The sequence below is a fragment of the Ostrea edulis genome, chromosome 2, assembly GCF_947568905.1.
Source record: "Ostrea edulis chromosome 2, xbOstEdul1.1, whole genome shotgun sequence".
NCBI lineage: Eukaryota > Metazoa > Mollusca > Bivalvia > Ostreida > Ostreidae > Ostrea > Ostrea edulis.
Window position 1 is genome coordinate 6,271,966 of NC_079165.1, and position 144,179 is coordinate 6,416,144.

At 35.9% G+C, this 144,179-nt stretch overlaps 7 protein-coding genes across 12 annotated transcripts in view; 2 read left to right on the top strand and 5 right to left on the bottom strand.

Moving 5' to 3' along the window:
- LOC130052229 (THAP domain-containing protein 6-like) overlaps positions 1 to 1,104 on the bottom strand; it is a 3,282-nt gene extending 2,178 nt beyond the window's left edge. The window contains exon 1 of the mRNA XM_056156644.1: positions 918 to 1,104. Coding sequence (XP_056012619.1) covers positions 918 to 1,024 — 107 coding nt within the window. The 5' untranslated portion in view covers positions 1,025 to 1,104. The remainder of the gene's footprint in view (positions 1 to 917) is intronic.
- A 23,501-nt stretch (positions 1,105 to 24,605) lies between these two features.
- On the bottom strand, positions 24,606 to 71,592 carry LOC130052437 (kinesin-like protein KIF27). Of its 5 annotated transcripts, none has more exons than XM_056157471.1 (17): positions 70,988 to 71,113; positions 70,282 to 70,415; positions 70,099 to 70,170; positions 69,873 to 69,956; positions 69,351 to 69,473; positions 52,207 to 52,290; positions 51,573 to 51,665; positions 44,186 to 44,230; positions 43,554 to 43,604; positions 43,274 to 43,324; positions 41,021 to 41,287; positions 40,465 to 40,515; positions 31,927 to 32,154; positions 29,297 to 29,495; positions 25,895 to 25,990; positions 25,680 to 25,787; positions 24,606 to 25,607 (listed from the first exon to the last, which is right to left on the bottom strand). In XM_056157471.1, exons 2-17 carry the CDS (start codon positions 70,332 to 70,334, stop codon positions 25,161 to 25,163), a joined length of 2,052 nt encoding a protein of 683 aa, XP_056013446.1. In that variant the 5' UTR covers positions 70,335 to 70,415; positions 70,988 to 71,113; the 3' UTR covers positions 24,606 to 25,160. The 5 variants fall into 5 exon arrangements, with proteins under 5 accessions (XP_056013446.1, XP_056013445.1, XP_056013443.1 ...); XM_056157472.1 differs by having other exon boundaries at positions 25,460 to 25,627; positions 70,988 to 71,130; XM_056157470.1 differs by lacking the exon at positions 70,988 to 71,113 and adding an exon at positions 71,515 to 71,592 and having other exon boundaries at positions 24,606 to 25,787.
- Positions 71,024 to 82,092, top strand: LOC125678385 (sulfate transporter-like). 2 transcript variants are annotated; one of them, XM_048916812.2, is made up of 16 exons: positions 71,024 to 71,540; positions 71,960 to 72,070; positions 73,839 to 74,110; positions 74,450 to 74,614; positions 74,764 to 74,919; positions 77,296 to 77,378; positions 77,866 to 78,016; positions 78,138 to 78,251; positions 78,464 to 78,541; positions 78,714 to 78,809; positions 79,276 to 79,382; positions 79,756 to 79,825; positions 79,989 to 80,153; positions 80,281 to 80,400; positions 81,155 to 81,209; positions 81,390 to 82,092. In XM_048916812.2, exons 1-16 carry the CDS (start codon positions 71,294 to 71,296, stop codon positions 81,560 to 81,562), a joined length of 2,163 nt encoding a protein of 720 aa, XP_048772769.2. In that variant the 5' UTR covers positions 71,024 to 71,293; the 3' UTR covers positions 81,563 to 82,092. The 2 variants fall into 2 exon arrangements, with proteins under 2 accessions (XP_048772769.2, XP_056013442.1); XM_056157467.1 differs by lacking the exon at positions 73,839 to 74,110 and having other exon boundaries at positions 71,128 to 71,540; positions 74,460 to 74,614.
- Positions 81,576 to 103,832, bottom strand: LOC125678383 (uncharacterized). The gene is made up of 22 exons (XM_048916811.2): positions 103,673 to 103,832; positions 103,158 to 103,234; positions 102,013 to 102,128; positions 101,434 to 101,523; positions 100,848 to 101,104; positions 100,515 to 100,615; positions 99,748 to 99,842; positions 96,241 to 96,356; positions 95,706 to 95,827; positions 95,177 to 95,269; positions 94,198 to 94,370; positions 93,912 to 94,007; positions 93,621 to 93,749; positions 91,630 to 91,773; positions 89,249 to 89,333; positions 87,869 to 87,969; positions 87,473 to 87,629; positions 86,637 to 86,774; positions 84,606 to 84,791; positions 84,258 to 84,485; positions 82,186 to 82,299; positions 81,576 to 81,975 (listed from the first exon to the last, which is right to left on the bottom strand). The coding sequence occupies exons 1-22, from the start codon at positions 103,795 to 103,797 to the stop codon at positions 81,860 to 81,862; spliced, it is 2,859 nt and encodes a 952-aa protein (XP_048772768.2). The 5' UTR covers positions 103,798 to 103,832; the 3' UTR covers positions 81,576 to 81,859.
- A 3,654-nt stretch (positions 103,833 to 107,486) lies between these two features.
- LOC125679437 (uncharacterized) lies at positions 107,487 to 119,345 on the bottom strand. The gene is made up of 7 exons (XM_048918662.2): positions 119,090 to 119,345; positions 117,449 to 117,586; positions 116,189 to 116,337; positions 115,991 to 116,101; positions 108,771 to 108,852; positions 108,189 to 108,392; positions 107,487 to 108,098 (listed from the first exon to the last, which is right to left on the bottom strand). The coding sequence occupies exons 1-7, from the start codon at positions 119,295 to 119,297 to the stop codon at positions 107,797 to 107,799; spliced, it is 1,194 nt and encodes a 397-aa protein (XP_048774619.1). The 5' UTR covers positions 119,298 to 119,345; the 3' UTR covers positions 107,487 to 107,796.
- Positions 119,346 to 128,794: 9,449 nt separating this feature from the next.
- Positions 128,795 to 134,996, top strand: LOC125678588 (uncharacterized). The gene is made up of 2 exons (XM_048917149.2): positions 128,795 to 129,109; positions 129,454 to 134,996. The coding sequence occupies exon 2, from the start codon at positions 129,457 to 129,459 to the stop codon at positions 130,465 to 130,467; it is 1,011 nt and encodes a 336-aa protein (XP_048773106.2). The 5' UTR covers positions 128,795 to 129,109; positions 129,454 to 129,456; the 3' UTR covers positions 130,468 to 134,996.
- A 7,455-nt stretch (positions 134,997 to 142,451) lies between these two features.
- LOC125679435 (protein unc-93 homolog A-like) overlaps positions 142,452 to 144,179 on the bottom strand; it is a 3,590-nt gene continuing 1,862 nt past the window's right edge. Inside the window, exon 3 of the mRNA XM_048918660.2 lies at positions 142,452 to 144,146. Within this exon, the coding sequence (XP_048774617.2) occupies positions 143,929 to 144,146 (218 nt within the window). The 3' untranslated portion in view covers positions 142,452 to 143,928. The remainder of the gene's footprint in view (positions 144,147 to 144,179) is intronic.

The following is a 144,179-nucleotide window of genomic DNA, read 5'->3' on the forward strand; positions in this document are numbered from 1 at the left end:
GAGAGTTATTGAGATATTTCTATTTATAATTTATCCCGGTTTTCTATTTATAAAGATAAAAGAGAGAGAGAGAGAGTTATTGAGCTCATTTAGTCAATGATTGAGAGTAAGGGAGAGAGAGAGAAGGGGGGGTAGACTAGCTTCTGTTTGGGATACCATCGTTACACAAACACTACGTCCACAGAAACCCTAAAGAGAGAGAGCGAGGAGGGGGTGTAGACTTTGTGTCAGTTTCTCTTTGGGGTGCCATCGTTACACAAACACTACGTCCACAGAAACCCTAAAGAGAGAGAGAGAGAGGAGGGGGGTAGACTTCGTGTCAGCTTCTGTTTGGGATACCACCATTACGCAAACACTACAACTACAGAAACCCTACAGACGGCCCATATTGAGGGGTATATTGATCATTCTTCATTTGGTTGTACATGTACACAGATCTACTTGGATTTATTCATTCTCTCGAAACATGGATATTTTACCTACTGCACCCACGACACCGCGAACTCCCAGGACACCAGGAAGTGCCCGGAAACGCCGGGTAATATTATATTTAGGAAATTATTTATATACGATATATAACAATTTAATTAGGAGTTTTAAAAAGCAAAGGTTTAGAAATGGGCTAAACCTGTCATTTGCAATACATGAATATGACCAAGTTTGAAGGTTTACGGGAAATAGAAATGCGGTATGCATATAGGTAGAATTTTTTTTTTTGGCACAAATCAAGACACTAAGCATAATTTGTAATAACCTGAGAAATTTCCTGTGTATATCATAAAAATATACACAAGAACGATCTCTTGGCCAGGTAAATTCCAGGTAAATAACATTGACCATGGATAAGCTCCGCCCACATTCAGTGATCCGTGGAGCAACCGTACGGTGTTTTTTTGGGGGGGTCTTTAATGGCTGACACCCACTTTGCTCTCAGGTGAGGGTCCCTAGGTATTCTGAAAAACTTGAGATCTGCGCCTGGTATCTGTCTATTTTTACAGCCATATGCACAGCAGTGGGCAGGCATTGTGAAGTATTCAAACTAGAGAATCCATTGACCATGTCGATAACACGTGTAATAAACGTAAATAATCAAAATGGCGACGATACAGGTAAACTGTTATATAAGGAGAGTGGTAACATTGCCCTACATTGCACTGCGCATGCGTTATCGCGGGGAACTCTGGGACGGATGTTTTTAAATATTTCAGGCACGTAATAAGGTCTATAGTGTGTCTGTACAGCATTGTAATTTTTCTCGGGAAGCTTTAAGGTAGCTACTGATAGCTAGCCCCCCCCCCCCCCCCCCAAAAAAAACCCACTCATTTTATTTATTATAATATTTGGACTTTATCCTAAAACATATAAAAAAAGTCGACAAAAGTAATCAGGTTAATTTTCAAGGAAAGCGAGATTGAAATCCCCTCTTTTGCAGCCCCAAAAGACAAAAAATGCCAAAATTGAGCAAATTAACACAGAAGCCAATAAAAAATTTATTGACACCAGAAATATTGTTTGTCATATATAGTTATGTAAATTAAACAGAAACAGATAAAAAAAAAATCAACATTAATTAGAAATTCAAAATGCATCTAAGGAAAACATTGGGATGATTGGACTTGGCAATTGGCCAAATTTACTCCAATAAATTTTCTGACAACAAAAAAATTCTGTTCATAAAATTTCTTATTTTATCTCATTTTTACAATAAATCAAGTACTATCTAACATATTGAATAGAAAAAAATATACCAAATGAGGTTTAATCTGAAACTATGTCAGATTTTGTAACCCTACCCCCTCCCTTCCAGAAATGAATTTTAAGAGATACAGTCAGCAGAGATAAACTATTGACCTTAAATAATTAAGCATTCCCAAATTATCACTTTGAGCATTCAACATCACAATACTAGAAGTTTCTATGAGCCATTTAAGAATGATGTATAGTGTATGCTATTGCAGTTAACCTTTTTGCACTCACAATGATTGCCTAAATATTTAGTTATTTTTCATACAATTTCTTGTAATAACTGGACCCAATTTATTACTTATACATTTTTTTTTAAAGAAATTGATATCACTATACAGTATAATACACCAAATATGTTTAAATAACCATTTCATATTTCAATAAATAATTAATATCAATGGAAAGAGACCCTTGGACTGCCCATGGATCACTAAGTCCATCTGAGCCATCTTGCACTCACAGATAGGTGTGTCTTTCATAAGTTTAAGATTCCTAATTGTAGTTTCACAATGAACCAAAAACTCACTGTTGGAATACTGAGAATGCATGTATATTGTATTAACTAACTGTAATTTTCCCCAGGTGACGGTCTTATGTTCACTGTATCTGTATGTATAAAAGGGGGGGGGGGGCGTGTGAATTAGTTCCATCATGAAACTTTTCTAAAAATTTGATGTACATTAATGTATCAATGATGCATGTTTCAACTTAAGTCTGAATTACAAGGAAAATTCAAACACATTGATTGAAGTTATAAAATTGGTATTCTATCATGTGCACATTTTTTTACTAATATATCTTAGAAAGAATAATCAACAGTGAAATTGCCTCTACATCTATCCAATATTATTGTCTTCAAAAGGCACGTACATGTAATACACGAGTACATGTATGTACTTGTTTTCCCTTAAATTCACAATTTAGCTTAAAGTATGTTGTACAACATCCACTGCTCTGAGCTCATAAGCGAATTAATGTTTTTCATCCAAGTCCCAAATTTTGCAGTAGTTCTTTAATCTTTGGAACTTGATCAAACATTTTTAAATTTGTGGAGGTCCTGGGGATATGTCATCATCACTGTAAATGGAGTACCTGTTCAAAATATAGATAAATATATTTAAATATAGCAAAAAAGATGAATATCTGATATACTCAGAATTGTCTTTACAAATGCTGTCAGATGTTAATCTAAAGAAAATATAGTAGCTCTCTTGCTGTTAAACTTGTTGACTCGAAACCCACTTCAACCTGCACTGGTCCTATCTAACCTCCATTGGTCCTCAGGCTGATGCCTAGAAAAAAGATCATCATAATTGATATTTGCACAGTTAGGTCTATATTATACCGTTGAGTAATTATACTGCGTCAGACAATGTGAATTTTAAAATTGTGTCTCAACACATATTCAGTGAAAATCTAAATACTGAATTGTTTCAAAATTATAAATTGCAATATGAGATGACATATATGTTTTCATAAACTGCCATAGACTCATCATATCTGTTTTATTTACAAAATGTGGGTCAAGAGAAGGGCATACGTGTAGTATACATATCTTACTTATACATACAGTGCATACATTTGCCTATGAGAGGGCATATGCAGACTTGTGATTAATTTATATTATTTATAAAAAGGTTTTGCTAACCTACATGTTTGTGTGAAACACGAAACCTCAGGTTTGATATATTTCTTAGGTCACTGAAATTTCAAAGTAATAGTATTTGTATACTATAGTCTAGGGAATTATAATTCAACACATGCCCCCCCCCCTCCTTTCCATTTTCTATCCGGTTCCCCCATACCCCTTGGGAGTAGATCTATACAGATATTTGTTTTTCATCACTTTTATACATGTAGTTCAAGGTATGTTATTTTCGTAACGTTATTTTCATAACGATATTTTCTTAATAAAAGAGTTGTGAGAGCCCATGTTTACAAGTGTGGTATACATGTACATGACATCCGTTTACAATTACATGCACAGGTGGGAGTTATATTTTAAGCACATATGGAATACATATATACATACAAAATAATACATCTACTGTATGTCGTGTGTTTAAACTTACAGATGTTATTATGTAAAACTTATACGGTACCAATTTTGATGCACCAGATGCGCATTTCGACAAATAATGTCTCTTCAGTGATGCTCAAGCCGAAATGTTTGAAATCCGAAATAACTATGAAGTTTTAGATCTAAATATAGCCAAAAACAGCGTGCCAAACAAGTGGAGCCAAATTCGTCCAAGGATAAGAGCTATGCATGAGGGAGATAATCCTTAATTTTGAAACGAATTTCTAAATTTTATAACAGCAATTAAATATACATCCGTATTTTCAAGCTAGTAACGAAGTACTTAGCTACTGGGCTGTAGAGACCCTCGGGGACTAACAGTCCACCAGCAGAGGCCTCGACCCAGGGGTCATAATGTAAAACTTATACGGTACCAATTTTGATGCACCAGATGCGCATTTCGACAAATAATGTCTCTTCGGTGATGCTCAACCGAAATGTTTGAAATCCGAAATAACTATGAAGTTTTAGATCTAAATATAGCCAAAAACAGCGTGTCAAACAAGTGGAGCCAAATTCGTCCAAGGATAAGAGCTATGCATGAGGGAGATAATCCTTAATTTTGAAATGAATTTCTAAATTTTATAACAGCAATTAAATATACATCCGTATTTTCATTATAAATCGCGTTGTGAAATAGCAGAGGGAATGTGAGTTGAACTTTTGAATACAAATTTATGGCATTTTTTCTCTCTCACCAAACGAAACTATGATTTCGTTGTCCAAGTTGAATGCATCCACCAAATTCCTCTTCTTGCAAGAAACTTTGATTAGCCTCTCAAGGACTGTATAAACAGTATTTAATCTCGCAGCATGCAGCACTCGGACATTACGATGCATCAATCAACAACTTTGTTTAACGTAGCGCATCTATGTACATGGATTGGTGGTTGGTTTAACATTTCGTTTGGCAAAAAGTTTCACACAAATGAAACATTTGATATACCATTATTACAGAAATTGACGTATACTTATGTGGTATGTGCTGATTTTCTCTAGGCGAGTCAGTCACAGCAAGAAAACACTTTCGGAACCCCTTTTTGTTTTTCGACTATTCTATGACGGAGTAAGGAATTCCGAAAATAAATTCACGTGAAAATACACATTTTTTACTGATCATGTGGTTGTTTATAATAAATTGGTATTTTAAAACTTAAGACGAGAATGAAAACTTATTATTGACCTTGATCAAAAGGATCTAAAGGTCCATATAGTGTCAAATAACATTTAAAGCTATTCACAAATATTCTAAAAGACCTTGAAAATGAAAAAAAAAATTCTCGATGGCCTTGGCCTTTGACCTTGATCTTAATTTGAAGATCAAAGGTCATGGGTCTTAATGTAAGTGGTCCCATGCCTCTAACTATATTAATGTAAAAGGTATAGGCTTAAATAATGATATTGGGAGAATTTCAGGGGCAATAACTTTAGGGCCCTTGTACCCCTTCATTTAGCCTCTCCATGCAAGGTTGTTGCATTGTGAATTTATTAGTAGAAGTCTCGTGTCTCTATGACATTTGGTTTAGTAATAACAAGCTTTTTAACACGAGTCTCGGTCACTCGCAGAAAGGTGAAAGTTCCGAGTTCTAATAAATTACGTGAAAACCAATTAAGAAGGCAATACTTTTGAATATCATATTTGTAGAGTATCTCATACAGGAAAAATATATGAAAATGCTATTTTCAGGTATTTTAGAATGACCTTGACCTTTGACCTTGACCTGATTTTCAAGGTAAAAGGTTGGTGATCCCATTCTAGTTGGTCCCATGTCCGTACGACAAATAGTTCTCGAGTTTTATATTTTTACGTAGAAATTGTAATCATAAGGGGCAATAACTCCCCTAAACGGTAATCGAATCCTTTTGTTTAGTGCCCACACAGCTAGGTTAAGGGCTTCTATAGTGAAATGCACAATAATCATGGGGTGAAATTGCACCTCACATTCACAGGTATCATTACACTTGTTACGGTTAAACACCGAAACGATACTACCCATATGTTGACTGAAAATGTATATTATTTTTTATAGCAGATGAACCTGAACGTTGCCACTGTTTTATAGTATGGGATTATTTATGTACATAAGGGAATTTTTAAACGCATCAGTCATTCAGATTAAGGGCGATTTCAAAGTCACAATATAATATGAATATCACCTTCGTGCATACTATATATTAACAAGAGGCCCATGGGCCTAGAATCGCTCTTCTGATACATTGTAGAACAGGCAAAAATATAGCCATGAATTCAAAAAGTATATCACAGTGACCAACTTCTTAATTGACACACTCCGAGGACTCACGATACATCAACTGAAACAGGTTCATAATTCTAGGCCTCTTAGCATTTGATTTAGATATAGCTTTAAAGTTAAAAAAGTAGATCAAGGTGACCCAATTTATAGTCTGCACACTCCGAGGATTCAAGATGCTTCAACTGACAAAGTTTAATGATGTTAAGTCAAATAGTACCTGAAAATTTAAATGTAACTGTCCAAAAGTAGGTCACAGTGACCTACTTTTGGTCGACACACTGAAGACTCAAGATGCATCAACTGACAAGTCAAATAGTATTCAAATATAGCCGTCAAATTCCAAAAGAAGGCCACAGTGACCTACCTTTTGGTCGACACACTCCAAACACTCAAGATGCATCAACTGACAAAGTTTGATAATTGAAGTCAAATAGTATCTGAAATATTCAGATATAAACGTCAAATTCCAAAAGTAGGTCACAGTGACCTAATTTTTGATCGACACACTCTGAAGACTCAAGACCCATCAACTGACAAAGTTTGATGACTGAAAGTCAAGTAGTATCTGAAATATTCAAATATAGCCGTCAAAATCCAAAAATAGGTCACGGTGACCTCCTTTTTTAGTCAACACACTCTGAAGACTCAACATGCATTAACTGACAAAGTTTGATAATTGTAAGTCAAATAGTATCTGAAATATTAAAATTTAGCCGTCAAATTAAAAGTAGGTCACGGTGACCTACTTTTTGGTCAACAAACTATGAAGACTCAAGATGCATCAACTGACAAAGTACGATGATCCTAGCTTTCATAGTGTTCAAAATATGCATCTAAAATTGAAAATGTGAAATTTGAATGTCTGCGAAATTCAAAAAGTAGGTCACTGTGACCTACTTGTTTTTATAAATATGTTTTGAGGCCTCTAGACGCATCAACTTACAAGGTTTGATGATTCTAAACCTCTCGGTATCTGAAATAACAACCTAAAGTGTATTCATAAATGATTAGCCATAAAATTCAGAAAGTAGGTCATGGTGACATAGTTTTTACATGACGTACTTTAAGGTCCCATGATCCATCAACTGACAACTTTTGATGATCATAGGCTCAACAGTGTCCACGATATGCATAAAAATCCATTTAATGATAATTACCTGCGAAATTCAAACAGTAGGTCACTATGACCTACTTTTGAGACAACATGATATAAGGTCTTAAGATGCATCAACTGACAAAATTTGATGATCCTAGTCCTTATACTAAGCAAAATATCAAAGTTTTAACAAAACAAAATTTAAGGTCAACTTTGAAGTGATCTTGAGACCACACCCTTTGCCCCAGGATGATGCCTTGAACAATTTGTTATTTACAACCTATCTTCATCCTAATTCCTAAGTTTGGTGATAATTTGCCCAGTGGTTCTTGAGAAGGAGATTTTTTAGCAACCACTACTTTTGTTTGCATTTTTCTAATTATCTCCTCTTGTAAAAGGGTCACAACCCTAGTTTTAGTACAAATGAAAGCCCTTAGGCCAAGGATACCCTGTGACAAATTTGACAAAAATTGGCCAAGGGGTTCTTGAGATATAGCCCTTTTTCCAAAACGTTGACACACACTGCACGCCACACATATGGCCATATGATTAGCTCTTTGAGCCTTCGGCTCAGAAGAGCTAAAATTGGAGAATGATTTGATATCATAAAGGAATAATATATATAATCATTTGACAAGAAATGTTTTCACGTATACAGCTTATCACTTGATAACAGTAGTAAATAACGACAAAATATTACGACACTTTCGCCGCGATACAACTATCAGAAGCTGTACGTCATGACGTACTTTTTCATTGTGACGTCATATGGTGCGAAGTGCATAGAGGTACATTTATAACAGATAGGTGGAAAGCCCTAAATATTTAGGATTAATATTTGCATCAAATGGAAGTTTAAAACAAGCAAGTGCTAGCCTTGAGGATAAAGCTAGAAAAGCTTATTATTCAATTAAATCTAAAATACCTTTATAAATGATCTTTCTATCAAAGTGTGGCTTAAAATCAATCATGCTCTCTATTACCAATTGTTACACCATTTACATGAAAGGTGAATATAACGAACATTGATCAATCTCATAATTCATCTAATTAGATAAGCAATACAAAATAGATTGTTGGGCAAACATGGACCCCCTAGACACACCAGAGGTAAGATCAGGTGCCTAAGGGAAGTAAACATCCTCTGTCGACCGGTCACATCCGCCATTAGCCCTATATCTTGATCAGGTAAACGGAGTTATCCGAAGTTAAAACCAGCGTGTCATGAACGGTCTAACAATCGGTATGAAACTCGTCAGACAGCATTTGATCCGATGATAGGTTGTAATGGCAAACTGGATCGTTATAGCGACAATTGAATTTGCGAAAAGCTGACTCTAAACGAGACTATTCAAACCCCTGTGCCATCAGCTTGTTTGTCAGTGGCTTTCCTCGATATAAAAACTGACCATACACAGAACAAGCTCACGCACATCGAATCAGTTGAGAGATATAAAGACCCTATGCAGGTGATAATGGAATATTGCTACATAAATATGGGAAGTTGACAATGAAGAAACAGAAATCATCCCCTTTGTCATAAAGTTGAGATGTTAGTTTGCCTTTGATATCTACTTTCAATAAAATATCCAAGTATGAAGCAGAAGTGGACGACTCTGTGGTATTTTTTATTTCGAGCTCACAGGGATCTATCGAATCGACATCTGAAATCTGGATTACTGATTTTAAGATTGACATAAATAGCTACGCCAGTATAGTTGTATGCTATGTTACATACATGTATATGTATGTTGCTCTTTACCGATCGGGTTCGTTCTTCTGTTTATTCGCTCTGCTGTTTTGAGCGCCATTGTCACTGTGTTGTGAATTAATAAAACGTGTTCACATTGTTGCGGCTTGTGTTTCCATACCATATACATTACCCTTAACTAGCGTGGTGGCAGCGGATTTTCGAAACCGACGTCTCTTTAGTTCCTGTAGGAAACGTAAAACAGCCGGAGTACAAAGAGGTGTACTTTCGTTTTGGCGACGTCAACACGTGAATTTTAAACATCATGGCAAGTAATCATCGGGTACCTAAACAGTGGTCGTTAGGGGAAAATGAAACTGTTAATTCCTTTGATAGCTGGAGACAGAAAATTCTATACACACTTTCGTTAGACAAAGCCTTTGAACCACTCTTAGGGGGAGGATTTCCAGTGGACAAAAAAGTCAAAAACATCCCCATATAGGAATTTCGTAGATGACGACGAGGATATTCCAAAAGCAAGTCGTCTCACAAGGGCCCAGAAATCAAACATCTTAGATCTCATGCTCGGTCAGATTGCAAACTATTGTCCAATCATATTGTAAAACTTAAACGGTACCAATTTTGATGCACCAGATGCGCATTTCGACAAATAATGTCTCTTCAGTGATGCTCAACCGAAATGTTTGAAATCCGAAATAACTATGAAGTTTTAGAGCTATCATAGGGGAAAACAGTGTGCCAAAAAAGTGGAGTCAAATTCGTCTAAGGATAAGAGCTATGCGTGAGGGAGATAATCCTTAATTTTGAATTGAATTTTTAAATTTTATAACAGCAATTAAATATACATCCGTATTTTCAAGCTAGTAACGAAGTACTTAGCTACTGGGCTGTAGAGACCCTCGGGGACTAACAGTCCACCAGCAGAGGCCTCGACCCAGGGGTCATAATGTAAAACTTAAACGGTGCCAATTTTGATGCACCAGATGCGCATTTCGACAAATAATGTCTCTTCAGTGATGCTCAACCGAAATGTTTGAAATCCGAAATAACGATGAAGTTTTAGAGCTATCAAATCTAATGTCTTTTATAACTTCCTTGAAATTATTTTGGGTAAGACATCTCATTTTCTCCAGCGAAGGTATGGTACTGTTTATTCCTAATTTTCAGTTGAACAAATCCATTAACTATGAGGTTGAATTCATCACCACTGTTTTAAAAACACTGAAAAAATAAATTTTGGATTGATTTATTCAAGTACATTACATTACATAGTCTTATTGATGAGTCTACTGTTGCTGCTGATTCACCTCTGTTTTATAATCCACAGATTCATATTGGTAGAAAACCCCTTTTTAATAAACAAATGTTTGACAGCAACATCAGAGTGATTAATGACATTATTAATGAAGATTGTTCACTTTCTAGTTTTAAACATTTTGGTGATATTTATACAAACATTAGGATAATTTTTTTTTATAATACAACAGCATTATCCATGCAGTAAGACCATGGATAAAAAATTCAGACCCTGGAAAAATATCATGAAGCTCACAAGTCCATTAATTTATGACAAATACTTACACAATTTTGAAATGTTACATTTCAAAATTTTCTATGAAATTCTTAATGAAAATAACTCGGTCTCAGCTGGCAAAAAGAAATGGAGTGAGCGTTTAGGTGTAGACGACAGGGAATGGAAAATAATCCACAAAATACCCTTCAAGAGTGACAAAAGACTGTAAGCGCCACTGGTTTCAGTACAGAATTTTAAACAAAATTTTAGCAACAAATTCATTATTGTTCAAAAGAAAAAGAACAGATTCTAAATATTGCAACTTTTGTCACTCTGAGGAGGAAACAATAGAACGTGTTTTATAGGAATGTGATTGTTTACAATTATTTCTTGTAGAATTCAAACAATTTTTAGAAGATTAGACTGAGCGACAGATACTAATTACAAAGAAATCCTTTATTTTAGCTTGTATTGCAAACAATAGTGATATACAAAACACTATCATTTTATTTCTGAAGTATTATGTTTATACTGTAAGATACACTAAGAAACCTTTAAACTTGCCCGCTGCAATATCACAAATGATATTATTTTATGAAACACACCAATATATCGCATATAAGAATGGTGAAAAGAAAAACATTGATACTCAATGAAACAGATAGAACTTACTATTTTCTTAAAACCCCCCTCTCTCTCTCTCTCTCTCTCTCTCTCTCTCTCTCTCTCTCTGTATCTCTCCACTCACACAATGATAATTATATATGACTTGTTATAATCATGTACTATATTATGTGTACAAATAATAACCAATAAAAAAAACTTTCGGTAGTTGAACAATAAATCCAAACGTAATCTACACACACAAAAAACAGTAATTCCAAAAATCCTAATTCCCAGTATAATAAAATCCAAAGTGCATAAAAAGTGTCTAACCAGAGCTTTTTTAATCATAACAATTTCAGTGTATTTATAATAGGGATGAATTTTCTAGTACAATCTTGAAAGACAATGATGCAACCATTACGTCATATTTCTACTAAAATAACATGATATCTAGAACATTCTAGGTCACAGGTATCAATGGGGAAATAAACATGAGGCTGTGCAACAATCTAGTACTAGTTCTGTTAAATACGGAGTCGAAAAAAGGCTGTCAGTATCAAAACATTTAGATTTGTAAAATATACAATTATCAACAAGTTTTCGGGATTATGTAATATATGTGTGTGTGTGTGTGTGTGTGTGTGTGTGTGTGTGTGTGTGTGGACATTGGGTTTGGATGCTCCGAAAGACAACAAAGAAATTTTTCAAGACATCTTATGCCCAACTTCTAGAAATCTAATGTTGGAGTCCATGAAGGTTTGTGCTAAAACGGTATCGAATATAGAATCCTCTATATAGAAACAGTCTGCATATTTAAAATTAAAACTCGGCGTATAGAGTTTGCAGATGCCCTCAACTTTTATTAAGGCCAATGTAAAAGTTAGGGCTAAAAAACTCAATCAGTTATAGAACAAGAAATTCGTATCTTTGGAAGGTAAACAGGAAAATCACAACATGCTTACAGAACATGAAAAGAATTGGACACCGGAGGAAGAGATAAATGGCTTGATGAATACATTTGACAATTCAAAGACATTTTAGAGGTAGAATTTTTTCTAGTAATATTACACACACCGAAGAAAAGGCTATGAAAGAACTACTGATAGACCAGAACATAGTAATAAGACCTGCAGACAAGGGACCTGGGATAGTGGTTATGGATACGGATAGATACGTTGACCATGTAAGGAATGAAATGCTTAACAGCGCATCTTACAGTGAAGTAGAGTGACAAACGCAAACAAATTACTAACAAAATTTTAAAAAAAATAGTTAATGAAATGTATAAAAAAGAATCCTTTTTGTCTGAATTAAGATAGTATCTACTACCCACCGAAGTAACATCAGGAAAACGCCAATCTAACCCCAAAATACACAAAAATAAAAATCCGCTTAGGACTATAGTAAATAGCCGACAACACCCAACAGAAAAGATAGCCGAGTACGTTGAGTCGCAACTTGAGAATGCGAAAAGAACCCTTGGAAGTTATGTCTAGGATACTACAGATTTTTTGAGAAACAACCATTACTAGATTCCTCAGTTTTATTTTGTATGGGCGTGAAAGCACATTATCCAAATATACCTAGGAAAGAAGCTCGCGATATCATTAAAATAGCATTACAATAACGTCATGAAAAAGAGGAAGACACGGAAAGTATATTAGAAATGTTGGATGCTGTTCTTGACAATAATAATTTTAGTTTCAATAACAAACACTACATGTCCAGGGGTCCGTGTTAGTCCAACTATCTATTTTGTATTGCTTATAGGAGTTATGAGATTGATCACTGTTCGTTATCTTCACCTTACATGCAGACAGAAGGGACCGCGAATGGATCAAAACTTGGTCGAAACTACGCTTGTGTTTACATGGGGGGATGGGAACAAATTCTTTTCGAAAAATCAAAACAACTACCATTCTTTTATGTATGGCACATTAATGATATTTTTGGCATCTGAACGGGTGCAGAAGAAGAAGAACTCAAACAATTCCATAAAAGCGCGAATGAAATACATTTAAAACATTCAGCTTGACTTACGTCAATCAAACACCAGAATTCATTTCCATGATGTAATGATCTCAATAACAGACGGAATCCTTTGCACTGACTTATACTGCAAACCCACCTATATATTATACGTACCTTAATAAAAGCTCTAGACATCCAGAATCTACAAAAAAAATATTTCCTTTGGACTTGGGCTCCGTGCGCGTAGAATTTGTTCCAAAGAGATAAATTCGACCGATCCAATATGATCCTAAACTACAGAACAAAGGCGAAGCAGGATAACCATGTTCCCTTTGTGGTAAACTATTCTAAAGGACTTCCCAATATTCATAAGATTTTTTTTTAAAACCGTCAAAATATTCTTGATAATTCTGACCGCCTCAAAAACTTTTTTAGAAATATGCCCATGGTGGCTTTTAAAAGAGAGAAAAAACTTTAAAAGACATTCTGGTACATAAGAAACACAATAATCTATTTTTCAAATTTTTTTTTCATTTAAATAACTTTAACAATTCATAAACTAACTAAAAAAAAACCATATTAAACATACCTTTGCGGGTTTATTTTTATACTATGTGCTACAGAGCACATATACCCCCAAATGCAAAAGCCAAATTTTAACACAAGAATGCATGATCTCATGTTTTATTAAAAATATGCACCAAAGCACATTATATTAAGCTATAATATATAAAGACCAATAGCTATTCATTTACCGAGAGAATTTTTAAAGATATTCAATTGAAAACATACACAATTGCTGTTTAATCTGCGCACATCCTTCAGAAAAAAATCACAGAATATCGCAATTTTGAAAAATTCTCAAAATCTAAATTGTTTACATGCCAGTTTTTCTTTAAAAATATTTAGAATTATATCTAAGGTTAACAATAAAACATATTTTACCATAGTTGACCAGAGATATTTTGCAAAATGGTCTCTTGAATACGTAAACCCCCATTTTTAAATTTAAGTTTTACAATTATTCTTTGCACACTTTGAAAATAGTAAATTGTTACAGCAAATACAGTCTTAAAATCAAGATTAACAGAATATGACAATATATATATATATATATATATGTAAAACATACTGAAAATTTTGTCCTACCAGACAATTTGAAAAATATACCATGAACACAAGGAGTGGGTGGGTGGGGGGGGCACCCCTTCCTTTTTCTCACAATTTTTTTTGGTGTGTGTGTTATTCTTTTTTTGTTTGGCTATCAATCATATCATACATAACAATACCTACATGCTATCTCATACTTATAGAAAAAATAAATATAATGTAACATATGTGTAGATTCTAGCAACTACAGCTCATGTACAAATAATTTTGTTTCTTGAAAATACTTGTGAAGAAGAGTTCAAATATTCAACAACTTTACTGATAATGTTCTGAGGATTTATAATTTTGGTTTCTTTGAACCAAACACAAACTCACTAAAAACAGTTTGAATTCCACTGTGAGGGTCACGCCTATGTATGATTTTTAACTTGTTCAGGCTTAGATTGCAAGCTATGAGCCTTTTAGAGATCAGTGTAGATATTACATTGCTTTGTACCATTGCAGCTAGTGAGGACTTGACACTATAATAAATCATGGTAAATATATCTAAGATTCACATTTGAATGCTGAATTTGACTCGTAAAGTTCTCGTAAACTACAAACATCAGACAAAGAAGTTATAACTGGAACTTTCTAGTCGGTGTTTAAAATTTAAAACCGGATACGTAAAAGCACGGACTTTCCTTAAAACAAACAAAAACAGTACGACCGTGTATTAAAAAATTATACGTTTTAGGTATATAATGGATATTGAAATCCTTCAATATTATTATCAACATAATGTTTTAGGTATCAAAATTTCGTTCTGTCTAAATTGCTTCTAAATTTACAACATTTCTATCAGCTTTTCCGTTTATCGTGAAGATCGTTTATCAGATTTTGCGTTTATCAGGTTTATCGTGATCACATAACTCCAATGCTGATTTCTTTACATTGGCTTCCTATTGACAGGCGCAGCCAATACAAAAGTATCCTCTACGCATACAAGGTGATTCAGAAGATGGCACCAAAATACTTGGAGGAGGTGATCAATGTTTACCAACCGAATCGTTCCCCAAGATCTGAAAATTCACTGACATTAGTTAGACCTAGATGTCGAACCTCCACATATAGAAACAGGCGCTTGGAAGTGGCAGCAGCTACACTCTGGAACTCTCTGCCTGATACCCTCCGCCGTTGTCAGAATTTGAACACTTTCAAAAAACATTTAAAAACACATCTTTTTAGACTTGCATATTATTAGTATTATAGGTGGTTAAATCTTTATGGTTTCTTTACCATCATTTTAACATGACTTTTTCAAGTGTATACATGTAATTGTATATTTATTTCAACTATTGTATTTTATATCATTTGATTGTACGGCGTGGAATTTTTTTTCATGCATATCATGTTTTAGAATTTAGTAATTTTACTTCACATTATTGATGTTTTTCTAGCATTGTTTTGATATTATCTGTCTTAATGCTATTATAATTTCGTTATACTACGTTTATAACATGCTGTATCATTTTTATTGTGTGCAGCGCTTTAGAGTGGTTATTTATAGTCATATAGGGCGCTATATAAATGAATACTATTATTATTATCATTATATCGTGTATCCTATCGTATCGTGCGTGTATCCTATCCTATGCGTGTGTGTATCGTGTTATATCAACTGTATCCCATTTTCATTCTCTCTGATCGTGTAGCGTGCGACAGCGTGGCAAGAATTCCATCGTCATCGAAAGGAAGTTTTATGACTTGCCGAGATGATCGAGCGGTCAAGCACGCTGGTTACATGCTGCTAGGAGATTTGGTTCCGCAGGTAGTGAGTTCAACCCCGGGTAGGGGCGGATGTGGGTATCCAAATAAAGTGAAATTTACCGTGCTTTATATTAAATATTTTTTCACTCAGGGCAGTTATGTTCATTTAAGGAGGTATGCTACACCAGAGAAATTTGACGTAGATGAAAAGCGGAGGATATGTACAACAATATTTTGAAGTTGAAAATTTTCAAATTTACTTTATTTTGTCAAAAAATACAGTTTTAGTAGAAGGTAATCTGAAAAAAAATTAAAACCCCAGCTGGACTCGAACCTGCGACCTAAAGGTCAGCAGTCGGTACTCTTTTTTTTTTTTATTATCTTTTATTGATCAACATACATTTTACACCACAACAGTCATCACAATGAATATCACAGTTTCAGATCTGGTTTAACATTTTACAATAAAATCATGTTAAAAGATAAACAATAATATCCCATCTGTTTCTTTCAATAGCGGATTGTTCCTCAAAAACTTTTTAAAAAACATCTTTCCGTTGTTTTTCTCAATACACAAATAATGATAATTGTAATAAATATAATGTCTAAGCAAATATTTGCAAAAACTTGTCAAATGTATTCTTTTGTTAGTTTGCAGCAATAGTTTTCTCCTTCTGTAAATTGTGAATCTACATAATGACAGAAAAAAATTAACAAAAAATGTGTTAACATTTTTCATAACATTTGGAAAAGCAGTCATACATATTTCATCAAAATCTAAAACATTGTATACACTATTTTCACAATCTTTCAACAATGTTTCCAAATGATATATAATAAAATTGCTTTTGAAATCTTGTATTTCTGTGCAATATACAAACATATGTATTAAATCCTCACGTTCTACCGAACAAAGTGGGCATTTGTTTGAATCTGTTTTACCAATTTTAAAGAATTTTTCATACGTAAAAATTGCATTGTGAAAAATTTTAAAATCAAGCTCCACAACATCAGGAGGTTTTCCACTTTCTTTAAGTACAATCCATCTATTGTCAAGCATCTTTGTATCTTTTGTTTTAAATTTCTCTGACCAATATTGGTTTGACTTTGTAGGATTAAACACTTTTTGAATCAACAATTTGTAAAATATTTTTACAGTGCATGAAGAAAAATCATACTTTGTATTTTCGACACAAAGTGAAAAAATTGGTAAACATGCTTCTCTTTTATAAACATTGTTCTGAATAACATTTTCCCATTCTTTTGGAATAATCGATAATAATGTTGAGTAATCATTTTTATGCGTTTTGCACTAATTTCAGTATCACATTCATATATCATTTCTACAATAAAAGATGCAGGTAAAAATCCAGGTATCACTTCATATGATATGAAATGTTTCCACAATAGTGTCTTGTTTTGATTGACAAATTTGGGATTAAAAAAACAAACAGTAATTAAACACATCATTTGTACTTTCATTGTACTCAATATTATCCTTCACAGCATACCAAGCACTAAACATTTCTGTATAGAACAAAGGTAAACATTGTAAAAAACATTTGTTCAACTGTAGTAAAAACATTTCTACTCCTCCTTTCAAATCACATATTCTTGATAAAACATAGCTAAAAAAAATATTTCCATGCATGATGTTTTCTTGTGCAAAGATACTTAGCTAAAAATTTTAATCGAAAAGAAAGCATTTTCAAATAAATATCATCCATTTTTAAACCTCCATTTTCTTTTTCTCCGACAATTGTCTTATATGACACTAAATGTGCACCATAACTCCAAAGAAAATTAACACATTCTTTCTGAATCGAATCTCTAGCCCAAAATGGAATAGAAATTACAGATAAAGAATACCATAATTTAGACATAAGTAATTTTTAATAACATTAAATCTTCCGTGTATTGTCAACAATCTTTGTCTCCACATATTAAGAACTTGCTTGATATTTTGAACTTTGCTTCTCCAGTTCAGATTTTCACATTCCAATTTGTTTTTACCAAAATAAACTCCAAGAACTTTCATGACATTTGTTTCTGTTATATTGAGAAGTTTTTTTATCATCTAGAAACAATTTTCCTGTCCCTATACACATAACTTCAGATTTTTTTTTACATTGATTCTGGCACCAGACGCTTTTCCATATAATTCAAAAACATTCAGTATTTCAAAAATAGACTTTTTATCACATACTGAGATCGTTGTATCATCTGCATGCTGAAAAACTAATGCTGTTTTATCACACATAGGAATATCTATTCCTCTAATAAATTTGTTACATTTAATTGCACAATTCAAAGGTTCTGAACATAACACATATAACAAAGCAGATATTGGACAACCTTGTCTAACAAAGTTTCGAACTGGAAAATATTTTGTCAAATGACCATTGTTTTTAACACAGGTATAGATATCTGTATAAAATATTTTAACCCATTTTCTAAAATAATCTCCAAAACCATATACTTGTAACACATCTAATAAATATTCATGACTAACTCTATCAAACGCCTTTTCTTGGTCAATTTTTACGATATAGCCTTCCATTTGATCCATTTCAACCATTTCTATGATATCTCTTATGGTTACTAAAGTATCTGCAATATTTCTTCCAACAATACAACATGTTTGATCATTAGAAATAACATTTGGTAACACCTGTTTGAGTCTACTTGACATTATTCTTGCTACTATTTTGTAGTCAACATTTAAAAGACTAATTGGTCTCCAGTTTTTATCAACCTCTTATCACTTTTCTTCTTGTATAATAACGTTATGTTACCCATCTTCATAGAATGTGACAATGTTTCTTGCTTTTCTATTTCTAAAAATAATTTGTACAATATAGTTTTCAAATGAGGTAAAAACTTCCTATAAAATTCAACAGTCAATCCATCAGGACCAGGACTCTTATTCCTGGCCATTTCTTTCACAGCTTGTTCTATTTCATTAACATCAATGTACTTATCACACAATTCTGCATCATTCACATCAAGCTTTGTATTAACTAAATAAATGTTAACAACTGGTTTTTACTATCATAATCAATAGTTACACATGAATACAATTTGGAATAAAAATCATATTGCAGATTTAAAATGGAATCTGCATTTTCCATAACTTCTCCACTCTCATCCACTAATTCTTTAATAGTATTTGATTCTTGTCTACTCTTTTCTAAATTCAAGAAAAATTTCATACACTTATCCGATTCATTGGCCCATTGTGCTTTAGATCTTAGTATAGCACCTCTACATTTTTCATTTTCAAATTCACTAAGATCTGTTTTCAACTTTTCATAATTTTCAATATTAATACTGTCACCATCAGCAATTCTTTCTGACAATCTTTGTAAACTATTTTGAATTCTGTAATACTCTCTGTTTCTTTCTCTTGCTCTATTCTGACTATAACTTTGTGACAATTTTTTGATTTTGTACTTTAGATTATCCCACCATACCAAAATTGATTGCTCAAATAATATGCACTGTTTTTCGTTTTCAATTACTTCTTGAACTTTGTTTACATAATATTCGTCATTCAAAAGTAAATTGTTATGTATCCAAACACCTGGACCTCTTTCAGACACATCTGTATTGAAATTCATAACAATCATCGAGTGATCACTCATTGTCGTTTCCTCGTAAAAAAATATTTCTAACATAAACACATAGAATTTTTGTGATTAAGATAAAATCAATTCTACTTTGTACAAGAAATTTTTCTCCAATAACTTTTCTTGAAAAAATATTTTTCCTTTCATTTCTTTTTCTCCAAACATCAACCACATTGTGTTCATTCATCATATCTGTCAACGCTTTGTAACTCTGGTCATACTTGTGTGCAGTTTTTCCACACCTATCTATGTCTGCAAGAGTATTATTAAAATCTCCCATAATAATTAAACTTGTAGAACGTGGCATTATTTCCATAATATTATTAAAAACAATACCCTTTCTTTTACATCATTTGGCGCATATATATTTATTATGTCATAATTGTTATCATTTTCTTTGTATTTGATATGTAAATACCTTCCATCAAACCCTTTTACCTTTTCTATGTTTGTTTTGATATTATTCTTAACTAAACATGCTACACCTTTGGAGGACATATTTGTACTATCATAATATATAACACCATTCCATAAGTGTTTACAATTGTCAATAAAATTGTCTTTCCAATGGGTTTCCTGTCAAGCTACAATGTCATATTTTATATCATCAAATAAGCTAAATACCATTTTCATTTTATCAACGTCACACAATCCGTTACAATTCCACGATGTTATAAAAACCATTGTAAAAATGAAAAAGTTAATGATGCTTTCCAATATATTTGTTCTTCTTTGCTCTTATTTTGCACTTTACTTTTCCTCTTCTTGACGTTTTTCACGGTCACTTCTGTATCAAGGTCCGCTTCTACGGTTGAAGACTCTTCACAATCGCACATTTCGGTATCGGTAATATCCGGTGGTTCGTTTTCAGTTGTTGTTTCTTCCTTTTCTTTGTTATCACTATTTTCATTCTGATCACTGGTCCCTGTTTCATCTGTGTCTTTTTTCTCTACACCTTGTTCATCTTCTTTGGCCTGTTTTATCGGCTCACCGATTTCCTGGTCCCCTTCTGGTGCCTCCGCGTCTCCGTCGCTGTGTACATCATTGTCGTCCCCGTTATTCACCTCACATGCATCTATTTCACCTTCACTCATTTCGTTGTCTCCGTGGTCACTCACCCGACACGAACATCTGTGTTCCCATTCCTCACACTGTTTACATCTGGTAGATTTACATGCTTTTGCATAGTGTCCCTGTTTCTTGCATTTAAAACAGGTGAATTCTGGACATGCCCTGAAAAGATGTTCACTCGAATAGCACAACGAACACACTTTTAATTGACCATTATGGATACACCTGTAGTACTCTTTTTGGAATTTTATTGTGTTGGGAAACGAGGTCATGTCTGGTAGTCTGACTTTTGCATAACGCGTGCCGTCCGCTATTGTCGTACCTGGATAGTATCTTCTGTTGATCGGTGATAAAAGTTCAACTCCAATAGATCTTAATGTCATCTCAATTTCATTGTCATCGATATAAGCAGGCAGGTGCATGAAACTAACCACAATCGAGCTAGGTACTACTTCATGACATTCGAAAGTGAAGTTGCCTATTTTTATCCCTTTTAAGAGGGGGGCTTTCCCATCTAATGTTATTTCGTACAAATTCCCTGATTTTGGTACACATGCCAGTAGACTACCAACGCCACAGTTGTCATGGATGAATTCGATAATTTCCTCAGGTTTAACAGAAGAATTATCTTTAACATTCACAAATAGAGTATTTTCTCGACAATATTTTCTGTCAGCAAACAAATTCTTGGATCCGCCAAAATGGCGACCGCCTGACGTGGCAGCCATCCACACTCGTGTTCGTATCACTATTCACACTGTCTTATTTCAGCACAATATACACAAAACAAGCAAAATAAACAAAAGTATATACATTGAGTCTTCCTATGGAAGACACAGTCAAATGGTTCACTATACACATTAAACACAATCAGTTGTATTCGAACAGTCAAAATACACCTTGCTCACCTTGCCATTAGCAAACCGGAAGTCCCGCAGTCGGTACTCTAACCAACTGAGCTACTCGGCTAAGTATTTAAATGGAAAAGGATCAGTCAAATATTGCTGATATCGATTTTTTCATCCATGTTTTTAAAGGGCCATTATGCCGATGTAGAGTACTACCTGAAGAGTTCATTGCTATTTCCGTGCTTTATACTCACACTTATTTTTGAACAGTAATTCTAAGCTACCATGACTTATTGCTAATTTGTGTGTGGTTAGTTTATATGGTAACAGTGACTAGGTCACATTCTAGTAAGAGCATATGGCGACCAATCAGATATGTTTTTTGACATACCAAGGATAAGTTGGTTAACAGTAGTCATTCGAAAAAGGCGCTTTCACGGGGTCAGACGCACCTTATTCAAACAATTTATTAAATAGTACTTTTATTAATAAATTGCAGCTAAACGATACACGTCCAGTATTCACTATCTTGACATTATTAACATCGGCGTATAGACACAGATTTCCATTGTTTTTTCATATTAATCCTTTTTTATCGATGCTTTTTTTTCTGGGCGGTTAGTAATGTTTTGATGAGGGTAAACGCTAAATGGTTATTAAGCTGTATTTCATTTAATGCAATATCGCATTTGCTATGATTTATAATCATTGTATGGTTTTGTTTATCAATTAAACGCTCAGCTGCCTGAAAAGTTAGCCTGGCTTACTGCTAATTTGTGTGTAGTTAGTTTATATGGTAACAGTGACTAGGTCACATTCTAGTAAGGGTATATTATACGCATCATTAAGAAGTATATAATCGTTTCAAAAGCATCGGTATGGTGTCGTGCAGTATGTATCATTTCGTCCTTAACGGTATCCAACCCTAACTCTACTTAAAATATCCCCTTTTGTTCAAAGGGTTGAAGTGTAGGAAAAATAAATCAAAGTCCAAGGTCACTAGGTTAAACGTTTTCATATATCAAAGGCCTTGCCGTGAGGCTCTAAATATGAACTACCAAATTCCTATCCCCTTGGTTCAAAAGATATAGCCAATGTTAATGCTTTTGAAAAGTAGGTCAAAGTTCAAGGTCAATAGTCTGGTACCAAAGCAATGTCTAGTAATGAGGCATCTATATTTGAAACATCAAATCCCTATTACTCTTGGATCAAAAGATATTATCAAGATTAAAGATTTTAAAAAGTAGTTCAAAATTCAAGGCAACGATCATTAGGTCAAACGTCTTGGAATCAAGACAAAGGTCTCTTTATGAAGCATCTATATGTAAAATATCAAAGTCATGTCCCTATTGGTTCAAACGATATATCCTAGGTAAACTTTTTTTTTAAATAGATCAAATCCAAGGTGAAAGTCACAATATCAGGCATGTATATGTGAAATATCAAAACCCTATCCTCCTTGGTTCAAAGATATAGCCTAGGTTAAATTTGTTTTTAAAAAGTAGGTCAAAGTCTATAATAAAGGTCACAACGTCAAAAGTCTTGGTTCGAAAAGAAAAGGTACCTTCATGAAGCATCTATACTTGAAATATCAGTCCTATTCTTATTGGTTTAAATGATATCGCCGAGTTTGAAGTTTTTCAAAACCAGGTCAAAGTCCAAGTTCACAAGGACAAAAAGTTTTGTTACCAAAAGAGAGATCTCTTTATGAAACATTTATAAATGAAATAACAAAACTCTATCCAACTTGTTCAATAGAAATAGCTCTGGTTAAGGTTTTTAAAAAGTAGGTCAAACACAGTAAAGGTCACTAAGACCACAATGTAAACTAGTTTTTAAACTAATTGTGATATCCTGTATGAATAAAGAACGTTATTATTATTATTATTATTATAGGTCAAAAGTATTGGTACCAAAACAAAGTCTTTTCATGAGGCATCTATATGGGAAACATCAAAACCCTATTCCCCGTGATTCAAATTCAAAAGATATAGCCCAAGTTGAAGTTTTATCCTGAAAGTGTGACGCCGACACCGGTGCCATGACAATAGCTCTCCGGACAGTCGTCTCAGCGAGCTAAAATCATATTTGTATATGGCGGATGTGACCGTTTGACAGGGGATGCTTACTCATCCTAGGCACCTGATCCCACCATTGGTACATCCAGGGATCTGTGTTTGCATAACTCTCTATTTTGTATTCCTTATTTGAGTTATGAGATTGATCACTATTCATCATCTTCACCCTTCAGTATCATCATATGTCTAAAAACAGACCTCAGACTGTAATTATATCATTTAATGTGTGAATTATGATTTCAATTTCTTGTCTATTGTTTAATGCTCTTTGCACTGCATGTATGAAAAACGTAATTTAGTTTGTGCAACTGACTTTGAAAGCAACGGCCCATTTTTGTGCAAGTACAATACTGGCCACACATTGTAATCAATCGACTTTCCGAATTTAGTATATCGTAGAAATATTTCGGTTTCAAATTGTCTGTTTTCCGGGATATCAGCATCAAGAAACATCGGTGGTTGTCCTGCCTGCATTAACCAGAACAAACTTGAATCTGCACTATGTCAGGAAGCTTTCATATAAATTTCAGCTCTTCTGGCTCATTGGCTCTTGAGAAGAAGATTTTTAAAGATTTTCCTTATATATTTCTATGTAAATCTTTGATCCCCTTTTGTGGCCCCAATCTACCCCCGGGTGGCCATGATTTGAACAAATTTGAATCTGCACTATATCGGGAAGCTTTCATATAAATTTCAGCTCTTCTGGATCATTGGTTCTTGAGAAGATTTTCAAAGATTTTCCCTATATATTTCTATATAAACCTTTGATCCCCTATTGTGGTCCCAACCTAGCCCCAGGGGCCACGAGTTGAACAAACTTGAATCTGCACTATGTCATGAAGCTTTCATGAAACTTTCAGCTCCTCTGGTCCAGTGCTTCTTGAGAAGATTTTTAAATGACCCCACCTTATTTTTGCATTTTTGTGATTATCTCCCCTTTGAAGGCGGTATGGTCCTTTATTTTAACAAACTTGAAAGCCCTTTACCCAAGGATGCTTTTTGCCAAGTTTGGTTATAATTGGCCTAGTGGTTCTTGAGAAGAAGATGAAAATGTGAAAAGTTTACGACGACATCGACATACAAATTTTGATCAGAAAAGCTCACTTGAGCCCTCGGCTAAGGTGAGCTAAAAACTCTTCAGACACATTAGAGAAGAAATTTATTTAATTTCATTACCATTGATACAATTTGGCAAGCCTTGAAAAATAAAAAAGCCGATATATATCATTTTCATTCTTCTATCTTTAGGCATTATTATAGCTTAAGGTGACATAAGCTATAAACTAAAGAAATATATTTAGGCACAAAACCCTGTACATCAACATCAAATATTATGAGACACGAAGGCTCGGTAGTTTTATAATCTTATAAAAATGCAAAAATATACATGTAACACAATTCAGTGATAATGTCTATTTTCATATTTGTGATAGAATTATGATTCCTTCAAACAACTAAATAAAAAATGTAATTTGATATCATAATTCCATTTTCTTGAATCCTCTATCATATTATTTGTATGATACTAAAAGTGTTCATAATTTAGAAAATAATCAGATTCAATTTGAAAATTTATGAAAGCATTACATCTAAAACCAACTTAAACTGTAATAATATAATTAAATGTATGGATTGCCTATCATTTCAATTTCTTGTCTATTTTCAATGTCCATTGCACTACATGTACAAACAAAACGTTATCTCGGTTGTGCTACTCCTTTTGAAAGCAAAGGTCCATTCTTGTGTAAATACAACACTGGCCACACAATGTAATCTATTACATTCCCTTTTTTAGTAAATACTTTTAATATTTCGGTTTCAAACTGTCTATTTTCCGGAATATCAGCGTCGAGATACATCGGTGGTTGTCCTGCCTGCATCAACCAACACAACTCCACACAGCGCTCTGCAAATTGCAATGTCTTCACAAAACCACTCATAGCTTCTTCCGATATTTCATATTCCATAGGTACCGAAAATAATTCCTCGATTTCTTCTCTTTTGAGTAGGAATTCCTCTGCTACATAGCTTGCATGGGTTGGCATGGAAAAATTTCCTGTCTGTAACTCTTCTGGTGATATCTGATTACTTTTCCTTTTCCTGGTTATGTTTAGTATCATACCCTTCATGATAACAAGGAATTTCTGAAAACATACAAAATGGTCTAAGTTACCAGAAACGCCTTTGGTTTTATGACGATAAAATGATGATTTTACCTTTTTTAGGACATCTATGAATATGTCCTTTCTGGAATATCTCAAATCTCGCGTGACACCTTCTAAAGCTATTTTTTCTTCCTCTGTCAAGTCAAGCCTCTGTACAAGCTGCAATACGAATCCGTAAAATATTTACTAATAATATAAATATTAATGTACTCAAGAAAAATCTGCGCGGAAAGATAGATCTTCCACATGCTTAACTGTATAATTACCTTCATTTCCATACCACCCTCACACCATAGCAAAGTTTTGCAATCGCGTACATTAATGAACATCGATGTGGATCGGGAGCAGAGATGGAAGGCGCTCTGTACAAAGGAAAAACATCAGGAATGCATGTCATATACACCTCAATATAAACTGAACTCTATGATTATAGATGTTACCAATCACAGTCTCTTTGAACCACCACGGGTCATGGGTGATATTCCTTCAAATTCATGCCGCCAATTCCTTAAGCTCAAATTTGCAAAGGAATAGATGCGTTGCAGCCAGTTCTTTAAGCTCAAATTTACAAACAAATGCCGTCAACATAAGCAACATTCCTCGTCATAAAAGAGTTTAGTCGCGTACTTTTTAATTATAAACAAACTTTGCAGTGCCTAGATATATGCCATCGTATACTTAATCCACCTACGTGTTCTTGTTTTTCATCTTCTTTCAACTATAGTCCAGCTGGACACGTCATTGCTGGCGATGTTGATATAGTTGAAAATGAGGACCTCAAATCACTTATCTTTTCTAAAAGGTCCTAAATACAGAGAACCTCGGTCTTTCAAATAGCGACAAAACTTAATCTCTTTTAAGAATTCTGTTGAAGATTATGCCAAACAATGGGCTAAATATGAAAAAGAAGAACTTGATACATTGTCAGAATAGATTAAAAGTACAAGATGAATATTAACATCCCGCATTAGACGTATTAAAATAAAAGTAGTAACCATCTACCCATCTGTCTTTAGTAAACAAGAAGTGATAACAGAATACGCAACTTCCGAGATATCAGCTCTTCTGTGATGGAGGTAGGTTCAGTATTCTGTTGAACGCTTTGGTGGGTATAAGATGTATACTTATATTATAGACTACCCATGTAAATAAGTATAAAAGTTATGAAAGCGTATCAGCCGTTCGTATACATTAAACTGACCATATGAAGAATAATATTTATTTCAATTAGGCTATTAAATTTTATATGAAATTATTCTTTATTTCTTTTTCTGCATGAGTGATACTTTAATCAAAGAAAGATGGTGATTATCGATTTTTTTAGCTATTTTATTATCAAATACTCATAAACTTACTATAATTGTGTGTCCAAGCAATTTGGGTGGTTGATTGATGTCTGATAATCATCCTTTAAGCAATATATGAAGACAGCGATAAGCATTTGTACCCACCGCGTGTGGACGAAAGTATGTTTTGCGTCTCACTGTGCGTAAGAGTTCCACAAACGGAAAGAACTATTGGGCAACTCGGAAATTGCGTATTAATTAAGTTACATGAGGAATATATTTTGGTTCCACATCACAAAGCTTGTAACAACATTGTCATTGTTTGGAAGGCTTATTATTACAACTGTATTTTAAACGAACTTGGCGTGAATTCCACCTTTGGTAATCGTAATTATACTCCAACTGCCCTTTCAAAAGATGAAAGTCTTCAAAACCATGCTTCAGTTTTAGGCACATTTGGTATCCCAGTCGGTTGGTCGGAGGAATATGAGTTACCGTTCCTATACTGCATTCCTAAACTACATAAAAATCGTTACAAACAAAGATGCATTGCTGGATCCAGTAAGTGCTCTACCAAGCCCCTATCTTTGCTTCTCACGAAAATATTAACAGCTGTGAGGGAGAAACTTCAAACTTACTGTGCGACTATATATGCCAGAAGTGGTGTAAATCAAATGTGGATTCTAAAAAATTCTAAAGAACTTTTAGTAAACTTGAAATCGAAAAACTTTTCTCAAATCAACAACATCAAAACCCATTGCTTTTCAACACTTTACACGACCATTCCTCACGATAAATTAAAGACTAGACTTTTTTTATCATAAACAGTTTCTTCATCAACAAAAACGAAAAACGGAAATATTCATATCTAGTGATCAGTCATCTAAAAATTACTTAGTTAAACACCACTCTGATTCCACGCACACGTACTCTTAAGTTGAAATAACAAATGATAGAGTTCCTCATTGACAATCTATTCCTGGTATTTGGAGATCAGGTCTTCCAACAGTCTGTTGGAATTCCCATGGGCACGAATTGTGCTCCTTTGTTAGCTGACCTGTTTTTATAATCATATGAAGCAGAATTTATTTTTAACAAACTTCTACGCGAGAAAAAATCTCTTGCTGTGGCCTTAAATTCGACATTTAGATATATCGACGACGTTTTGTCTATTAACAATAATAACTTTCATTCATATGTCGATTCGATATATCCCAGTGAGCTCGCAATAAAAGACACCACAGAGTCGTCCACTTCTGCTTCATACTTATATATTTTATTGAAAGTAGATATTAAAAGCAAACTAACAACTCAACTTCATGACAAACGAGGTGATTTTTCAGCTCCATCGTCGACTTCCCATATTTATGTAGCAATATTCCATTATCACGTGCATATGGTGTTTGTATCTCTTAACTCATTCGATACACAAGAGCATGTTCTGCGTATGGTCAGTTTTTAAATCGAGGCAAATAAGTTGATGGTACAGGGGTTTCAACAGTCTTGTTTAAAGTCAGCATTTCGCAAATTCTATGATCCTTATAACGATCTAGTTTGCCAATACAACCTATCATTGGGTCAAATGCTGTCTGACGTGTTCCATAGATATCGTTAGACCGTTCTTGGCACATTAATTTTGACTACGGATAACTCCGTTTCTTTAATCAGGATATAGGGCTCATGGCGGGTGTGACCGGTCGACAGGGGATGCTTACTCCTCCTAGGCACCTGATCCCACCTCTGGTGTGTTCAGGGGTCCGTGTTTGCCCAACTCTCTATTTTGTATTGCTTATGGGAGTCGTGAAATTGATCACTGTTCCTTATCTTCACCTTTTATGTTGCAATCACATGTAACACTAATTATATATACTATACCTACCATAACAACACGGACAAGGAAGTTATACACTTGCCATAACAACATGGACACAGAAGTTCTACCGTATAATGGTGTGTTTTTTTCGCGATAATCCAATTTTCGCTTTATTTGCGAATATTTTTGAATGGCAAATAATTAAATTCGCATAAAATATACACCAACTGTCTCTCATATCTTACAAAATAAGAATGACTCAATGAGTAGAAACTCACCACCTTGGGTATCACTCTGAACACGCACCTGCTCACTCTGAACACGTACCTGTTAACTTGTTGAGTGATAACACGCGTAACAGTCATATCTCTTCTGTACAAAATTGAGTGTGTAACTGGAAGAATCGCAAAGAACTACGCAAAATAAAAAAATAACAGTGTTGGGGGGTATTTTCTCCAAATTTGTGATACGCAAAAATAACCCGTTGTACGATGCATCTAACATAACAATACGGAAACAGAAATAATACACCTACCTTAACAATACGGACACGGAATTTATATACCTACCATAACAACACGAAGGAGGAAGGCAATTGAATAAACTTCATCCAAGCCGTTGCTTAATATTTCTTCAAAAGAATCACACCATTCGTCATCATACAGCTGACTGAATTTTTCCGATAATTTCAGTGGTCTGTTTTCATCACCTAGGTTTGTAATTGCTGGAATGTTGGTTGTTAACTTGGCACCAGCCACTTCAGTTAGTCTAAGAATATAGTTAAATATCTTTTATATGTTAAAGGAAATGCACTATGAAAATCGTATTATACATGGTTCCCAAAATTGTATATATAATGTTTATGAAAAATCGAACTCCAATTTCACATGGGAACTACAGTTTAGTATAAAGAGATGACGCATTTCCTTCTGTTTGGACTTAAAATATAAAGACCACCTCCAGCACTATGACAAAACACATCGTAGCAGCCTTATAACACCATCGTCAACTTCCAATATTTATGTAGCAATATTCCATTATCACCTGCATATGGTGTTTATATATCTCAACTGATTTGATACACAAGAGCTTGTTCTGCGTATGGTCAGTTTTTAAATCGAAGACGGCTACTGACAAAACAAGTTGATTGTGCAGGGGTTCCAACAGTCTCGTTTAAAATCAGCATTTCGCAAATTCTATGGTCGTTATAACGATCTAGTTTGCCAATACAACTTAGCATTGGGTCAAATGCTGTCTGACGTGTTTCATGCCAATTTTTAGGCCCTTCTTGGCACATGGATTTTGACTACGGATAACTCCGTTTACCTTTGTTACGTCACGTTTGGTCGCTTCGTAACGTTCAGTCGCCCGACGATGACATGTGTGGCACGTTTGGTCACCGGCGACCAAACATGCCGCACATATCGTCGCCAAGCGACCGAATGTTCTATGAAGGTGGACACGAATGGTCGTCAATTTTAGGCCATACCCGAGCACGAAAGATCGCCACCCAAGCCCCCATTCCAAATCCCATATTTGCTTTTGTTTTGCAAAAACAGTGTGTTCATATGCGTGTGCATTCCTTTGTACGTGTCTGTGTGTATTTGAGTGACGGTGTATGCATATATATGTGCATGTATGTGCGTGCATGCGTATGTGTGAGTATTCGTGTGTAATACAGTTTGTTTTGTATAATACACGCACACACTTGCACACATTTGTGACACAAGTCAAGCACGATTCAAAGCACACAACCAAAACCCTGGGTATTTTTGGATGAAATTTGATGTGAATTTATTTTGCAAACAAACGAGAGGAAGCAATTTAGGAACACAATGCTTTTATATGCCACCACCCTTATGGCATTACATTTATTTCTATTTAAAAATATCTCATTCGTTTTGAATGTTATAAGATATCCACTGGAGTTTATGCGATATCTTATAATATCCTTCATAAGATTGATTAATTAAATATAGTTCCACGTTCCTCTCGAGAATCTTTCACTCATATGGAGACGTCACCATAAAAACATGAAATATCTTGTAGTTTTTCTTCATAAGATATCTCATTAGATATATGTGATATCTTACATTGTATATGATATCTCATAAACTTTATAAGATATCTTATTAATGTTATTAATTTAAGATGTCTCATAGACTTTACAAGATATCGTGTAATGTTTCAGAAAAATATCTTGCAACTTTTATAAGGTATTTTATTAAAGAACGTTTAAAAGATATCTCATATATTTTATAAGATATCTTATGAAATATAAGATATCTTATATGTTTTAAAAGATATCTCATAAAATTTATTAATTTTATAAGATATCTGATAACTTTATAAAGTATGATATCAATTTACTTTTATAACATAATTATCTTATAAAGCTTATTAGATATCTTGTATGTATCATAAGGTATTTCATGAAGTTTATGACATATCTTTAAAATATTCATTTATGAGATATTTTATAAGATAGATTAGATATCCTATAAAGTTTCTGAGATTTCTTATAAAATATAAGATATCTCATATGTTTTATAAGATGTCTAATAGAAACAGATTTATAAGATACCTTGAAAGGTGAAGATAACGAACAGTGATCAATCTCAGAACTCCTATAAGCAATACAAAATAGAGAGTTGGGCAAACACGGACCCCTGGACACACCAGAGGTGGGATCAGGTGCCTAGGAGGAGTAAGCATTCCCTGTCGACCGGTCACACCCACCGTGAGCCCTATATCCTGATCAGGTAAACGGAGTTACCCGTACTCAAAATTAATGTGCCAAGAAAGGCCTAATGGTCGGTAAGAAACACGGGGAGAAAAGCAAAGTTGGGGTTTGGGACTGGGAGCTTGTGTGGCGACCATTCGTGCTCGGGTATGGCCTAATATTGACGAACATTCATGTCCACCCTCACGGCACATTCGGTCGCCCGCCGACGATACGTGCGGCACAATTGGTCGTCTCTATTTTGTATTGCTTGTAGGAGTTATAAGATTGATCACTGTTCGTTATCTTCACATTTCGCGATTGGTTCGTTTTAAGATGATAATTGAGAAACTATAAAAGTACTGAAAATACCTGCGCGATTATAATTTTATTGGTAAGAGAGTTAATCAATTTCAAACGGCTGATACATTCGGCATCTGAAATAAAGTATATTTACCTGTAAATATAAAATAGTACCTGATTAATAAATGTTCCTTGTCTTTCTTTAAAGTATCTCGATGTTGTCTTAACTCATCAACACTCTTTTTTTCGTGGGCTAGTTTCTGCTGAAGATCTGCTATGCTGTTTATGTGTAACTGGTTTCTGCAATCTGAGTTTACTTTAGTAAGATCTTTGATCGTCCTCTCATTGTCTACCATTTTCTTCTTAAAGTAGTGAATAGCTTCCTCCTTAGCAGCACGGTCTCTGTTTGGAGATTACAAAGACAAAAGTCTTACCACATTGAATTATCAACAGTTCACCAAATTTACTTACTTTGTACGCCATATTGTTGTGAAAACTTAATTTTCTAAATTACATGTATTTATTTTGGACAACATCTCATTGTGAAACCTTAAGTTTCCCATGCTGGCCTTTGTTTGCTGTGGGCCTGCATCCTTGCTTATATCTCCATTAAATGCATAGTTGTCAATTTCCACGTTACTCCGGAAGGGGGCAACCCATAAATACTTGTACGTGTGCAAAGAAATTGATTGATTTTAAACGCAAGATGGCGGTCAAGTAACTTTGGTTGAATATTTATATGTCTATTCTGATCTTTTAAAAAATATCTTACTAATATATGATAAGTTTAATGATCTGTAAAATATGTTCAATACATTGTAACTGTAATGATTATTAATCAAATCCATTTGTTAAATTTCTCATAGTAACGATAGCTATTTGAAACGTATTCCAATTCTAGAGTTTTGTTTTTACATACTATTTCATATACACTTGTTTCAATCTTTATGCTTTTATTTTTCATATCTTTCTTCCGTGTTTTAAATATTGCCATAGATCGAGATGTCGAGGGATTCGATATAACAGAAAACAAATAAAGAACCAGAACATGTAAAATGAATACAACAATACAACGGTCCACAGAAGTTCTTAGTTATAAGTTACCTTATATTTTGACCAATGAAATGCACTGAGAAAATAAGCTCCGCCTACCACCGTGAGCCTCGGACAAACATTGGACATCCGTCATTGTTTTGTATAGTAAACACAAAAATGCATCGACCGATCATGTGTTAATAATACAGTGTGTGTGTGTGTGTATCTTTTTGTATGATGAATGATTAAACATTATCCCCTGGAATATCTAAATCAGACAGTTTGTATCCAGACAAACTTAATGGAGCCAAATTCCCACCATCTCCATCAACGAAAGACAAACTTGCAGAAGTGTATTGCCGTAGATTGCCTTATTTCATATGCCTTTAAAATCAGTTAAATGTCCACAAAATAAAGAAGATACGTATACATGAACTCGTTAATATGCTTTGTTGTTTGTTGTAGTACCCATACATTTACAACCAAGGCACATAGTACCGTTTTTCAGGGGGGGGGGGCTTGCTGATACACAATCTTCAATTTTCATACACGTTTTTACAACTGTCACAAAAGGGGAGGGTCAGTGGAAGTGTATATTAGTATATCATAGCTGTAAAGAAGAGAAGAGGGAACTGTAAAGGAAAAAAGGGTTGAGACGTTGTCAAATTACATTGCAATGAGCACTACATGCATGTTTGCAAAGTTTTAAAACACATGCAACTAAACATTTATCTTCGCTAGCCAAGGGTTTTTCCATATGGGGAGCGGATTGGACCGAAAACCCTTGGCTAGCGGAGATGCTAAAAAGCCAGTGTTTGCAAATTTTACTGTGCTTGTTAGCCATGGATTACATACTGATGACATTGATAATTAATTCATGAATTTGTATAACTGTATCAGTTAAACTTAGTAGCGAATGTTTCAACAAAACCCAAACGATGATCCTACCGGGATCTGCTGAAAGTAATTTTGTTTCGTTTTGTAAGCAATATGATGAGCCAATAACTGAATACTCATTCCCATATGACGTTAAACTGGGAGAAATGCACCTGTCAGGATACATAAGGAAATGGGATAGAACAATAAACCAAACCAAGTGCTTTACACTTTTCAGTAAAAAAAAAAATTCCCATCACTCTGATACAAAGCATCAATTAATATTACGTGTGTGTAGCTGCTTCGAATTCTTCTAAATGTTTATTCATAAGTGACATAAGCATAGTATTCAACCATGTTTATTTTGTGTTGAGAAATTATCTCATAACATCTTTCATGTTTCAGTTAATTATATTACAGGTAGAGTAATAAACCAAAAGATCTACCTGTAATGTGTAAAATTTTAGTAAAGAAAGTAAAATTATACTAATGCATTCCACTTTGCATATAATGTAAATAAAGAAAATATAATATTATAATTATTTGTTTAGAAAATTAGATTCAGAAACGTCAACTTATTTCTGATAACGATATGTACACGTGTATATAACTTAATAAAGACAATTTATCAAAATTTAGTAAATGAAATACACTTACATGTATACCGTATGTATCGAATACACTCAGTTTAAAATACATGACGTTGAGGTCGTGTTTATGTTCCTAAAATAGCAGACAATGCATCCAAATCACGTGGTATCGTCTTTTGTATAGAGTGAGAAAGTCTGGGTAGGTCATCGAGTTCAAACAGGTTTCCATAATGGAGAGGCCTGTAGTGAAATTTTGCTAATTGTTTTTTTTAAATATCGACGATATGGGCTACGTTTATCGCCATACGAAATTAAAACGTTTATGATAATATACAACCATAGCCTAATTTATTCAATTGTACCTAATATCGTTCATATATTTTCAAATCTGTAAAAGTATGGGCGGGGCCAAATTCCTATGAGAACTTCGGCAAATGAGGAAACCCCAAGCTTAAATTCGGCGCTATATACCGTTTGTGGCGAATTTATGCGCCGTGTAACATTTAAATCATGAAAGTGCAAATGTTGATAAGTTGAATCATGTACATTTCAACATAAAACAAGAAAATTTATTTTTATAGATATATTGGGGGTCTTTTCATTTAACCATTTCACTTCATCATTTATCGAGACGGTGACTTTTTATTTATGCTGATCATTACGATATATTAACATTTTAATCAATCTATTGACCAAAGAATGTAATTATTGAATAAATGTATGAAAAACAAATCTCAACGGCCTGCTTGACAAGAGCAATGAAAATTAAGCATTACAAAACCCGAGGGATTATCGTCATCCTAACGCGAGGCATAACGTTTCGGTCGGATTTCTATACTTTTGTGAGTGGAATGAAATAATTTGAAAGCATATGAATAACAATGAATGGCCTGTTTTAACTCCAAGAATTTTTTGCTATGGAAAAGAAATCTTAAGTAGATATATCGACTGTGTAAAACACGGAAAAGGCTGATCAAAGTACCAAGGCGAAGTAAGAACAAATAAGCTATTCACGGTTTTGTGCCTCTTGCTTTCGAATGATATTCAATTAAATCCTGGACCTATTGTTACCTACACCTGTATAGGTTGTGCGAATAATAACACGTCGGTCGTTAAGTTTAATGGCAATGACGAGATTGAATGGATTTGTGATTCGTGAATCAACGACATAGCTGAAAACTTTTACAACACCGCAAACATTGAAGAAAATGATATTAATCTCCCTAAAGGTACAATATTTGCTCAAGTGAATCTATGTGGTTTAATGAATAAACTGGACCGAATCAGAATTTTACTTAAAGATAGGATTTACGATATTCTAGCAATCTTTGCAAGTAAACAAGATTCAAATATGGCGGATTCTGAAATACAGGTAAACGGGTACCACACTGTATGCAGAGATCGCAATAGACATGGTGAAGGTGTTCTAATGTACATTAAAGAGAAATGGACAATCAAAAACGTCTGCAAGTGTGAAATGTTTGAAATGCTTACTGTGGATATTAAATTAATGAACTCTCCGACAATAAATATTGGGATTGTGTATCGACCGCCGGATTCAAACACCCAATGGCTAGAAAATATTGAGGAGTATATCGAAGATATAATGAGTAGTGGTCACGAACGTGTAATAATGTTGACCAACTGAAAACATCCATGGAAAAGTTTGGCTTAGAGCAAACTATTACGGAAATCACCCGAGTTACAAAAGATTCCAGCACGCTCATCGATCACATCTATGTAAACCTGCGTGAAGTTTACAGCTCATCTGGTGTAGTGCCAATAGGTCTGAGTGGTCATCACCTCAGTGGTATATGTAGTCCGAAAGAAAAGTAAGCGTGATACACACAATGATCATATACTTGTATATGTGAAATACAGAGATCAGAAGAAATTAGACGAAAATGGTTTTCTCAGGGGATCTGTGGGATGTTGAATGGAACAACATTAAATCATCTAAAAACGTAAATCAAATGTGGTCAACATTTATGAAGCTTTTCATGGAAATAGATTACAAACATATGTCAGTCAAAGAGCGTCGTATCCAGGCCGATTCCTAAAAATGGATTAACGACGACGTTCTATCTGAAATTCGTCAACGGGATTATCTCAATCAGAAGGCTTTTAAGATTCAGCAACGAATCGGACTGGGCCTTATATCGATCAGCATGGAACAATCGGTGACGCTAAAAGGGAAATTGTTGACAATGCGATAAATCAATGCAGTGACAAACCTAAGGATATGTGGAAAAGATTAAAGCAATTTTTACCATCTAAATCTACAGGCGCATCAGGATCCTACCTAGAAATTGTTGGTGAAGTTATTTCAGACTCCTAAACATTTCAAATGCCTTCAATAATTTATTTTGTGGCATAGGTCAAAGAGGTATAGCGCATTTGCTGACGAAACGGCCGACTCCGAAATCTAAATGGAAAACAACGGTTTCCAATTATAGACTGGCGTGTTATATTTAAATATAAGGCCAACGTTTTTGATGTTTCGTTAACCAATATAAATAACTGCCGCAGTTTATCATTACTGACATTTATATGAGTCGTTCTTTAAACAATAAACCATTTTCCTATTTGGAATGATGAACAGCACAATATTTTCATAGGTGCATACATATTACACAACAACCCTTTTACATATGGCATTGCTTAACTGACTGTCTTTTTCTGACATGACTGCAGTACCTTTAATAGATTTCATCAGTTCATTTGCCGTTGGTTGATAATTCGAGTGTTTAGCTTTGCCTAAATATCATATGACAGTTACTACATGAGTTTTTATATTTACTTTTGAGAAGTCAAACTGTATAACAGTTCTTTTCCTCCCTTGACCTATTTTACTTATTACATGCTGTGCATTTGTGCCCTTTTTCTTGTAGTATTTGTTTAGTTTTTCGTCAGCCACATTATAATTACGGTTTGAAAATCCTGTGCACACAGGCAGATGTTAGTGTAAACAAACGGAACTACAGTGATCTCGAAATTAATTCCTTTACTTTAAGTCGTAACTTGCAAATATTGGAAGTTATGATGAAAATGATTAATATTTGTTATGATAGATGTATCACATTTATAAACCCCCCCCTCAAGAAAACGACACAAAAAATGAAAAGCCAAAAAAAAAAATAGATTGGGAAAAGATTGGACTTGAACTCGGAATGTATGGTTTAAGTGTTACATGTAGATTACCGAGCACCTAAACCACTTGGCCACCCAGGCATGTAAGTTTAAAGGTTTAACGTTTGACACACTGCCACATGTATATCTCAAGGTAAATTTTGAGAACGATTTTTTCATATTTTATCCATTTTCAACAAGAGGCCCACCTTAAACCAAATTTCCTCAAATGGACTTATATATAGTCATACTCAAGTAAAACAATTTCAGTGTTTTATTTCTGGTTTAGGGTGGCCTTTTGCAACAGTTTGCAATTGTTTAGGCTCATTACGTTACATCTACTATGTACTCTATATAATCACGGTGATGTTTATGCTTATCAAATAAAAATACTATCAACATATAGATATCTTTATCATGTAATTTGGGTAAACAGAAGTATAAACTGACATTGTATAGCAAAATATTTGTAAAAAATGATATTCAAGAAAAAAGTATTTATGTAGGCGAAATTGCATACAAAGTGCGCTATACTCCTTTGCGACAAACTTTGATTATTCGCTCCCGAAAATTGAACAACTGATGCCAAATGGCTCATTTACAATTCAAAATGTATCTATAGAATGTTTTAAGAAATATCAGATTCAAAAGCTACAGGTATAGATGACATTTCTGTAAAATTACTGAAAGTGAGATGATGTTGTAGCTGACATATTGTGTTGCATCATTCATTTGTCTATACGGGAGGGTGACGTTGTAAATGAATGGGGGGAAAACTAGGGTTACCCCGCTTTTTAAATCTGGGGATAATTTCCACGTTAATAATTATAGACCAGTATCTGTTTTACATGTACCTATCATAAGCAAAATTATGGAAAGACATGTTTTAACGCTTTTTACGAGTATTTGAATGCAAATAATCTTTTAACAGAGCATCAATCAGGTTTCAGACCAAAACATTCTTGCGAAACTGCTTTACATAATATTCACAAATGGCTTGAGAATTTTGATAAAGGGAAACTTACAGGTGTACTTTTTATTGATTTAAGCAAAGCATTTGACACAGTTAATCATGATGTATTGATGCACCACCTTTTAACTTTTGTATTTGTGAACAATACAACTTTTAAATGGTTCCATTCTTACATGTATGTATATGAAAGATCGCAATGTGTCAAATGAAAAGGGACCATCTGTGTTTCAAAGTATTTCCGCTTCAACCTTTCATTTTCATCTTGCAAAAAATCTCAAATTCTACAAAAATATATAACTCTCTAATATTTGAAAGGTTTCATTTTCCATTTTTTATACGCCCGTCATGGTATGGCGTCGTCTGTCTGCCCGGACCTTGTGGGCAGGATACAGACCAAACCGTAAGCTCCAGGACTTTACAACTTAGTACATTTGATCACCATGATGAGAAAAAGATGCCTATTGTTTTTCAAGATCAAAGGTCCAGGTATCACTAAGAAGGAACTCCTTGTGAGCAGGATACAAACTGAACCGTAAGCTTTAGGACATTACGATTTCGTGTATTTGATCACCATGATGAGAGGAATATGTCTATTGTTTTTCCAGATCAGAAATCAAAAGTCAAGGTCGTAGTATTGCTTAGTAGGAAAACCTTATAGGCAGGATATAAACCGAACCGTACGCTCCAGGATATTGCAACTTGGTAGCTTTGATCAACATGAGTGATGAGAGGAAGATGCCTATTATTTTTCAAGGACAAAGGTCAATGTTGCAGTATCAATTAGTAGGCAAACCTTGTAGACAGCATACAAACCGAATTGAAAGGGCTAGGATCATCACACTTGGTACATGTACACTTTATGCCAAGTGGAGGATGTTTATCATTTCTTAAAGTCAAAGGGCAAGGTCGTAGTAGCAGGATAGAGACTGAAGCGATGGGGTAGGACCATCAAACTTTGTACACATACATCTTATGCCAAGTGAAAATATTACATACAGAGTACATGATTTGTCTTGTTTTTATGATGCAAAGAAAGTATGTCACACCCAGATGATTGCTGATACTACTTGAAGCCAAGTTCTACAAATCATGGTGCAAGAAAAACACCGTACCATATATTAGCTTTTCACGAGCGTGTCATATACCGTTGGCGGTACTCTTTTAACTTATGTAAATCTGTATTTATAAAACCTTTTAAATACTTGTTTACATGTAACATCCGAAAATACTTCCTTCTGACATTTTAGATATTGGTTTTGCCAAGTAAAGATCCCCAGAAATATTAGTGCTGTGGTGGAGATTCGATGAATAGAAATATTTTCTTGAAAATGCATGTGTTATGACTCCAATATATTGCTTCAATCTTTATTTTGTTATTTTTATTCCTTTCTTCCATGTTTTCGATAGTGCCATAGATCGATATATAGAATTTGACATAATGGAGAACAAGTAAAGAGTGTGACAATGGGTGATTCTTATGAAAGAACCAGAACATCTATCGTAAATACAATAAATACTCTTCATTGATAATTTCCGATATTATTCCTTGTTCATCAACACTGTCTACATATATCACAGCACCTGAACACAGTCTTGAGGGATCTGGGATAAAATAGATTGTCGTAAGAGGCGATTAAATGGGATGGTCCTTCGATGAGGCCGTAAACATTTAGGTCCCGTGTCACAGCAGGTGTGACACAATATAGGTCTACACCTGCTAAAAGGCCGTAAGTGCAGAACTTAGGCCTAACTTTTGCAGCCCTTCAACGGCAATGGTGACGTCTCCATATCAGTGAAAAGGTCTCGAGAGGGAGGTTAAACAATATCCAATCAATCAATCAACCTACGTGTTAACTCCTGACTTGGGGTGTCTTTCGCCAACATAGATTTTCAGGAATTCAACATTTTAGTTTGAATGAATAAATGTCTGATAGCATATATACTAACATGGCCCGTGTTTGCCCAACTATTTTGCATTCCTTATCGGAGTTATGAGATTGATCACAGTTCATTATCTTCACCTTTTCATTCATATAAAAGTACAGCTTGCTATACATATTTCTTTATGGATGTTTAGTCTTTAATTACTTTAAATTCAATAACACTTACTTCTGGATTAAAACGTTTTTCTCTTTCAACTTTTCATTTTCCTCTAGCATTCTGCAACACAGAAGACCAATGAACATGACAGAGTGTATTGGTATCAGGTGACAAATAATAATGAGGTTATAGTTAATGTAATACCCAAATAGTGCAAGGCGTTTCAAAATATCTGCCACATTTTAAATTCTCAATCTCTTCAAAAATCTATGTCTCTATATATGCACATAAGATTGCATTTCTAAATTTTATCTTACAGATCCATATCAGAATTTATAAAACCCTTTCAATTCGAAAATACTCATTTAGTTCTGGCATTGTTAGATATTAGATTTCACAAGAAAAGATCAAGCCAGATACAACTGTATACTAGTTCTTGAAGATAGGATTCAATGAATTGAGACATTTTATGTAAAATGCACGTGTGAGGACTTCAATAAAATATCTGTCTTATAAACTCCAAAATATGGATTCAAATAACCTTATTTTTTAATTTTCTTCATATCCCGAATTATACATGACAATTATGTACATCTATAAAAGGTAGCTTAATGTACAACCACACCTTTGGAATTCATCTTTTCCTAATTGGACAGATTTTGGTGCAATTTTATTTCTCTCATTTTCATCCATTTTCATCTTATAGTATTGAATGGCCTCCGCAGCACTCTTTTTTTCGTGGGCTAGTTTCTGCTGAAGATCTGCTATGCTGTTTAGGTGTAACTGGTTTCTGCAATCTGAGTTTTTTTTAGTAAGATCTTTGATCGTCCTCTCATTTTCTGCCATTTTCATCTTAAAGTAGTGAATAACCTCCTCCTTAGCAGCACGGTCTCTGTTTGGAGATTACACAGAAAAAAGTCTCATCACATAAAATTATCAACAGTGCGCCTAAATTACATGTATTTATTTTGGACAGCATCTCATTGAGAAAGTTTCCCATGCTGGCCTTTGTAGGCTGTGGACCTGCATTCTTGCTAACCTCTCCTTTAAATGAATAGTTTTCAATTTCCGCGTTGATACGGAAGGGGGCAACTCATAGATACTTGTATGTTAAGTTGATTTTCACAGCAAGATGGCGGTCAAGTAACTTTGATTAAATATTTATATGTCTATTCTGAACCTTTCAAAACATTTCCTACTATTATATGACATGTTTAACGACCTGAAAAACGTTTCAATAAGTCATTACTGTTACGATTATCAATCAAATGCAATCTTTAATTTTGTCATAGTAATGATATTTCAAATATATTATTTACTTGAAATAAATTCTAATTCTAGCGCTTTTGGTTTCACAAGAAAATATATAGACTTGCTTCAATCTTCATGTTGTTATTTTTATTCCTTTCGTCCATGTTTTCGAGACATAGAGGAATTCGACATAACAGAAAACAAATGAAGAGTATATAAAGAGTGTGACTGGTTAATTGTTTACTGAAAGAACCAGCACATAGAGACTAAGTACAATAAATGCTCTTCATTGATAATTTCCGATTTTATTCCCTATACATCAACGCTGTCTACATATATCACAGTATCTTAACACAGTCCCATGGGGATCCGAGTTAGAATAGACCCTCTGTACCACTTACTTGTCGAAAGAGGCAACTAAATAAGGCGGTCCTTCGGATGAGACCGCAAAAAATACTAGGCCTAGTGTCACAGCAGGTGTGGCACGATATAGATCCCTGCTCAAAGGCCGTAAGCACCGAACATAGGCATAATTTTTGTAGTCCTTCACCGGCAATGATGACGTCTCCTTCTCAGTGACTAGGGGTGTCCTTCGCTTACATAGTTATTCCGGAATTCAATATTTGTATGTGATAATTTCAGCTTGAATTGTCTCAATGAATAAATGTCTGATAGTGTGTATACTAACATGGTCTGTGTTTGCCCAACTATTTTGCTTTCCTTATCGGAGTTATGGGGAGATCACTGTTCGTTATCTTCACCTTTTCATGCTATCCAACTATAGTCCAGTTGGACATGTCATTACTGGTGATGTTGAACTAATTGAAAATGAGGACATCAAATCACTTATTCTAAAAGGTCCGAAATACAGAGAACCTCGGTCTTTCAATTGGCGACAGAACTTCATCATTATCATGAATTCTGTCAAAGATTGTGCCAGACGATGGACTAAATATGAAAAAGAAGAACATGATACATTATCAGAATGGATTAAAACTGTAAGAGGAATATTAAAATCCCGCATTAGACAAATAAAAAACTACCACTTACCCTTCTGTGTTTAGTAAACCAGAAATGATAAAAGAACTAGATAAGTTATATGAGTTGGAGTTCCTCATTGACAATATCTTTGGGGTCTTTGGTGATCAGGTCTTCCAAAAGGCTGTTGGAAATCCCATGGGCACGATTTGTGCTCCTTTGTTAGCTGACCTGCTTTTATATTCCTATGAAGCAGAATTTATTCAAAAACTTCTACGTGAGATGAAATTTTTTTTGTTGTTGTCATTGAGTTAAATGCTGTCTGACTTGTTTAATGCCAATTATTAAGCCGTTCTTGGCACTGATTTTGACTACGAATAACTCCATTTACCTGATCAAGATATAAGGCTCACGGAGGGTGTGCCCTGTCGACAGGGGATGCTTACTCCTCCTAGGCACCTGACCCCACCTCTGGTATATCCAGGGGTCCGTGTTTGCACAACTCTCTAATTTGTATTCCTTATCGGGGTTATGAGATTGATCACTGTTCGTTATCTTTACCTTTTCTTTCATACAAAAGTACAGCTATCCATACATATTTATTTATGGATGTTCAGTAATTAATTACTTTAAAGTTAATAGCACTTACTTCTGTATTTCAATGCTTCTCAGTTTCAACTTTTCATTTTCCTCTAGCAGTCTGCAACACAGAAGACCAATGAACATAACATATTGTATTGTTATCAGGCAACAAATAATAATGAGGTTATAGTCAATGTAATAGCCAAAAAGTACATTGTGTTTTATAATATCTCCTACATTTCAAATTCTCAATCTTCACCTTTTCATTCATACAAAAGTACGGCTATCCATACATATTTCTTTATGGATGTTCCGTAATTCATTACTTTGAAGTTAATAACACTTACTTCTGTATTTCAACGTTTTTCAGTTTCAACTTTTCATTTTCCTCTAGCATTCTGCAACACAGAAGGCCTATGAACATGACATATTGTATTGGTATCAGGCAACAACAAAAAATGACCTTATGGTTAATGTAATACCTAAAAAGTACAGGGTGTTTAAAAATATCTGCCACATTTTAATTTCTCAATCTCTTTAAAAATATATGACTATATCATGTAAATATAAGCCTGCATTTCCAAATTCTACCTTACAGTTCGATCTATATCCGTATTTATAAAACCTTTTCAATACTTTTCCAGTATTCATAAATACATAGTAGTGACCTTGTGACATGTAGATTTTGGATTTGTCAAGTAAAGGTCACCCCCTGAGGTATTACTTCCTGTAGTAGAGGTTCGATGAATAGAAAAAATTTCGTGTAAATGCATGTGTTATGACTCCAATAAAAATATCTGTCTTACAAACTCCAAAAATGGATTAAGATAACCTTATTTTCTTTTCTCTAGATCCCTGATTATACATCACAATTGCTAGAACTGCATATTTACTCCAAGCACAAAACGAATTTCATGAACTTCGGTTACTTTTTATGTTACATATTTCGTTCTCTCAATGAATTCAATGGTTCACCTACCTCATATTTTCTGTCTTTAGCTCGTATATTATTTCTACCATTAATCTAAAAACGATCAAGCATAAAATATTGCATTTCACAAAATGATGTCCACTAATTAGTACTTAGTATTTAAAACAGAAGCAAACAATGAAACGTGTATACCCTTATTGGTTAATTTATCAATAGTAGTACATGTAGTATTGACAAAACTTATTGAAATATCGCAATATCCAAGTATAACATTACTCATGATATCGACACTTCATATAGGCCTTCCTATGGCCACGCCTTGTATTACTACGCATAGGCATTCGAACACGTTCCTGTCATACAACGTTTTCCCGCTATTCTTCGAAACGCGGGAAAACTACAGTATGATATACACTTCTGTAAATGCAATCCTTTTGCATACAAGACAACTAAACACAACTTTGGTGTAAGCCAGGCAAGCTTAGAATAAATGTCCAAAGGTTAGCAATAGATTAAATATATAGGAAATAAAGACCTAGCTAAAATATATGCATGATAATATACTGATAAAAACTGTAACTGGAAATGAAGCCCATGTTTGATACACACACTCACATATATAATATATAAACATAGTCATAATCCTAGCTTTTTTGAAACAGAGAGCCTGCTCTCTAAACTGTCTTTTACATAACCATCCTTGGACGAATCTAACGCCCATCTACCATGTTTCGTCCAGCACCGCTCATTTACATTGGAATTTGCGGCAGCTGTCGCCCCTCCTGAACGCAAAGAATGTAAACCAATATTAATGTTCCCCATAACAGATTTAAGCTTGGACAAAATGCACTCTCTTGCGCGTGTATAACTAAGCTTTTTGTCTTTATAAATCAGCTTTAAACCATCCTTTGATTTAAATACCGCCTTAAACAAAAAAAGATCTGAAGAAATATGTATAGTTCCTAATGATACGTAACGTTGAAGCATACTGACTGGACAAGCTGAACTAAGGCCCGAAGCAATTAGAATTTCATTCCCCTGTCTATATTTATCGGTTTTTCTTTTGTTAATAAATATTTTTACATATCCATCCATGAAGGTAATGTCTGAACAACAAAGCGAACTTAGTTCATCAAAGCGCAAAACTCCAGCAAAAGAAAGTAGAATCATGCACAAATCGCGCACTTCCGACAAATTGGTGCTGTTAACATGTAAATCACAAAGTAAAATTAAATCGTTGACTGTAACAATTTCCTTTTTGGTAACTCTAGACTTAGCATGACGCTTGGAAGACTCCACTAAAGGCCGCACGAAGGGATGTTCGTTGGGATCTTTATGGCCTAATATAGAATGTGTCCACTTTATAGCATATAAAGCGCTAGAAATCACATGAAAAGAACATCCAATATTCAACAAATGTGTGAAATATAGTGAAATATGAATTGGATTTGCTGGTATGGCTGATTTTCTTTTGCTGTTGATAAAGTTTGACCATCTGTTGAAAGACGAAAGATATTTCTTGCTGGTGTTTGCACTTTTAGATTTCAGAATATATTCACTCATTTTTGCCGCCAATACTGCGTTGTCCGATGATTCCAGATCCACACCTACCGTAATTAAAATGTCCTCCATGTTCTTCTCAACATTTAACTCTGAAAATAAGTTAAGAAATATTGACATCTAAAATTCAAGCCGAAATGCTACCATGTCAAAAAATTTATGACCTCCGAATATGCCATTTGCACCTCTACCTCTCTCGGTTATCATTGAATTAACTTTCTGAACGTCCTTGATAAAAGGCTCCCAGTCATCTCCTTTGCATAATAAAGGCCAGAAAGGGGCCGATTTCCAATAAGGAACAATCAAAGTACCCTTCCCCCTGTCTTGCTTCAATTTGTTTAATGTCTTGCAAACCAATCTAGGTGGAACCAACCAATTATTGTCTTCACCCCAGAATTGTTTAAAGGCATCTACTCCGCTGGTATTTGGGCACCATCATCTTGAGTTAAATTTAAAACATTTTGTATTGTAGTCTGTAGCGAATCTGTCACATGTGTGTGTGCCCCAATTGTCAATATGTAGAAAAACATTGTTCTTTATTCCCCAGTCATCACTATCGAAACATTTGCTAAGCATATCTTCTCTAAAATTGCTTTCTCTTGGCAACCAATGAATATATAAGTTTATTTGTAAATTCTGAATTTTTACTAAAATTTCAAATGCAATTTCATGCAAATAAGACTTTTTGCTACCGACCTCTAAAATTCTGCAAGCATTTTTGCTGTCAGTACACCATGTAACTGTTTTACCACGAATATTAGTATTCAGAGACCTGTTGATTGTCTCTAGTTCCCTCCATGTGGAAATTCTCGTAGATTCCTCTACTGTCCAGAGTCCCATTACCTCTGTAGTAGCTCTGCGACTTCACTGTAAGCTGACTTTATATTTTGCCCATTAATCAACCTGGAATTATCCTTCCAAAATTCTAATTCTGCCAAAGATTGCGAACTTAAGTCAATGCATGAATTCCAACTGACCCTTGTCATTATGTCTTGATACAAACATCTTGTTTTAAACATGACCGTGTTTCCTATAGCGGTTTCCATAGATATGATCTGGCCTACTATACTAGCTATAAATTTCACCCGAAAACGTGAACCACCCGACTGAATCCGTGTATATACCTCGTGTATACACTTGAGCATCTTATCAATTCTCTCTGAAGTTACTTTTAAAACACCATCTAACGTGTCCCAATCAAAACCCAACCACACTGAATTTTGTTGTGGAAACCAAAAACGTTTAGATTCAGCAATAATAAAACCAAACTCTGTTGAATCATGTTTGATTAAATCCCTAAGTATAGAAGCTTGATAAAACTCGCTAGAACCAGCTAAACCATCATCTAAATACACAATGACACGAAAACCCGACGACCTCCAATGCAGGACTACTTTCCTCATAAGTTTAGTAAAAATAAAACCTGCCGAAGAAATGCCGAAATGGCAAAACGTTAAACACAAATACTTACCAACGCCATCGATTTCCCATTGAAATGATGTTCTGCTATTTCGATGCGATGATATGCCGATTTTAAATAGAAACTGAATATGAAATCTCCTTTCTGAAATATTTCTCTAGCAACTTTAACGTCCTCCATTCTGAATGAAAATTCGTGAATACAACTATTGATGTGCCTACAATCCAAAACCAAACGAGGTTTACCTGCTTTGTTGAAAGCTACAGTCAATGGATTAACCACAAAAGGAATGTTACTGACCTCTGTTACGCAACCTTTGTCAATGAGACTTTGAATCTCTAAACGAACTATACTACTCAAAATTTGATAAGGATCACTAGGTTATATGTGTGTAATTTACCACTAACATAACAAAAGACATAAATTTGACTCAGAAACGTGTTTACTCGGGTTATGAATGAAAATTCATAAACGGCATCAACTTTTATCAATACGGAATGCTTGAAATCTGATAACAACACCAAAAGGCATTTCATTACAAAAAGATAACAGCAAACCAGAGAAAGAATAACACAGTTTTGGGGGATAGTCCATCATTACACTTAGTCGATGAAGTGTCAATACCGGGTATGGCCTCCCCTTGCATCAATGACGGCTTGACAACGTCTAGCCATGCTGTCAATAAGCACCCGGATGTTTCCAATGGGAAGGTTGTTCCACTCTTCCACGAGGGCGTTTCCGAGCTCTGCCAAAGTCGTGGGTAGTGCTCTACGGTGTGAAAGGACAACCTGCAGCATATTCCATACATGCTCAATCGGGTTCAAGTCCGGCGAGCGCGCTGGCCAGTCCATACGGACAATTGTCTCCTGCTGAAGGTACTGCTCCACCACCCTGGCGCGATGAGAACGGGCGTTATCATCCATCAGGATGAACTCAGGGCTAACAGCACCAGCGTAGGGTCTGACGTAAACATCGATGATCTCATCCCGGTACCGCACCCCCGTCATTGTTCCTCTCTCCAGGACATGAAGATCTGTTCTTCCATCCCTGCTGATTCCACCCCAGACCATGATTGAACCACCACCATAACGGTCATGTTCACTGATGTTGGCATCATGGAAACGTTCACGTTGTCGTCGCCACACTCGGTGCCTCCTGTCTGTAAAGTCCAAACAATACCTGGACTCATCGGTGAACAGAACTTGAACCCAATCGTTCTGTGTCCAAGAGACATGATCTTCAGCTCAGTCCAATCGCTCCCGCCGGTGTCGAACAGTCAGAGGGACTCGAACACATGCCCTTCTCGAGTTGAGACCTGCATTGTGAAGCCGATTCCGTATCATCTGAGTGGACACATTCACCCCCGAGGCGTTCAGGACGTCGTTACGTAGGCTGGTTGCTGTCCAGAAGGGATGGCGCCGTGCCTGAAGAACCACAAAATGGTCTTGGCGTTGGGTTGTCGATTTCTGACGACCACCCCCATGTCGGTGTGCTGCTGTAACAAAAGTTTACTGTCGGTTCCAGGCCCTGTTTACAACGCTCTGGCTGATGTTTAGTGCATTTACAACGTCACGTTGTGAATAGCCAGCGTCGAGCATTCCAATACATCTGCCCAGTTGTTCTGTCGTCAGGCGACGCCTTACACGTTGAAGGGGCATTGCGTTGATAAACGTAGTGTAAACACTCAAGTGAGTTTGAAATTTTAGAAAGAATCAGACACCGATCTGAGTGAAAATCGTGCAATGGTAGCAAAAGCATAAAGTGTGATGAGAAACGCATTTCCCATGGCATGAAATGCACGTGCAAGTTTGTTGAAGACGTTTTTGATTTCACTTGGACACAATATTGCCAGTTATGCAGTTATTAATTTTTTAAACATAAAAATATCTATGATCCTTATCAAATTTTGAGTAGTATATTTTGATATTGTCCTTAGCCGATTTGTTATTGCTTAAACATACGCTAGTTGGAATATATTTGAACGGAATCTTGTATCCGTTTCCTACCACATCTAAAATATACTTATCTGCCTGTATTTCAACAAAATTTGTCAAATGACCTCTCAAGCGCCCAACTGGGCTTACATTTTCGTTGACTTGGGTCACAAAACGGCGATCTTTCAATTCATTTTGTATTGTTCTGTAAAACAATTCTTTGTTAAATCATTGTATTTTGCATGAAGTAAATTCTGTGCAGTACTTTTTAAACTACGTGTACTTAACTTAGAGCCTGTCTCTTTGCTGAAGCTGGTGCAGTCCTTTGCCCAGTGACCTGTAAAACCGCATTTGAAGCATGCCCCGGACTTTTTGCCGCCCTCGTATGACCTGGACTGATTTTGCGTGCTGGGAGCTTCCTCGGGGTATGGGTTGTTGCGTCTCGACGCTCTAGCTTTTTGGGTCCGCTCCTCCTTTAACTTCTTCTCAGCTCTGATTTCAGCTTTGAAGATGCGTTTTTCATCCTCCTCGTCGGACGCCAATTCGTGCTGTGTGTATTCCTGAACGGATATCCAACCCGTTTTGGAAGAATCGGCCAATTTGATTAATTTTTGTCGTTGATGAATAAGATCAATACCTGATGATATGCTGCTAAAAGCCGTTTCTGGGTTTCCTTCGCTGATACTTGTGTTAGCTTCTATCAATTTCTCTCTGACACTGTTGTTAAATTTATACGGAGCCTCATTCCCTTTGCGCTTGAAAATGATAGTCTTGTCATTCGTTGCCTGCAGTTTGGCATGCTGTTATTCGTGTTGTTGACGTTGCTGTTTAGATATCTTTTACTCGAAAGAAGATAGTTTAGAGTCCATTATTTCGGACACTCGCCGCAATAAGTCGTCATTTTGAATAGCCATGCTGCCCGTGGAAAATGAAAAAAATTGTGCTACGTGCACTTCGTGAGACTGGCTTAGAATGCCCTTACTCATGATATCGACACTTTATATAGGCCTTCCTATGGTTACGCCTTGTATTACTACGCATAGGCATTCGAACACGTTCATATCATACGTTTTCCCGCTATTCTTCGAAACGCGGGAAAACTACATTATAACGACCATAGAATTTGCTAAATGCTGACTTTAAACGAAACTATTGAAATCCTTATAACATCAACTTATCTGTCAGTAGCCTGTTTTGGTTTCAATACCTGGTCATACGCAGAACAAGCTCTTCCGTATCGAATCAGTTGAGAGACATAAACACCATATGCAGGTGATAATGTAATATTGCTAGATAAATATGGGAAGCTGACGATGGAGAAGCTAAAGTCATTCCGTTTATAAATTGTTTATAAAGTTGAGTTGTTAGTTTGATTAATTGGATATTGTTTAACGTCCCTCTCGAGAATATTTCACTCATACGGAGACGTCACCATTGCTGGTGAAGGGATGCAAAATTTAGGCCTACTTTCGGCGCTTACGGCCTTTGGGTAGGGAGGGATTTTTATCGTGCCACACCTGCTGTGACACGGGACCTAGGGTTTTTCGGTCTCATCCGAAGGACCGCCTCATTTAGTCACCTCTTACGACCAGCAAGGGGTACTGAGGACTTATTCCCACAGACGAGTTGTTAGTTTGATGTTAACATCTATGTTCAATGAAATATCTAAAAGTGTGAAGAAGATGTGAAAGACTCTGTAATGTCTTTTAGTTCGTGTTTACTGGGATATATCGAATCAACATATGAATGAAAACGATTATTGTTAGTAGATAAAACGTCGTCGATTTATCGGGTTGAAGGTCACCACAAGAGATTTTTCTTCTCATGTAGAAGCTTTTGAAGAAATTTTGCCTCGCAATAATATAGAAACATGTCAGCTAATAAAGGAGCACAATTCGTGCACATGGAGAATTCCAACATACCATCGGAAGACCTGATCACCAAAGACTACGAAGATATTGCCAATAAGGAGCTCTAGCATGTTTTAAACATCACCTTCAGGGTTAGGGTACTTGTGCGTGGAATCAGAGCAATATGTTGAAACATCCTTTATTTGTCATCCCCAGTGCTTAATTTGAGATTTTACTAAAAGTGTATAAAACTAAATTTTGTATTTACAAAATACGAAACTAAAGTGTTATATATGCATGAAAAAGTGGACATATTGAACAGTAATCAATCGCATATAACTCCTATAAAGAATACCAATTTAAGAGTAGAGCAAAAAAGGACCCCTGAACACACCAGAGGTGGGAGCAGGTGCCTAGGAGGAAGAAACACACCTTGTCGACCGGTAACACCTGCTGTGAGCCCTATATGTTGTTCAGGTAAACGGAGTTATCCGTAGTCAAAATTACTATAAAGATAACGACCTAACACTTAGTATGAAACATGTCAGACAGCATTCGATCTAATAACAGGTTCTATTTGTAAATTAGATCGTTATAAGGACCATAAAATTTGTGAACTCCTAACTAACTATGTATGTATGTATGTATGTATGTATAATGAATGGACTTACTCAATAGTTTTTGCAGACTCTCTTCGTGACATGCTAAGTCTGACATCTGGAGGCAAAGTCAGCCATCCCTTCAAACTAATCGACGGTGGTTTGCTATTTCCAATAATAATACATTGAATTAATGTTCATTATTATCATCAGATTTATTTCTATTCTTCACAAAACCCATTGAAGTATACATTAAAGTCATATGTTTTCCTCACAGGCAATTGTATGGCTTGGGTTCAAATTTACTATTACAGATAAAAGGTGTAGAACTCAAAATATAGGGTACCCGATGTTAGGCTATGTAAAATAAATAAACCAAATGGTGTAAAATTATACTCTGTATTCTAATAATATATTCATCAATTCACATTACTACCAAAATTCATCCCGAATGTTACATGAATTTTTAATATATTTTTTTTAGATTGGCTAACTTGGGTACCCTATATTTAGAGCTCTATACCTTTATTCTTTAATAGTACATTCGAACCCAAGCGATACAATTGCCTGTGGTTTTCCTAATGGGGTAATCAGCAGGTTCAAGATCTATTCTGGGAAACATCATTTACGATATATGTAACATTCAAGGAATCAAATGAAACAAAAAACATTAATTCATTTTATGACGTCTTGTATTTTACTTTACCCATTTATAGATGCAAGTTCTTCACTTTTATCTATCAGCCATTTCTTCTTTGCATAACATTGCATCAAAAGGCATTCAAGATATCTACAATTAATTAAAACAGTTTATGACTTCCATACTTATACTTCAGCTTTTTCTTCACCATTTCAAACTGGTCGCGGTAGCTCAGTGGTAGCCGTTCGCTTCGTAACCGGGAGATCGTGGGTCCGAGCCCCGCTCGTGCCATGGCCGCGTCAAATCTAACGACGTTAACATAGGCAGTGATTGCTCTTCGCCAAACGTGAGAATCACGAGTCTTTCAGATATAACCTTAAAGGGGCATGGACACGATTTGAGCTGAATTGGTTTTTTTATTTCTCCAGTTTTAATGATTAAATTGCTTAACTCAGGTATTTCTAATGATCAGCAAAAATTGGTATGTCAGTTGTCGAGGTACATGGAAGATACACAGCTCACAGAGTTTTCATATTACAAGTTAATTCTAACACAACCAAGCAGTTTTTCACGTCTCATTTCGTTTTAAACATGATATTTTCTGATTAGCAATCTATAGGTAAACAAAAACATGACACGAGCCTTGCTTACATAACAAAGAATTGTGAGTGCTGTATGCAAGGTGAAGATAACGAACAGTGATCAATCTCATAATTCCTATAAGCAATACAAAATAGATAGTTGGGCAAACACGGACCCCTGGACACACCAGAGGTGGGATCAGGTGACTAGGAGGAGTAAGCATCCCCTGTTGACCGGTCACACCCGCCGTGAGCCCTGTATCCTGATCAGGTAAACGGAGTTATCCGCAGTCAAAATCAGTGTGCCAAGAACGGCTGAACAATCGGTATGAAACACGTCAGACAGCACTCGTAACTCAACAACTGATATTCAAATTCTACTTGCTCATTAGAAATGTCTCAGTTAAGGAATGTAAACATTAAAACTGGAAAAATAAATTTTGAAACTTCATCTCAAATCGTGCCAATGCCCCTTTAAAAACGGAGGTATCGTGTCGCGGCAGGTATTGGCACGATAAAGGACTCTCACTGCTACAACCCCGAGCGCTAAACATAAGTCTACATTTATGGTTTAGTTTAGTTTATTGAAACCTTGAGAAACATCTCATTCGTATGGTACCGTTATATAATAATCAAGTAACAATATACTACACTTATGTAGAGACATCACTAGCTGTAGTTGTTGACACTTGTGTAGAGACGTCCTAGCAGTACTTGTTTACACTTATGTAGGGACGTCATTAGCTGAAGTTCTTTACACTTATATAGAAACGTCACTACCTGCAGTTGTTTACAGTTGTGTAGGGACGTCACTACCTGTAGTTGTTTACACTTATGTAGAGACGTCACTACCTGTAGTTGTTTACACTTATGTACGGACATCACCACCTGTAGTTGTTTACACTTATGTAGAAACGTCACCAGCTGTAGTTGTTTACACTTATGTAGAGACGTCACTAGATGTAGTGGTTTACACTTATGTAGAGACGTCATTACTTGTAGTGGTTTACACTTATGTAGAGATGTCACTAGCTGTAGTTGTCTACACTTATGTAGAGACATCAATAGCTGTACTTGTTGATACTTAGGTAGAGACGTCACTACCTGTATTTGTTTACACTTATGTAGTGACGTCACTAGCTGTACTTGTTTACACTTATGTAGTGACGTCACTAGCTGTAGTTGTTTACACTTATGTAGGGACTTCACTAGATGTAGTTGTTTACACTTATGTAGGGACCTCACTAGCTGTAGTTGTTTACACTTATGTAGGGACCTCACTAGATGTTGTTTACACTTATGTAGTGACGTCACTAGCTGTAGTTGTTTACACTTATGTAGGGACGTTACTAGATGCTGTTCTTTACACTTATGCAGAAATGTCACTAGATGTAGTTGTTTACACTTATGTAGGGACCTCACTAGATGTAGTTGTTTACACTTATGTAGGGACCTCACTAGATGTAGTTGTTTACACTTATGTAGAGACGTCACTAGATGTAGTTGTTTACACTTATGTAGGGATCTCACTAGATGTAGTTGTTTACACTTATGTAGTGACGTCACTAGCTGTAGTTGTTTACACTTATGTAGGGACGTCACTAGATGTTGTTTTTTACACTTATGTAGAAATGTCACTACCTGTAGTTGTTTACACTTATGTAGGGACCTCACTAGATGTAGTTGTTTACACTTATGTAGAGACGTCACAAGATGTAGCTGTTTACACTTATGTAGGGACCTCACTAGATGTAGTTGTTTACACTTATGTAGAGACGTCACTAGATGTAGTTGTTTACACGTAGGTAGGGACCTCACTAGCTGTAGTTGTTTATACTTATGTAGAGACGTCACTAGATGTTGTTTACACAGATGTAGGGACGTCACTAGATGTAGTTGTTTACACCTATGTAGGGACCTCATTAGATGTAGTTGTTTACACTTATGTAGAGACGTCACTAGATGTAGTTGTTTACACATATGTAGGGACGTCACTACCTGTAGTTGTTTACACTTATATAGAGACGCCACTAGCTGTAGTTCTTTACACTTATGTAGGGATGTTACTAGCTGTAGGTTTTTCCTACTATTTCTCCATGATCGGGGCCACCAACGCTGAGATTTTCTCAAATCTGAGATTTCTCAGAAAATTTGAGTTTTTCTCACCCAACTGTGCCACCAAATAAATATTTTCTCAAACTCAGATATGTTTTTGAGTTTTTTCTCACATTTGAGAATTTTCTCAAATGCGCATACCACCAAACTATTTCAGCTGAGAAAAATATTTGAGATTTCTCAGAAAATCCCGAGATTGGTAAATAGCAACCTCAAATAAAATCTCAAGTGTATTTAGTCACAACAAAATGACTGTCAGATGACTTCGTCAACGCAGACGTCGTAGGAATACAATGATTATGGGGAATCTTTGACAGGTCCAATTCTTTGGAAGGGTTGAGTGAGGGTGATATTTTTGACAGATATCGTTTATTTTCCATTTTCCGTCACCAGTTTCTTCATAGTAGATTTACTTAAGAAAATCAGTTGTACAACAAGCGTGTCAAGAATAATCCTTTACCACGCACCCCCTCTTCCTTTAATAAGTCTTAGTTGCGCTGCGATTTTTTGCTACGGGGTCGTTTTATATTACGGTGGGTGACTCTCAATGTTTCTAAAGTGCAGCAGGCAAAGCAATAAAGGTGGACTTGTGTCATTTGACCGAAATATTTTTCAAATTTCCCAGCCGTGAGGAACTTGCGCACATCAAAACAGAATTTCACAAGATAGACAGTAAGGAAATTCCACTTCAAATGTAAATGTTGTCTGCTACAAGCTACTTATACTTAGTGACCATGACCCTTACATTAATGCGTATTGTAGTACTTTTGATGGCAGCACTACAAATATCGGCCAATATGACCGAAAAAACAACAACTAGACGCGAGCTGGCTATTAAGAAGTGTATTACATGAAACAGCCCGCGAAAACTCTGCACGGGTCAACAAGAACAGGATAAAAATAGAATATAAGCGTTATGTAAAACTAGTCCAATGCATCACACTGTCCCCCTCCAGGCTCCTTTAAGTCCCGTCAAAGGTCGAGCCGATCTGGTTTAACTACCTTCCGCCCCGTTCGGGTCCGCAGTGGCCCCGGGTTTGGGGGCTGCTGGTTTGTGACATCCTCTTTCTCACCTAAATTAGTGTCCTGACATGGCATGCAGTGGTAGGTCGACTTGTCTGTTAGATGGCTCCTGGTATCCTCTGCCTGTTCTCCTGGGTTTTTCTTTTTCATCAATGGCTCCCAGGGGTACAGTTTCGTCAGCTTCAAACCGAGATACCCATCCTGGAACACAATCTGACTGGTACAATTTCAGGCGGTCATGGTAAATTACAGCAGATTTCCTTCTCCCATGTATCTCGTACAAAACAGGTCCAAACTTTCTTTTAATGATAAACGGACCTTCCCAGACAGGTTGCAACTTTGGAGACTTTCCTACCTGCTTAGACAATTTGTTTACGTATACCAAATCTCCAGTTTCATACTGTTTTTCGAGAACACGCATGTCATACAAACGTTTCTGTTTCCTTTGGGCTTGTTGCAGAGATTTCCTGGCAACATCATGGGCCATCTCCAAAGCATGCCTCAGCCGGTCTAAATAAGTTGGACAGTCAAGAGTTTCTCTGAAGGTCTCTGGGTCCCTATAGCTTAAATCAGTCACTTGGTGCACTTCTCTACCCAGCATCACAGCATTTGGAGAAATTCCTGTTGATATATGTGGTGTACTGCGATATGCAGCAAGGATAAGGGGTAGTTGATCATCTCAGGTTGCTTGTACCTTATCAACATAACATCGGATCATTTGAAGCACCGTCCTATTAAAACGCTCAACCTGGCCATTCGAAGCCAGATGATAGGGGGTGCTCCTGGTCTGGGTAATCCCAAGTAACTTGCAAACAGTCTTAAACATTTCACTCTGAAAATTCCTTCCTTGGTCCGTGTGGATCTCCAATGGGGCCCCAATTCTGGCAATGAATTCCTACACGAGCTTTCCTGCTGTTGTTTCACTGCTCTGATCTGGAACTGCGAAAGCCTCAACCCATTTCGTGAACTGATCAGTAATTACCATGATGTATTTGTTCCCACGTAGACTTACAGGAAAGTGTCCCAAAAAATCAATATGGAGTCTGTCTAACGATTTCGCTCCGCAAGTATCAATCTGGCGCTTTACGGCAGTAAAAGTACCAAGGTCGTATTCCTCTTTGGAAAATATGCCCTTGAATTCGCAGAGCAAGTTAGTAAGGTCTTGCTTCTGGGAGGTAGTCATCTTCTGTGAGGATTTTGTTACGAGTTCAGCGAGATGAGCTGGGATATTCTCACTTGCGACATGAGGTACTACATGACAGATATACCCAACTTCCGGCTTTCCTTCAGTGCATGTCGATATTATTTGGACTTCACTGCCTGCCTCACAAAGTTTACCTAGATGAGTTCCTTTCACAAGACGAATTTTTTCACCCCGGACATTCAGTACTCTAATAGGTACTTTTGTTTTCATGTTTACCAAGCAAGACCCAATTAGGATTCCTTCAGGGAGCCCATCATCACAAGCATCAAGAACAGCTAGGGTTCCTGCATGCGGATTTTGTACACGACCTATAATGACCTTTTCACTTTCTGGTGGCAACCAACAATTTTCATCAACCACAACTGCACTGCAAATGGAACTTTCACCATCATAGCTCACAGTCCCCACGATAACCTCCTTCCCAATACGGAGGTTGCCTTGTCCAGCAAAAATTACGGCATTTAAAGACTTCAGGATATCCACCCCCATTAAGACCGAATCCCATATAGGAGCCACATAGACAGGCCAGCAGACTTTATGACTACCAATTTGAATGGTCGCAGTGACCCCTCCAAATGCAGTCATTTCTGCTCCACTTTCCGCATTAAGGAGACACACTTTTCTGCAACCCTCAGTTTCAATTCCTGCTTCCGCAGCAACACTTGAAGAGATCACAGTCGCGTCAGCCCCAGTGTCTATCACTCCACTTGTCTTGACAGAATTAACAGCAATCGGAACAATAATTCCTCTACCAGCTGAGTGAAGTCTTGTGCACTTTATCTTGTCATCTTTCACCGATGAGTCTTCTTTCACCAACTGCAGCTTTTGTTCCGGCAGCTTGACTTGAGAAGTTTTTGACCTGGATTCATTCTTGTAATGCCCAGTTTGCCCACACTGAAAACAACGAGAATCTAACTCTTTGAATATTTGATCACGTTTTGCCTTGTCCTTTTCTTGACTTCTCTGGAGCTGCAACTCGATCTGTTTCAGTCTATTTTCAAGTCGTTCCAGGGAGAGATAAGTAGGTCTTTGTACTCTCTGTGCCCCAAGAACCTCTTGAATTTCCTCTAAAGAAGCATCATCATCAAACTCATCTGTCCAAGCAACCCGTCTGGTCCTCTCCCTTCTTTGCTGGTCATAATCTCTACCAACGGTCGCCCGATAATTATGCTCCTGGTATGTAACAAGTTCTATCGCCTCATTCAAAGATTTTGGACTCCTGTTTAATACATCATAGGCATCCTTGAGTTACGATCTCCCTTAAGGAATGCCTCTGCGGCAAGTTGATCTTGCATTTCTAGATCTGTGCCGGGATACACTTGGGTGACAAGGCGACGTACTTCTTCCCCAAATTCATCATTCGACTCACTCTTTTGGTGAATTTCCGCCAATTTTCTGCGAACCTTAGCCGGAGGGTCCTTTCTCCCAAAACGTTTGGTAAGACTGTCACGGAGAGACTTGTAATCAGCTGTCAAGGCCCTTGGTAATGAGCACACATACCACATGGCTTTACCCTTTAAGCTTTCATACAGCCTATCTATCTTTTCAGCCTCCGTCCAAGCATAACGTTCAGATAACCTCTCAAATGGGACAAAGAAGACTTCTATGTCGTCCTGGCCTTCGTAAGTGGGTAACTTAGTCTGCGGGCCCTTATTAGGCACACCATATTCCATAGACCTAGAGTTGTTTCGATTTGGTCCATAAGGAGTGGGTCTTTGCTCTTGTCTGGCCTCAATAACACGCAAGGCATCTTCAAATGGTCGGTCAGCACCTCTGGGATGTTGAAGATTGTCCGTAGCTTGAGAAGTGTTTGGATTCTGTTGTCTCTGCCCCAAGGCCGCATGTGGCCCAGGAGTAGAAGTGTAGTCTTGAAGACCAAGAAACATATGTTGATCAGTTTGACCAAACCCTAAGCCCACATGTGGTCTCGGGATTGATGCAAACATGGGATTTCGGCAGGCATGGAGGAGTTGTTCTCTAGATTCTACAAGGAAGCATTCAAATTGGGTGCGCTGTCTGGCAACTTCCTCTGTTGTAGATTCCTTCATTTCCCGTAAAGTCCTTGTGAAAGCCTCCTGGTGTATCTGTTGCTGCCTGTCAAATGACACACTGAAGGATTCCAGGGTCTTCTGAAGCCAACTTCCATCTCCCTCTTTCTCCTGACCTGAAACAACCCCACTATCTGCTGCTTCTCCAGAGAGTACATTGTCACTAAATAAGGTTTCTTCACTTTCATGATGTTATTCCATCATTCTGTTGAAATGCTAAGTATTCCTGCTCATCTATCTCTAATGTATCACTTGGTGTGTAGCACTCACGTACGATATCTAGTTCTAGGCGCCGTGACCACTTTTTCGCCAAAAGGTAACCAGGATGTAGCCCATCAGACAACAACTCAAATTAGTACCTCTTTGCTATCAGAAACTAACACAGCTATGCTCCGTACTTCTTGTGGTACCACTAGAGGCCTACACTCCAGGAAACGCACCAGATCCTTCTCAGGCCTGTACAACAGAGCTTGTTCGCAGTGAACAAATATCAAATGATAGGTGATCGCAGTGAACACCACTATAGAATTTCTATAGCCAACTAATAAAACCTTGCAATTTATCAATAATAATTAATACGTTTTAACACAAGCTAATAAAATGTTATCAATATATTTATGTTCAGTTAATAAGTTTATAAATTTTCTGTCTTACACTAGTGTAGAAAAATTCAAACATGAATTAAATAATTTCTTTCAATACGTGAAGTCTACTTTCGTACACACCCTGTACCATGTGAATCCCCGCTCTAAATATAGATTATCGAATACAGCGTTGATTCTACAGATAAATGAAACAATTTACTTTTTTTTTTAATTATTATTTAATAGCTATGCCGACTTGTTACCTCCAGGAACTCCCAGTCAGCACCCCCATACATTACCAAACACGTGTTGATTCGCAATGAAAAAACAAATGTCCAAAATCTCAGCCAAATTCGCCTGAATGCGGAGAATCTTGATCGAATCTCGTTTCTGACACCAGTTGTAGTACTTTTGATAGCAGCACTACAAATATCGGCCAATATGACCGAAGAAACAACAACTAGACGCGAGCTGGCTATTAAGAAGTGTATTCTATGAAACAGCCCGCGGGAAGCCAATGAAGATTTATCAGAACAGGTGTGATATGATCGTGTTTTCTAGTCCGTGTAATTACCCTTGCATCGGTGTTTTGAATTCGCTGGAGTTTGTTTGTGAATTGTTTGTTGATTCCATACAATAAAGCGTTACCATAGTCCAGCCTCGATGTAACGAGAGAATTCACTAGAATTTTACAAGCATCATCAGTTATAAACGGTCGAATGCTGCCTATCCGACGTAGATGCATGTAACATGATCTTGCAACGGAACTGCATTGTTTTTCCATTGTAAGGGATTTGTCGAGATACATTCCGAGATTTTTCACACTTTCAGTATCACAAATGATGTTTCCATCGAAAGTTATGTTGAAATTATTGTTATCGTATTTGCTTCGTTTTGGGACAATTGTTTTGTCTTGATTTAGTTTTAGCAGGTTAGTACACACCCATTTACAGATATCTCAGAGACACTGTGTTAACCTATTCGAAACATCATCCCAGTTTTGACGCGGTTCGACTACAATATAGATCTGCCTGTCATCAGCATAGCAGTGATAGTCCATGTCATGAAGATCACATATTTGTCGTATCGGTTTGCTGAACAAACAATAGAGCCGAGGCCCTAACACAGAACCTTGCGGAACTCAAATCGTAATTTCCTGGGATTCAGACAGTTCGGAACCAACGGCTACACGCTGACATCTGTCACTCAGATATGATTGTATCCGAGATAAAGCAGAGCTAGTTATTCCATAACTAAATTCGAGACGTTGAAAAAGTATCTGATGATCGATCACATCGACGGCGGCTGATAGATCTAACATAACAAGAATGCAACAACAGTTATTGTCAAGTGCCTTCACCACGTCATGATGGACTTTCAACATAGCCGTTTCCGTTGAATGACAAGAACGATAAGCAGATTGTTTTCTGTCCATTAGATTGTTCGCATTCAAATGGTGTTCAATTCTTGATGACACTACTTTCTCCATATAAACTTAGATACGAATGAGAGATTCGATACCGGGCGATAGTTCTTTAAATTTTCCTTATCTAGTCCGGGTTTCTTAAGCAGTGGTTTTACTGTTGCCTGCTTAAAACTTCCTGGAACGAACGCCTCATTGAGAGATTTGTTATAATTGGTACAAACTCGTCAATACTTTGTTTTAACATGCGAGTTGGCAGAGGATCGAGATCGCAGGACTTAGACGGAGATTTCATTATCGACTTCTGAATTTCGTCACAAGATGCTGGATAAAACTGAGTTAACGGAACACCTGAGTACTTTACATCAGCCCATAGAGTATTTGAGCTTGTTTCTGTTTCACTATTTTGGACTTGTAAAGTTTCTCTGATAGTCTGGATTTTTCCGAGAAAATAGTTCCCAAATCTATTAGCTAGATCCCAATCATTATCAGATGTCGGTAAAATAACATCAGTGCTGTTACCAAGGAGCTTGCCTGTGAGTTTGAAAAGTCTTTTGGTATCATTACCACATTCCAATATGCTGGTTGAATAGTAGTCTTGTTTGCTGAGGAAAAGTAATTTACTATTTAGGAGACACTATTCACGGTAGATTTGGCGATAGGTGTATTAACATTAAAACATCAAAACATATGACTAATTTGGACTCATCCTTAAGTCATAACCCTGGGTTTTGATTGAAATTCACCTAGTTTTTGTACATCTTTTTCTGCTATTCCTAAGTTTGCATTTAGATTTTATACAGTATCAGCAAACTTGCACATAAATACTAAATACTAAGTTTGGCCCCACCCTGGGTTCAGAACCCTTACTCTGGGGATCATCAACTTTACAATATTGGTAAAAGACTACCTGTTCTATCCATTTAGTTTCAATTTAGTATCAATAGCACTAAAGAAGATGTTATTTAAGTGTTTTACTCATATACATTATATAACAAGTTTGGCCCCGCCCTGGGGTCAGAACCCCTACCCCGGGGATCATGAAATTTACAATTTTGGTAGAGCCCTTCCTGCTCTCCATCACCATGTATTTAGTTTTTCTCACACGTGTGTGGTTCTTGAGAAGATTTATGAAAATTGATCAATTTTGGGCAGTTTTTGCCCCGCCCCTAAGGCCCCATGGGTGAAGGAATCCTGAAATTTACAATTTATCTCGCCCTTGTTCCAAAGATGCTTCATACCAAATATGAAAAGAATTGAAATTATAGTTATCAAGAAGAAGTTAAAAATGTCTATTGTTCACACATTTAATAACTGACCATTTTGGCCCCACCCTGATACCAAAACCCCTACCCCTGGGATCATCAAATTTACAATTTTATTAAAGGACTACCTGCTCTTTCTAAATATCTATTTAGTTTCAATATAGTATCAACAGCACTAAAGAAGATGTTATTTAAGTGTTTTACACATAAACACTATATAACAAGTTTGGCCCCGCCCTGGGGTCAGAACCCCTACCCCGGGGATCATGAAATTTACAATTTTGGTAGACCCCTTCCTGCTCTCCATCACCATGCATTTAGTTTCTCTTACACGTGTGCGGTTCTTGAGAAGAAATTTTTGAAAATTGGTCAATAAATTTTGGGCAGTTTTTGCCCCGCCCCTAAGGTCCAAGGAATCCTGAAATTTACAATTTATGTCTCCCTTGTCCCAAAGATACTGCATACCAAATTTGAAAAGAATTGGACTGGTAGTTATCAAGAAGAAGTTAAAAATATTCAATTGTTAACGCACGACGGACGACGACGGACGACAACCGATTGCAATAGGTCACCTGAGTTGACCTAAAAATCATTAAAAAAAAATAACTGTACATGATAAATGATAGCTGTGTCACCCTCAGGCACCTGAAGTATGGACACTACTACACCACCCCCCCCCCCCTCTGATTTTTATTTTTGTGGCAATAATTTCTCCGAATCGTGTGGATTCCCACATATGTACATATATTAATATCTCACAAGTGGTCATCTCGAAAGCTTACAGAAAGTAGAAACTGACTATTCAGAACGACGAATGAGGATAATCGGTGCACCGTGGGGAAATCACATATGTTGGATAAATTATTGGCTCTGTATAAAAATAATCTCATTCTAGAAGAGGGGAGGGAGTAATCCGGGGTACCTAAGATTTATACAAGCTATCCACACTTCAGCTGCCTGTGTGGATTCCCTATTTCATCCCTCTTTCTTAGATCCGCGCTGTATACTCTGCGTAAGTGAGTGTATCTTATTTTAATTAGATTGCACACAACCCTAGGTTAGAAACAAAAATTTGTAAACAAATATGGGGTCCCAGCTTCGGGACACATTTTCCAAGAAATTGCAAATTCCTAAGGAATTTTGGCTAGCGGCAGGTCAGGGAGATGTCATACTACAAGTCTCATCAACTTAAAAGCCATCTCATCTTTTTTATTTGTCACAATTTTGCCTGCAATGATCGGGCAGGGCTTCTCTTCCACTGACAGCCAAAAAAGAGGTCACGGAGTATGTGAGTAATGGTACCTTCACATTCACGGATTTTTCTTACGGATCCTTACGTATTCCACGTAAAAGTACAAGGATTGTTAGGATTTAGACACGGATACCGACGAGTGATTTACGAATGCTTGCGATTGACTACGAGTCGGAGATCCATAAGGACTCGTAAGAAAAATTCGTGAGTGTGATGGTGGTATTAATCGTAAAGTTTAAGTATGTACTCGTAAAGTAATCGTGTCTATACGTAAAACGCTCGTAATGACTCTGAACAATCCATAAAGCGATTGTAACCCGACGTGAATAAAATCGTAAATATCACTTAGGCATTCGTAATAATCCGTAAACAACTCGTAAACTATCCGTAACATATCGTAAACTAACCGCAAAGATTCGTAAAAAAAACAAACAAAAAAAACAAACTTTTTACGAGTGTTTTACGGATTCTTACGAGCAGTTTACGTGTTCTTGCGATCAGTTAAAAATACTTCCGGATTGTTACAAGTTATTTACGGGTTATTTACGGAAAATGAAATCCGTGAACAATCGTGAAAAAAATTTTGACATGTTAAAAAATTTGCCCCTACTTTCACGGATCCTTACGAGTGTGTGCAAGTTGTGACGAGTTATTAACGGATACTGATGAGTGATTTACGAATGCTTGCGATTGACTACGATTCGGAGATCCGTAAGGACTCGTAAGAAAAATCCGTGAGTGTGAAGGTGGTATTACGCGTCGTGTTCACGATTGGCTTGCGAAAATCAGTGTCAGTGCGGTATTTTATTTTACCAGAAGAAGGTCAATCTCTAAAGCTTACAAAAAAGCGTGAAACGATTGCATAAATCGAAATTGGGATGGGATAGACAGGGAATTCACACATTTCAGAAAAATTATCGCCGCAAAAAACAAATCAAAAGGGGGAGGGGGTAGTAGTGTCCATACTTCGGTGTCTGTGTTTCTACATGTGACGTCATTTCATGATTCGAAAATTACATGTAAAGCACATGCTAAAGCGTTGTAGTTAGAGTAAACAGCAAAGTGAAAGTGGATTTTATGGAAAGTAAGGCCCCTTGTAACAATGAAAACACATTGAGTTATTTTGTCAAAGCCTCATTGGTTAATATCTAAGCGGAAGTACATGTGACGTATTAGTCATTCTTTAGACATCCATGCTCGTGGAAGGATGTGTTTTGCAGACGTCGGGATTTTGCTGCTCGAGTCGCTCAACATATTAGGAAAGGAAATTTTATATGTTATTGCCTTGGTGGCGGAACCTTGGTTCTTTTTAGGCCTAGGTGACCATAATTTTACATACCTAGGTGGTATCGTGTTTAGCCTAGGTGAGCAGTATTAATTGCCTTGGTGGATGAGTGTTCGATTGTGAACCTTGGTGGTTCTTTTTAGGCCTAGGTGACCATAATTTTACATACCTAGGTGGTATCGTGTTTAGCCTAGGTGAGCAGTATTAATTTTATATGTTATTGCCTTGGTGGTGGAACCTTGGTGGTTCTTTTAGGCCTAGGTGGCCATAATTTTACATACCTAGGTGGTATCGTGTTTAGCCTAGGTGAGCAGTATTAATTGCCTTGGTGGATGAGTGTTCGATTGTGAACCTTGGTGGTTCTCGTTGCAGGAATAGGTGGCGATATATACATTGATTATTCTACATATATCGCTGGCTTTACGAGTTTTTTTATATAGCCTCAGGACATTTTTGAAATTGACCTAGGTGGTCATTTTTATAGAGGCGGCAAGTATTGAAGTTGCACGTGCATTCACTGACTGGTGTATAGTTTACCCGGTGGAAACAGTTATGAATCTTCAAGTTTATTCATTGTGTTTTGAATGGTATTCAAAACCATTCATTACGTGATCTTATACCGTTGGAAAATATGAGGTTTTTAATATGTGAAATTTACCTGGAGAGGAATGAATTCTTTTGTCTTGCAATCCAAGGGACACTGATGCCCTAGTGATTTTTCACGTGGATTGTGGGCGAAGGGATTCTTCCTTTCGGTGTGATTAGTGCTGGTTGTGTTGTCAGGTATGTAAGATTATAATCAATGATTATAATTTTACAGAGAATGAAGTTTGTTCCACATGTATGTTTTTCACGAAAGTTCCGACTTGGGAGTTGAATAGTGGTTTCAACCCTATATGAATTGTGAAGATTAGGGAACAACCGGCATGGATTACACTTGAAGGAGGAGTCCCTTTGCCTACAACCCATTTACCTCGCGCAGAGGAAGTAATCAATGGTGACATGACAATAGATTGTTTTATTTTTATTTTGAGTATTGGGAAAAGGGTATTGTAGTTTTGTTTAAATGATTGAATGGAAGAGGAAGATTGGGGAAGTGCAGAGTTTTTTATGCCCAAAACTAAACACGATCTGAATGGTGGAGGATATTAAACACTGGGGATAGGGTAAGAGCCTCATTGGTTAATATCTAAGCGGAAGTACATGTGACGTAATAGTCATTCTTTAGACATTCATGCTTGCTTGTAGGTAGCGTACACCAGTGGGATGATGATGATGATGATGATGATTCACTTCAATTTACCCACCCACCCACCCTTTATGTATGGTTGAAATGTGATTTGTAGGAAATAAACTATTTACCAGTACATCCATAGTAAACGTGCAAGGACCACAATTTTGGGTGATGATGATGATTTTGCATTTTGGGTCCGAATATCTATATGCTGTAAAATATTAGTCATTGGGCCATGTTTACTATGGATGCAATGTTTAATATCATCCTACATTCCGATTTCTCTCTGCAGAGTTTTTTATGCCCAAAACTAAACATGATCTGAATGCTGGAGGATATTAAACACTGAGGATAGGGTAAAATCCCAACTCACGTGAGACAACTCTAAGAAAGTATGGTGGCACGGCATTTTGGCAAAATCTCTGCTGAGGTGAAAAACGTGAATTTGAGTCTGGGTTTGAGATATTTATATGTTGGGGATATATGTCCCACTCTTTTGTTGACATAAGTGGTTAAATGACAATAGTTTAGGGTCAAAACATACACCGATTTTTGTTTTGTTTTATATGCTTTACATCCCTTCGAGAATTCCTCATTCATATTGAGAAGTCCAGCCGTAAAATAGCTGAAAATATTGTCAAAAAGGTGTAAAACCTCAATGAATCATATTGAGAAGTCATTTACTGTATTTGAAGTATTGCTTTAGACCTACATGTATTTTTAGCGCTCAAAGGCAGTGGCAGTCAGGATTCTTTAACGTGTCAACGACTTCAACAACAAGGGGCTTCCGTTTCTAAACTAATGTCCGAAATGTCCTAAATGCTGAGCATTTCGCGAAGGGGCAATCATTGTAAGTTTTAAGTTTGATGCGGCCATGGCACAAGAGGAGCTCGAACTCACGACCTCGTGCTCACGCTCTACCACTAAGCTACCGCGACCGGTCATTCATCTTTGCGGTATGAATGAGCTTCTATTATTTCAATGAGCCAAAAACAAAAGATGATGAAAGAACAGAAAGCGGACAAATATGGTGATCGTTATTTAGGATCAAGACACGTATGTTCATAAATCTATTTGTGAAAAGTATAAACTTCTAATACATGTATCTCTCAATTACACTGTATGATGATAAGGCCCTGTTCTGACCTTGATCAAATAATCTTAGTAACAATGAAGAATTTGAATTTCAATTTTGAAAATATTTGACAGCATGAACAGCTACTTTTTTAAGCCAGCATACTTCATGAAGTTCGTCAGTATGCCTGCGTGAAGCGTTGCTGTCCATGTCCTCATGTATTTTCAAAAATGAAATTTAATTTTATACTTCCATTTTACTTTACTCTCTGTCGGAATATTCCCAGCCGTTAAACAGCCATTCTATATTTATCAAGATTCATACGCACATTGTTGACATTTATTAAAAAATCATTTCAATCGGTAAAGCTATTGATTGATTGGTTAATTGAATATTGTTTAACGTTCCTGTATAGAATCTTTCACTCGTATGGAGACGTCACCATTGCCGGTGAAGGGCTGCAAAGTTTAGGCCTATGCACGGTGCTTACGGCCTTTGAGCAAGGAGGAATCTTTGTGGTGCCACACCTGCTGTGACATGGGACCTAGGGTTTTTCGGTCTCATCCGAAGGACCGCCCCATTTAGTCGCCTCTTAAAAACAAAGTGTACTTGTGATATTTACATTTCCAATGTCTTTACCTTCGATGTCTTTACGTCCAGTGGAGATCCATGTCACAGCAGGTGTGGCACGATAAAGACCCCACTCTGTTCAAAGGCCATGAGCGTCAAGCATAGGCCTAAATTTTGCAGCCCTTCACCGGCAATGGTGGTGTTTCCATATGAGTAAAATATTCTCGAGAGGACTTTTAAACAGTATAAAACCAAACCATCTGATAATGAAACAGTCGTGTACATTGAATATCCATTTACAACACTCAAAATGTGCTTAGAACAGAGCAAGAGTATAGCTAAGATGATTGTTCAATTCATTTATTCATTTCGGTTGTGGACATTGCATGCGATCGCTGAGAGTGGATCCCAAAGCGGCGTTTTTTTCCTTAAATCTTTGACCCGATTCTTAGTATCCGAATACCCGACGTGAATATTGTGATAGGAACACGTGTGATATGCGGACAGAACAAGCACATGTAGCAGACAGAAAGACTGAGCGATCATTACATAATTATCTTATACAACATAATCGTACTTTACGGGGGAGCTATTGTATTTTACAGTTTATTTGCTAGTTGTTCAGGGTGATAAAGAGGATTTGTTTAAGAGGTTTAGTTCAGTTCACTATATGATCCATACAGTTCCACACTGGAGTATCAACCCGTGACCCATTTGGGGCCACGAATTTAATCATTTCAGTAGAGGACTCCAAGCTTATTATATTTAGTTTAGTGTTGAATGTTCAATAGTAAAAATACATCCTCAGTACCCGTTGCTTGTTGTAAGAGGCGACGAAATGGGCGGGCCGCAAAAACCGAGGCCCCGTTTCACAGCAAGTGTGGCACAATAAAGAAACCTCCCTGTTCAAAGGACGTAAGCGCCGAACATAGGCCAAAATTTTGCAGCCCTTCAACGGTAATGGTGACGTCTCCATATGAGTGAAAAATTCTCGAGAGGGACATTAAACATTATATAATCAAGACTTCAAAAGACAAATTAATTACAATGCATTTCAACTGTTTGAAGCATAGAGCCAAATTATGGAGACCAAACAAGTTAAGGGGGCAAAAATTTCCTCATTTTGATATAAGTCTCCGCGTTCAGTATTTCTACATGCAATCAATTTGATTGAATGATATACAAGTACAGGGTCAAATTCCATCTTGACAACGCATGAGTTTGTGAAAAGTGATTGGCCACGTCAGACACAAAACTGCGTCTATTAACGGGAGTTGCACCCCCCCCCCCCACTCTTGGTTGAATTATTTTAAATGGAAGAAGATAAGTGGGTTGGGTTTTTATTTGGGGGGGGGGTCATTTTAGGGTCTCCAACACCCTCCCTTTTCTTGGGCGGAAAGGTACAAACTTTGGTCGTACCACATCCACCCCCATTTTGCAATCGTTGTGGATCCGCCCCTGTGGTACAGTGAACAATATAGAAATAACATAGCACAATCTGTTTAATATGTGTACACTTATACTATAAAATTTCTGAAATGAAATAGATACCCGTAAAACTCAGCTGTTTGTAAATGAGGGATGTCTGCTTTTCCGAACTGTTCCACATACTCGTCATAGTCGACATCGTCCAGATCGTACACATACCGAACTTCACTGTCCGTCGCTCTTCGTCTTAAAAATGATCAAATTATATATCAGTACAAGATTCATTACAGAGACGGTCTGTTTTAGATCAATGTACGGGAGACTGTTGGATTCTGTTACGTGTTACTGTATACATTGATCAAAATTCAAGTTAAACTGAACACACACACACACACACACACACACACACACACATTTTGCTTTCCATAACATAAAAAAATTGATATATAATTTTTTATTTCCTTCTATTCTGAAATATTAAAACATGTAACATATGTATCAATCTTTAATTTACAGAATATGTTTTATGAGAGAGAGGGAGAGAGAGAGATTAAATAAATCGAATGGTTGTTTCAACTGAATAAAAGTAAGAATAAAAAAGTATTAATGTTTCTATCTTGCGTAATCGAAGTCTTAATCAGTTACCTTATAGCTTCGTCGAGTTGTTCTTCTGCTTTTTGGTAGCCACTAAGTATGGATAGAAACTTCCGAATCGATTGGCTTTGTCTTCTAAATTGTTTTTTAATAATTTCATGTTATTACAGAGTGTTAATAAAATACCTCTGCCATCAAGTCATAGAAAAATACAGAATAATAATTTTTTTCTTACTATGTATTATACTTGAATATATACATGTGTTATTTCACGCACCTGTGATGTTCTTTGGGGAATGCGTACTTTCTCCATGGAACAGGCAAAGACAAAATAAAACGTTCATGGTCGCTGCAAAATATATTATGATTTTTTAGAACTTAAATACACACACTGAGAAGGACAAGGTATAATATGTAGATATGTACGTATACTGACATTTCTTTTTCTATTATTAATTACCTTTCTGATTTCAATTCTTCTTTGCATTCCGCATAACTTGCTCCTATATCCATGATTCCTAAATTCAAAGCCTTGTGTTTGTGTGTTTACACTTAAAATCCAGAAACGAAAGTAGAATGCATCATCTGTGTTTTCTGTCAATTAGAATAAAGCTCAATATCCATTGATAATGATACCTTATCAAGTTCAGTTTGCTAATTTAAACAAAAAATTACTCAAAATTTACTTACTTTAAACACGATGTATCAACTACTTAACAATACGGTAGTACTATACCGTCTGAGGACCGCGGAGGGATTATGATCATTACGAAACACCAGGGAAGACTCTCTCTCTCTCTCTCTCTCTCTCTCTCTCTCTCTCTCTCTCTCTCTCTCTCTCCGCCATCCTAAGTATTTTAGTATATATATGATATCTTATCATAATACAAGATATAATATGTAGATATGTATATATATAGATGTGTAGGTATATTTGATGATATTGATGTTACATTTCTATTTAATGATTTACCTTTCTGACTTCAATTCTTTGCATTCCATAACGCTGTGTATGTTTACACTTAAAATCCAGAAACGAAAGTAGAATGCATCATGTGTTTCCTATCAATCAGTCAATTAGAATAAAGCTCAATATCCATTGATAATGATACCTTATCAAGTTCAGTTTGCTAATTTAAACAAAACATTACTCCAAATTTACTTACTTTAAACACGGTGTATCAACTACTTAACAATACGGTAGTACTATACCGTCTCAGTGGGAGAGACTGAATGGTGTTTGTTTACTTCCTGTTCCGTGAAAGAGGACCGCGAAGGGATTATGATCATTACTAAACACCAGTATAACCCACGTGATTCACGCCAAATTTTATTTGCACTATTACAGACTTTTAAAAACTGTCCGAAATATGTCGCTAGACAAAGTCTCGCCCCTTAAAGAACAGGTGAGGAATTAGAACATTGATGCAGATTTAAAATAATTATTCTGTAGTTGTTGAGTGTAAGTGGACATGGATAATCAGTTGCAATGTGCATACGTTTGTGATTTCAATGAACGGTTTAGACAGCGGCACGAGACGGCATGGCATTCAAGCCTGAGGAAGAGAACACGGCGATATTTCTCCAAGCAGTACTACAAACAATGTGTTCAAGGAACCTTTCCTTTTGTCAAAACTCTTCGCTCCTATAAAATCAAGAAATATTTAGCAAATGACGTTATAGCGGGACTTACCGTAGGGGTTATGCAGATTCCTCAAGGTAAGGCTAAAAATCAACAGAGAAAATGCGAGATAACAACAAGATCAGCTCGGCTACGGTGTCCCATTATGGTCATAAATGTATGTAAATCTTTACGTATTTATCACGTGATAAGGACAACAAGAAATGGACATAATGCTTCGAGGCCAGTATAATATGTAACATTTATCATACCTACGAAAATTCCATAAGTTATTTCACAACATATTACCGGGCAGTATACATACTTTTACGTAAATGTACGTAATCATTCTAATTTTCATACTGAAAGCTTTAATTTTATTGTAAACATAAGGGTGTAGACTCTGTAAGAATAAGATTTAAAGATTACACAATCTTATTTATATGTGTGAATTTTTGAATGGCGTCTGAAATCGTGACAGATACTAGTGATATAATTTTGTGACGATTTTCTCCAGGTATGGCGTACGCTCTGCTGTCATCACTTCCTCCAATCTGTGGGCTGTACATCTCTTTCTTCGGACCACTCGTCTACTTCTTTTTGGGGACCTCAAAGCATGTGTCAATGGGTATGTTTTCATATCAAACGTGTCATATACACACATGTTCATATTGAATATGTTTGAATGGGTATAAAAAAGTGAAGATAATGAGCAGTGATCTTCAATCTTAAAGTGTCAACGTATCAATGGGTATGCTATTTACAGCTTCCTGTGAAACATATATACTAGTATATGATGTGGGTGTTTCATATCAATTAAGAGGCGATTAAATGGGGCAGTCTTTCTGGTGAGACAGCGAAAACCGAGGCCCCGTGTCACAGCAGGTGTGGCACGATAAAGATCTGCTCAAAGGCCGGAAGCACCGAGCATAGGCCTAAATTTTGCAGCCTCCACCGGAAATGGTGACGTCTCCATATGAGTGAAATATTCTCGAGCGGGACGTTAAACTATATGCAGTCAATCAATGGATATGTTATGTACAGCTTCAAGCTAAACACATGCCAAATGGATATGTTATAAATCGTGCGGATGGTTCATACAGATATTTAAGCATGTGTCAGTTGGGTTTGTTATATACATCTTCATATTAAACATGTGTCATTGGACTCAATTGGGTGTGTTATATACAGCTTCATACGAAACATGTGTCATTGGACTCAATTGGGTGTGTTATATACATCTTCATATTAAACATGTGTCATTGGACTCAATTGGGTGTGTTATATACAGCTTCATACGAAACATGTGTCAATGGGTAATGATGCTATGTTACATACAGCTGTATATTAAACGTATGTCAGTGGGTATGACGTTATATACCTGTTCATATCAAATCTGTGTGAATGGGCATGTTATATACACTGAGCATCTTTTTATGAAACATACGTGTTAAAGGTTTGTGTACACATCTTGCTTTGAGGGAGAACCTTTAGACGTAGTGTGTCATAACATATGCAAGAAGTGGTGTAAATCAAATGACAATTCTCAAAAAGTTCAAAGAACTTTTAAGTAAATATAATTTTGAAATTAGGAATGTTTTCCTAAATCAACAGCATCAAAACATGCCACTTTTCAACACTTTACCCGACCATTCTTCACAATCAATTAAAAAAAAAGATTATTTTCAATTGTTAATGACCACTGATTCTACGCACAAGAACTCTGACACTAATATCAAACAGATGCCGAAGTTCCTCATTGCCAATATTTACATAGTCTCTGGTGATTAGGTCTTTCAACAATCTGTTGGAACTAAGGCACAAAGTGTATTCCATTATTAGCTGACATGTTTTTATATTCCTATTAGACAGAACTTATTCAAAAAGAGTCCTCGTTATAGCGATCTAGTTTGGCAATACAAGCTGTCATTGGGTTTGTGTGTTGTCGTTTGTAGGTTTGTATCTTGTATTTTGTAGGTTTGTGTCTCGTCGTTCATAGGTATGTGTCTTGTCGTTCGTGGGTTTGTGTGTTGTCGTTTGTTGGTTTATGTGTTGTCGTTTGTTGGTTTGTGTGTTGTCCTTTGTTGGTTTGTGTGTTGTCCTTTGTAGGTTTGTGACTTGTCCTTTGTAGGTTTGTGACTTGTCCTTTGTAGGTTTGTGACTTGTCCTTTGTAGGTTTGTATCTTGTCTTTTGTAGGTTTGTGTGTCGTCTTTTGTACGTTTGTGTCTTGTCTTTTGTAGGTTTTTGTCTCGTCTTTATTTAGGTTTTTGTCCTGTTCTTTGTAGGTTTGTGTCTCGTCGTTTATAGGTTTGTGTCTTGTCGTTTGTAGGTTTGTGTCTTGTCTTTTGTAGGTTTGTTTCTCGTTCTTTGTAGGTTTGTATCTTGTCTTTTGTAGGTTGTATCTCGATTGTCAGTCTGATGATAGCTTCAGTATTGGATGACGCCACCTCCAGTCCTTTGAATATAATACAAAACGATCTGATTTCCCAGAATTTCACTTCACATCCCACATTGTCGACATCAGGAAACGTTACTAGATTTCGAGAGAACTTCACAGGTTATGAAGTTCTGGAAAAGATGACACAAAGACCAGATGTTGAGACTTCTGTCGACAGTTTTAAAATTGAATTGGCCAGTGCACTTTCACTAGTCTCTGGTGTAACCATGGTAACTTCTAGAATATACAGAATAATGCTGATTGAACAGTTCATTTACATAGATACTCATGTATCAGTTATTCATATGTATCTTTACGTAGTATTAAAAGATGTGTGAAATGTTGGACAAATCTCGCATTACGTTTGATGTTGTGATCATATACAATCAATGATGTACTACAAAAACTATCTAACTTAACAGACTTCGCTATTCTACAATAAGTAAACACATAAATCAATTTATCTTCAGAAAATACCACAGGATAGGATAAGCAGTTAATGCATACTCCCCTACATGTGTATTACTTAAGGTTTTAAATTAATGTAGTGTGTACATCAATTTTTGTAGATTGTTTTAGGCAGATTTGGTTTTGGGATTATGACCACCTATATGCCAGAGCCAATGGTGAGCGGTTTTACATCAGCTGTTGCTGTTCAAATCATCACGGCTCAGGCAAAATACATATTTGGTCTGGATATAGTTCGTTACCATGGATACTCTAAAATAATCAAGGTACAAATAGTTTTAAAAACGAAGAATTTCAAGTGATGACATAAAATAAATCTAAAAACTAACGGGTTTATTTAATGTGCGGTTTATGAAATTTAACGAGATGTATTTACAAACACGTGGTTACACCTCTGCTATTATTTCATTTACAGACCTGGATCGCCATTCTGAGGAATATTGGGGGGACGCAGTGGCTCCCCCTAGTGATATTTATCTTGTCTTTCATTATTTTATACGTCATCAAAGTTCACATCAATATCCGCTACAAGAAAAAGCTAAAGATTCCAATCCCAGCTGATCTTATAGTTGTGCGTATTTTCGCTTTGTTTTTCAACAATAAGCAATAAGAGAACATGATTAATTTTGTTTAAAAGTCCATGACATTTTGTAAATTAAATCATAAAGGGTGAATGCATTTCATGATATATGTCACCTATTAGAGGGGAATATTTAATAACAAAAAATGTAATTGAGTTATATCTATGCAGTTTAAAACGCTAAATAGACCTATACTCGGCCTACGTCACAATCAAATGTAAATGCGGAACCACGCTTCCGTTTTCCGAAATGTGATACTTTAACGATATCCATTTGATTTTTACATGGCGATACGAGATATGAATATCCGATATCAATTCCTTCCTGGGTGTTCTTATCTTCTTATCAGTCAAATCTTAAGTTGAGATTTTGTGGTGTGTTTTTTTTTAAGGGGGGAGATAAAGATGTTATAGCTTTAGAAAAAAATCGGTTGGAGAACAAACAACATTTTGGTGGATGAGGGTGTGTCAATTACATTGTACATGTCCGTGAGGCATTCAGTGTACACTGACTATTTATGTATGTAAAAGTTTTACTATGATCCAAATGTTCAACATATGGAATTGAGGGACATCAGAAAGGGGGGGGGGGGGGGGGGGGAGAGAGACAGATGGGAAAGGGCGGAGGTCAGACCAATTCAGATTTCCACGAGCATCATGATAATATTTCATTTATGAGGATCCGGGTTAGAATAGGTTCCAAATCATCATCAACAAATACATGGTACGCTGTGTAAAAAAGAAAAGTTCACATTTTGCTGCTCCAGTGACCACAGATATCGTAGTTGTGTTCGCTGCTACAATGTTACTGATATTGACACAAGCTTCCAAGATCAGCTGCAAATAATTTGTTTTATTTCACCGACCGTCATGAATTTGTCATTTTTTCCTCATCCTCTCTCCTTTTTCAAAATTATTGGGGCGGCATCTATTAGTTCCTTATTGAGATTACATCTACTTAGACCGGCGTAAGTGGTGTACGTGTACATGTACATACATCCAATTTATGTACATGTAAATGATTTCATGACCTGTAGAGATTCATATAAAACTTTGTATCAGGATATAAGATATATCACACATTACACGTATACATTAATCATAAGCAAAATCATCAAAATTCAGTTTATTACTTTCGTTTTACATTTACATTGTGCAAAGCCTCTCTTCAATTTTTTTTTCAGATAAAATGTAAAATTTAATTGTAAACCACATGTATCTTATAATAGTTATAGTTTAGCATAGTTCAAATTATTATTCAAGGTTGTAAATATGCTAAAACTTCACATGTCTTACGAAATTATGATAATGTATAATTTTTCAAGATTTTAAGGGGAGTGTACTTGTTGTAGAGCCGATAGCTTCTAAAATAATATGTCAACATATGATTTTCTTGCTCAAATCCTTATTCTAAGATAATAATCTGTAAATCAAAAACAATTTATTCAAGGTTTAGTCCATCAAAATTAGGGAAAAGACCAATATTGACGTCAAATGGTATCTCCTACAGTATTTCCTTTCACATGTTTGGGCTCATAAAGTATACATTGTGAAAATATTTATTCCAATTTATTAGAATAAATGATTACATACCATTAAATAAAGGGTATATAGTCTATGTTGCTTATTACAGCCCATTTGTTTGGGAAAATAATAATTAATAAGAAAAATAAAAAAGGAGGAGTGCATTTTCCTTAATGTTGATGGGGTGCTTACTTTTGAGAAGCAATAACAACAAAAATAGCATGCCAACATATATATTTTTCAATGTCTATCTATTACTGGAATGTATATTTATCTTGTAAAGGCAATTTTTTCATGATTGAGTCCATTTAAGGCCGAGTATAGATCCCCTAATCAAAAGGAGTTGAAATAAGAGCAATTAATTAATGAACACTGGTATTAAAGTTAATAATCAATACTAATGAATTCCACTTTAAGTTACAAAAAATCCCATTTGCAAAGCTTTTTAAAATATACCAGTTAAAATGTAAGCTGGAATCCAAAGTTAACGTGCGTAGTTCTTTTATGACTGGACCGGAAATTGAACTCGGGATTCCTATCTTACCAGCCATGTGAGCTATCCAGGCCGATACCCACGCTCCATTAGTTTTACTATGTACTATTGTGAAGAGTTAAAGTCTGTCCTTTATGTAGTCATGTTTAACCTCGTGTGCGCAAGGACCATACCTGCCTTTCAGGAACAAAATTAGAAATGCATGCGATGCATGTAGTATTTTAAGCAATATTCACCGTGTACAAGATTCTCACAGAATGTTACTTTAAATAATTCACCATTCAATGAAAAATGTTAACTTCTTTTCTTTTCAATCTTATAAAGCTGGAAAAAAAAAACTTCCATTATAGGTTGTTCTAGCAACAGTTATTGCATACGCTGCAAGATTACACGAAAACGATGGATTGAATGTGGTTAAAGATATTCCAGCTGGGTGAGTAATATAGAATTAAGTATATGCAAGGTGAAGATAACGAACAGTGATCAATCCCATAGCTCCTATAAGCAATACAAAATAGATAGTTGGGCAAACACGGACGCCCGGACACGCCAGAGGCGGGATCAGGTGCCCAGGAGGAGTAAGCACCCCCTGTTGACCGGTCACACCCGCCGTGAGCCCTACATCTTGATCAGGTAAACGGAGTTATCCGCAGTCAAAATCAGTGTGCCAAGAACGGCTTAACAATCGGTATGAAACACGTCAGACAGCATTTGACCCAATGATAGATTGTATTGACGAACTAGATCGTTATAACGACCATAGAATTTGCGAAATGCTGTCATGAAAAATTTCGTTTAAAATATTTAGATTATTCGCAATTCTTGTAATACATGTAATGCTAATAATACAAACAATTGAAACATAGACAACTTTTATATTTAGTATTTAATTATTGAAATAACTTTTGGATTATTTTCAGTTTTCCGTCCATGAATTTGCCGGACTTACGACTAGTCATACCTAAGTATCTGAAAGATGCAGTGATGATTGGGATAGTTGCATTTACTCAAACCGTTTCTATAGCCAAAATCCTAGCCCAGACCAACAACTATGATATTGACCCAAACCAGGTGAAACAAATCATCATATCGTACCTAGCTATAGAATACTTCACATGTTAATTAATACATAACAACCTTATTAAATACTTTTAACTAAGCTTGAGTGACAGTGAAAGAAAATGAATTACAGGAGATGGTGGCGTACGGTACCGGAAGTTTGGCGTGCTCACTATTTTCTGGGTACATTCCGGCGGGGTCAGTAGGGCGCAGCATGGTGCAGGAAGGAGCAGGCGGTAAAACACAGGTAAAGCAATAAAGAATATATATATATATATATATATATATATATATATATATATATATATATATTATTGCTCTGCTTGGAAATATTTTTGTTCTGTAATTTTGTTGCTTTTCTTGCCAATGGAAAGGCATGTTTAGTATGTGCATGTATATATAGATATATACATGTAACAGATTGGGAACATATTGGGAGTGAGGTGCTTGTCATTCCAGGTGGCGTCACTGTTTGGTTGTCTAGTGGTCCTTGTTGTTATTGTTGCTATAGGGCCACTGTTTTACAATTTACCCAAGGTAAGCCCAACATCAAAAACTGTTTCTTACCAAGTGTTCGTAAACTATGAAATGATATTCTAGTGCATTAGAGAAAATTTGTTATCAGTTTGAAGATGTTGTTTGATACACTGTATAGCCTCGTCTCTTTAAACTTAACTATTTTTATATGGATCAATGTCTCATATACTAGTGTGTTCTGTCGGCTGTGGTGCTAATGAGTCTACGAGGAATGTTTCTACAGTACCTAGAACTGCCGTCACTCTGGCGGAAATCTAAAATCGATTTCGTAAGTATTCCATAAGATATTCAAAGTGATGAAATCAAGAATCACGTCAAGAGTTTAACAAAAACAAAACCGCTCATTCATTCAGTGCACAGTCCATTTAAAAGAGTATAATCAATTACAATGTATACTCCTTGCAATACAAAACGACTAACCATAGTATGTTTTCTTTTCAATATTCCCAGAGGAGGTATACTTCCAAATACATGTACAATATTACTAGTATATCCCACGAGTTTTCGCAATACTAACCATCTTAAATGTTTTGATTTGGATGTATCCAAAGGAGGTACATGTCTACATAAATTACTGCCACCGATACTGTATTGTACATGTCTACATAAATTACTGCCACCGATACTGTATTGTATGTTTACATGTCTACATAAATTACTGCCACCGATACTGTATTGTATGTTTACATGTCTACATAAATTACTGACACCGATACTGTATTGTATGTTTTCAGATGATCTGGGTGGTGACCGCTACCAGCACAATCATTCTCGATGCCGAGATTGGGATCATCATAGGGATTGCTTTTTCTGTGTTCACAGTCACTCTTAGAACCCAAAGGTAAGAACATGCTCACAGTTACTCTCAGAACCATGTTCACAATTTATCACAGAACCCAACGGTAAGAACATATTCACAATCACTCTCAGAACTCAGAGATAAGAACATGGTCACAATCACTATCAGATACCAAATTTAAGAATGTGTTCACTCTCAAAACTCTGAAAGTAAGTTCATGTGCATGAAAAAAAAAATCGAAAGTACTTCTTAATACCGTGGATATTCTTCCATTTTCGTAGACTTTTCAATGTTTAAAGAGTTACTATTTACACTCCCATTCCTTCACCTCCATGTAGATCACTACGGGTAAATTAACAATAGTCATATAGTATCAAGCTTTTGTTAGTCATTTATATCATTTCCTAAATTTCAGGGCAGATGGTTACAAAGCTGGGTTTGTAGGATCAACAAATATTCTAAAAAATATCCAGCAGTACCAGCCGGTAAGTACATTGATTTTTAGCCTTGGTATTTGCATTTCCAATGAATTAAGATTCTACATGTTTAGTAAATGTGAGTAGTTACATTCAATATCAGAGAACGATAAAGTAAATTTCAACCAAGGAAATGTAATAGCATATTATAACGGGAGTTATCAATTGTTAGATTCAGTCAGATGATGGTCGCGTACACTTTATACAATACCACGGACCAGTATATTTCGCTAATGCAGACCATTTTATGAGAACTGTATACAAGACATCGGAACTGGATCTAAAACTCCTGCGTAAATCAAAGAAGCGCCTAGAAGCAATGACAGTAACAGCTTTGGTATATTTACAGTGAATGTATTTGTATTATTTTTAAGCCATTCTATTGGGTTTTTACTCCGTATCTGCGATGCTTGAACCATATCCATGTATGTGGTCGATACAATAATGACCTAATTGTTTTAAAGGAAAGTACCACGGATGAAGAAAATGAAAAAAAGGTTCTAACAGACAACAAACAGAAAATTGTGATTGATTTCACTAGAGTCAACTTTGTAGACCTGGTTGGAGTGAAAGCAATAAAAAGGGTAACAATTTCCTAATCTCCTGTTTAATCAAGAATTTTTTTCCATATAATGCACATGTATTTTTAAAAATACATGAGGGGTATGAACTGCGATGCTTAGTTCATACCCCCATGTCTTTTCAAAAAAAAGAATCTCTATTATCTTTCCACTTTCCAGAAAGGGGCCATATTGTTGTAGTTTGAATTTTTCTTTTTCTGTATCTCATACAAGTTTGTACGGGTCGAGTACCATTTTTGATGAACTTGGACCGTGACCTTTCAAGTAAAGGTCAAATGATAGAATTTTAGAACATTTTTGTCCATACCATAACTTTTTTGTCTGTTGATATAGGCCTTTGATATTTGGTATGTCGGTATACCATGATAAGACAGTGTGTTGCGTGTCATTTTTGATAACCTTGGCCTTTTCCACTTTAAAGATGATCCCTAAAAATGCTTAAAAGAACTATGGAAGGATAGACATCAGTTTTAGTGTGCTAAAACAATTCGTCCTAGTTATTTCTTACATGTACATTCTACTTTCATTTATGTCGGAACTCTCAGCCGTTAAAAGATAAACGTACTATATTTATATGTATTCACACGGCGACATCCGCGGGTTGTTTACAACTTCAGCGCGTTCATAAGTAAATGGCTATCAATAAAATTAGCAGAGGTTTTTTAAGGCAAAAACAGTGAAAATATAAATAGATGTATTTGAACCCACGTAGACTAATTTTAATGTCGTGGTTTTGTTTTGTTTTTTTAATTAACAGATACATTCAGATTACAAGGATGTTGGTGTTGACGTGTTGTTTGTGGGATGTAATGGTAAGCCTTCAACTTTGTTAATAAAATTGAACTAATATTCCATGACAGTTTGAACCCAAACGATTTGTTATATCATGATGAATTGTTTTATTCAATATATTCTGATATCGCTTCGTTTAAGAACAGTACGGCCTCGTCATTGCTGCGGATTTTATTATAACTGATGCACTCCTGTTTTAGATGGCGTCATCGATATGCTGACGAGCTGTGAAGCTATGAAAGATCTGTCATCCTCTCTCTTTACCTCGATGGAGACATTGATATCTCACATGGACAGTTATAAAAAGAGCGTAAAATGTGATAGGAAAGAATTATTGGATAATGGTTTTCCAGATGAACTACAGTCAACTTAAAGAAAGAACATGGTTTCGATAAGCACTTTTTTATTGCTTACATGAAATCATTAATAAGATAAGATTTTAGATTGCAATACTGTATTTTGGGAAACTTCAGAAGCGTATGATTTGAGCGACGTCCTGGAAGCCCATTTTGTCCCGTTTGAATTTCGCACTATTTCATTTGCACCTCAAGGATTATAAATATTGTTTGTTATCAGCCTCATTTTCAGTTCGCTCAGAAAACACGTTGGCGAAGACGGTGAAAAATATAATACAGCGAAATAGTTCAAAATACAGTATGTACAACTTAAGTTATGATGACGGATATACGTATGACACGGCTTCCGGGCGATAAAACGCTGTTACCGGGTAGGAACGGTGGTGCCAGTAGTACTCAGCGCGGCTAAAACATGACTCGGGGCTGATATCTGTGAAAAAGATTTCATTTAAAATGTTTGTGCCTATAGATGAACTTGTACCTGTGATAATCGTTGTAGAATATTGAACTTTATATTCAATAAAGATGGGATAACGATTGTTACGCTTTGTGGGAGTGTGTCTTTTGTTTTCTATTAGAGAGAGTGTGAGAGAGAGGAGTCACGTGACTTATAATTGTGTCTCTCCTGTTTATACTGTACCTGACCCGGCACTGCTAGCCCCCAGAGCATCATAAAAAGAATTGTGTATGGACGTGTCCGCCACACATGCGTCCATTTGAATCCAACATCCACCCCCCGCTGTCACCGTGTTACCTATGGAATGTATGATGCGGGATGTAAATATTCAAGAAAAGATGTTAAATGGGTCATTAAAATCGATTCGCTGTGATGCCACGGACAATCATTTCAAGCGATTGCGAAAGGGGCGTCCCAGTTGTACCTTATTGTTATTGCGATTTCCTTGAAGGAAAAAATAGAAATTGTAAAGAATTTCCGTCCAACATGCATAGATACAGACATACATACAGCCAAACAGATATACAGACAGACGGACAAATAGACAGATATACAGACAGACGGACAAATAGACAGATATACAAACGGACAGATATACAGACAGACAGATATACAGACGGACAGAAATAGACAGACATATAAATCAACCCTTGTACGTTCCACAGACTCTGCATACAAGTAAATAACAAGCAGAATCTCAATCTTTTGTTGTGAAAAGATTTAAATTCACTACTGTCACAGATTTACTACTGTCACAAATTTACTACTGTCATAGATTTACTATTGTCACAGATTTACTACTGTCGCAAATTTACTACTGTCATAGATTTACTATTGTCACAGATTTACTACTGTCACAGATTTACTACTGTCACAAATTTACTACTGTCATAGATTTATTACTGTCACAGATTTACTACTGTCACAAATTTACTACTGTCATAGATTTACTACTATCACAGATTTACTACTGTCATAGATTTACTATTGTCACAAATTTACTACTGTCATATATTTACTATTGTCCTAGATTTACTACTGTCATAGATTTATTACTGTCATAGATTTTACCACGGTCATAGATTTGACTACTGTCATAGATTTATTACTGTCATAGATTTTACCACGGTCATAGACTTTACTACTGTCATAGATTTACTACTGTCACATATTTACTACTGTCATATATTTTACTACTGTCAAAGATTTTACTACTGTCATAGATTTTACTGCTGTCATTGATTTTACTACTGTCATAGATTTACTGCTGTCACAGATTTACTACTGTCATAGATTTATTACTGTCATAGATTTTACTACTGTCATAGATTTTACTGCTGTCATTGATTTTACTACTGTCATAGATTTACTGCTGTCACAGATTTACTACTGTCATAGATTTTACTACTGTCATTGATTTTACTACTGTCATAGATTTACTACTGTCATAGATTTACTACTGTCATAGATTTGATAAATCTTTTACGTTCCCCCGTGTGTGTTATATATCCTGATGTCATTCAGCTAATTTTAATCTGAAATGCTAAAATGTCTGGGCTATATGATCCAATTATACTCTGCTATAAAGTAGAAAATGCTGTTCTGCAGAGGTAGAAACCCAACACATTGACGTTTCCCTTTTGAAGATCCCTGTGGTCCCCCATGTTTTCTGAAGTAATATAACATTTTTCAAGATCGAAAGCATGAAATTCGTGAAAGTTTTGAAATTTGAAATACATTTCTTCTCACAAAATCATGAAAATATACATATATATTTCAGAATTTTTCTCTCTCGCTATTTCTTGGGCCATGACGTCAGAAATGAAGTATTTTATCGTTTTTCAGACTGAGAAGTTAACTTGAAGTATATTTTCTTTTTTATTTCTGAACAGAGCGATTTAGTTGTCCAGGTAATTTATTTTTACTAATGACGTGTCTGAAAGATACATGTATATGATATATTATCAAAATGAATGCTGTTCACAATGTCGGTCTGTGTCTGTGTAAAGGAAAACTGTAGGGGGAAAAGTGTACTATTCTAACAATTATGACGTGACATATTTCGATTACCAACAATTTCTAAAATTACATTATGTAACAAGGTTGTGCATAGACTTTCATGAAGATAAAGTAACGTTCATTTCGAAAATTGGTAAGTGATGGGGGAGGGGTAAAATTCACCCCAAAGCCATATATAGTCCTTTATCGTTAATAGTACTTTGTTATTGTTGATAGTAAATTGAATATTACTATACCTGTTGGTAGAAATATACTTGTTATGGGATAATTTTCGTGACTACCACAATATCTGTATTGCGCTAAGGGACGTAACAAGCAGTTTTGTTGCACATGAGAAGCATTCTGCGCACGCTCGGCGTAGTAATCGTGATAAATGTTTCCTGTTTTCGGAAGGTGGTGATTATGATCAGGACATCCAAAATCGGCAAAGAAACACCCCGCATTCCCACCCAAAGTCATCGCTCCTATAAATTGATGAAGATAAGAAACTCAAAAAAATATTCTTTTAGTGTAGAAAATTGAAATTGTTTACGTACATTTGTATTAACCAAAATAATTTACTTTGATAAATTTTGCAAATGTACCTGTGGGTCCGTATATAATGTAGAAAAAGGACTCTGATCCACAGTATTGGACGTAATGTGGAACTCGCTGCAGGCAACTAGACTGCCTTGTACTGGCCATGGAATCAGAGTCTTTATAAAACTGTGTTTGGTTTCCTGATATCAATTCTGGGTGGGCGGCACACTTTTCCACAAACAACCAACATCCTGGTCAAAATTTAACGTTACATTTTTCAGTTTTACTCACAAAACAGTCTGCTTTTTTGGTCAATGGCATGGTTGAAGGAGCAATTCACACTCTAAGATTCGAACAAATACGCAATGCATACATTGTTTTATGCGCTTATGATTGATATTTTCAAAGAATCACTTTTGAACAACAAAAGAAAGGCTCCATAGCGGCGGTTATTTAAACCGTTACCAGACTTCCACTGCCAAATCAGTCTGTCAAGAAACAACACTATGATGAGTAGCGATACGAATACAAGTAAAGCAAGTTGCCTGTATATTCTTTGTTTTTCCTTTGGGTACTTTACATTGTTGTACCTCTCTGAATACTTAAACATATGTACGGTATAATTTAAGGACTAAGATGTATGTACATGTATAACAGTTAAAGACGCACTACATCTAATTTCTCATATCCTGATCGTTTGGGTTTTTTTTAAATGATAGAAATGATATCAGTGCTGACAATTTTGAACAATTTATTTTAAATACTGTAACATCAATTTGCTCGCAGCTGCAATTCGAAGATTATCTAGAATTCAAAGCTTTCTTCATGCTGACTCGAATTTTAAATGTATATACAAATGTACTTGTATATTTACATCACGTGATTTTGAATAACAGCAAAGGTGCTTTTCATTTTAAAGAATAAAAAAAAACTTTTATTGGTATTCCGATTAAATACTGTGGAATCATTAGATTTCGTGGTGGCTCAATTTCCGTGGAATTCGTGGGTACCCCTCACCCACGAATTTACACCCTCAACGAATAAAGACAACTATTTAAATTTCAGAGTTATCTTTCTTCCAAATATATAAATCCACGAAATTACGTCCCCACGAACCCGTAAAAATTCAGCAATCCACGAAAATTGGCCCCTACGAATTTAACTGATTCTACAGTACTCACTTTTTTTATCATGCAATTATTCCCTGTTCCTTATAATTAAGTGATTATTACTCATATTTGAACAGCACCCCTCCCGTAGCTTAAGACTCCTTTAAAAGTAATTCATGAAATGAGAATTGGCGCGTACTAGGCTTAGCTTAACCAGTAATTTTGCCGGTCCCATGTGGTTCGCTTAGGTCTTATTGGTCTCCGAGGTACGTTGTAAATTGTAGTTCGCGCCTGATTTTAATCTCAATCTATTTTTACCCCTTCTTTCGCAGAATTTGTTAAAATGCTGGGCTTTATTTTCTCACTGGATGCTATGCTGCAATGTTTACCTTCTGCACACGTTCGTCTGAATACCTAGATGAGAAAACTCAATTTTTTTTCTATAAGGGCGTTCAAAAATTATCAATTTTTGTGATAAAAAGTCCATACCTTTAACTATGCAAAACAATTTGAGAAAGTTGGGTAAAACTGTCATTCCATGATTTTTGCGCAAATTGATCTGCAGTGTCTCTTTAACATAATATTATTCAATGTTATTCATGAAAATGGAAAGTAAAAAATGGACTTCTAATGGTATCTTAAGCTAATAGTATGATGATAAGATTTCACAACTTTAATTTTTATGATTTCGAACTCGGGACTCTTGATGTGTATCGAAAATGGTTTGGTTGAAATGTGTGTTGTTGTATTTTCTTTGCTGAGTCTTTGTGGACTCATTTCTTAGTTATCTCTAATTAAGAGTAATTATAACAAAATATATCCAAGGCATCTGATCCCATCTGGTATATCCAGGGGTCCGTGTTTGCCCAACTCTCTATTTTGTATTGCTTATAGGGGTTATGAGATTGATCACTGTTCGTTATCTTCACCTTTCCTCATGGATACAATATAGTAATTAGATTTACTACAGAACATGTTTTGTCTTACCGTGTTTAGGGGTGGAGTGAATGGTGTTTGGGGCGGATCCATCGGGTAGATAAGATCCTCGTGGCGCCAATGTTGCAGGTGCATACGTAGCACAAGGGGATGGAGACTGTGACGTAATCAGATGGGCCTCCGCATACTCTATAAGATATACATGTATACGAGAACGATTTCATCATGGAAATAATTTTATTACTGCCTTTCTCAATAGTGATATACACCAGATATAATTCATTTTCGATTTCACACTTTTTTTTCTTTCTTGTTTTTTTTTTTCTTTTTTTTTTTTCTTTTTTTTTTTTTTTTGTATTTCGGGTCTCGAAAACAAAGATATGCATGTAATACACGCTTAAGTGTATGACGTCATATATATATGCAACAAACATGATAATTGCCTGGACTAGACTGTCTGACCTACGTATGTAGATCGTCTGCATTTTCAAAATTATGTGGACTAAATTTTTTGGACTGGATTAAATAAAGTGGACTAGATTGTTTGGATTGGTTAAATAATGGGGACTAGATTATTTGGACTGAAATAAATCAAGTGGACTAGATTGCTTGGACTGGATTATATCATGTGGACTAGATTGTTTGGACTGGATTAAATAATGTGGACTAGATTGCTTGGACTGGATTATATCATGTGGACTAGATTGTTTGGACTGGATTAAATCATGTGGACTAGATTGTTTGGACTGGATTAAATCATGTGGACTAGATTGTTTGGACTGGATTAAATCATGTGGATTGTCTGGACTGGATTAAATCATGTGGATTGTCTGGACTGGATTAAATCATGTGGATTGTCTGGACTGGATTATCTGGAGTACACTTACTTTTGCTGTTGTATACTGGTCCGACCGGGTATCGGGGACCAGTCTCGTTCAGTTGCACCGGAACCGGAAAATGAACTCTCTGTGTAAACTGTGATAACATGCATCTCGGCCGGAAGTCTTTCACACCCACGTCATAGAAGTCAGAGGTAAGGTCAGACTGCAATGTAATATCAGCAGAATTTTCAAATGTTAGTGTATCACTTTGAAGATTTCAAGGACGCAACGCATATTGGTTCGTTCTTCACTACAAGGTAACTAGGAATGTCTCATAAAAGTTACATTCCTCTCCATTTTGTTGCGAGGACATACAAGTAATGAACACATGAAATAAACTTCGGTTTTACAATTAATGTTGCGGAAAAAAATATAATAAAATTTTTGCGATTATCTGCTTACATAAGCGTTTCCCGTAACGTTGAACCAATCCAAATTCCGAACGAGTCCCACTATATTCGATGTCTTTGATCCATAAAATATATTGTTATAAATCTGATTACCTGCAAGAAATACACGTGCATATCATGATGATAAATATCTTTATGAATAGATACATTTTTTTTTCAAATTTAACCTTCTTTGCTAATATTCCCGTGGGGATCCGGGTTAGAATAGGTCCTCAGTAATCCTTGCTTGTTGTAAGAGGCGATTAATTGGGGCGGTCCTTCGGAAGGGACCGTCAGAGTTGAGGTCCCGTGTCACAGCAATATCCTTCCCTGTTCAAAGACAGTAAGCGCCGAACATAGGCCTAAATTTTGCAGCCCTTCGCCAGCATTGGTGACGTCTCCATATGAGTGAAATATTCTCCAGCGGGACGTTAAACAATATGAAATCAATGAGTCTTTGCCATACTAGCAAAAATTGATTGATTGTATATTGTTTAACGTTCCACTTGAGAATATTTCACTCATATGGAGACGTCACAATTGCCGGTGAAAGGCTGCAAAATTAAGGCCTATGCTCGACACTTATTGTCTTTAAACTGGGTGGGGGGGGGGTCTTTATCGTGTCACACCTGATGTGATACGGGGCCTCGGTTTTCCGGTCTCATCCGAAGGACCGCCCCATTTAGTCGCTTCTTAAGACAAGCAAGGACCTATTTTAACCCGGATCCCCACGGGACCAAGTATAGCGGACAGTATAGAGAGAACTTATACTGCCTCCCGAGTGGGCTAGCTTTTCTAGTAATATAGTAGAGAGTTAAGCAACGTGTTCAGACCATCGCACGTTACAATATGTCAGACATTGTAATGTTTAAAACACTTCTTGTATATTAAACACAGTAATGTTAACATTCAAGTACATTACACTGTAATGTTTCAACACTTTAGTACATCAAATATTGTAATGTTTAAACACTTGTAGTACATCAAATAATGTAATGCTTAAACACTTTTAGTATATCAAATACTGTAATGTTTAAACACTTGTATTAAATCAAATACTGTAATGTTTAAACACTTGTAGTAAATCAAATATTGTAATGTTTAAACATTTGTATTAAATCAAATACTGTAATGTTTAAACACTTGTAGTAAATCAAATATTGTAATGTTTAAACATTTCTAGTGAATTAATAAAAGATTCCATAGTATTGTGATCAATAAAATTAAAGAGAATATAGATGCCAAAGTCATGTTTGTCGATTGTTACCAAAATGAACCGTTAAATTGATATCACCAATGACATTTTAATTATATTAATTAGTTATCAATTCATTTGTATTTTATATTATCTTAATTTTTCTTTGTGTTTCAACAATGTATAAAAAGCACGTACCTCTTGGTTCACTGGGACTGTTCGCTTCAATAACTGCCAACTTCGGATATTTTGAAGCCCAAATTCCGGTTTTGAAAGGTACTTTCTTAGAAAAGAAACAAGAGGTTCATTAACAAAAGGGAGCTCAAAATCACCGTCTGAAATGGTATGAACTGATTGCACGGGAAGTCTCGTACCGAGAAACAGAGAGCACTTGCTTGGGTAATATATAAAACAAAGCGGTGCATGCTGGTATTGCTATGGAGAGTCCTCTGTAGGACAGCATGCGTTTGATACGTATGACAGTTGAAATATCATACAGAAGATTTCATATTTATAACGAAATAGCAAAATATTGATGTCACCTCTATAACGAAATAGCAAAATATTGATGTCACCTCTATAACGAAATAGCAAAATATTGATGTCACCTCTATAACGAAATAGCAAAATATTGATGTCACCTCTATAACGAAATAGCAAAATATTGATGTCACCTTTATAACGAAATAGCAAAATATTGATGTCACCTCTATAACGAAATAGCAAAATATTGATGTCACCTTTATAACGAAATAGCAAAATATTGATGTCACCTCTATAACGAAATAGCAAAATATTGATGTCACCTTTATAACGAAATAGCAAAATATTGATGTCACGTTTATTGATCGTTAATATTCTACTGCATCATCACAAACACATTGGTAGTATAGGTACTGCGAAACACGTAAATAGAAGTCAGCTTTGACCAGTACGTAAGATGCTTACAATTATCTCAATGTGTTTTCAGTTCAATAGCATTTCAAAGTGGTGATACGTATATACTTTGTATATATTACATTGTAAATTTCTTTTAACAGCACAGAATGACGGATCTTGAATGTCATGTTGTCACGTTGTTATCGTCATTTTCTGAGCAAAAAATTTAATTCAAGAACTGAGTCCAACCCCCACTCCCTTTCTTTTAAAATTCTACAATATGTGGATTCCGAATTCTTTTACCTGTTGATTTTTCTTATTATGCACTCATTATATGGAGATGACCAGGAATATGAAGTTCGCATCTGATATACTACAGTACTAAAGTATGTAGAAACAAAATGGGACATAAAGGTTAACATTTTCGCCATATTTTTCATGTAAAATGATGTTGTTAAAAATTAAAGCCATATTTGATCCCGTGCGTATAATATTTAGGTTTTAAAACACTCAATACGGTGTACCTATCAATAGGTCTCTGATGTCCAATACTTTTGTCCAGTGTATCTATTAATAGGTTTCTAGTGTCCAATATTCTGGTAACTTTGCCTTCTGTGTAAATGCTCTGTGTCTACATTTTTTAAAATCTTTAACAGAGTATACTGCGATTCTCTAGAATATTTTATCATTGGTAAGATAGTTTTTTTTAAAGTTAATTTAAAAAATCCACCCAATGCCGATGTCATTGCCGACAACTATTCTTGATTAAAGTTAAACATGAATGTTACATGAATTTAAAATTCTGAATGTAATACGAAGTTATGCATTGTAAGTTTGTATTTTCATACCTACTCTCTACGAATGAACTTCACATCCAGGTGATTTGAATGCCACGACTTCAAAAACATCTATATATTTTTTTATGGAAGAACCCATACAGTTTCCACTGGACACATTTGTACTCAATATTTCTAATTATAACTATGTAAATTGTGTTATTTGTGTCTGGTTTTGGTCATAGTCTAGACAACAGTTTCAAACATTGTAAGGACTTTAAATTTAATTTTTTTGCAGTATTTGCTACTAATTATGTTATACAATGTACCATATACTAATATTTGTAGAATAGTCAAATAAATATAGAAAAAAGAACAATTCATAAATTTTGAGAACCAAGTGGTGGTCATCGTTTTGAATGGGACAACAATCTGAGTACCCCAGGTGGTCCCGAGCCGTCGTTACGAAATATATGTATAGGTGTGCAACACACTGTTGTATGTTTATATCTACAGGTGGGCCCGAGCCGTCGTTACGAAATATAGGTGTGCAACACACTGTGGTCTGTTTATATCTACAGGTGGGCCCGAGCCGTCGTTACGAAATATAGGTGTGCAACACACTGTTGTCTGTTTATATTGTATTTACTATATACTATTGTATGCTAGATGTCTTTGTAAGAATTGGCCGTTTATTTTCAGTTTTTTTAATTATTATCCCTGTCCAATTTTGTTATAATGCTATAAGATGTATGTCTTTCGCAACAAATTTATTATATTATATATCTACAGGTGGTCCCAAACCTTCGTTACAAAATATAGCTGTGCAACACACTGTGGTCTGTTTATATCTACAGGTGCCCTTAAGCCTTTATTACGAAATACAGGTGTGCAACACACTGATGTCTGTTTATATCTACATACCTTCAGTGAGTTGTAGAGTGATCCATCGTTCGTATGTTTGACCCCTCTGCTGTCGACTTGCATGGCGGATAGAGTCGCGTTATAGAAGATATTGTTTCGAATTATATTATCCCGACCACCACCAATGTTGGTGTGAACTTCGTTCTGGTAAAAACAGATACATAAAGAAATGATTTAAAAGTCAATCGAAGATCTTTGAGTTAGAAAATTAAATATATATCGTATTTGAGTAACAGGACTTTGGTTTTTATACGCCCGTCTTTAGACGGGACGTATTATGGTACAGCGATGTCTGTACGTCCGTCCGTCCGTCCATCCGTCCGTCCGTTCAGGGTTTTCTCTTTATAATTTCATTTCCCTTTCACATACCATGCTGAAACTTGCTGTGTAGCTTCTTTGTGGGTCACCCTAGATCATACTGCAATTTTGATCCATTTCGACCTTTTTTCCAGGAGTTTTGCCCCTTTATTTGGAAATAATTATTATATGGAGGGTACATAATTTGTCCGCCCTACTCCTCCCACAGTTTTCAAGTGAGAGCCTTCTTATTTTGTGGAGTGTTTGTATGGGTATTGAAGATGTGCATCTGGGGAAGGATTTTGATTTTCTTCCATTTTTGAAAAAATTACAGGTTGTTGAACTTTGTCCATTTTGAGGAAATTTCGATTTTTAAGCTATGACCCTTTGTTCATATGAAAGTTTGTCACAGCCTCATGATGGCTGATACTACCTGAAGCAAAGTTATACAAATTATAGCACAAGAAAAACACCCTATGTAAGCATTTCACAGGCGTAATATGTACCGTTTGCGGTACTCTTGTTAAGGTAGTACTCTACATCGTCACAATGGCTGACTTCCTTTAAAACATGGATGAAAAAATCGATATCAGCAATATTTGTCTTTTCCTTTTCCATTTAAATACCTAGCCGAGTAGCTCAGTGGGTTTGAATACCGACTGCTGAACTGTAGGTCGCAGGTTCGAGTCCAACAGGGGTTTTAAATTTTTTTCAGATTACCTTCTACTAAAACTGTATCTTCTGACAAAATAAAGTAAATTTGAAAATTTTCAACTTCAAAATATTGTTGTACATATCCTCCACTTTTCATCTACATCAAATTTCTCTGGTGTAGCATACCTCCTTAAATTGTTACCGATTTATATTCAAATTGGTCTGAGACAGTCAAATATTTATAAACTGCAAAACATCTTTTTAACAAGGCATAAACTGTTCGATCCAATTTTAATCGCATGGTATATAGTTATTTTCACGATTTCTTGCTTCAGTGAGTTCTTTTTCATATAGATTTAAATTCAGTTTCGTGCTCACTCCATATAAATTCTATGGCTAGGTAATATCAAAGTAGTTTTAATTTGATGGTTTTAGTTTACAAAAAACAAATACAGAGAAAATATGGTTATGTACAGTACTCATTGCATTCTCTACCGACTCGCCATCGTTGCAAACCACGCCCACTCTCTTTATTCCCACTACGCCATAGGCTAACCCTGGTTATATGATTAAGAAAGCCCTTGACTTTATGAATATCGACCAATCGAGGAGCCCCTATAATATTTTGGATGAAAAAGCACCCCGAGATCATCGCGTGGCTCGTAGCGGTAAAATCCCGTGGATTGCCGATTGGAAAATACTGACACAATAGCCAATAAGATTAATTCTATTGATACATAATTTGCAAGTGGGGTTTTTTTTTTTCCTCGGCTAATATTTATAAACAAACGCTACACGTTTTACCGGGGTGCAGCCATGAAGATATCGAAATCTGTTATCTCGACTGTGATTGGTCAATAAATTTCATTTCTTCGATATCCATGAAGACCGAAGGTTTTGTCTATCATACAGCCAGGGTTTGAGGTAGGTTAAGTACTCCTGGACTCAGTAAGCATCGCTAGCAAAAATACCAACTCGCTAGAATTAGACATCTCAGTTCACCATAGTACCCTATAATTTCTCAGTTGTCACCAACTTACGTCATAAAATACATTGTCCTCGATAGTGACCGAGGAGTATTGGTCATCTAACATAATCCCACGTACATCCGCTCCGGGGAGGAATCGAAGAGTGTGGTGAATATGATTTTTACGAATAATGTTTCCTCTCTGAAAAAGAATTCATGGTTTAAGAAAAACTTCACATTTAAGGGCAATAATTCCTATGAATCCGTTAAGTTTCAAAAGTTTATCTAAATTCATAATGATCTCTAATTCAGTTCAGTACTTATTTCATTTGAAAGTCACGAATGGTGAAAAAAGAAGTCCTACGTAGGTCCAATCCCTCCCTGAGTGTATCCCTCCGCAGTCAGAACTATTTTGGCAGGTATGGTGCACATTGTTATATTCTATCACATGGTAATTTCCCTTTTGAGATGTAAATGAATATGATAAAGAAAAACAATATTCATATTTCAAGCACTGATATTCTGAAAATATTCCACCTTATATGCCATGATTTTATTAAAATAACACCAAGTGATAATTGTCTTTCTCTGTTCAGTTAAACTTTCTCCTGATCCACATTTTTGTATGTACATATGTATTTAATACTCACACTCCATCGAATGGCCGTGTATTGTCCAGTGTGCATATTGTTGTACTGTACCAGTGTCCCCACCCCGCTCAGGGACAAGGCGTTGGCACCCACGCCCGTCTCTCGGCCGAATCTCCAGATGAGGTTATCTGTCACCAAGTTTCCGGACGGTGTCAGAGTAGCACGATCGCCACCTGAGTTACATGTATATGTAACATGGTATTAAAATAGCGTTGTTAGTCCAAAATGCTATCGCGCATACAGTTTACAATAAGACTAGGTCAGAAGATTAAGTTGCCATTGCCTGTTACTACTTTTTATCTTAACCACTGGAATGAATAAAAGAATTAAACTGAAAATGAACCAACCTCTTAGACGCTTAATTTTAGGCTTGCTGTTCTGCGCATTATGATTTGAAATCTTTTAGAATATGTGTTTTGACTCATGAAAGATACATATGATAAAACAATATTATTAACTTTTGGACACTGTGCAGATTTAATAATACTATATTTAATAATTAACTTTCGGATACTGTGCAGATTTACCAATACAAGATTCTATAATTAACTTTTGGATACTGTGCAGATTTAATAATACTATTATTATATTCTATAATTATATTTTGGATACTGTGCAGATTTACCAATACAAGATTCTATAATTAACTTTTGGATACAGTGCAGATTTACCAATACAAGATTCTATAATTAACTTTTGGATGCTGTGCAGATTTAATAATGCTATATTCTATAATTAACTTTTGGATACTGTGCAGATTTACAAATGCAAGATTCTATAATTAACTTTTGGATGTCGTGCAGATTTATCAATACAATATTCTATATTTAACTTTTAGATGCTGTTCAGATTTACTAATACAATATTCGTAATTCTAATCACTTCGATCTTGCCTTCGCCTTGGTCAACATAATATTTCTTGGAATGATAGAATCTTGCATTTATTTGAATAAAGTGACGAACTATTTTTAAGTCTTACCCATCATGACAATGCCTCCATCGCCATCATGAAGATTACACCGACTTACGGTGATATTGCGAGAGTCCGCCGTGATGTCGATGTTGTAAGAACCTGTGTACGCATAATCGTCATTATATAGATCCCATAAAAAGCATCATAATTCAGCAGATATGAAATTATAGATATAAAGTTCTATTTACGAAATGAATTGGCTATTAGATATTGGTAACTAGCCTGGGCGAAGTCATGGGTACACTAGTACATGGATCATGGGTCTGTTACCGCTAAGATCATGGGTCTGATAGCGTTTATACGATAGGTCTATTACATGTAGTGTCTATGTCATGGGTTCTATGAACGTCTAGATCGTAAGTCTATTAGCGCCTAGATCATGGATCTATTAGTGCTAAGATCATAGGTCTATTATACATATATGTAGCACTCTTGTAGATGAAATCGTCGTGTTTAATTTTACGCAATAGTAATGATACAACCTATCAGTTCACTTACTGATATACATATGAACCAGTAGTATCACTAAACATACCCGTGTTCTTGATCTCCATCCTGTCAATGGTGATCCTGTTCACGTGGTTTCCTCTCATTCCGAATGTTCTACAAGCTTCCACAGTGAATCCTCTGAATACCATGTTATTGGAACTACCGAAGCTGAAATGTTTACAGTTAAACAAAGTTATAGCGAACACATTTGTAATGAAGTATCGCCTACAACGAAATGCTTTTTATTTCCAGCATTTACAGAAATAATGAATAATTCATTGGATATACGAATTACATCAATTTCGAAACTAAATTAAATGTTTAGATTGCTTCACTATAACCTTGATTTACTGCATAAGAAATCCATATATATGGGTTAACTTCAGAGGTGTAAATTTTAAGAAACATTACATTCGTGAGTGTGTAGAAATATTACCACATTTTTCCTACATTTGTAATATTTTGCTGAAGGGATCTCATTTGAATTCCCTGGTATGTTGTGGACACTTAATGAAATTAGATGATATTCTTAAAAACACTTTCCATACACAATATCAAAATTAGTTAGAAATCAAAATTACTTCACACAGTCATCAATTAAAGATGCGTAAATTATGTCCTGATTGTTAATTAGTCCGGCGGATGTCGGTGGCCATAGATACAATATTCCAGACGATCTGTCGACGTAATATTCACCCTGAAATTCATCACTGTAACATTTTATAAAGTATAATTGATTGTCTGTACAGCAAGATGTTGATATTTATGCATTTCTTTCAAGGCGTTATCAGTAACTTTTGTAATAATACATACCATTCATTACACATCTTAAACGTTTCAGTAAATATGCATATGACCATTAGATGCTGTAACAACCTGCAAACGATGAGGTTTTAGTATCTTCGATATGAGGTGGTGATCAGGCTTGGATTTCTCAAAAACATCTCAAAATTTAAGTTTGAATTTTCTTTTATTTGAGCAGTCAAAATTTGAGTTGAATCTCAGACTTAAGTCCAAATTTCGACTGAAGTTTATTTCGAGAAATCCAGGCCAGGTCTTCCAGCAGTCTGTTGGAATTCCCATGGGCACGAATTGTGCTCCTTTAATAGCCGACCTGTTTTTATATTCTTATGAAGCAGAGTTTATTCAAATGTTTCTGCATGAGAAGAAAAAATATCTTGCTGTGGCCGTCAACTCGATATTTAGATATATCGACGACGTTTTATCTATTAACAATGATAATTTTCATTCATATGTCGATTCGATATATCCCTGTGAACTCAAAATAAAAGACACCACAGAGTACTCCATATCTGCTTTGTACATAGATATGTTGTTGACGACAAACTAACAACTGAACTTGATGATAAACGGAATGATTTCAGCTTCTCCATTGGCAACTTCCCTTATTTATTTAGCAATATTCCATTATTACCTGCATATGGTGTTTATATCTCTCAATTTATTCGATACACAAGAGCTTGTTCTGCATATGATCAGTTATTTAAATCTAAGAAACTGCTGATGTTTCATTATAAGTGGAAATTTCTCCAAGGAATGTAAAACTAAACTGGGATTTGTTCCATTCGTGATTTTATTGATAAACATTGCCGGGACAAATACAGGCGGAAAATATCAGGAATATGTATTATCACAGAACATATAAAGGGGGAAATCTGTGTAAAATTTGGCATGTTGTCATAGGCAGGCTTCTACTTAAACAAGACTTGAAGCATACATGGATATTTACTTGTTGTTTCACAATTCAAACCGCGCTTTGTTCTATCCTCGGTGAGAAAGAATTACGTCACAATTCAAACCGCACTTAGTTCTATACTCGCATTCTCTCACCAGAGGGCGCGCTACGCAAGCTTCACTTTCACCTCTGTTATCGTCTGATAAATAGTTCGGCTAACCACATGATCTCGCACGGACAAAATAGCGTCTTTGACTCCAACAGAAAGACACGTTTCTGTTCTTTGTGTAATGTCAGATTTTCATCATTAAAAACTCGCTAGTTTTTCTAATGTACTTTTATGTAGAGTCCATAGTTACGAAATGAAAGTGAAATTAATACATTTGACAAGGCAAAATAGTTCCATGAATATGGAAGTCACACTAACGTAATACAGCGTTTCGATACCTACCAATGTGTTTTTAACTCATAAATTTATGTTTTATTTATGAAAATGATGCAGATTTAATGTATTTTCAAAGACGCTCTGTTTTACAAAATTCTTGTAAATCAGACGATAACAGAGGTGTTGTGGAGTGTAGCGTAACGCCCTCTGGTGAGAGATTACTATACTCGGTGAGATAGAATTACGTCACAATTCAAACCGCGCTCAGTTCTATACTCAGTCAGATAAAATTACATCACAATTCAAACCGTGCTTAGTTTTATACTTATACTTAGTCATATATGATTGCGACCATGAGAAAGAGTACTTATGAAAATTTTCACAAAATAGAGAAATAACTGGGGCGGATCCAGGAATTGTGGTTACGGGGGGCGCCACTTTATGAGGCAGTGGGTCCAGGGCGAAGCCCTTGTGTGGGTCCAGGGGGCGAAGCCCCCGGAAGCACCTGGATTTTACAGATTTTATGGGGCTTGAAATATTTCTCCTATTGAGTCATTTGTACTATTTTCTATCATTTTAATAAGGTGAAATTAAAAGGACCCAAATTTTAAGGGGGTTTTGGAAAAAATTAAGTTCTCCCAATAAAGTAATTCAAGAAATCAAAGAATTTTGTCATTCATTTTTCCGGGAGTGGAAGAAATTATTACTTCTTTTATCGTTTAGTACATTTTCCGATACAAGATACCGCGATTTACCTTAAATTTGAAAATTTTAGGGGGGGGGGGGGGCGCCGGCTGCGCCACTGAATAACGTCATAAAGTTGTGACGTTCACATCGCTTGTTTCCACTCTTTCCATCGCGGTGTTTAGAACTAGCTATTAACACATGTGAAATATTCTTTGAATATAAGATGTATTTGTAAAATTGAAAACATTAAAATTCGAAATGTATGTGATCTTAATTTGTCCTTTTGAATCTTGTTTTTACCGAGTGTTATTCGAACATAATATACCGAGACCGTGTCAATATCATATATAACGATAGTAACATGTAAACAGAACTTCAGAAGTTGCTGTAATGCGGAGGATAATATTAGTACGGTGAATCGTGGAACAATTTCAGGTAAACAAAACCAATTTTCAAAGCCAAATAGATATACATGTATTGTGTATAAATATAAGATCCTTAAGGTTTAATCAAACATTTTTATGGAGCAAATAGCAGACATATATTTCTGTTATTTTAGAATAGTTATAGGTGATAATATATTAATCTAGGCTGAGATTCAGCCCGGCTGAATATTTGGACTGACGCCTTCACCGAATCTCGGACTAATCCTTCATAATTCATGTATGGAAATTTACTCTCAGCTTCTATCAATGAATGTGTAATTAGGTGACACTGTTGTTCGCTCCAAATAAGTTACTTGATTATTAAAACAAATCTGTATCACAATTAATGCTGCATAACTCACCGTCTAAGTATCTAAAATCCATAAAATAAACTATCACTAAATTTTCCGTTCACATGGTGACTTTCATGGCGCAATATTTTATCTCCCGAAATTGAAGAGTTCCGATAGTTGGATTTTTGTTTACATTAGCGAAAGACAAGACGGTATGTGGAGATACAATGTATCAGTAACTAGATAATACAGACTTTATGAACTCTTCAATTTCTGGAGATAAGATATTGTGCCATGGAAGTAATCGTTTGAACGGAAAGTTTAGTGACTATTTTCATTTTGGGATTTCCATACCTAGACGGTAAGCAATGCAAAATTGATAGTGATATAAAATTAGTTTAACAGTCAAATCACTTATTTGAAGGGAACTTCAGTGTTACCTAAGTGCACATTGATTGCTAGAACCGGCCGAAGCTGAAAGTAAATTTCCGAGCATAGGCCTAAATTTTGCAGCCCTTCGCAGGCAATGGCGACGTCTCCATATGAGAGCAAGATTCTCGAGAGGGACGTTAAACAGTATAATACCAACCAAACCATCTTACCGGTTCATCGATTTCCCCTAGAACATTTAAGAAGCGAAAATATCCTCCTTGATCAAGATATCTGACATCTGTGTTAGATTGATTGTTGAATTTACCTGTGGACGGAAAACAGCAATCTTAATCATAAGCTACAGTGTATTTATCATCAGCTAATCTTTAAGGAAAGTATTCATATTTTGTCAAATTAATAGCCAATTATACCAATACAACAGTTTGCAGGAGAAACGCATTGGAAAAGCCAAAAGTAGTTTATTGAAACTTATTATGTAAGGATAAGAAATAATGCATTTTAAAAATATTAACTAATGAATTTCTTCATGGATATAGATAAAATGTATTGTAGCATTTTTTGCACATTACGAAGGTTTTAGAGAAAATAAATGTTTTAGTGTGGAAGATAAATCTTTCTGTAAAGAATTGCTTTAAATTTCGAAATAGTGTGCTACTAATTAGGATTATGAAATGGGGAGAGAATAGAAAAGGTCAGGAAAGAGTGGGAGGAGTAAGAGAGAGAGATAAGATGGAAGTAAAGGAGAGGACACAAATCGATGGAATGAGAAAGAGATGGAAGGGACGAGTAGAGGGAAATAGAGAGAGTAGGGAAGGAAATGGCAGGATAAGAGAGAGAGATGGGAGGGAATAGAACAGGGAATAGGACGGAGAGAAAATAGTAAAAATGAGATAGAAAAAGGGGCAAGAGGAGGAAGACTAGGACTACTTATTTACCACCACCACTCTATAATCTATAAGTATGTTAGGGTTTCTACCTTCTCGTAGACCAAACCTAGTTGCATGCTGGAGCTCTACCACGTTATTCACAGTGTCTATGGATTGTACTTTAGCAGACAGATCCGCCCAACTCCAGTACCTAGACGGAAATGGAAAACGAAAGTAAGAAATCCTTTCTAGGACAATATCTATATGCCGATAGGACCTTCTTTAAAAAGTTGTACATAGTTTCCTTGTAAACTTGTTTGTGGAATTCCGAGAAGTGGTAGGACGCTTTTACTTGGCCTGAATCATGTTAATCATACGTTTTTTGGTTTTTTTTTAGACATATCTTGATCGAAAACTCCTTGTCTAATCTTTGTTGTCAATACCAGTATCCAAAGGTCCACAAGTCGTTTTCAGATGACCATCTCCTTGGTCGGTCGCTGTCATACGAAAATCGACGCCCATGAGTGCCATCCAGAACGTGCTTGATATTGATAAATCCTTCGTTTGGCCATCTTGCCAAACGGAGAGGAGCACCATTGTAAAACACCTCCAACGGCGCATGTCTGGTTTTATAGAACCCGTATGGAGTTAATTGTCCCAGGTTCGTAATACCCGCAGCAGACAGTTTTACTTGATATACCTTAAAGATTGATATATTTGGTTTATTTAATAGTTTTGACTGATATAAAATACACTGAGAAATAGATAGACAACAAAGTTTTAATTGGAGGAACATTGGGGATTTATATAACTGCAACACAAAGGACACATTGTGACAAACCTTTGCTTGCAGACATGGAAGCCGCTTTTAGCCCATACCTTACCATAAACCTATGTTTACAGACGTTTCAACATATGCCTTGTCACGACCCTATGATGACAGATGTTTTAATACGCCCCCAGTCAAGACGTTGTAACACGTAACTTGTCACGAGCCTGTAGTGGCAGACGTTGTTTTGTAACACGTACCTTGTCACGAGCCTGTAGTGGAAGACGTTGCAAGATGGAGTGGTTTGTTACTTTGTGGAACAAGTTACTGGGAATCCTTTTACCTCCTGTCTTCAATGAATAAGAATTGAATAAATATTCATGAACGGGATTTCAGAATTCGAATTCGAACTTAAACGTATTTGTCTGTTTCCTCCACCCTAGGTTTGACATCTGATCGCAGCTGATATTCTGTGCTAACCCGAAAACTCAGTCTTATTTCATCACAATAATAAAGGACAATACAAGTTCATGAACTTAAAATACAGGATTAAATTTAGTCAGTAGTATTACACCAGTAGCTAAAGCTGGTCTTTTATCGATGTTATTGAACATCACTGGGGTTGCTGGATTCTAAAATAATCGAAAGTTTCTATTCATGTAAACATATAGTGAAGGAAAACACCTGTGTTGCAAAGTTCTGAAATGGTATACGGGTTCGTTGCCAACAGTTTCTTTTATACAAAGAGCTATGGACTGGGTATTGAAAGTGAAATGAATTTTAACGCTAACAATTCATGTAAAAAGATAATAATGAAGAAAGTAGGCAATTAGCGTTACCACATGGACTTCCTGGTCATTATAGGCTTGGATGGTGACAGTGTGCGGGCCTTGGTGGTTAATGTGCAATGTGGAATCCAAGTCGTAGTACCCTTGCATCAGATTGACTGTCACATCTGACAGATAAAATATAGGAATAAATAGATTGATTCTTACATCTGTCAGGTAACACAGAGAAATAAATGGATTGATTGTTACATCTCCAAGGATTAATTGTTACATCTGGCAGGTAACACATAGGAATAAATAGATTCATTGTTACATCTGGCAGGTAACACATAGGAATAAATAGATTCATTGTTACATCTGGCAGGTAAAACTTAGGAATAAATAGATTCATTGTTACATCCGGCAGGTAACACATAGGAATAAATAGATTCATTGTTACATCTGGCAGGTAAAACTTAGGAATAAATAGATTCATTGTTACATCCGGCAGGTAACACATAGGAATAAATAGATTCATTGTTACATCTGGCAGGTAACACATAGGAATAAATAGATTCATTGTTACATCTGGCAGGTAAAACTTAGGAATAAATAGATTCATTGTTACATCCGGCAGGTAAAACATAGGAATAAATAGATTCATTGTTACATCCGGCAGGTAACACATAGGAATAAATAGATTCATTGTTACATCCGGCAGGTAACACATAGGAATAAATAGATTCATTGTTACATCTGGCAGGTAAAACTTAGGAATAAATAGATTCATTGTTACATACGGCAGGTAACACATAGGAATAAATAGATTCATTGTTACATCTGGCAGGTAAAACATAGGAATAAATAGATTCATTGTTACATCCGGCAGGTAACACATAGGAATAAATAGATTCATTGTTACATCTGACAGATAACACATAGAAATAAATGGATTGATTGTTACATCTCCCAGGTAAAACATTGAAATAGTTAGATCACATGATTGTGACAACTGCCAGGTAAAACATTTATATTTATACTAAATAGATTCATTGCAACATCTGAAATGTAAAACATGGGAATAAATAGATTCATTGTTACATCTGGCAGGTAAACATAGGAATAAATAGATTGATTGTTACATCTGGCAGGTAAACATACGGATAAATGAAGTTGGTTTAATTCTGTGTTAAAACTGCTAAAATGGTAGTCTTTACCTTTATTTTGCAAGCTATGTGAATTTAGAAGTGTTGCAGTCTTTCTGAAAGTTTTTACTGGATGGTGCACACTCCGTCTGAATTTCAAAACAATCAAAGTACAGTATTTTCTCCATTATACATTATCACATCATCAGAATGAAATGTGACATTAGATTAAGCTATGTACACATTAGTTATGAAGAGAATTGAATTGTAAATATACTTTGAAGACAATTTTCTTATAATGATAAACTAGAGAACTAAGATAGATCGTTCGAAGCGCAAGCACATAGTAGAAGCCTTTGACAACTTAGACAAAAGAGAAGGGAAGAGAACTGGACGTTTAAGATTAGGATTTGTATTAATTTGGTAGCATTATTACTGTGGCGCGAGGTTGGAAAATGCACCACCACAAACCACAGTCACTCGATTTCTTTGCCTATATTTCCAGGTAAAATCTTGCAAGGTGTCACATAAACTGTAACTGTATTGGAAATATTATATAACTCCTAGGTTAATATGACTATAATTACCCGTCGTTATGGTCATTTCCATGAGGCGACACGTAAATGTTGACTGGTTGTGAAATCCCGTCCAGAATGAAAGAGCTACCACTGGCCAATAATACACAGAGGCAGACGACCACTGGCACCATCATGGCGTCCACAACAGAAATAGGAAATATCTGTTCAAGGACATCTATTATTGTATAAGTGCACGATAAGGGAATTTAGTACAAAATACTGACATGTGAACTCGCTTATTATAAGACATTTACTGGAACGATGTACAGTGTACGATAAGAATTACCGAGCGATCTCTTCTAATCAATGAAGCTCAACAATGGTCATGTGAAAAATAAATATTATAATTTTTCAGTAATACAGAACGGTTCTGACGAGATGAAAAATTTAATTTCTTACAATTTGGCAATTAATTTCATTGAAGCAATATTGAACACAAAATATGCAAAAGTACTTATTTGATCTAACATGCATTTATTGAGATTCACTCATTTTTGTCTGTAATGAAAGATGAAGATAACGAACAGTGATCACTCTCATAACTCCTATGAGCAATATGAAATACAGAGTTGGGCAAACACTGACCCCTGGATATAACAGAGGTGGGATCAGGTGCCTAGAAGGAGTAAGCATCCCCTGTCGACCGGTCACATATAATCCAGGTCAAATCACAGGCACTTGTTCCTATAGATAAGTTATGACGTCTGTATCCTAATGATAACACTATTACTATACAGACGTCATAACTTATTTACAGAAACAAGTGTATGTGGGTCAAATTGGTTCAAAGTTGCCATGATTTTGTTTCAGTCTGAATGTTTTTTCATAATCCTTTTTGCTCGCAAAAGTTATTCCCCTGGTTTGCTCTTAATTGAATTTAGGTAATTAATTTTAAAAGTATAAAAATTACAATTCCGTATAGATCTGTATATCATATGCATAAATTTATTTCGACATAGACTAATTTTATCTTGATTAGTACATAATTTATCTAATTAAACTTTGGAGCCAGATAAAACAGATGACTGGATTGTTATGACCCTGTATAACATGTATAATGTCGGCGATACTGCGATACAATACCATTTTTACATTTTAAGTCAATACGATGGTTTAATTACCTGAAAGTCCGGAGGGGTCGGTGAATGTCATACTTCCTAGACAGCTAAAATATATTATTGTCCTCAGAAATGTCAGCAATTGTTCTATTGTATGATTGAATAATTCAGAACATCAACACCTACTACTACAGCCTACGAAACGATATCTGGTCGGTCATCTTTATTTACAGCTAGTGTGCAAGACCTCATCGGAAGTGTTTAATAAAGCGAGTTTTGTTGGGTTTTTTTTATATTTAAAAACTGAAACCAGTTACTGTTACAATATAGCAAAGACACGAGTTTTCTTTGGGCGACCAAAAATAATACCAATCGTATTAATTTGAGAAATCCTAATTTACTTTCAGTCCGATGTTGGAAAATTGAAAACTTATATACACTTCAAAAACACTTAGAGGTTAGCATATTTTTCTAGTTTGTAGGATTTCAGCCAATCAGAAAGCTCGAAAGTATTCCATCTTATAATAATGTCATCTATTACGGTAGCGACGGATAACAAGCACGTGGATCAATATGAATTGTGCACTTTACATTGTCATAGAGTAGTTGAAAAACAAGGAGCGGTTCTGATAGTTGTTAGCGGTGGCAGTGACTGACACGGCCGGGTAGCTACAGAAAATCCGTACATTCAATAAAGCTAGTATAAAACGTAGACATTTTCCAACTTCCTCAAACCACCAGGAACTACTACCCCTTCCGCCCAAAACTAAAAGTGGGTATTGATAGCCTTAAGGGCCCCCTACTTTATTTCGGGATTCGTTCTGTCTTGTCTTCGAAGATTTGCGTTCAAGTCATTAAGCTCCTGTATTCTCTATCACATATAAACTGAAGTGGCAAGTGAATGGCTGTTTTACCTTAAAAATTTGTCATATACCTCAACAATAAGAATTTACACGGTTCACTCGCACATACATATTCATATGTTGCTATATAAACTGTGTAAGTAACATTTGTCCTAAGAAAGGGACTTAGGACTTATCCGTAGGACTTATCGAATTGTTTGTGTCGTTAGTCATACCGGTGGGTTTTTTTTTTTTTTTTATAGTTTTAATGATTACACATATGAGTCACGTGATTTGCTCTTCTTCAGCTGAAAAATAATGGGGACTACCCATAATGCCTCCGGAAAAATGTCGCCGTCTCTGCAGTATACTTCATTGACAACCCCGTAAATAAAATAACTTGTTTGGAAAATACCACAATCATTTTTAAATTCCAGACAAGCTTTCTCCTACCTTTGTACGTTTTGTTATTGCTTGGTTTGGAAGGAAGAAAAACAACATCGCGTCACAGTGCACTGTTTACATCGACTGTGTTATGTTTCCCACATTCAATGAATAGGTGGGTTTTAAAATGTCTAAAGTCGTGTTGCAAAATGTTAAGAGTCTTCGCTCGTCTCAACGTTCACACCGTAAAACATTATTTTTAATAACCTTTTATCCATTATGTGGATCCGACACTTCTAGGTATCGGGTGTTGTTGCATTTTAGTGCTGTTTTACATCAGTATTCATGCACTGTATTATCTTGATCCGCCTGTATACCTATTTTCCTGTTTGTTTCATAGTTTGTCTCAGCTACACCCCCTACACTTCATATGGTTGCCATTATTTTCGTGCACGTGTCTTTGTCGTTTGACTCATATTTGTTGGTTGACTCATAATTCAATTTATTTAGTGCCTAATACACTATACATATGTAATTGAACGTACAACTCTTTCGTTTCGGCTTTGGGTGTCGACCTTGAGTTTTCAAATTTTACCATTATTGTATTGTTTGAGATTCGTTCATGTAAATTTGTATTCCAAAACAGAATTTAAAGGTGTATTTCAGTTTACTTCGTTTCGGCCTTGAGCATCGACCTTTTGTTTCTAAATCGTACCATTATTGAATCTTTTTAAGAATTTCTGTCTTTTAGAACAGCAATTCAACCACAACTCATCTAACTTCGTTTCGGCCTTGAGTTTTCAAATCATACCATTGTTGTATTGTTCCTGACTTAATTCAACGTACGACTTATCTTAACGGGCTCACGGCGGATGTGACCGGTCGGCAAGGGATGATCACTCCTCCTAGGCACCTGATCCAAACTCTAGTGATTTCAAAGGTCCGTGTTCGCTCGGCCCTTCATTTCTATTTTTAGTAAAACTTTTTGGCTTGTCCTGAGGATGGGACGGTCGTCCATAGGACTTATCGAATTGTTCGTGTCTTTGATCAATATCGATGCTTTATATATAAAATCTCCCATGATTCGTGGTATGATTTATATTCAACGAGTTGTGTTTTCTATCCCCGAGCCTGGACGAGAAGATGGATAACACGTAATGGGTACCTCAAATTTCGATATAAATCATATCAAACCACAAACAATGGATTATTCTTTTATCACGTAGCTGTATTGTTGGGAGAATTACTTTCAGACATTTTTTAAACAAACTACTCCAAATTGATGTTTGTTTGTGACGTCACAAATGGCATAGGAAAACAGTGCAACAATTAAAATTTATGTAATACACTGTAGGTGATATCCGCTGGATAAAGGAGTAAACATATATATAGATATTTTGTTATATATATATATATATAACAAAATTACCTTGCTTCATCCGCATCCAAGATACATACATGTAATTATGATAAGATATAGACCATAAAAAGTATTCTGACAGGAATGTATTATGCAAAGTTTGATAAATAACAAAGAACAATATTTTTGCATTTAATATAAAGTGAAATACACATACATCAATTTTGATAAGATATAAAGCACATTTCACTATATCTGATAATCACTTCATGTGTCTTTTCATTATAATATATAACAGTTACTACAAAATTAACCTTAATCAAGTTTCATGAAATTAACATTCCGATAAATCATCTGCAATCAACATTTTGCAATGAATAATAAAAATGACTCATTATCTTTAAGAATGTCACAAGGGCATAACAAATTTAATACCTTTTACATGTACATGTAATATTTCCATTGATCGGGTTCGATATTGTTTTACGTCTACCCGATGATATTTCCATTGATCGGGTTCGACTGACTATGTATTCGAGATCTGTCAAAGTTCATTTCGCAGATGAATGAATGGCGTTCACTACAAGATACATCACCCCATTCGAAGTCAAGTTTGGGATACTCGATCACCATACAGTCCTGTTCGCCCGCGACATTGTTGGGCTGTCCGGGATGCCAGTGGGTATAGTTGAACGGGATGGGATGAGTCTGCCCGCTCCAAGTAAAAGTGTTTTCGTGGTCAAAATCGTTTCCATTTGTCCACAGTCCGAAGTCTGCTGCCAGCGACATAGCTACAACAAGCGGAAAGTTGAATGATACTGATTATGACTCTTGTTGTCAGTAAAATACCTTATACTGTTCAGAGGATAGTAATGATTTACCGTTAGACTGGTTTATCATGTTGGAAATTATCGTCTGCTCCACAGAAGATTCAATGGCTACGAGACTCGCCAGAGGCCAGACAGCTTTGCATGTCTTCATGGCATCTCTGTAGGTCTTGGGTTCCATGTGAAACACATAACACGTTTCCATGCCTCCTACTTTGGTTTCCACAGATCCTGGCGGGCAACGGGGGGCTCGAATACCTATTAATGAGAGCCCGTCGTACAAATCATAGAGATTATTGTGTGTTCAGATGTAAATGTTAGAACAGAATCGCATTTGCTTTGAAAACAAACTACATATATTGTAAGGAAACTCATTGATTTTACAGAAGGAAACCTATTTTTCTTCCGATCATTTTCTCATGTAAATAACTCGCTAAGTGGAACCCTCCAATAGAATTTCTATTGCACTAGAGGGACAATTACATCGTCTGTCCATTTAAAGGTACATGTATATCAAATAATCAATTTAACCAGATTCCCTCTCAAATTCTAAGTGAAGTGTTACTCATTTAGTAACATTTGGAGGATACAAGATCTTCAGGTTAAATTGTTTCAATGATCAGCAGAGCACCATACCTTCAGTTGTGCAAGGTGCATTATAAACACTGAGATCGTCCACATAAACGTATTGGTTAAGGTGGTCCGCTTCAAACACTATCTGCAAAACATCAAGCACAAACTTTGTAAGTCATCAAACACAGGCACTATTTGTAAATATTATCTGTAAAACTTCTAGCACACACACTCTCCCTGTAATAGGTTAATTCTGGACATTTATGTCTATCACTTACGGACAGAATGTTGAAACGTACAGATGAAGAGAAAGAGTAATCATGCATAAAAAGCCACCATACGAATTCACAAAAGGTAGACAGATTCCTTCATTAAAACCTGATCTAAAATATTTACGAATGCATTAGAGTGAATTATATGACAAACCCTTTTACTAGTTTTAGCAAAATAAGATATCTCTGTAAATAAGAGAGATATCTCTTTACACTAGAGAGATATCTCTATTGGTTGTAGAGATATCACTGTAAGTTAGAGATATATCTTTTTACGCTAGGGAGATATCTCTTTCTCTTTGAAAGATATCTCTTCAAGCTAGAGAAATATCTCTCAAAGAGATAAAAAATATATCTCTAGCGTAAAGAGATATTATTTCTCAAAGTGAAAGAGATATCTCTCAAAGTGAAAAAGATATCTCTTAAAGTATATGAAATATCTCTCTAACTCTTTAAATTTTCAAAAACAAATATCTCTTCAACTTAAAGAGATGTCTCTTTAGATTAAACAGATTTTCCCCCGGTGATCATAATTACTTCTCCTTGTTGCATAGCTATTAATATGATGTAACCCTATTTTTAAACCAATCAAAATACTTCTAGTATAATTGGAGGACCTCCGGTTTAGGGAGAAAGTATTCAAACTAATAACAAAAATATTGGAAAGAGATATCTCTGTGTTTTTGAGAGATATCTCTTTTTCAACGATTAAAGAGATAAAACTCTAAAACTTCATGATAGTTATTTCGGATTTCAAACATTTCGGTTGAGCATCACTGAAGAGACATTATTTGTCGAAATGCGCATCTGGTGCATCAAAATTGGTACCGTATAAGTTTTACATCTTATACTTTGAGAGATATTTCTCCAAGAATTCTTAGAGAGATATTTCTTTAAGTGAAGGAGATATCTTTCAAAGTAAAAGAGATATCTCTCAGAGTAAAAGAGATATCTCTTTAAGTGAAAGAGATGTTTCTCAAAATGAAAGAGATATATTTCAAAGTGAAAGAGATATATCTTAAAGTATATGAAATATATCTCTAAGTGAAAGAGATATCTCTCAAAGTGAAAGAGATTTCTCTCTAAGTGAAAGATATCTCTCTAAATATAAGAGATATCTCTAAAAGTAAAAGAGATATATCTCTCCAAGTAAAAGAGATATCTCTCTAAGAGAAAGAGATATTTCTCTAAGTGAAAGAAATATCTCTTTTTAGAGAGATATCTCTTAAAATTAAGAAATATATCTCATTTTGAATAGATATCTCTTTAAAATAAGAGATATCTCTTTAAAGAGATATCCTATTTTTCGAATAAATAGTAAAAGGGTTTGCCATAGAATGAAGTTGAAAATTTTATTGTTGTTTATTGTCAACTATCGGGATTTCAACGAAAGATTGTAAAAGGAAATCATTTAATTTTACATGTTTACACGCCTTTTCATTGGTTGGTCTATCATATGAATATCGTATACCCCGAAAAATAAGATAAATGGCCGGAACTACTTTCTACTCTCGACACATCTGATGACAATTGTCCAGTTCGCACCCTACGACAACTTCTTCATGTCACAGACAAGAATGCCACATCATTATTCAATCACTGTTCCAAAGCTGCAATGGCGTCTCCACAATCAGAGAAAGTGTGGTTCACAGCAAAGCCTGTCAAAGCGTACCAGTTTTCGAAATTCATGTCTAACATATTTAGAAATTCTGGATGCTCTCAAAATTACACCGCACACTGTCTCAGAGCGACTGCAATTCAAACCCTTAATGACGATGGTTTTGAATTCCGACATATTACATGTATGTTCATGAGTGGGCACCGGAACGAGGCGTCCGTACACAGTTATAACAGGAATTGCAGTGACCATAAAAAGCAATGCCTTAGTAATTCACTAGCAAAACTCAAGAGAACCCTACTTGCCTGGTCCCTGATCGCATGACAAATCATGCACATGTCCCACGCTTACCGTTCGTACCGACATCGAACATTGAGGTGAATGCCAGATCCACTCAACAAAGTTCCAGCAATTTTCTATCCACAGGATTCATCTCTAACTCATCCTTTCAAAGCTGTACCTTTCAGTTCACAGGGAACCCGTTTGTGAGTCAAAAGTAAACAGTTCGTGGAAGCCGCCCTTTCCGATTTTCAGTTGATGTTTTCATAAATTACTACGTCAATTTCGAAGCGTCATATAATGCAGTTCAAGAATAAATCTTTAATTGAACTCAAATCATATAATGTTTTATCATTCAAACTCAATGCTTTACATATTTAAATGATAAGGAATGAATATATTATCTTTTCGGTGGATGGAGGGATCCACGAAAAAAAAGACGGAAAACTTTGCATCATACGCTACGCGCAATGATGCAGTTTTCCGTCATTTTTATTCGTGGATCCCTCCATCCGTCGAAAAGATAATATATTCATTCCTTAAATAATTCTCATGCTAATTACCCCCTCCCTTGGAAGACGGTATACATACACTGTAGTTGAAGAATTTCACAGTCTTCAAACAATGCACTTCCTCACCATTGTGATTAGTACAAAATACACGATACGAAAATTCTAATATCTTTCATTAATTGAAATTCTGTTCATTGCAAGGGAAATAATTTGCTGGTGATTTGATTTACGTACGACCTAACAATTTTACCAGATTTTCAGGTAGCAGGGGACAGTTTCGCACTATAGGCCCGGTCAACTTTTTCAAAAAATGGAATTACCCCGTATTTGAAGTGATATTACATGTGTAAAAATGTATACAATAATTTTAGGATGCATGTCAAATGTAGCTGAGTGCTTAGTAAAAATGTTGATATACAACATGTAGGTGTCACCATGATTCCTAGCATATAGATGGGTGCAAATACGAAACTAAGACACGTGGTCAGTTGCTGAAGAAATTCCGGTGAAAACATGCAGGGTCTAGCAAAAGGTCTGTAGCTGTGAGGGAAGGTGGATGGCCCCATATGAGAGGTAGATTTTTGAGAAGGGCAGATAGGGTTCTTGATTGTGCACAGTGTCTAAATCCCCATGTTTGGTACTGTGATGGTGTGGGGGTGGTGCGGATTAGCCCAAATGAGGGAAAATCAAAGCAAAAAAGGGGAACCTGCTCAGAGCATGTTTTGTGCACCAGCACCAGTATTTATAGATGACATGTAATTTAGGGTCATAATTTATTAACTACACTAATATGAAATACAAGTATGGACATAAAAGGGAAATATGATTTTTCATTAGTCTGTCATAATCTGACTTTGGTGTATACCCCCTATCCACATGTTTCAAAACCAAAGAAACTGTCCCCTGCCACCTTTAAGAGAATGGCATTTTTTGAAACCCATGGAATTCAGTCAATTTCATTAATATTATCAAGATAAATGTATTAGATATGTAATACAACCCTTTATTTCAATAGATGTATCACATTAGTGTCACAATGGTAGACAACAGAGTCAAGGGGGGTAAGCTATGCTTTAGTACTATGGAAAACCAGAATCTGGTCAAGTATCATAGTGACATGTAAGTACATGTAAATAAGCTTAGTGGTTAAAATAATGTTATTTGGGGTACTTCATATCCTGTGTATTCTTTTTACATAGATTACATGTAGTTTTACATGTTCTACATGTAATTATCAAATTGTACTGATCGACAGGTCTCAGGTACAGTAGATCACATTTCTTCTCAGCACCATGATACATATTTATGAAAAAATACTTGCAGATAGAGAGATAAGTCATTTTAGAGACATTTTGTACACAAAAAACACAGTTAATACCATTTTCTCATTTATGGGTGGTACTTGTAAACAAGCCACCTCCCCTTTGACATTTGGCTGAATTGCATGAATCTTTAGTTTTCACTATTAGGATGGCATAGAATAGAATGTAAGAAGAGAACAGGTATTCAAAATCTTGTTGGGGAGTTGTTTACTTAATTAGAGCATATTTCAGGTCTATACATATACAGTATGTAAAGAAGTAGACAGTGAAGTGGGGAATTTTCTTGATTTTAAGAGCAGTTATGTCCCTTTATCTCTCTCTAATCCATCATTTTCTACACAGGTTCTCATGATTACATGTTCAGCATGTAGCACCACATATAAGGTCACTTTTACCATAGATACAATATACTTGTAATATTATTTGTTAGGCACAGGGATCTTACTCGAACACTCTCATCACTCAAAAATGACAACATCATACACAGAAATGTAGGGGTTTTAAATAATTTTATTGCGTACACATTTAGGGCGGTCGACATGATGTATTGGTGTAGTTTCACTCAGAATAAGTCAGATTTGTCAAAAATGGGAGTTGACGTCAATGACATGAGATGTCAGAATTCTTAAAGGTAGCAGGGGACAGTTTCGCACTATAGGCCCGGTCAACTTTTTCAAAAAATGGAATTACCCCGTATTTGAAGTGATATTACATGTGTAAAAATGTATACAATAATTTTAGGATGCATGTCAAATGTAGCTGAGTGCTTAGTAAAAATGTTGATATACAACATGTAGGTGTCACCATGATTCCTAGCATATAGATGGGTGCAAATACGAAACTAAGACACGTGGTCAGTTGCTGAAGAAATTCCGGTGAAAACATGCAGGGTCTAGCAAAAGGTCTGTAGCTGTGAGGGAAGGTGGATGGCCCCATATGAGAGGTAGATTTTTGAGAAGGGCAGATAGGGTTCTTGATTGTGCACAGTGTCTAAATCCCCATGTTTGGTACTGTGATGGTGTGGGGGTGGTGCGGATTAGCCCAAATGAGGGAAAATCAAAGCAAAAAAGGGGAACCTGCTCAGAGCATGTTTTGTGCACCAGCACCAGTATTTATAGATGACATGTAATTTAGGGTCATAATTTATTAACTACACTAATATGAAATACAAGTATGGACATAAAAGGGAAATATGATTTTTCATTAGTCTGTCATAATCTGACTTTGGTGTATACCCCCTATCCACATGTTTCAAAACCAAAGAAACTGTCCCCTGCCACCTCAATCTTGAGGAAAGAAAACGAAGAAAAGAATGTACTTTGATATGATCATCTATCAAAACGTTTCTATAATTCAATGAATAGCAGAAATGATCCTTTTACACGCAAACTTCAAAATTCTTCTCGAGAATAATTTGGCAATTCTAAGCTATTTAGTATATTTTGTTCCTTGCTGTTTACGTGAATTTATTAAACAAACTAAACATCTGTTTTTCACATTTTTCTTGCGGTTCAGAAAAAACAATGCCTTCTGTTTTCATTACAAATACCATGTCTACTTCATGGTCATACTACAAAAAGTATTATACAGTACTCTCTAGCAGGTGTTTATAAAAACTTTTATCTTACCATTATAGAAAAGTTTGATCGTTTGAAAAAAGGATATAAATACTTAAAGCATATGATACATTTATATCAGTTTACTGTTTAAGGTTGTTCTTAAAGACGACAAGCTTTGTTAAAAAGTTATATATGTTTAACTATCAACTTGAAAAAGAGGGCGACTTTCGGTTTGTTTGTTTTTCTTAATTTGTTCATTAATTTCGTGAAGGAGAGTATCCGGTTTGTAAGTTTTCATTAACTACATGTGCTTCATCAATTCCATTACAATGTTAATTGGCATATTCAAACTTTTAACTTTATGTTTTGATTTTTGCATCATTATTCTTACTTTTCTTTTAAACACTTTATAACCGGTTGTAAGAAAGTGGACTAGTTTTACGAAATAAAACTACATTTATGATTTGGCAAATTCTGGAGAATCCATAGAGATTAAACAGAAGCACTTTACCGAATTTTACTCGTTGTTCAATTCCTATTTAACATCCTCGTATTTAATAACTTATATAGAAATTGTAACCTAGTTGACCTTTCACATTTTCTGATGAAAATAATAGAGGACTTTCCTTTGACTGTTACAGAAATCCATCATCGCAAGTGTCATTACACAAGCTTGAACCCGCTGTGGTGGTCTAGAGGTAGAGCGTTCGCCCCGCATACGGAAGGTCGGGGTTCGAACCCCGGCCGCGACAGACCTAAGCCGTTAAAACAGGTATGGACAGTTCCATCGCCAAACGCTCGGCATCAGTTGTGAATGTCACGGGTCCTCGGAGATGACCTTAAAAACGGATGCCCATTATCACAGTAGGTGTGGCACGCTAAAGAACTCTCACTGCTCAATGGCCGTAAGCGCCGAGCATAGGCCTAAATTTTAAGCCCATCACCGGTTTTCGTGACGTCCCAGTATGAGTGAAAAATTCTCTCGAGAGACGTTCAGCAAGATACAATCAATCAATCAATCACAAGCTGAAAGAAAACTAATATCATCATCTGAAAACCATTTCAAGTAACATATTACTTTCTGACTTTGGTTTTTGACCTCGACAACAGGGGTCTTCCACATGTCATAAAAAGTTGCAGTTTGAAATCTCATTGCAAAACCTTTAAAACTTTCAGAGATATAGTCTCGAAACGAAAATGTTACGGTTTTCTTTTTTTATACTATGTATTTTACAAGATTTCTTGTTTTATATGTTTGTTTCTTAGTGATATTTTCTTGTATTTGCCGATTCCTAAATAAATAAACTGAAAAATAAACTTGAAAAAAGAAAGACCGACAGAATGAAGAGACTGACAGACGGACGGACAGACCCAAATTAATATCCCCTGCTTTCTGCCAAATGCGGGGGTGTAAAAAACTTAGCACAAGCACTAAGTAAAACATCGAGCACAAACATTATTTGTAGAACATTGATTATTGACACTATATCATCATTGAAAGCACAAACACTATCCGCAAAAATATCGAGCGCAAACACTATCCGCAAAAATATCGAGCGCAAACACTATCCGCAAAATATCGAGCGCAAACACTATCCGCAAAATATCAAGCGCAAACACTTTCTGTAAAACATCAAGCACTCAGTATCTGTAAAACATTGAGCATATTCTAAATAATAAATAATAAAGCTTGCGTGAGTTTTTTCACACCATCGATTCACCTGAAAGGGTCTTCTAAGATACTCGGGGTCGGGGCTGAATTCTGCTAGTGTCCAGTTCTTAGACGGGATATGGCTCACGGAAAAGACCGGGTTACCCCTTAGGTTCCCTTCCTGTAAATCATGATAAGTCATGTCAATCTCTAAAACAATTAGAATGTTTAAAGGAGGTTTCATTTTCAAATAGCATCAATTCTTTACTTGTAAGTAAACATTGAGTCTCCCAGCAGTGTTTGAACGAGTTTCTGCTTTGTAGAAGAACCGGATGCAATATGATTGTGCTGTATTAAAGGGCCGTGATGTGACACGTGATACATAACTTCCGGGTCTGTATATTCTGATGGCGTGTCCTATATGATTAAAAGTACACATAAGAATAGATTTCAAACATATTCATAGGTCACCTTGGCAACAACAAATGTTATAAAATAAATAGAAACACTCCCTGAAGTTGTGTTGAAAATGGATGGTAATTTCATATGAACGTACCTAATGAATAAAATACTGATTTCTAAAACGTAAAGTCAATATCCAATTGATCAGTAAAAATACATATAATGTATATTACTAGCTGCAGAACTGCAGCTCTCTGTGAAAATATTGGGACAGGTCAGAGAGCTACAGATCCACCCCTTGTAAGAACCTTCGATTCACGGCGCACTACAAAAATTCGACGGTTGAGGCCTTATATCGCTATAGTCTTGCATCGCCGCCTCATAAATTTAACATCAAAAAATTTCTAACATATGTTCCTACTATACTCGTGTCCAAACATACCTTCAAATATTCATTAAAGCCCCATACGACCGGAAAACTCACAGCTTTTAATGATTTCATTCATAGACGTAACCATGTTAGTAGCAATGTCAAAGTGCATTTCGTATAATAAGCTTATATTAACCACTCGGGTTGCCATGGCACGACTTTACGGTAGATTGTACTATATGTGATGTTCTATGTAGCAATAATATTTTAAGTAAAATAACAGGTTCCCTTGGCTATTTACTATATTTCCCGAGACGAATTTATCAGATACGTGTTTTATACAAAATATGGCATAACCTACAATAAATAAAAGGTGGAAACAGTTTAAAGATTTTGATACAGAAAACAGCACCGTAATCAGCTCAGACTGACGTTACAGTTTGTGATCTAATTCGATAAACCTAGTCTAGACGTTCCAAACAAAGAGCAGGGAAAGTTTACTCTCGGTTGATAGTTTTCATTCTCATTAGAACTACAATGTATGCCGTACCAACAAGCGTCTTCCCAAAGAAAGAAGTAGATTTAATCGCCAGTTACTTGTATAGAGAACGAAAAATAACCAGAGGCGTTCATTATAATGTCCTCTTAGTAATCGTAATTAAACAAATCATTTTGTCGCCTAATTGTTCAACTTTTCTATCATTTAGGGGGAGGGAGCAGATCTTTGAAAATTACATGTATAGAATGAATAGTTACCCATTTTGGATCCCATGGTATGGTCTGGGTAAGTGTTGTCTAGTGCCCATCTATAACTGTCGTGAGTAAAGTTACACATCTGATCGCCGTCCTCAAAGTCACAGTGTGTTAAGTTAAAGCTGTACAAGTTGTTGGCGGCTTCACGGGATATGAAATGACAAAGATGAATGTATAGGGTTTTAACCTGAAGGGTGAGGAGTACAAAGACACTTTGTAAAGCGCGTTAGGGAACTGGAATTTATCTTTTACATTCACCTTTTTACTTTCATTTCTTTCGGAATATTCCCAGCCATTAACACGATTGAGCTGAAAATTTTATTTTTCCATCTTTATTGTTTACAGTGCTTAACTAACGTATTTCTAATGGTCAACCAAAATTTGAACATCAGTTTTTGAGTTACAAGTGAGATACAGCACTCATAATTCTTTGTTATATAAATAAGGCTCGTGCCATGTTTTTGTTTACCTATAGATTGATTGATAGAAAATAGCACGTTTAAAACAAAATGAGATTTGCTAAACACTAGACACTATCAAATTATGCTAAGAATTAACTTGTAAATTGAAAAATCTACTTTAAATGAACTTTAACTGGTATATTTAAGTTATATAAACAAAAACAGGGCACAAGCTCTGAATTGTGAGCTCTGTATCTCTTATGTACATGTACATCGACAACTGACATTCAAATTTGTGCTGACCACTATAAATATTTCATTTCAGCATTTTAAACATTGAAAATGAAAAAAAAAATTGAAAATGTTCAGCTCAAATCGTGTCCATGCTCCTTTAAAATAGTCGTACTGTTTTTATCAAGATGCACATGAATCTGTATATGTCATTAATTTCTTAACTGAAAGCTCTATAGCAGACAGAGAAAAGCGAAAACTAATTCAATATGACTGAGATATCAAATCAGGCCTGGGGGTTATAAAACCTTTTTGAGCACGTTTGCAAACTCAACGATGTCCTCTTAATCGTACTCATACTCAAAAGTGAAGATTATGAAACATTTATAATATCATTCTCACACTCAAATGGAGTACGTGTTCAAGATTTTTTAGTATGTTTCGAAGCTTGCTTAGAGTTGCAGTCAAATAGAAACATGACTGAGTTTGAATATGAGTACGATAAAAGTTTTATAATCTCCAGGCCATACTATTTTTATTGTACAGTTATTTGCAGATTTTTATCATGAAAGGTGAAGATAACGAACAGTGATCAATCTCATAACACTTATAAGCAATACAAAATAGAGAGTTGGGCAAACACGGACCCCTGGATATACTAGAGGTGGGATCAGGTGTCTAGGAGGAGTAAGCATCCCCTGTCGACCGGTCACACCCGCCGTGAGCACTATATCTTGATCAGGTAGATGTTAATATTTGAATAAGCTAAGGTTCATTTTCGGAAAATGTCACATTCACTGTCATCTGACTCATCAATAAGCACAGACACTCCTACTGCTTGCCTGAAATTTTGTTATTAATCTTAGATCTAGACTTTGTAAAATTTTCTTACAATTCCCGTGCTTAGAAGCGAACAATCTTAATAACAATTTAAAAAGCAATTAATAACATTGCTGAGACATATACATTAGCTAAATGATAAAATTCTAAGCTCAGTGAAACCAACACTAACCATTGGCACCAATATCTCCACAGTTCAGCTCGATGGAATTGTCCAGTTGTGCTTTAAGGGTCCGTACCAACGCCGCCATTTCTTCCGCCTTTTGACGCACGTCGTCGTAAGTATTTTGGAAAGCGTGCATTGCCAGACATTGTTGCTCGTTTGCCAGACACACATTCAGGCAACAAATGCAACCCAGCATTAACAAAATGAAATGCATTGCATCAAACCTGTGTGTTGCTTCTTAAAAGGATATTTTCTTAAATGCAGTAATCCGATATAACACCAAAGGGGGCTGCTCTAAAATTCAAGAACTCGTGTCCAATCTATTGTAAATGTTTTTAATATTGCAATAAAATATGTTTAGTTTAATTCAGCTCTTATGTACTGACATTTCATTAAATCATTATCAGATAGCTGTGTGTTCTGGTGTTAAAAAGGTCTTTGAAGTAATCAGAGACTTTTGAAGTGATTCACATCTTTTTCCTCACTAGGTGAAAATTAAGAATATCATCGACAGTTCGCTGTGATATATCCAATATTGTCCCCAGACATGAAAGCCGTCAGATATCAAGATTTAAAACCACTAACTTAATATTACTGCTCTGTGTTTACACACAATAAATTTACCTTACCAATAGTCGTATGAGGTGTTTTACTGAAAAATTATTTTTAAAAACGTTCTCTTGTCATTAGGTCCTTCAAACAGCTGTTGAACGTGAGAACCATAGCCATCAGACACAATCTAATTAAAATTAAAATTAGATCCTTTGATCCGCTCATCTACTATCTACTATCGCTACCTTGTGTAGCGATAGTAGATGAGCGGATCAAAGGATCTAATTTTAATTAGATTGCATCAGACAAGACGTTGATGCTGCGAATGACACAATGTTAGATTATCAGTCTCTGAGTCAGTACGTGCAGTATTGGTTTATTTTACCAACTAGTAGACGTTCTACCGTGAAAATTAGTTTTTATTTAAGGTGGCTCACTACATCCAGAAATAGTTTCTCAAATCAGTACGAATTTATTTAAATCATAATCATAAAAGATATGATGATATACAATAAGTATGCCAGAAAGGCAAAAAATATATACAAATCTGGATAAAAACATGATTTTCAAAAAAATTATTTCAACACATATGAATAAAAGACTTGAACCCGAGATCTGCATGCGGTTCACCAGCCCAATGCTTTAAACCACCAGGGACCATCATGACCATGGTGAAACGATTCTGTAACGCACGGGTTCTAGATTTTTGAAGCGATCGGTCTCTTTATTTTATCTCAAAAACAACATAAATGAGAGTTTTCTTTGTCTAAAACGTATCACACGGAACGCACAGACGTAAACGAAACAGAATATGCCCCATACTTTGAATGAAAGTAGTTACGTTTCTCAAACACTCGTGTTTAATATCGAGTACCTACGAAAATTCGCACGGATGTTTGCTTCATGAGCTGAATTCAAGGTTTGAAACAATTTGAGAAAGAACCATGATAATGTGTCACAAGAATATAAAAAGACATTCAATTTCTTACTAAATTGGGGTTTATGATAGTCTTTATTTTGACGAAATGCTTGAAAATGAAAATAACGCAGGGTGAAAAGATGGAAGATGTAGCGTTACCAAGGTGAAAAGATATCAAAGATTCCCATATTGATTAATATCACCCAGTAAATTCACAAATTTTAAGTTTTTCCGTCACATATCATATTCTGATTAAAGGAATTAATTTATTTTTCTTTTCGTAGCGCATGATACATAAGTTTTCCTTCCATTTTTTCGCGATATACCACTATCCAACCAAAAACATCCTTTATAAGTTATCATTTACAGAAAAGCTCTAGAATAACTGAAATCTATTCGTTGGCTCTGCATTCCTTTTCAACTGTGCAGGAGCTTCTCGTCAATGAAACGATTAACAAAAACGCAGCTGTCAATCAGAATCGTTGGCACAACGAAAATGAAATGATATGGAAACCATATACATGTAGTTACAGGTAAATCTGCCTGTACCTCGGTAATCTCGGCTGAGATTCGGCTTGGCTGAATATTTGGACTGATGCTTTCACCCCTCAAATATAAGACACACAGACTCAAGGAGGGGAATACCCCATTTATTTTTCCAACGATCATTTTCATTTACTTTCAGATATATTGTTTGATCCCCCCCCCCATTTTTGTTAGTGGTGGCAAATGGGAAGAAAGTAATCTTTAAGTTATGAAATTAACCCATGTGTAGATGCACGAACGCTAGCCCCTCCCCTAATCACGATTTTTAAAAGAAATAGTAGTTTGGGCAAAAATGAGGTAGTTTTAGTCACAGGGGCTTGTCTTCCGGATTGTGGAAAAGATAAAAAGGAAAATATGAATCCTCTTGAAAACCTCCGTTAAAGTAGTTTTGATAAAGATACCGACACGTTTCGGCAATTAATTTGAATGTAGGACAGAAGTCACAGGACAAAAAGTCACAGACAAAAAGTCACGGACAAAATGACCATGGACAAAAAGTCACAAAAAGAAATGTTATGAAAGTAGGACAAAATCTCACAGGACAAAAAGTCAGTTTTATAAGACAAAAAGTCACAATTAAAAACTTTATGAAAGTAGGACAAAATGTCAGAAGACAAAGTCACAGTTTCATAAGAAAATTAAAAAAATATTGATTTTGATCGTATTAGTTCTTTTTGTAAAGTTTAAGAAAATATATATGCAAAATTTATATTTTCTATGAGAATCTATATTAATTTCAAACTTTAGATTTTGTTATTCCTTTTATCATATTTATTGTAAAATATCGATTAGATTTTTAAAAAGAAATTTTTTATTGATATAAAATAAAAATAAGCTTTGTGATCATTTGGTTTACTATACTACATATTAATGATTGTCAAAACAAAATCTGATGGCAGAATTATGGTTGGCTTCCTCTCACTCCAGATTATTGTCAAAACAAGAAGTAAGTGAATTGTCATATTACAATAATTGCTATATAAACCAGTTCATGATTTTTTTTGTTTCTCGTTATCTAATAATGAACTGAAAGTGCTAAATGTGGCAAAACAAAATTAAAGAATGATGACATACATTCCCTTCTACCTCCCATCCACTGTATGAAATGTCTGGTGTCAGAACAATGGCTTTAGTGAGTATTTGGGTACCACCTGTGATTGTTAGCTTAAAAGTATGTATGGGGTCTCATTTGCTAAGTCATCATTCTGACTTTTTATTCTGTGATTTTTTTGTCCTACTGAATTTGTGACTTTTTCGTTGTGGCCGAGTGGACTTACGCACTGGTTTGACAATCTTGCTAGGCGGTGGGTGCCGTAGGTCGCTGGTTCGACCCCGGGCTGGGGCGAAAATTTTCAGTACCTAGTTGTGATTATTTAGTGCTTTATATATATGAATGAATGAATGAAAACTTCAGATTGCACCTATCAAACCCAGTTGAATATTTTAAACAGAACTTGTAATTTCTTGCCATGTTGGAGTCTGCAACATCCTTTTCTTGGGTGGAGAAAGTACCATCATGTGTCCACCCCACCGCAATCCCTCTCACAAAAAAAAATTTAATCTCCTGCATTCTATCAAAGTTTTTTGTTTTTGGTTTTTTGTTGTTGTTTGTGTGTGTGTGTGTGTGTGTGTGTGTGTGTGTGTGTGTGTGTGTGTGTGTGTGTGTGTGTGTTTTATTCTATCACAGTTGGTTAGTTTTTCTATATCTAAATACTAAAATCACCAAATAAACACTGGCACGTTTGAGGAACACCACAGGCACAATTTATCTACCTTTTCTAAATGACGCGGGAATACATCGTTAAAGCCTTAATCGGTGAAATAATCAGATCAAATTCTCAGAAATGGCCTGAGTAAAAGTTTCGGGGCTTGACACTGTTCATTCAATTAAGAAACAGACATGATTGTGATTCCGCTTCGTCTGCTTTCCGGAAAACTTGTACCTCTGGGCGTTCGCGGCGGCAGACTTTCACACTTATGTAACGGTATTTTAATTGCTTGATCTCAAAGTAATGCAGGTCCGGCGACCTGAGGTTGTTTATACAGCATTACTCAGCGCGAGTGATACTCTGTAATTATTGTCAAAGCCTCTCGAGCAATACTCTGTAGCTACAGCATTCTATATAAGAGGACTTTCTTAGCACATGTTATTATATAATCTTGTTGACGATCACTTACTTTACCAAGTGTTCTATGGACGTTAGTTGTGTTTCATTTTATTGATGTGTAAATAGCGTAAATAAACTTTATAACAAACTCCGGACAGAACTCTTCCAAGGATTCCTTTTCTCGGACCGTTAACAGACGACGTTATCGCTGATGACATCGGAGGAATAATTACTTACACGTGAATTAAATTGTGCTTTGTGACTTTTGGAGTATTCAAGATCTGAAATCATGGATTGTGGTGGAAGTGAAGCGCAGTATCAGAATTCATATTCTCTTACAGAAGATGGGAGGTATGTGTTCAGCGGACGGATAAACGTTAGCAAACGAAAAGAGTGCCCCAATTGTTACGTCATGTATAAAAAGAAAGAAAATTGTTTCAGCATTCAGAAAATCAACGGAGTCGTGAATTTCTACAAGTGTCCGTCCTGCGGATGCAGGATAAGGGCTGTTCAAGAAACGGTAGTAAATTATTAAAGCTTAATTTTTCTAGAATGGAGTGAATTTGTTCAAGCTGGACTTCAATATTTTTATTCATTACTTTTGCGCATGTGAACTATGTTGTGATCACAAATTGATACAAGTTAGTCTCGTATAGCCATCGTCCATTTCAAAAAATGACATTATATTCAGAATATCGACAGCAGAAAGTTTGAAAATACAGCTTGTACGGATTGTTATTTTGTTGTGAATATTATAAATGAAGTAAATTTTAACAGTAAAACATGTTATTTTGCCGAGAATGATATTATTAATGAAGTAGATTTTATAAGTACATAGTTCTATAGCACATATTATTTTGTTGTGAATGATACATGAATTATAAATGAAGTAGATTTTATAAGTACATAGTTCTATAGTACATAATTATTTTGTTGTAAATGATACATGAATTATAAATGAAGTAGATTTTAAGAGTTCCGCTACAGTACATAGTATATTGTTGTGAATGATATTATAAATGAAAAATTATTTCACGGACTTGTGCAGCAGATACATGTCATTTTGATGTACAGTCTATAGGACTATCGACAGTCACGTGTGCTTGATGTCCATCTATTCGTTATCATATCTCTGTACCAATGTTTCTAACAAATGTGTATGAGAATAAAGCCTATATACTAGCGGAAAAAAGAAACTGTGTACCCATTTTATACCTGAAAAATAAAAAGATATACATATAGCAATGAACATCATTTCATTTTGTTTTGTTTCCATAACCAATTTATGTAACAGTCTTGAAGCTGTCATTCTCGTAACGCTTGAAACACACTGGTATTAGTATGAGAATTGATGAAACACACTGGTATTAGTATGAGAATTGATGAAACACGCTGGTATTAGTATGAGAATTGATGAAACACGCTGGTATTAGTATGAGAATTGATGAAACACACTGGTATTAGTATGAGAATTGATGAAACACGCTGGTATTAGTATGAGAATTGATGAAACACGCTGGTATTAGTATGAGAATTGATGAAACACGCTGGTATTCGTGAGAATTGATGAAACACACTGGTATTAGTATGAGAATTGATGAAACACGCTGGTATTCGTATGAGAATTGATGAAACACGCTGGTATTAATATGAAAATTGATGAAACACGCTGGTATTAGTATGAGAATTAATGAAACACGCTGGTATTAGTATGAGAATTGATTAAACACGCTGGCATTAGTATGAGAATTGATGAAGCTAGTAATGTGAACAGTAGACTCTGCTGTATAATACTAGCTAGCGCAAGTGCACGTACATATACACGCGCGGATCCAGTTCTTCCAGGGGAGTGAGTTTCACTCCACGCATTATTTTTATTTTTATTTTATTTTTACAAGGAGTCCAATCTTTACTAGGGACTAACACAAACTATTTCAAAATTGAAAGTTTATAAAACTAGATAAACATATTTTGTTTTGTACCCGAGGAAGAAGTTGGACTCTCGGACCCCTCTATAAGGGCACCTACCATGTGTGGCAGTAGAATAAAATGTTTAAATAAAAAACATAAAAACTAAAAACTCATTTGTGTAATAAAGATCGTGCAATAGGTCAAAAATCTCTATTCAATGGTAAGGTGGTTTTACGTAACAGAACCTATGTAGCATTGGCCTATCCTTAGAACGATATTGAATTATACAGAAACCTAATCTGTAACACACACCACTAGTCAATACGGTAAAACACGGTTACGTCAAGCATGCTTATGTAACGAATTCACGCTTACATCGAAGTAATTTTCATTCCCTGTAATTCTGAAACATGCTATGGATTCATTACCACGAATTACCTTAATAGCAAATCAAAATCCCTCTACCCCTCTATTTGGCTATAGGAGTCCCCCCCCCCCCCCCCCCCCCCCCCCCCCCCCCGTTTTTTGGTAACGATACACCTGGCTGGATCCTGTCAATATAGAATTAATCAAGCTGATCATGATCATTTACTTTACTTACAATTATATATTTTCACAGACATGAAGGCAATTTCTCTGTCATTATAGTAAATTGTCACGGTTCGTTTTCATTCGTTTTCACCTAGGGTGTGAATGCTAAACCCTAGCTGCAATAATGTAGCCCTCTCTGATTTTTTTTTTTTTTTTTTTTTTTTTTTTTTTTTTTTTTTTTTAAGGGAGAGGGCTACAACTCCTTAGGATCTCCGTAATGGTGCAAATGCGGGAGTGATTCACTCCCGCAACATTTGCGCTCATTCTAAACATTTCCTGACTTTCTTTACGTAAATAAAATGATATTCTATGTTTCTTAGTCAATATATAAATTTACACAACCTGCAACTTTAGATTTGTGAGGCTCTATTCTACCGTTTTCAACAATTTCGATAAATTCCAATTTCTCGATTCATATTTGTGCGCCATGTTTGATGTACTGAAGTTTCAACTTCCGGTTGACAAGTCATTTGCATATGCCATATAAGGTAGTATTTACATCTATGGACAAGTATGGAGGCGAAAGCTATTTCGTCGGTATTGAAAAGGTTTGAATTTAATATCAAGTTAAAAACCGAACAGCAGAGTGTAAATTCTTTCTGCAACAATATGATTTTCCTTTCTTTGTCGAAGTGGCTCGAGTAACTACATTTTCGCGCTGATTGTCAATGTTTAGGCTTTTCATTAGATCCACCTACGAGATCTCGTGATAACAATCATGGCGGAGCAGACGAAGAATTTTGCATGCTGTACATTATATTTAATGAAAAACACCTTTATTAGACATGCCCAAGCACAAAGTTGGTACTCCTTTTGGTGTAAACAACATTTGGGACTAATACACAGAGTTTATTATCGGTTATTCATAAAATTATTTTGCACCATAACGGAGATCCTATGGAATTGTAGCCCTATCCCGAAAACGTCAGAATAAAAAAAAATTGGATAGGGCTACATTATTGCAGCTAGCTAAACCCTACAGCAATGATAGTAAAGTTAAATATCGTAATGGTCACGTGATAAAATTGAGGTAATCCACGTAAATTCATAATCTCAGGTCTACGGGATGTGACTTTGAGATCAAAATGGGGAGCTGTTAAAATATTGTAGGATTGAGGTTTTTTTTCGACGTTGAGAATTCATTGGTCAGAAATATGTAAATCCGAATTTTCTCTGTCCTAATCCTTATAGAACTTGATCGGCCATTCGGATCATTTTCTGCGTTCTCTAATATTATGAATATGTTGCCGATGAGAGCGCAGCTAGGTATATGTGTACGTACACGCAACTAGTGTTTATCTGATATTTCATATATCCGTCAACATTTGAATTTCATAATTTAAAGGACACATCGCATGTTTATGCTTTACATATGTTTTAAATGAAACAGTTTGCGTAGTTTTCGAGTTTGAAACATAGGCACCTGGGTCAAGGATATTGCACTATAACGGATATGTAAACAATGGAGGAAATTCGAACCACGAATAAATATTTCTCTCTGATCTATGATGTCTCTTTATACATTTTTTCATGTTCCAGGAAGCTTAAATACACGTGTCATTATCACAGAACACTAATTTATCCACGTTTTAAAAAATGTCTTATCCCACTGATTCATAATATATAACAAGGCTTGCAACTCAGTCTACCCCTTTCCGTACCCCATGACAGATATTTGTCGATTAAAAGTTATTTACACTGCTTACCAGCCAGTTTCAGTTGTATATTTTTAATAATTTTTTTCTGTCCAGAGTCATCTCATTCAAATCTCTAATCACGGAAGTGCGTAAACAGTACAAAACTCGAAACGGAATAAGGGATATCCGAATTAATCTCGAGTTCCGAAAGATACTATGGCTATGTAAACCCCAGAGGATATCGATAGTATATTTGGTAATGCAGACGTGAGTGCCCCCCCCCCCCCCCCCCCCCCCCCCCCCCCCCCCCCCCCCTATTTTCAACAGTAGTAGTGAGTAGAATATAGTGAATTTAATGAGAGGGATGTATGCTTTAATTTCATGAAATAGCAGTAAAATCTCCACACACAGATTACGAAAGTGAAGATTAAAGAACTTCTTTTATATAGGAGGAGGGAGGGAGGGGGGCTACCCCCTCAGCTTTGACAATATTGTGGTATGTGCCAGACAAATTACAAATTCTGTTCTCACTTCCATTAACCATTAATTACCTTTCAGTAATGTATCCTCGATTTTCAAAAATGGGGGGGGGGGTGGCAAGCCAGAAGATTGTTGGTTTTTCTGTTTTACTTCCGAGAATGTTATACTCACATTGAGACATCGCCATTTGTAGGTGAGTTAAACTAAAAAACCCGTGATTCTCACTTCTAAATGCCGAGTGTTTGGCAAAACGATCGGAGCTGGAACTCACGACCTCCCGGTTACAAAGCGAAAGCTCAACCACTGAACTCTCGCGACCGGTAGCAGCAGAAAGAATAAAAATCTTCACAAACAAAGACAATAACAAAAGAAGAAAAAAGAAAGAAAAAAAATTACATCAACAAAATTCCTAATTTGTGCTGGGGAAGAGATGTCTTATAATGCTTCAAATAAAAAAAAAATTCCCCAGTTTTTAATTTCTTATACTCCGTGGGGAGGGGGTGAGTAGAGGGTTTTACTACTATTTTAGGACTTGATTCTTCTTTCACTACTACTGTGGAAAATAAGGGGGGTGGGGGCTCACACAATATATTTGATTGTATTACAAACCACAAATAATGGTCATTATAAAAAAGGGGGGAGGCATCCCCCCCCCGATTCTACGTGCCTGGGTTTTTTTTAATCATCTCACCTAAACAACAATTGATGGGAGGGAACGTATAAGACAGGTAGTGAAACTAATCTTAGCTGAAAGAAAAAGATCCTAGTGGGGGAAAAGTGGTAGGAACCGGCCCTTTACCCCCTCGTTCACTTCTGGGTACCTATTTTATTTTGTTCTCATTTCTTTTTATGTCGCATTGTTTTGGAATTCATAAAACCTTGATAGTTTAGGCTGTTGTTGGATAGAGCGCCAATACTCTCGAAATCCTTTGGGGTTTACATAGCCTTTCGGAACTCGAGATTAATCCGACTTAACTCACTATGAGTTAAGTCCAGTTATTGAAATGAACAGAACATGTATTTGTCCAGGCAAAGAAACATAACTCTCGCATTCGATAGAATTGCGCGGTTTTGACACTATCCCCCCAAACACCTATCGTGACACTTTCCCTTTTCTAACCCGCGTATATCTACTGCGCAAGCGCGAATTGCTAGTTCTTTTTGAGTTCCATGTCGACGAAAATACAAATTGTCTCGATCACGAAATCCAATTCAACACCATCGCCCGTCCTCGACTGACTTCCAACATATTTGGGTAAAGTAAACACATATATAATTTGCGGTACGTATTTATGTTCTATTATTTTTGCTTAATTTGGTAGTTCAACGCTTTTATTCATGGGTACGGGCTTTTCAAGGCGACTTGCTTCATCTACACCGCCATTGTACACGTCGGGTCGGCATCATGGTCGGTTCTTAACTAAAGGATAATTTGTTATTATTCAATTAACTCTAAGTCATTTAAGCCTTGCTATTCTATTTCCAAACATCCACTGTAATATCTAGCATTAATTTTTGTTTTTTCAAACTTGTCTGTAATATCGCAATTTTCATTTAGGTCTACTTAGCTAACCACAACACGTGCTGATTCTTATATTCCTCTTATAATATTGTTTAACTTCGTAGAAAATGTTGCGACGTACGAAACGCCCTTCCAAATCACCTTATGCCAGACCGGCACAACACCCTGCACTTCGTTCATTGCCCACACGGACTTCGACCCCTGCAATTATTGCCCAGACTCAACCCCGTTCGACAACCCAACCCCAAGTGGAGAACCAGATAGAGGACACGCCTCTCGCTCAACCACTAAGGCAGCCTCCCAGCCTCATCACGGAAGCAACTGTATCCACACAGCCACCAGCAGCACCTGAGACACCCTACATAACAGGTGAAAATCCTCTTATAAGCATCACTGATGAGCTTGGGGTTCACGTCCCTCAAGCCATCAAAGATAAAATTTGGGCAAAACAATATGTTGATTTGTCAAAACTTCTCGATTCAGAATCAGAAAACGGCCATGATGCGCACAAATTTTCAATCATAGAGGGTCAATTAGTTGCAGAACCCAAGGTCAAACATATTAAAATTGCCACGATCGATAACTGGATCGATGCGTTTTTAATATTCGCAAGTATATATCTCGCTAGGCACCCTTCCGACATCCAGGCCATCTTGAAATATATCCATACCATTCGCATGGCACATGGCCGCCAAACAAATTGTAACTGGCTCGAGTACGATAGGCAGTTCAGGTTAAAAATCTCAAAAAATCCCACTATCTCCTTTGGTTCCATTGATGCTGAGTTATGGCTCATGTATATGCAATCACAGGTCTCCTACTCATCAAATCACTCAAAAACTGCATTCAAGTGTTTCGATTATAATTTTAAAGGTTCATGCCTTAAACCACACTGCACATTCCAACATGTTTGTATGCACTGCAACAAGTCTCATCCCCGCATACACTGTTGGTCATTCAACTCTCCTCAATCCAAGTCTACTACCCCAACTCCCCCTCGTCCAAACACGGCTCAAAACTATCCCCCACAAAGTAACGATTTTCGAAATTACAAACCAAAACATTCTTTTCAACCACAGCGGACGAGATTTAATCAACCTAGGTTCAACTCCAATTAAGCGCCCAGTACTTGCGAAATATTTAGCACTATATCCAAATACCGAAGATGCCCAATTTTTGCTTAACGGTTTCTCTTTCGGATTTTATTTGAACTACTCGGGTCCTAGAGTTTACCTACATCCGAAAAACATGAAATCAGCAAGCGAGCATGCAAATCAGTTATTGACTATTATTGAAAAAGAAATCGCATTAGGACGTATAGCTGGACCTTTTTCCAACCCCCCTTTTCCCAATTTCCGTTGTAACCCTATAGGCGTTTTGCCTAAGAAAGACGGGGGTTGGAGGTTAATTTCAAATCTATCGGCACCTGTAGGTATTAGCGTTAATGAGCATATTGACCCCATTTTGTGTTCAGTTCACTATGCTTCATTCGACCAGGCAATTTCCTTAATACAAACCTCGGGTAAAGGGGCGTTACTTTGCAAGATGGACTTGTCTAGTGCATTCAGACTTTTGCCAATTCATCCATCAGATTTTGCTTTATTAGGCATGTGTATTCGAGACCAATATTACTTTGATATGTGTATGCCGTTTGGGTGTGCCATCGCTTGTTCAACATTCGAAAAATTTTCATCATTCCTCCATTGGCTAGTAGGCCGAAAGGCACTCAATCAAAATCTCACCCATTACCTTGACGATTTCTTGTTCGTTGGTAAACAAAATACTTCACAATGTTTAGATATTGCCAATAATTTTCAGGCAACTTGTGAGGAATTAGGCGTTCCAATAAACCATAAAAAAAACACAAGGCCCGACCACACGATTGTGTTTTTTAGGTCTGGGAATCGATACGGTAGCACAGACCATTTTTATACCAGACAATAAGATTCAAGAACTTCAGTCCAAACTTCATGCGTTAGTCGCTTTAAAAAAGGTTACCCTTAAAGAAATGCAATCATTATGCGGCTCCCTCAATTTCTTTGCTAAAGCCATTCCAGGCAGCAGGGCATTTAACCGCAGATTCTATAACTCCACCATTGGCATACGGAAACTTTACTTTCTAATCAAAGTTACACAAGCAATCAGAGACGACGCAAATGTTTGGCTCAATTTTCTCGAGCATTACAATGGGTATTCCCCCTTTCCAGAATTACATTGGTCTACTAACCAGGCCCTTAACCTCTTTACCGATAGTTGCGGATCCTACGGCGGAGGTGCAATTTTTCAGAATCATTGGGCAGTAATTTCCTGGCCATCTTCATGGGGTAACGAGGTACGACGGGATATTACTTTTTTAGAGCTAGTTCCCATCTTATTAGCTATTTGGGTCTGGGCTGATCATTTTAAAGCAAAGAAATTGCTTATAAACACCGACAACATAGCTTTGGTACACATACTAAATTCTCAGTCTAGTAAGTCTCAGCGCGTCATGTCTCTCTTAAGGCCACTAATATTGTTATGCCTGAAGTACAACATCCAGATTAAATCCACTCATATATCGGGCTATAAAAATTCCATTGCAGACTCTATTTCTCGATTTCAGTGGGAAAAATTCAGGACCCTCGCTCCACATGCAGACAAGAATCCAGCCCTCATACCTCCGGCATTATTGACTCTTTTAGACCTCAAGTAGATTGTTTGCTTGACGCCGCCATAGCAAAAAACACAGCATCAACTTATCAAAAAGCCCTAAACTCTTTTCTGAACTTTCGTATCAAATATAAATTGCAGTTATGTTGGCCCCCACCAGTTGACCAGTTTATTAACTATATTGCTTTCTTGAGTGCCAACAAAGTATCGTTTTCAACCGCTAGGTGTTACCTAAGTGGCATTAGTTACAAAATTCAGTTAGAGGGCGGTATTGACAATACTAGGGCATTCATAGTAAGGAAAATGCTAGAGGGATTACATAGGCTGAACCCAGCAAAGGATACCCGTTCCCCTATCACTCTTCGTATACTGAACCAGTTAATACCTATTCTGCCTGTAGTTTGTTCAAGCTCATACGAAGCCACTATGTTTTCCACCGCTTTTCAGTTGGCATTTTTTGCATTGTTGCGGGTTGGCGAAATTACCTTCACTAGTCATGCCACTCCTACACTGTTGTACAATGACGTATCAATAGACGATGAACATATTTCGTTGTTTATAACTGGTTCAAAAACGGATCAATACAATAAAGGGTTCTACTTTGCACATTCCACTGAACTCCCAAACAGATTCATTGTTCAAGCACTTGCACAACTTTTTGTCCATTAGACCCCAATCACGTGGCCCATTTTTCTGCCACCTTAACGCCAAACCGCTCACTAGATATCAATTTACATCATTATTGCACAGGTCTATTGAATTTATCGGTTTAGATACCTCTATTTTTAAGTCTCATTCATTCAGAATAGGTGGAACTACCCATTTGTTTTTACAAGGAATCCCCGAAGATGAAATTAAGGCTAGAGGCAGATGGAAATCTGACGCATTTAATTCCTATATCAGAGCCTAAAGTTTAAATTTTTTAGTATACCTGCAACATTTCGTGTTCTAATTGAATACCCAAGTTTGTAGGTTCCCGTACTACTGTCTGGATCATTGGCTCTTCCATTATTAATCATGCTGCCCGCCACGCAGAAAAGCATTTCGGAAGCCAGCATATGGATCTACTACAGCACAATGTCTCAATTTTTTGGTCCGGTAAGAGCGGTATGGTGTGGGAGGAGGTGGAGCCAATAGTTAAAAGTATTGTTCAAAAAAGGGGCAAACCTGACGTTATATTAATTCATGGCGGGGGTAACAGTATTGGTACAATGCCCTTGGCTAGATTGCAAAAGTTCATGAAATTAACTTTTGCAAATTTACAAACTTTTCTTCCACAAACTCGATTCATATGGTCCCAAATTCTCCCCAGGCGTTACTATAGACATATGTTCTCAAATATTGCAGCCGATAAAGCACGTAAGCGTATCAACAAATCTTTAGCGCCATTTGTAATAGCACGCAATGGCGCATACATAAAATACTCAGGACTTCAACAATGTTCTTCCACGTTTTATAGAGACGGTACGCATTTGTCGGATATTGCTCAGGTTACGTTTTTAAACACCATCCGGGATGGATTGCTTAGCATCATCCAAAGAAACGCTCGAATAGTTCCTTAACCACACGGCTATTTGATAAGCAGTCTCCCTGTCATGGCTCGAGCAAAATTTTGCCCGCTCGTGGCGGATGTCTTCATGTACGTAAATATTTCTCATACATACATGAAGACATTTGGCCGAATTTTGCTAAGCCTGCCACAGATTTTGTTTCATTCCAGGTCCGTGGCTAATAATTAGGCTTATTGACATTGCATGATTGATATTGATTGATTGACAAATTGAAATGATTGATTGATTGAAATGATTGATTGATATATTGATTGATTGACACATTGGTGGAATGAAATATTGATTGATTGATTGAAAATATTGATTGATTGACACATTGGTGGATTGAAATATTGATTGATTGAAAATATTGAGTGAATTATTGATTGATTGACCGAAACATGGATGGACTATTGATGCTACAACACAACTATCCAAAAGTCGTTGTAGATCATGGATTTATACATACTGATGTTTTGTATTAATATGAACATTGTCGTTGAATTGAAAATACGTTTTTATTAAGTAAAGCCATGACAAAGACTGCTTATACGTGTTATCGTTCTGTTCTATTGAAATAATCCGACTTAACTCACTATGAGTTAAGTCCAGTTATTGAAATGAACAGAACATGTATTTGTCCAGGCAAAGAAACATAACTCTCGCATTCGATAGAATTGCGCGGTTTTGACACTATCCCCCCAAACACCTATCGTGACACTTTCCCTTTTCTAACCCGCGTATATCTACTGCGCAAGCGCGAATTGCTAGTTCTTTTTGAGTTCCATGTCGAGGAAAATACAAACCCTCCCTACCCTCCCCCTTTTTCATAACATACATGCATATCATCCTTTTTGTGTTTTTGCTGTCTCCCTTTTTGTGTATTTCAGGATTCATTTTGTCCACGCCAACGTGCCTCGAATATCTGCCTTCACGAAGCGTCATGGCTCTACAACTTATGAGGTGTCAGTGGTCAATGATGGTCAATTGCCGAATTTTGCTAAGCCTGCCACAGATTTTGTTTCATTCCAGGTCCGTGGCTAATAATTAGGCTTATTGACATTGCATGATTGATATTGATTGATTGACAAATTGAAATGATTGATTGATTGAAATGATTGATTGATATATTGATTGATTGACACATTGGTGGAATGAAATATTGATTGATTGATTGAAAATATTGATTGATTGACACATTGGTGAATTGAAATATTGATTGATTGATTGACACATTGGTGGATTGAAATATTGATTGATTGAAAATATTGAGTGAATTATTGATTGATTGACCGAAACATGGATGGACTATTGATGCTACAACATAACTATCCAAAAGTCGTTGTAGATCATGGATTTATACATACTGATGTTTTGTATTAATATGAACATTGTCGTTGAATTGAAAATACGTTTTTATTAAGTAAAGCCATGACAAAGACTGCCAATACGTGTTATCGTTCTGTTCTATTGAAATAATTCGGATATCCCTCATTCCGTTTCGAGTTTTGTACTGTTTACGCACTTCCGTGATTAGAGATTTGAATGAGATGACTCTGGACAGAAAAAAAATATTAAAAATATACAACGGATGGACAGTTGTTATTAGAGGATTTTGATTATTAAAGAAGAATTACTGGGAGTGAATGGGACCCTGAAACTGGCTGGTAAGCAGTGTAAATAACTTTTAATCGACAAATATCTGTCATGGGGTACGGAAAGGAGTAGACTGAGTTGCAAGCCTTGTTATATATTATGAATCAGTGGGATAAGACATTTTTTAAAACGTGGATAAATTAGTGTTCTGTGATAATGACACGTGTATTTAAGCTTCCTGGAACATGAAAAAATGTATAAAGAGACATCATAGATCAGAGAGAAATATTTATTCGTGGTTCGAATTTCCTCCATTGTTTACATATACGTTATAGTGCAATATCCTTGACCCAGGCGCCTATGGTTTGAAAGCGATGAAATTCAAATCTTGCGATATGCATATTTTCTTCAATATTTTACGCGCCATTATCTGTGACGTCATATGCGACCTCGAGCGAGAAGATTTGTAAACAGTTGTTAGCCATTTCATAAACAGAGTAGATTTAATTGACAAAAAAACGCCGCGCTCCCACTTCCTAAGTAACAACATGTAGATTAAAAAAAATAATGATTAATAAAATTGCTTGAATAGAATAATTTAAAAGTATTGTGATTTTCACTCTAAATTTGATCATTCTTATTTATTTATTTCGAAATTCACCCGTGACAGTAGACCTAGCTGTCAATGATGCGTAATCGTATCATAATTTAGGCCTATCTAACTTCTCCAAAAATAAATTTAATAATAATTGCACTGTTTATTTTAGAAAAGCAACAATGCTAATTACAGTTGTTTAAAGAAATGGCATTATCAAATAGTGTTTAGACAGTGATCGCATGTAAACATTATTTACATGTACTCGCAAATGCAGATGTCATACTCGCTTTCCTCGCTACATTTAGGTCGCTATTTGTATGCGTTACCTTGGTTTTGAAATGAAACTCTATACTGGACTAGTTTCTGATGTTTTCGCACGAATATTGTGTCATCATTGTTATCGACAGAGTTCGCAGATAATTGACAATTGTCCCTAAAATAAATCAACAAATGCCGAGTGGTTCCTTTCATCATCGAATGTTTTGTGATCCATGAAGTTTCTTTAATGTCTAACCCGATTTCTACAGGTTTATATGATGTCTCTGTTAAACTCTTAATACTTAGCATCCATTCAATAGGAGATAGTACTGTATAACACATATCATGAATTGTTCAATTAAGTCAGGTGTGCTTATTGATGAATGTAAAAATACACGGGCTATTCCCATTGTATGAAGCTGGTGATGTGTTTATGGTGAAGGATTATCGCCAAAATTGTCCGTCTTACCTATACTAAGCAAAGTTAGTGAACGACGTGAATCAATTCTTTTTTATGAATACTTCAGGTATACAGTCTTACAAATTAAAAATAAAGAGTCTGGTTTTATACTCAAGCATTCATGAGAAACGTCACATCACAGTATAATTGTAAATAGTTATGACACCTTGGCTAGGAAAACATACTGATGTTTTATTTGTTGATGTAAATAATATTTTTGATACGGTAAATTATCAAGTATTACTTGAGTACTGCTGATACTGCTATCTATTGCCTCATCTTAAAGCTTACATATAGATCACGATGTGCTAAGTGGTATAGAATTCAGTCTGACAAAGTAGGTATTACTATAGGCATACCCCAAGGATGACTACTTGGGCCATTGGTTTTTATTCTTGATGTTAATGACTACCCAGGATGCGGATAATACTAACCAGCTCATATATATGCAGACAATGCAACTTGAGTTGTCTCAGATAAATTTATAGATGTTATTGAAAACAAGTTAAATGGTGATCTAGTCAATACTTTAGAATGGATGGATAAAACCAAACTTACAATCAATCTTTTTTTTTTTAAAGTGTATGGTAATATTCGTACAGGAAAAGTTTTGAAAAATTGCAAAATCTATCTAACAAAGGCTGTGACACGATCGCGGTGGGTTTTTTTTTTTTTTTTGGTTTTTTTTTTTTTTTAGTTTACTGCACTGTATTAGCAATACTGTGGACTGAGCTATCTATTGTATTTTATAGGTCAAATATACCGTGCTGTATATCTGAAATACAAACTTCACTAAAGAATAAGTGAAAACAAAAAATCATTACAAAACATTGAATTTTACCTGCATGATTTCGACAAATATGCAAACAATATTCAAAACTACTTATTTGAATGCATGTAGTTATTATTGAAAAAATGGGGGGGGGGCGGTCTTCAGTAATAAAATTATTTACGAAATTTGAAATTTTCAATAATCTGAAAAGACACTTAATTCAACGCACAATCAGTAAATATCCATACAATTACATGTACTTCGATCCAAATCAAATGAAAACTGGCAGTTGTTAAAAACCGATGTTGTATTGGATTAATCCCATAAAATGTGTTGCTTTTCCCACAGGAGTTCAAAATTTTATCAATGAAGCCAATAAAATTCACTCGATTGACCAAGCCATGAGCTATGCATTAGCATAGAGAATAGAAATGAAACGCCGGTTTGGAGAAATCGAGAATTTCGCTTTGAACCGCCGCGCAATTAATATAAATAAGTTGTCAGTATTTATCTCTAAAAACATTTGCCTTATGCGAAATTTTGTAGTTGTCTGTGGAAAAACTCGTCATATCCAACAATTTTGCCGTTGCATCTTGGTAAGTTTTTTTTTATAAGGTACTGATATCATTAATTGGTCGAGGTTTTATATCTTTAAATAACAAGAGGCCCACAGGCCTCATCGGACACCTGAGTACTAGTTAAAAGCATCAGGAGTCCCAAAGGCTATGAAATATAGATATAATTTCCTGTTCTGAATATCTAGGATAAATTCAGCAACAATGTAAAACAATGTGTGTTCTTAAAACTTCAATGCCCTTAAAAGTGCATATACTGATGAAAGGCTTTACATGATATAATAAATAGTAACATTAAACGATACGACTAATTTGGACCCATCCTAAAGTCAAAACCTTGGGATTGCGAAATTCACGTGCATTTTTTTTTTTTTTTTTTTTTTTTGGTTTTTTGGTGGGGTTTTTTTTTTAATTTTTTTTTGGTACATCCTTTTCTTCTATTCCTAAATATGCATTTAGATTTTACACTGTATCAGCAAATTTATAGAAGTCCTTCAAATCATTAAGACAATAACCATGATAATAATATTGGCACCACCCTGAAACCAAACCCTTACCCCCTAGGATCCTGAAATTTACAGTTTTGGTAAAGGACTATATACTCTTCTAAATATCCATTTAGTTTCAATTTAGTATCAATAGCATTAAATATCATTTATATGTTTTGCACATACATTGTATACACTATACATATATATATCAAGTTTGGTCCCACCCTGAAGTCAAAACCTCTACCCCGGGGATCCTTAAAATTCCTGCGCTATATAACTATGCATTAGTTCTTCTTAAAGATATGCAGGTGTAGAGAAGATTTTTGAAAAGTTGTCAATTTTTGCCCCACCCCTAAGACCTCAGGGGTGCAGGAGTCCTGAAATTTACAATATATGTCCCCTTGTCCCAAAAATTGGAATAGCAATTATCAAGAAGTTAAAAATGTTCAATTGTTAACGACAACCAATTGAAATAGGTCACCTGAGTTTACTCAGTTGACCAAAAAAATCTAGGTCTATGTCAAATACTATTTCATTCATAGATGGTACGCCTTGGGCTTAGTCATTTGTCACAAATAATTAGAGAATGACAGTTTCTCCATCGTTGATACAAATTTGCTACGCACTCGTTCATCCCCTTTGTATCAGCAATAGAGAACCTGTCTCCTTCTCTAAATAATACTTAAAAAATTGTGTAAATATACTATACAAGTAGGTTGGTTAGTTGTATGAAAGGTGAAGATAACGAGCAGTGATCAATCTCATAACTCCTATAAGCAATACAAAATAGAGAGTTGGGCAAACACGGACCCCTGGACACACCAGAAGTGGGATCAGGTGCCCAGGAGGAGTAATCATCCCCTGTCGACCGGTCACACCCGCCGTGAGCCTCAAATCCTGATAAGGTATACGGAGTTATCCGTAGTCAAAATCAGTGTGCTAAGAACGGCTTAACAATCGGTATGAAACACGTCAGAGAGCATTTGGCCCAATTATAGGTTGTATTGACGAACTAGATCGTTATAACGACCATAGGGTTTGCCAAAATATTGTATATTGTTTAAAGTCCCGCTCGAGAATCTTTCACTCATAAGGAGACGTCACCGTTGCCGGTGAAGGGCTGCATTTAGGTCTATGCTCATCTTCCCAAGTCAAGGCTTGTAGTTCACTCAGACTGGTTACTATATATACCCCGGTATCTCGTGGTTTTAGGACTGGCATAGTCACTTGATAAATTAAAGTGACCCTTGGATTCGAAACAGTCAGACGACGCAATAGTTGATCTTATCATTTGGAATGTAAAAAATAAAACTACAACCATACATTTCACAAACCTCTAAAGCAGCTTGTATGCAGGCCGTTTTAATAATGATAATACCATATTTATATAGCACCCTTTTCATACACTATGTACGCTCAAAGGTGCTTTACAATGTATATATACCTTATAACAGAATGTTATACACATAATACATAGTAAATAAATAAAACATTAAAAAGCAATGACATAAAAGGCGTTATCACATGTAAACAGTCCATAGCTGTACCTATCCTGATTGTACACATAAAACATCAGTTTCAGAGCGTATCAAAATAATAATAATGAAATACACACACACACACACCATATAATGTCTCGGTTATAATACATTAAAACACAGATTTTTTTTATTATATAAAACATCACAAAATGGTACTCGAAAAACTAAAACACAGTCAAAACAGACAAGATAACTCTAATGCACTGAAACAACAGACACGAATGACTGAAATTGATAGAAACTAATCCTGGAAAACTTAATGGAAAAAAAATGTGTTTTCAGTTACTTCTTGAACGCACACAGTGTTCTACAGTCCCTTGAATGTTCTGGAAGGGCATTCCACAGTTTTGGAGCTATTGTTCTGAAACACCGATCCCCGTACGTAACGGTTCGACTTTTTGGAACAACTAAAGTGACCGATTGTTTTATAGATCTAAGATTTCGGGTAGGCTTATATACCTCTAGTAATCGTTTGATATAAATTGGGCACTCATCATGTAAGGCTTTGCAAGTACAAGTAAGTATCTTATATTGTGTCCTATACTGCACAGGTAACCAGTGTAGTTCTCTTAGTATTGGAGTGTTATGGTTGTGATATGAGACGTGCGGCAGTGTTCTGAATATGTTGGAGCTTGCTCAGGACTGTCTTTGGAACACCAACCAGGAGAGCGTTACAGTAATCTAACCTTGATGTAATTCGGGAGTTCACAAGAGATTTAGTTGCTTCTGATGTTAAATATTTCCTGATATGGCCTACATGTATTTGTCGCAACTGTGCATAATAAGATCTGCTGACAGAGTTCACGTGTTGCTCCATATCCATATTAGAGTCAAACATGACACCAAGATTTCGAACGCAGGTTGAAGGATTAATTTGTGAGTCACCTACTGTCACCGAAAAGTTTCTAATGAGATTTGCATTACGACCAGATGCAAACACAATGACCTCGGTCTTATCCGTGTTGAGTTTCTACATACATGTATTGCCATGCATCCAAAACACGATGTCGTATAGACAACGCTCAATACGATGTAATGTCTCTGCCTGTGTAGCTATGCCCGCTGGCTTAAAAGACAGATAAAGCTAAGAGTCATCAGCGTAAAAATGGTGATCAAGTCCATGATATTTACAGATGGAACCAATAGATAAATTTTACAATATGACAAACAATACACCGGTATACATGTCTATCTACTCACGTGATTCCTGACCATGTTCAGGATCATACACCTACTCACGTGATTCCTGACCATGTTCAGGACCATACACCTACTCACGTGATTTCTGACCATGTTCAGGACCATACACATACTCACGTGATTCCTGACCATGTTCAGAATCATAAATAATTGCAGAAATATTCATCTGCTAGAAACAGACTTTTTAAAAAGTTATTCAGATTAAAAGAGTTTATATTACCAATATTTATGTTGCTACCTTGTTGCAACAAAAACCTTTCGTCTGTCGTGTAATTGTTCCAATTGACTGGTTACCTATATAACCATGGCTACGTCAATTGCGACAATTAACGAAATCATTTGAAACTGTAAATTTTCGGGTCGCATGGGACTTTAATGAATATTTGAAGGTAAGTTTGGACACAAGTATAATAGGAAAATATGGTACGATTTTTTTTTTCCATTAAATTTATGAGACGGCGATGCAAGAATACAACGATAATCAAAGGATTTTATAAGGGGAGCTCTCTGATCTGTTCCAATATTTTCTCAGACAGCTACAGTTCTGCAGCTAATTATATGCTAATGCAAATCAACAAATTCAAGGAATAGTTATCCTCTGCAATCACCAATGTACATGGAAATTGTTTAAAAATGACTAAAATATTCTTAAGAATATATATTCCGTAACTTTATAAGTGCTTGATAATTCCTTGAGAAATAAGACTCATATGAGAAATAACGTGTAAATATGTAACTTACAAAGAAGGCAAAAAATGTAAAAAGTCGTATACGGGTACATTAAATATAGGCTTAGTTTACGAATGCAATCTAATTAAAATTAGATGTTACATGTAGATCCGCTCGCGTACTCGCATACATAACGTTATGTACGCGAGTACGCGAGCGGATCTAACATCTAATTTTAATTAGATTGTTTACGAATGCAAAAAGGAGTTGTATCAGAATGATCCGTAAAAATTGAGAAATAATTGTATAGGTTATGATGAAACAAAAAAAAAATTGCTCGTATTTATATTATGGCTTTATAAATGTGTGTGAGGGGACGGATGGCCGTCATGAAATATCAGCCTCGGCTACATGAGCCCGGTTTTTCATATCCGTTTTTTACGATACGGCCAAGAGGGTTCAGAAGTGCTCAGACGTCGAAAGGATAAAAGGTTTTGATAAGTTAAAAGTAAGTACAAAACGATTTTTTATTGTCTGTGTTTGATACTTTAATACCGTATTTATTTACTGTCCTGATTGGTTTTTAGGTTGCTCATGTCCATTGTTTTAAACACGTGCAGCGTGAAATGATTTAAATATGTACATATGCAGTGATTGTCAACGTGGGCAAACGTGTCAAATTCAATTACGACGCAGACAAACAAGTAGTAACTGTTGTATAAAAAAAACAAAAAAAACAAAAAAAAACTTCGATAATCTGATTTATTATTATATAATCTAGTTGCCTTTTAACCTCATTTCAATAGGTGGGCATTCTTTAAATCGTGTCTATAAACAAAGTCGCGCCATGCGACGTTCAAGGATGTTTGGCTTAGCGTCATAAAAAGTTCTTTTTTAACAAATTGCATGAAATCTGTTTATGAGGAATGAAAGTAATTTTCACCCATTTTCTACGATGTGGAGAAAGTTAGGACAGTTTATCTTAAGATGATTTCTCAGTAAAAATATAGAATGCAAGTATTTAAAGCCACAAGGTTGTCACAGACTTCGGGAAAATTAGAGTTTAAGAAGAAATAGGTATATGCTTTTGTAGCAGTACATACGTTTTTCTGCGGGAAACCTAATGCACACGATTGTCTATGTATCGTCGACTGACCGGTTTCGGTGACCTTAGTGATAAACCGCAATTTTCTCATTAATCACTTGGATTAAATAAATAAACAATACACCTAACTTTAAAGTAATTAAATTTCTTTACTTTTATCCAAAAATTCCAAGTCTATTGGTACGTTAATTGATTACATTTTCGTAACAAAAAACAATTCACTTTGTGGTCCTCAAACGGTGACGTCACCTATTTCGGAGACCATTGTTAATATAGGTTTGCCAAAAGTGTAACTGCAAAAACGTATATACAGGACGAACTTCATGTGCAACTAATCGTCAATGAATTAAATATTTTGGGTAGAGTTCTAGACTTTTGGTATATTTTATATTAATTTGAAGGTAATAAGTAAATGGGCTTATTTTGGGGGTGCTTATGTTGATTTTTTTGCATACTCTCCTAGTAGTTCATTTTGGAAAACAATTGAAGACGTACTCTATATATGGTTGCAAACACTACGGCAAAATTGATGACGCAATCTACACCCGGAAACGACAACGCGCACACGTAAACAAAAGGTTACCGATTCTGGTCAGTCACCGAAATAGGGCAGTCGACGATACTATTTTTATACATGTAACAAAGTTGCATTTGCTACATGTATGTTTGAAAGTTATGAAAATGTGTGCTCTCTATTTTCTTGTTATTTTTTAGCCAGGAGAAAATTAGGAATTTTCATTAATCTTGTATCCTTTTTGTAAAATTGAATTATGTCATGTGAAAATATTACTTTTGGTAGACATATCTGGGACACTAAATAAAGACCTACATACATGTATTTGTTCATAATGCATCTATGGCCGCAGTCCTACATTGTAACTTCTCCTTTTCATGACGTGATGTACATGTATTTAATGCCGAGTCGCAGAAATATCCTGTATCTTTTTCATTTAATCTCTCTCTCTCTCTCTCTCTCTCTCTCTCTCGTGAATACACATGGCACTTACGGGCATGATATATGTTGTGATCTGGGTTTTTTTCTTCTATTTACTATAGAACAACAACGTACAATAATACAAGTATAATGCTATGGGTGGACGGATAAATTTTCTTTTTCATTTTCGTTCTTTGTGGTTTCTTCTATATACGTAAACTTCAACACCAACATAGAGGAATGAGCCAACAGCCAGAAGAGTCATGACGACGATCAGTTTAGTTTTCACACATACGTATAAACTGATGACGAAGTACACGGTAAAGCTGGTTGCCTTCCAGCAGTGATAGTTCGCAAAGGCCGATTCTGTCTTTTCTGGGAATAGCAGGGCTATCAATGCTAGAATGAAAGAGACACAAATAGCAATAGCAT

What these genes read in the sequence shown, in the direction of transcription:
- LOC130052437 (XM_056157470.1), bottom strand. Translation starts at nt 70,334, where the DNA reads ATGGATATAGGAGCAAGTTATGCGGAATGCAAAGAAGAATTGAAATCA. An exon ending in TTCCCCAAAGAACATCACAG is followed by an intron (nt 69,957 to 70,098) that starts GTGCGTGAAATA and finishes AAAACAATTTAG; the next exon opens with AAGACAAAGCCAATCGATTC. An exon ending in GAGTCTGCAAAAACTATTGA is followed by an intron (nt 44,231 to 51,572) that starts GTAAGTCCATTC and finishes GATCGTTTTTAG; the next exon opens with ATTAATGGTAGAAATAATAT.
- LOC125678385 (XM_048916812.2), top strand. Translation starts at nt 71,294, where the DNA reads ATGGATAATCAGTTGCAATGTGCATACGTTTGTGATTTCAATGAACGG. An exon ending in TGTTTTACAATTTACCCAAG is followed by an intron (nt 78,542 to 78,713) that starts GTAAGCCCAACA and finishes CTCATATACTAG; the next exon opens with TGTGTTCTGTCGGCTGTGGT. An exon ending in GGAAATCTAAAATCGATTTC is followed by an intron (nt 78,810 to 79,275) that starts GTAAGTATTCCA and finishes GTATGTTTTCAG; the next exon opens with ATGATCTGGGTGGTGACCGC.
- LOC125678383 (XM_048916811.2), bottom strand. Translation starts at nt 103,797, where the DNA reads ATGATGGTGCCAGTGGTCGTCTGCCTCTGTGTATTATTGGCCAGTGGT. An exon ending in ACACGGCCATTCGATGGAGT is followed by an intron (nt 94,008 to 94,197) that starts GTGAGTATTAAA and finishes ACATCTCAAAAG; the next exon opens with GGAAATTACCATGTGATAGA. An exon ending in CAGTCCCAGTGAACCAAGAG is followed by an intron (nt 87,970 to 89,248) that starts GTACGTGCTTTT and finishes TATTTCTTGCAG; the next exon opens with GTAATCAGATTTATAACAAT.
- LOC125679437 (XM_048918662.2), bottom strand. Translation starts at nt 119,297, where the DNA reads ATGCATTTCATTTTGTTAATGCTGGGTTGCATTTGTTGCCTGAATGTG. An exon ending in TGGAGATATTGGTGCCAATG is followed by an intron (nt 117,587 to 119,089) that starts GTTAGTGTTGGT and finishes TATCCCGTGAAG; the next exon opens with CCGCCAACAACTTGTACAGC. An exon ending in CATGATAAACCAGTCTAACG is followed by an intron (nt 108,099 to 108,188) that starts GTAAATCATTAC and finishes CGCTTGTTGTAG; the next exon opens with CTATGTCGCTGGCAGCAGAC.
- LOC125678588 (XM_048917149.2), top strand. Translation starts at nt 129,457, where the DNA reads ATGTTGCGACGTACGAAACGCCCTTCCAAATCACCTTATGCCAGACCG.